At 37.5% G+C, this 104,668-nt stretch overlaps 4 protein-coding genes and 1 long non-coding RNA gene across 10 annotated transcripts; 2 read left to right on the top strand and 3 right to left on the bottom strand.

The window, feature by feature from the left end:
- Window positions 1-1,776: 1,776 nt before the first annotated feature.
- LOC121878412 (zinc finger protein ubi-d4-like) lies at window positions 1,777-22,487 on the bottom strand. Of its 3 annotated transcripts, XM_042384636.1 has the most exons (11): window positions 22,345-22,487; window positions 21,222-21,331; window positions 20,314-20,450; window positions 19,981-20,091; window positions 19,024-19,173; window positions 15,271-15,330; window positions 14,216-14,318; window positions 10,802-10,981; window positions 4,981-5,193; window positions 4,168-4,280; window positions 1,778-2,980 (listed from the first exon to the last, which is right to left on the bottom strand). In XM_042384636.1, exons 1-11 carry the CDS (start codon window positions 22,392-22,394, stop codon window positions 2,852-2,854), a joined length of 1,356 nt encoding a protein of 451 aa, XP_042240570.1. In that variant the 5' UTR covers window positions 22,395-22,487; the 3' UTR covers window positions 1,778-2,851. The 3 variants fall into 3 exon arrangements, with proteins under 3 accessions (XP_042240571.1, XP_042240570.1, XP_042240572.1); XM_042384637.1 differs by lacking the exon at window positions 15,271-15,330 and having other exon boundaries at window positions 1,777-2,980; XM_042384638.1 differs by lacking the exon at window positions 10,802-10,981.
- A 332-nt stretch (window positions 22,488-22,819) lies between these two features.
- On the top strand, window positions 22,820-63,086 carry LOC121878405 (probable inactive serine/threonine-protein kinase bub1). 2 transcript variants are annotated; one of them, XM_042384624.1, is made up of 23 exons: window positions 22,820-22,905; window positions 24,777-24,937; window positions 25,286-25,502; window positions 27,134-27,330; window positions 29,316-29,544; window positions 29,798-29,993; window positions 31,473-31,636; window positions 32,573-32,660; window positions 34,330-34,433; window positions 34,821-34,922; window positions 35,225-35,302; window positions 35,527-35,635; window positions 36,634-36,869; window positions 39,211-39,369; window positions 43,671-43,871; window positions 44,678-44,874; window positions 45,468-45,614; window positions 49,117-49,261; window positions 49,667-49,786; window positions 50,890-51,042; window positions 56,007-56,156; window positions 58,135-58,290; window positions 62,846-63,086. In XM_042384624.1, exons 2-23 carry the CDS (start codon window positions 24,798-24,800, stop codon window positions 63,050-63,052), a joined length of 3,495 nt encoding a protein of 1,164 aa, XP_042240558.1. In that variant the 5' UTR covers window positions 22,820-22,905; window positions 24,777-24,797; the 3' UTR covers window positions 63,053-63,086. The 2 variants fall into 2 exon arrangements, with proteins under 2 accessions (XP_042240558.1, XP_042240559.1); XM_042384625.1 differs by lacking the exon at window positions 34,821-34,922 and having other exon boundaries at window positions 62,846-63,085.
- Window positions 44,939-45,970, bottom strand: LOC121878406. The gene is made up of 2 exons (XR_006091148.1): window positions 45,934-45,970; window positions 44,939-45,562 (listed from the first exon to the last, which is right to left on the bottom strand). It is a non-coding gene; the product is annotated as an uncharacterized LOC121878406 (long non-coding RNA).
- Window positions 63,087-64,028: 942 nt separating the features above from the next.
- LOC121878453 (mitotic checkpoint serine/threonine-protein kinase BUB1-like) lies at window positions 64,029-68,993 on the top strand. Its single transcript, XM_042384684.1, has 3 exons — window positions 64,029-64,137; window positions 65,976-66,148; window positions 68,198-68,993. The coding sequence occupies exons 1-3, from the start codon at window positions 64,099-64,101 to the stop codon at window positions 68,382-68,384; spliced, it is 399 nt and encodes a 132-aa protein (XP_042240618.1). The 5' UTR covers window positions 64,029-64,098; the 3' UTR covers window positions 68,385-68,993.
- An 8,619-nt stretch (window positions 68,994-77,612) lies between these two features.
- On the bottom strand, window positions 77,613-86,726 carry LOC121878397. 3 transcript variants are annotated; one of them, XM_042384607.1, is made up of 4 exons: window positions 86,608-86,726; window positions 86,026-86,142; window positions 81,031-81,105; window positions 77,613-78,662 (listed from the first exon to the last, which is right to left on the bottom strand). In XM_042384607.1, exons 1-4 carry the CDS (start codon window positions 86,670-86,672, stop codon window positions 78,392-78,394), a joined length of 528 nt encoding a protein of 175 aa, XP_042240541.1. In that variant the 5' UTR covers window positions 86,673-86,726; the 3' UTR covers window positions 77,613-78,391. The 3 variants fall into 3 exon arrangements, with proteins under 3 accessions (XP_042240541.1, XP_042240543.1, XP_042240542.1); XM_042384609.1 differs by lacking the exon at window positions 86,608-86,726 and adding an exon at window positions 86,326-86,546; XM_042384608.1 differs by lacking the exon at window positions 86,608-86,726 and adding an exon at window positions 86,393-86,543.
- Window positions 86,727-104,668: the final 17,942 nt, after the last annotated feature.

Here is a 104,668-nt window from a genome sequence, read left to right on the forward strand (position 1 = left end):
TCCATGTTCATAATTTCTAAATGAGAAAAGAAAAATATGTGAGAATAAGTATTTACAGTCACAGATTTAATGATACTTTACCATTCCCTAATCTAACAAGTCCGTGCCAAAAAATTAAAAAGGCTAACTTACCATTCATTTCGGTAAGTGTGTGTGTGTGTGTGTGTGTGTGTTGACTGGACCTTTCCCAACATCCAAGTTTTGTATTCAACTTTAAAGACACTGCATTTAGACTTTAATTTAGCTGTCATTGTTTGTATTACTGTTACTTGACTTAGCTGCTACAGTACAGTATTTATAATGTAAATAAATTCATGTGATGTCAAATACAGTAATGTAAACCAGAGAATAGTTTTTTTTAAAAATTACAATGAATATCAAAGACAGATACTGCTGCTGAACACTACTATATGCTCAACTACTCAAATATAATTACCCCCTTATGCTTTGTAATATGAGCTTTGTCCTTTCCCTGTTATTTCTCTTTAAGGATGTTCTGTCCTTAAAATGTTAAGATGAGTTTTTCACCATCCTTGTATTGAACTGCTTTAGTGTTGTCATGAAGAATCCAATGCTATACTGATGAATGAAAAAAATATATACAGTATATAAATTATAATGAATTTTCTCATGTGAAATGGCCTATAATTCTAGTAACTAGAAATATAACAAGCAGTTGGCAACTGCTTTATTGTGTCAGGCATACCAACATGCAGAACGCTTAGGCTTATGTTTTGGGCGCTGCAGTTGTTCCTTCTTCCTCTTAAAAAAAATAAAAATTATATATATATATATTTCGTGTAGATCCACAATGAAAACGTGGATAAGATAAATCTTGATAAAATCACACGGGAAAAGGGAAACAACGGAGCACCTTAGCTTTCGTCTTTATTCAAGACATCTTCAGAGGCAACTGAAGATGTCTTGAATAAAGACGAAAGCTAAGGTGCTCCGTTGTTTTCCTTTTCCCGTTTGATTTTATCAAGATATATATATATATATATATATATATATATATATATATATATATATATATATATATATATATATATATATATATATATATATATATATATATATATATATATATATATATATATATATATGTATATATGCATATGCCTTATGTAAATACTTTAATTATATAATTTTGGTCATTTACGTGGGAAGCGGGACGGGCAAGGTGCCCACAAGGTCGCCCAGTCATCAAAACATTACCGAGCTCTTCACCCGCCACCCACCACAGCAAGTCCAAGTCAGTGATAGTGATAGTGAGGATATGGACTTTGAGGGGTTTGACAAAGAGGCCCTGCAAGCCTCTGTGGTGGATAGTGATACAATTGATACAAGTGATACAGGTGAGGGCCAATAATCTGCCCTCTGCCTTGGAACCAACCCCCATCCCCGTGTGCCCACTCATCTTTTCTACTAACGCAAGTGTTAAAAAACCTAATATTATTGATATTTCTCTTAAATATTAATTGTGTGCATACCATCATAAAATTAAGATATTATTTTTACTACAACGTACGTATTGTGTCGGAAAAAGTGGAGTTTGGGAGTCGGCCCAGTCTCTATTTCAATTAATCCCATATGTTCTGTTATTTCGTTTACGCGTTTCTCGTTTTACACGGACCTCCAAGGGTTCAATTGACCACGTAAATGAAGACAATATACATACATATATATATATATATATATATATATATATATATATATATATATATATATATATATATATATATATATATATATATATATATATATATATATATATATATATATATATATATATCATCTCAAAGATGCATAGTTGCCTTGAAAAAAGTTCTCTCAGAGCATATATCCTGGTCTGGATACAGTAGGTTAATTAATACAGAGATGTAAATATGCATTATCAAGTGAATTATTTCACCTATCAAGAGCCTTCCTGTAAATGAAAAATAATAATAATAAAATTAGTCAGATACAGTATATGCTGCTGTATGAACACAATGCTGTGTTATATCACACTACTGAAACCCCTTATAAAATGGCTTTAAAAAGTTATACACTTCCTGAAGTTTATATGGTAGGCACAGTTTGAATTGGCCTTTCAATTTTTTGTCATTGTTACTAGTATACTCCATTATGTCATGTGTGCCACAATGTATTTGAGAAAACCATATGAAGAAAGGAGCACAATAATGTTCCATTGTACATACTGGCACAATGATAATTTTGTTATGTTACATGTGATCTTAATTCTACATTAAGATTCAAACATGGTGACCAGTATGGGTACAATAAACCATTCTATTCCTATGCTAAACATATAATAAAAATGGTCAACATCTGATGCTTCACCTTCAAAAGGCGGCAGAAATCAAGACAAGACACTATATCTACATTCTTATGGGACTGAATTAATTTATTAAATAGTCTTGTTACCAATATTCCCACATTCCCTGAGGAAATGACAACTAAGCATGAGACACAACCATTCTTCATTTCATTCATTCATATAGATGCATCATAACATACTACAACTTGTATCATTTCCCTTCAAAGCATATACAGCATAATGCTAAATTTTTTCTACTCCATCTGAGCCTTCAAACAAACTCTCTGTGGTATCAGAAAAAAAGTAAACATTACTGTACTTAATGCTCCTGCATTTCATACAATTTTCTCTTCAACATTTTCTCCTTTCATGAGCTTTATCTGCATTATGAACTGCACAGTACACTTTTCTTATTCCAATGTACAGCTAGAAATATTCAAACATATAGTCCATTTTATCTTGTTCCAAGTTCCTAACCTTTTCAAAGATGAATTTTCAGGAGATGTGATAATCTTGTCACCTCTAAACTTAATTAGTATGGAACTCTTGCAAGCACAAGTAGCAAGACCATTCTCCTTCAGGTGGTTCTGAGAGAGGTGGGTCAAGGCAGTACAAGTGGTATCCTCGGTCACAGTCATCACAGAACAATAGCTGATCCTGTTGAAGGTAAAAAGGAATATTTATACATTTGCTCACTTTAAATTAGCCAATTAAGCAATGTAAATGATTTATATATTTTAATATAATTACTTATACTGTATACACATGTATCATAAACCAAATATTTCTCTCTCACAGAAATAGATGTGTTGCCTACACCTGTGAGCTTATGAGTCACACAGCACATACACAATACATTCAGTCATAGTGTACGAGGCCTCCCTAGAAAGTCGCCTTATATGACATAGAGCATTAAAGCCAGCCATATTTAACTCCTGATGTACCTTCAAGGTGTATGAAACAGGTGTGTAGACTGACATTACTGCATAAACAAAAGAGTAAATAATGAGTTTCAAGTTGCACCTGGACAGTTTAGTTTGTGTTATATTATACTTACACAGTAAGTGAGAGTAAAGTGAGAGTGCCATTTCTATAACTACCAAACAGGGAGGTACTACTGCCTGGGAAGATATTGAAAGCATAATGTGTTGCCTAATGGTAGACCCTGCTGCCATATGGCACCAAAAAAATTGTGACCAAGTTCCATGGTTGCTGATCTGACTTTCTGCCTCATTTACACACAATTGCAGGGTCTCAATTGTTTCTCTTAATTTGACAACACAACATACATATATTGTTTCTCACTTGATCTTTTTTTCATTTTTGTATGTTTAATATTATTATTATTATTATTATTATTATTTTTATATTTATTACTATTATCATTATTATTTTAATTTTTTATACATTTTATTTATTATGAATTATTATTATTTATTACATTTTCGCCCCCCAGGCCCCGATGTGGGTCAGTGACCTGTGCCCGGGTGGGCTAATCCCAGTATAAAAAAAAAAAAAAAAATATTAACTTACAACAGATGCATTAATGTGTATATATTATAGGATTAATGTAGTCTTCTGCGCCAGAAGCACTGAATCATTTCTTTCTGGGCCTTTTTATTAATTGCCTTGAGGGCTGAATATGAAAATTACAAAATGTATATTACAATAATAATAATAATAAAAGCTACATTTATACTTTGTATTTATGAGTGGTACCCTCTTGACAGGTAAATTAGTGAAAGATGTGAGAATTTCTGTAATAACAATAATACTTGAGTAAAAAACTCTCCCCACTTTCCCTTTGGGGGTCTTAATAATAACAGTAATTAATGTATACTTACATCATTCTCTGATGTACCACAAAGCGTACATGTCTTACACTCAATACACTGCCAACGGTACTTCACGACACTCTTCATCATGTTAGATGTAAACTGAAGACATGTTGGGTGGCCTGGGGAGAAAGGAAGTCATTATATTGGTACAGTACATTTATTTAACTTTCACTAAGAGTCATAATCTATACAACATTTTTAACAAGCCAAACATCACAATACAGTGTGTAGTAAACCTCAATAATATCTAAGCTTTGACAGTCCACACAAATATATATTTCTCCTGTTATTTTACATTAATTCTTCTACTGTACGTGTGGTTGTTCCTGGGTATTTTTCATGCAGTTCATGTGTTACTTGGTGAGGGAAACCATTGCTGGTTGGTTAAGCTAAGTAATGTTGGACCAAAAAATCCTCATCCTCACATGGATGTTGCAGTAAATGCATCAGTGATTTTTGTTCTTCTACTTTTTCCTTTGCTGTGTTTTTAATAAATATATTTATGTACAGTATTTAGATTTATCCTACATATAGAAGTTCTCCTTTGAGTATGATTACGAACATTCTATACCTCAGCACAACCTAATTTTACGGATCAACACACCCTGCTGGTTGGCTCACCTAGCAATCTATGATACAATATAATGGAATGATGTACTAGGATAATATTCCCCATGAAAATGATGTATATATACAGTAATCAATTCAATATGGCATGAACACCCATAATCATGATATTATCAGTCGTGGACATTTTACTATTACAATTTAACCACTGATAAAATTAATAAATATAACCAAGCCTTCAATAATTCTCACCTGATCGTCCACAGTCAGCACATGACACAAGGTTCTCGGGGACTCCCGTTTTCTTATTTTCTGCCGAGTCACCCAAGCAGAAATCACAGTAGGGTGAAGCGGAGACCTTCTTCTTCCCCACACCCTTGTCGACTACTGCATCATTGGGAGTCGCAACTGCTGCAGGCATCGTGGACCCAGCGTTTGCCTGACCCACGGAGCATGAACGACGGCCTGAGGTGCGTCCTATGATGATTAGTTTGGGTGTAATAATGGATGTTTAGTAATAAGTCATATATGCAGTAACAGGAAGAGGCCAGAGATTCCATCTCCTCACTGAGTTAAGATAAAATAATAATACTTTTTATCACGGTCCATTAACTGAATTGTAATCTTTTAACCAAAAGGAAAGTAAAAAATTAATGAAAACAAAAACAAAAAAACACCCCAATGTACATTACTATATATAAAAGCAATTAATAAAAATATGCATGTGAGAACTAAGAGCAGGTTGGGAGTGCTTCTAGAAGAATAGAAATATAATATCTGTCTTACTATATAAAAATCAGGAAACAACCAAAAGTTCAATATTTTGAGGTACACTGTAGTTGATGTGAAGATGTGAAAACTAAGCACTGAACAGAAAACAGCTTTGCTCAGTAAACAAACTGATGATCTATCAGAGCAAAACCTGTACATACTAGTACAAGAGAGTGAGCTGTCTAGTGTGGATAAATTTATCAAGAAGATTAGCTCAGTCATTGGTAAGGCAGTCCAGTGATAGTGGTTCTGGCACAGTAAGTTCATAACACAGATGAGATACACTTCATTATGACTGTGAAGTGTAAGTAAGATAAAGATAGTGATACAACTAACTACAAGACAAGTATGTAACCTAATGTAAAATGAACCCCAAGGAAGAAAACAACAATAGTGAAAAAAAAAAAAGAATAAGGAAGTGATGAGGTGGGTTTAGGGTTTAAGAATTAAAGATGGAAGTATATAGAAATAAATAGAAGAGTGATGGATATAGTGAATGAGGAAGGTGTTGTATGATTTCTCCTAATCTGAATATGGGAAAAGCAAATTTTGACCAAGAAAGATATGCTAATGTCACAGCAAGACAGATAATTTTCTTAACATGCATGACCTTCATAGAAATTATATTTCCTCAGTTCAATATGAAACATTCAATGTGGTGCAAAAACTATAAACAAAACACAGAACATTAAAAAAAAAAAACATATTAATTATACATATATATAATCAGGACAAACTCATCTCAAGGATAGGATAAAGGTTTGAAAGTCTGATACTGCACTGTCATTCCAAATTATTTAGGTAATAAGTAGTCTTTACTAAATGCACTACTCAGCAGCTCTTCCATAAGCTCTACTTCTGCACCAGCAAAAGATTCGGTAACTACAGGTTTAAAAAAGTACATCTAATTCTATGATTCTAAAAAGTGAAGACATACCACTACAGTCTATCAAATAAATGTAAACTGCCTACCACTAAACTACAATGGTGTAATATTTACAACTACTGTACTGTCATAACATTGTCTAATTTTGCTGTACAATATATGTGCCATACAGTAGATCCCACCTAATCCTGGAGTTTCAATTCACAATTTGCTAATCCATGGCTCATTGAACTGTGATACAAAATGGGCATAAAGCACTCAAATCACACCTTCTACAGTACGATAAATTGGAAAATACCTCGATATTCAAGCTTTAAGTACAAATATATATTACACAAAATATGTTCTATAATGTTGTTATAAAGAGAACAATCCATGATAGTTCAGCTGTGTCAGTGTCACTTACATTGCCAACAGTAAAACTCCTGCCCCTTCATGTGCCATTAGGTCAATCTCTTTTTACCACTAATAATATACAACATTGTAGATACAGTACAACCTTATCTTTATCTTTTCTCCTAAGTTCTGTGTCGATGTGTCTTGTCAAATGAGAAACGAACATCAAAAATTAACACAATTAAGGTTCAATTTATTACACAGGATGGGCTTGTTGCTAGAAATTGATCAACCTGATTTCATTATGAGACATTACCACCCCACCCCTTGACCCTACACTGACTTGGATACTGCTAGTAACTTAACTTCACTCACATTTATATTTTTCCATTATCTTTCATCTTATTCTTGTGGTTTCTCCCCTTCTTTTTTCTCCATGACACAGAGAGAGAAAGATGCCACCCACAAGGTAATGAACTTCACCATTTTCCCCTGCCTCCCTCTTTTTTCTCTTCCTTATTCTCTTGGGTGGGAAGAAAAGGAAAAAGAAAAAGGAGGAGACAATCTGTCTCCATTCCATTAACCCCTCTATATCTCTCTCACACTTTTCCTTGATGAACTATTGTCTCAACCAAAGAAAAATATTCAACACAACACTTCTAACCTCCCTAAAGAAGAGCATCAGTAATCTTTCTTGTGGCTCAGAGAAGGCTGGGTGGATACAGGTGCCTGCTTTAGTTCTTATGCATTTATAATGTACCCATTGATATCCCCATTAGTTGGAACAATTGGTGCAGAGCTCTTCCAGTGATGAAAGGTAACAAGACGACTTTCTTAAGCCCAGAAAAAATTCCACATCCCGGGATTTTTTTTCCGGGTACTGTACTGTATACTGGGAAAAGTTTCAGGGAGTTTAAACTACCTGTATGCATCTGACACTGATAGACACTGTCACACATTCCCGAAGGTTTCTGGGCGCTGGGGAAAGTTTTCATAGTCTAAACTACACATTTCATCTTGAATCTAAACTACACATCTCATCATCTTATTTCCCATGGACTAAAACTCTCCCATTACTTTTAGACCACAGGTACAAATGAAAATATTTATGGCTAGCGAAAAAGTGCATAAACTTTTATTCACAGCATCTGTTCTAATAGTATTAGAGATGAATTTGGTACCACAATGATCCTCAATAAATTCTTTACAAGACTGTTCCAATAAACGATGCTTAAACAAAATATTTCAGCATGATATTATGATGGACACTCAATTCTTTTATGAAAAAACGTAAGAAATGTTGATAGCGGATTCAATATAACAGTTCTAATTAAGTAAGAAACACCCGTTTTTTATCAAAATAATTCTGAATAGTTTATCTAAAAGTTTGGTTATATAAATATTTTTTAAAAACCAAAATTCTATATATAGGCATGCAAGGCATGAATGGAACTGTGTGTCACAGTCAAGACCTTCTGATGCAATGTCAGGTCACCTATTTTGGGTGGGTGATTAGTGGGCCTCATGACCTGAAGATGTCTTGAATAAAGGTGAAAGCTAAGGTGCCCCAGTGTTTCCCACTTCCTGAATGTACAATACAGTATACATAACTGTAATCACTCTTTACATCTTAACACTGCTTTAACACTGTATTCTTGGCTGATTGTGTCTTGGCATAGTTATTTACAGTATTGCAAAACACAATCTGTATGCAAAAACAGCAGCTAGGGAGGGAAGAACATTCTACAATGGAAGCAGAATATGAACTAAGCTCAATTTTGTAAGCATATTTGTTTTAAAATTAAAATAAGTTCCAGGATACTGAATACTGTACTATCTTGTCCAATATAACTTCTCTTACAACTTGGTTTTATAATCTGATGGGTTTGCATCTATTTATGAACTTATCATTATTTGTATGTCTAGGACCTGAAGATGTCTAAAGGAGGTTTTATGTAGGTCAATCATGTTTTTAAACATGATACAAGTACAGTATATGAAAAAGAATGAGTGTTGTAAGTTTTTTCTTTTTCTGCATTACTTTGTTATGAAGACCTTGATGCACACCAATTACCCCAATATTTTAGAGAAAATAATATTGCCTGAAGTAACTTCTTCAAATTATTAAATAAAAACAATAATTTAAGTCTATAAATCAATAATTTGGTAGTACAAGTATTGCATTATATATATAAACAGAAACACTATTATAAATACAGTACTATTACCATTCTCATGGCACCACAAAGACTATTGTACAGTCTTGTTCAAGATTCTTCGAACACTGCCGGAGACAGCTGGCAACTCAAGGATGTTTTGTTTACAGCAGTATAATTATGAATGCTGTAAATGTAAAAGTGATCGGTGATTGGTTACTTAGTTCCCCGTTGCTTATTTTATTGGTTGGGCTTTATTGTTTCATACATATTATACTATGTACTATAGTAAGCAAATGGCCTTGAGTTGCCAGCTGTCTCCAGCAGTGTTCGAAGAATCTTGAACAAGACTGTACAAGATGCCAGATTGGTCAACAATTAATTTTCATACTGATAATGACCTGATAACTAATCCTAGCTGCATATTGAAGATTCATACCAAAAACACATCTTCCATATGGTACCTGGTCAAATGGGCTCCAGTCCTAATAAGTCCCAGGATACTCTAAGTTAATGGTTCTTACCTGTTACAAATAGGGTCCAGTCCTAATTATATGGTTTGGTTAGAGCCTATTATAAATGGGGTCCATTTGACTCAAAAGTTTCCAGAGTACAGTGCAGTACATGGTGCTCCAACACTCAGCTGAATAACTATTATTACAATGACTCACACATATACAATCATTCATACAATTTTCCCAAAAGTAACTTAAAATTGTATGACCACAGGCCTTCACCTAGGAAGTTTTTTCCTAAGATTTTTGTGCCTATGCACACTGCCCTCTTGATTTTTTTTTTTACTAAAATTAAGAGCATAAATAACAAGCTCACAAAAATAAAATTGTAATTCAGCCTGGTCATAAAGCTTGGTGTACTTAGGAAAAGGCAACACCATATTTGCAAGTATACATACAGGTACAATTAAATACACCTTTATCATGCTTATACAGTACATATATAAGAATAAAGAAAGAACTCTAAAATTGCTTTCTCAGGTATAGAAAACTGTGCAAAGGCAAATACAGTGTACAAATATTAAAAATAACAGTGCCATCTACACAATATATATATATATGTTATGCCTGGTCATAGCCGGAAGTCTATTTACTAATAAGAGTGTTTGTTTCTTTTGTCACCCTGTAACATAGGACAATGTAACTTACTTTCCTGTATGACAAAAATCTTCCTCATGTTCTAATTAGTAGGAAATTTAATTACAATAAGAATTTAAAGTTGTTCTTATTGATGAACTGTACAAACAATAAAATAGCCAAATTACTAAAGTATAAGAAAAACTAAGAATCAGTGCACAGCTTCCTTCCTGTGCCAGCAGCACCATGTTACTGTAGCAGGTGTTGAGGCAGAGCTGATACATAACAGCACAGAGATGACTCCAAAATACTGTACTCAGAGGTTTACCGTCTGTCAATGGGTGTACAAAAAAAAAAAAAAAAAAAAAAGTAAATACTGCATGCAAAACAATAATTAGTCCAAATATAGTAAAGCAATAGCAAAAGGTACAACAAGGGTTATTTACATAAATTAGTTCAATTAAATACAGTACTCTACAACAAATTAAAAAAGCTTAGTCAGGTTTAAGCAGGAGTCTGCTGCAACTTGATGGTCTAAAATTAACACAGCAAATACCCGTTCACTACAGCAAGGCTTTTATTACAGATGCAGCAGCAGGTACCCAAAGCATATTTTATTTTTACCAACAAAGACACTTTCTGCAGTTGCACTGAGTAAAGCAGATGCCACCACAATATTGACCAAGTTACAGGGAGGTGAGTAGTGTTGACACTTTAGGTACAAGAGAGTATACTGGAGGTACAAGGATCAAGGATTTGGAAATAATGGATCAATAGGGGAGTCCTGCAAAAATTTTCTATCCTACTCCAACCTGAATAAATATTGTTCTGACCCCACTGTGGGATAGCAGAGGCCTGAGCCTGGACTGGTAAGTAGTCTGGGGTGGGGTCGTTAGCCTGGATTTGCTCGTTAGCTCTAGCAGGGGCTTTAGCCTCCTCCTCCTTCTCCTCCTTATGCGAGTGTGCATAGTGGTAAGTTAGGCCAGGCCGCGTCTTGTACCGCATCCCACACACTGCAACACACCAGCAAACATGCCGCACACACTCCACACTTTCAGGTGAACTTCAATAATATAAGTTAGTAGTAATAAAACTTACCATACATCAACCACTCAGAGCAAATATAAATTATTCTCCATATAAACAAATAAAAAAATGCAAAAATGGATAACTTAAGCTTAATACTAAAAGAGAGAATTCTGAGTTATTGGACAAGACGGCACATATTAACACAAAATCCGGTACATTTTGAAAATTATAGCATCATCTGACAAAGTTTTTCATTAAGTGTAAAGGAAATCTTGACAGAGAACTCAATTAACCTAAATTAACTGACATCAAAGCTATTTAAATGAACATACATTAAGAAAGTAATATCTCTTCCTCTACATTTCTGTGAGTCAAGTTGGAAGTAATAAAAATGGAGTAAAGAGGCAAAAGTTAAAACCTTTGGCAGTGGACACCAACTATGATTCAACACAAACAATTGCATCGAGTAACAAAGTTACAATCGAAATTATATATAAGTATGAATTCTAGCAAAAATATAAAAAGCACTAACTGCAACAGTGCACAGCAGGAACTACATAAATTCTGTTGATAGAACAATAGCAGTAATTACAGCAACCACACGAGTTGTAGAAATTACAGTAGCCACAGGGAAAAACAACTGCATTGTCTACAGCTGGAAGATAGAAACTACACCAAACACAACAGGAACAGCAGCTGCATCATTTACACCACTGGGGGCAACCACAGGAGCTACAGCACGAGCAAAAAATTTAATAAGGCCAGCAACAGAGCCAGTAACAACAGTCACATCAGCAGTGCGAATTACAGTGGCTGCAGCAGCAACAACTGCAACATCTAAAGGAGCATTAATTGCAGCAGCTACAGTAGTATCAGCAACAAATGCAGAAACTACAGCAGCATCAGCAACAAATTCCAAGCTCCATTAGTAGTACCATCTGCAAAATTTAGAGCACAAGCCACAACTGCAGTAAGTACTGCATCACCTTCAACAAGAAAAAGTATTTCAGCTGCGACAGTATAAACTGTAGCAAATCTTACAAGAAAACAAATTACAGTAGCTATAACAGAAGTAACAACTGCAGCAGGAACAGCAATTGCAAAGTTAAAGCAAAGCACAGGTGCATAAGTAATGAGTACGTATAACAAAAGCACTTGCAGAAGCTAACCATGAACACCTATTATAGGGAGCTAAAGCAAAGGAAATATTTGCAAGAATATTAACATGAGCAGGCACAAAGATAGTATTGGTGTTATAACATGAACAACCACCGTCACCAACAGGTAATATTGGAGAAGGAATGGTTCAAGTTGCTGCTGTTGTACTAACAGCACAAATAGGAGAAACACATGGTGGAACTGTGTGATGCATATGATATGAAAGAATGCAATGATGCAAGGTGATTACAGTATAGACAGGTTTTAAAGGTCCACCAGCCATGGTACAAAGGTCAACAGAAAAGAGAACTGTTAAAAAAACACCATAAAACCCCAAATAAAAAAAATATGAGAAAGGGTGAAAAAAAAATCTCACCTTGAAAACCCATTTTAAGATTGAGCTTGGAAATAAGTGGCTTGAGTATAAGTATACACAAAGCCATTGGTTTGAAACCCAGGAGATCATAACATAATGGCCAAGATTAATATTAAAGCCTGTCAACCAAGGATATTAATGGTTTAATGGATTAAACTTTAATCCTTCAGAGGACCAATTAATTATGTCGCAATAACTATTCAGGTTCATTTTTTTTAGCTGACACTCACTAATCCAGTTCAAGTAAATATCAACTCCAGCAATACATGTAAGTAGGAGCATGGCCTCCTATTTCTCTAAAGCTCTGACCATGCATAGTACGTCAAGTGAAACAGCCAGTCAAAACAATTATGACGTGCATGGGAGTGGATGACAAAGGCTATTTGTACGTTTTTATCCTTCAAGTCAGTGATAAAGCAAGTCTATATAAGAGCAAATAAAGGGTGTGTAATAATATGCATCTTGGTGTGTACAGTACTCTTTGATTACCCCAGGAAGGAAGTAGCAACTCTGCTAGGAGGGCACTTGGAAACCCTACATACAATGTCTAGTTCTCACTCTGTAAAATTGGGTTGGCAATAGGAAGGTTTATCCAAATGTAAATCTTGCTTCAAATTTGCCTGATGGCAACTGGGATGTCGTGCCATCAAGCAGTCACGGCTAACACACACAAACATGGAAAATGGCCATAAAATGGTAATGAGGACAATGATGTTATCTAAAGATGAAGCTTCAAAGATTACCTCTGATCAGTTTCAGAGACACTTTATGATGTATCCAGAAATGAGCTCTTTATATCGATAGTCAAAGACAACTTCCAAGAGATTCACGTTTCATTAAGCAAAATTTCAACAAGTAAATTAGCGCTTGTTGTAATACTTGTATATTGTTTAGTAAATTATTTTCTGTGTTACATATGAAAAACATTTTGTTTATGTTAGCCAATTTTATTAATGCATCAAAAAACTAAATATGATTTAATTTAAAACTGAATAAGCTTTATGTAACTGAGAATTTGATACTTTCACAAAATTACAGAAAATAGAAAGCACCTCACAAATGCAAGTAAGAAAGTGCACTAGCCACATTACTTACAGCAGGTGTCTAGGTGAACTTCACATTACATTGAATTCATTATGTTTAAAAGTACTCTACTGTCCTCAATGTTTTTAGATTAACAATACATTGTACTGTATTTGTTCTGGTGATAAACTTGTCCTCCAGACAATGGGTTATATAATAATCCCTAAAAAGTTATTTCCACAATACAAGCTCAGAGCAGCACATAACACTGTAACATAAGCTGATTAACTAAAACACAGATATCAATTAATGGGAAAATAATGGAAGCAAAATAATTTACAGTAAACTGAAAACAAGAAATTAAGAAAATATCGTACACCAAAAATATCTTCTGTATTATGAAAACATGCAGCAGTGGATGCATAATATTGTACTGGACTTAAAAAAAAATTATACTTGCATTTTGACTGGCAAAAAATAAAAATAAAATAATTATCAACAAAAATCTTTAAATTCTGGACAAACCACTGTGCAAGGCAGCAAGCAAATGAAAATGATAAAGTACTGCACATAATTAATTATTGTACATTGATGAAATGGCATCAATAAATGAACTCTTTATTAAACTTGTTCAAGGCAACTGAAAGTGACATAATCTTACGTTCACAACCATACGGTTTGTTATTGGGGTCGTCATCATCCTTTTTGGCATTCTTTGGAGTTTTAGAAGGTGTTTTGGGTGCTGATTTTTTCTTGCTACCACGCTGGAAATATTTTGGGGAAGGTTTATCATAACGTCTGAACAATTATTTCTAATTTTAACCAACTTAAACTTCTAACAGGATTTTCTACATTGCATTTCTAACAATCAAAATGAACTTCTATTGATTACAGTAAGGTAGCATATTTGTTTTAAGTATTATATAGAGCATTTATACTAATTTCTTATATTGCTCAGCTATGTGTATCCATCTCTTTCTGAAGAGCACCATTTTTTCACAAATAAAATAAGCTAGGTCAGGAAAAAAATTACCCTAGGTATTCAGGCAATACTGTACATCCTAAAAGGCATTACAATACTATATATGAGGGAGAGGACTTATTTATTAAGACATATTCCCACATACAAAGAAGAAAACAATAAGTACAGGCAATATTCTATGTAATAATAATGTTTATTGTTTACTTTATGAGACTGATGAAGGTCTCCAAGTTCAGTAAACAGGTTAGGTTAGGTTCAATTACACTACAGTATACAAGCCTTCTGTTGCTACACATTATACTGATCTGCATGCAAGGCATTAAAACAATTTAAAACATACACATTTGTCATTTATCAAAGTCTACAATGGTTCTTCATTTTCAATTCACTAAACATTACAAACTATGTTCTATACTTCAGTTTCATCTATTTCAGGTCAACTAATCCCTATACAGACAGACAGACAGACAGACACACACATCTACTGTACGTATATGAATTTAATAGTCTCTGTGCACTTCATAATTTCAGAATACCTCTCCTATTAAATATACCTGATATATTTTAAGAAAATTTATTTTGCAGTTATTCATTAACAAGGAAAATGTTCAGTACAAAATTGAGATAAACAAAATACCAACATCATTTTGTAGTCCTAATAATCTTAAGAAAAACAAACTGCCTAAAAATGAAAAGTTTGTTCACTATTACACATTGAAAAGTGAAAAACTTACCTGTGCATTATTCTCGGATGTCTTCTTTTTGGTGGCTTTCTTAGGTATTCCACCAGCAGCCTCATTGTGGGCATAAACAAAGGAGTTCACTATAGTGAGAAGGAAAGGTTGGCAAGCATTTTACAATATACCTGAAGGTGGTGCGTACTTCAAATACTTCCTACTGAAGAGTTAGAGTACCTTCAACACCTGTTCCAAAGCAAGAACCAGCCCTCTCCATACAAATATAATGCTAAGGTCAATCAAAGAATAAAAATTGACTGAATCATTTGCAGTGTGAGTTCAAACTGCCTCTGACAGTGTAAAGAGGTAAGCATGTGATAACTGCAACAATGCACTGTGATGATAAAAACATTATATCATATGCTCAAAAACTGTATTGTAATTTATGCTTAGGAATGGTAATGTACAGTAACTGAATGGTAGATAATTTATTAAATAACCTTGTTATTTATTATTAAAGCTTATAAGACAAATTACTCAATTGATTAAAGAAAATTAAGAAAAAGGCAATCTTTATAATATGATACGAAGGTAAGTTCAAACTTTGGTCATAATCAATGACTAACAGTAAGGTGATACACAAACAGCAGAGTGTACAGTACAGTACTGGAAATATAGACTTGCATTCTGGAGATTTACTGAAAACAATCAATAAATTTATATGCTCAACACATCCACTTATTGTTGTCCTCACTTTATATTATCATTGATGATGTGGATATAACTTGTTAAGAAAAAAGTGATACCAGGTTCACCATCCTGTACATGAAGTGAGGAAGCAAATTAAGATGATACTGAGTATATATGTACACTAAAAATATAAGAGTACTATTTTAATGAAAAAGATATACTGTACAGTATATGTATACTGAAGGTTAGAGTTAAACAAATGATACATAATTAATAAATCTATTCAATAGTTGGAAGAAAGAAACTGTGCAACCCAAAATACTCTACAGCTAAAAAAGAAAACACAATACAGTATGTGAAAATTATTGTAAATCTAGAAAAAAATTATAATGCCCTTAACCACATGTTCAATATTTACAAATGTAAAGTACAGGACTACATGGAAGAAGGCAAGGCAAGCTTATCTATGTAAGTTAGCATCGGCATCATGCTCATCGAGATGCAGATAACATTAGTGGGTAACAATGAATTTCTTATTACTGTATTGCATCACATCATAAATTCCAAAGCTAAGCGCTATATGGTATTAAAGTAAATGATAAAAAAACAACTAATATAATTTGTAACAATTAATCTGATGCAATCTAAAATAATGAAGAAGATTATAAGCAGTAACTCCCAAAAGTTCTAAACAAACTTAAGAGGCTGCGGACTATTAGTTGATTCATAAGGTCTCAAGATATGGCTCATTAAAGTTTTGGTAAAAAACATATTAACTTAATTTCTCTCTTACATATGTTGTCCCTCATTGTTTGGCAGTCACCTATACTTTCTCCCATCCTAACAATCCTCAATACACCCCTCTTCACGAAAGGGTCCCAAGAATTTGGAGTTTAAGAAGCTTCTACCCCATTCTTTTCTTCTGTGCTCCCTCACCCAGTGTACTACTATTGTCCAATGTAGTGTACGGACCTGTAACACTCACATCTAGTGTGTGTGGACTTGTCACTATAGTTGACTAAGCAACCTTCTAGTGCATCTGCTAACCCCTCTACTTGTTCATTGATGAAACAAATGATGACGGTTTAAACATTAGAAACAAAATTAGAAGTATTAAGGTGTGGTGAAGCAGGTGAGGCTGTGTCAGCACTTGGTCAAGAGTTTAACCTTTGGGAAAGCATGTGCCACCAAGAATAATACAGATAAAACATGGAGCTCAAAGGTCCATTCAATCACCACTTTTCATTAAATACAGGTGCTCCTCGACTTACGACCTACTCGACTTACGACCACCCGGACATGCGGCCGCCGCAGTCATACCAAATTTTTTTCAAATTACATATTTTCGAGTCCCGACGTTAGTGATTGCGCTGTGTACTGACAAAATTTTCGTTTATAATTCCCTTTAAAATGGCTGGCAAGCTTAAAAGTGAGAGTTTTATGGTGCTGAGAAGAAAAAGAGACACCCATTTTAGATTTTCTATGTATTATTTTCGCATTTTCGACTTACGACCAATTCGACTTACAACCTGGATTTGGGTCCCTAACCCTGTCGTAAGTCGGGGACTGCCTGTATATGAAAGGGTACACAGAGTGGGGATCTGCTGTAATGGTTGGCAAACTTGAGTGGTACAGTACTATTGTAGATAAATATATCCTATCTACTACATTTTATGTATAACTAGTTTCTAAATTCTTAACTTTTCTCAATACAATCCAATGAAAAATTATCCCTGAACTTTTCAACTCCTGAAAAATCCGAATGACCACCTCAAAATTTGTTAAAAATTGTCTTTTACTAAATTGATATGAATAATGTATACAAAGCAGTTAGCTACTGGCTACACTATCTGAAACAGTTAAAAAAAGGGGGGGGGGGGAAGGCTATACAAGCAGGTACAATAAGCTTTTTCATTTATGCAGAGGGCGAGAAATTAAGCATAAGCAGAAAAAGAAAACTAATTCTTAAAGTACACTGACACCAAGTATTGACAGGGATGTAAAATTCAGCTAGTATTGTATGTCAACTAGTATCAGCCTTCATACAATTATTTACCTCTCTATCCTTCCCTTATTTTGTCTCTACTGTAAGTTTCCCTTTAAGTACGGTATTTAGCTTAATATGCGATAATAAATGCCCTTTTAAAATGTTTTATTCCTTATAAGTTGTTAAATGCAGTTCTGTTAGGCACTTAGCAATGTCTTCTTCCGTACATTCAAAGTTCAAAACCACCCAAGAAATGATTTCTCATATTACGACAACTGCCTCAAAGGTTTCTCTCCAGAACATGTAACACCCTTTAACATGCCCAGTCTCTAACATGAACTTATACACTTTTAATTAATATTATAAACTGCTTCAAAATCTCTGAGAAAAAAGTCACACCAGGGAATAAAAATTTTGAGACTGTGTAGGGGCTCTGTTACTTTAAATTATAATCTTTGAAGAAGGCACTGAGAAACTCAAAAGTATGAAAACTAAAACTTCATATGTCTATGAAAAGCAATGTACAGTATGCCGATCTTAATGACTGTTTTCTGTGAGGCTTCGAGTATCAGCTGTACCCCACGTAGCAGTAAATGAAGTAAGGGTAGTACTGTATATCAATAAATGAATAAATAAATATGTATATATCAGCATACAGTAAGTAGACTAACATATACCCTACGTAGATAGGTCATAGTACTGTAGCTTCAAAGTTAAACTCTGCACCAATTAAGTTTGGCAAATGAAATGTGACAAGATAAGGAAAACATTCTGTTGTGTACTGTAATGACATTTTATGATTCCAAATTACGATGACCAAGAATTATGTTAACACTATGATGAGTCAATCTTGAGGCCTTACACTTAACTATGTGTTCATTTAAGAAGCTAGATTTTGTTTCCCACCATCATTATCATGGCACACAACTGCTGTACAATTTTACTACGATGCAAAGCTCTTATCAAATTACATGTTTTCAATTTCTGTATCAAATTTACAATAATACCTTACTCCTCCCAGTGTTTTGAAGTAAATCAGTATCAATTCCTTGCAGCTACAATAGAGTACTTGAATCTGGAGAACTTAAGGGACATTATAATCAAGAGCACAATACAAATAACTAGATACATACCTTAGGCTTTCTCCCAACTGCAGCCTTCTTTCGTTTGCTTCCTTTACGATTGTATGTTTCATCATCAAAATCTTCTTCTGATTCAAATTCATCATCCAATTCATCTTCAAAAGGCCCTTCCTCATAGAAGGTTGCCCATTGCTCTAGCGGCTGGAAGACCAAAATGTATAAACGTTTTTATAGCTATCGGTATTAAATCTCATTAAAGAGAGGCGAAAATGTAATAATATTAATAATTCATAGTAAATAAAATTTATAATAAAAAGTAAAATAAAATATTAATGGTAATAATAATAATAACACTGTGATAATAATAAATACAAAGAAATGGAAGAATGAAAAAAAATCAACAGTGAGAAACGCTATATGTATGTTGTTTTGTCATGTAATAGAAACAATTGAGACCCTACAATTGTGTGAAAATGAGGCAGAAAGTCAGATCAGCAACCTGGGACTTGGTCACAATCTTCGTGATGCCATATGGCAGCAGGGTCTACCATTAGACAACACATTATGCTGCCAATATCTTCCCAGGCGGTAGTACCTCCCTGTTCGGTGTAACAACGGATCTTTCATATAATTTCTTTTCAAAACATTCTCCTTGTTACAAATATTCTGAATACATACTTACATATACGTACACATCAATAATTAATAAGAAAATCATCTTGCTTTTCTGTAATGCTATCAAAATCATCATTTCCAACCATTTTCCATGCCTGCATTGATTACCCGATGGCAGCTCTCCAGGCTGCATGGTGTCTTGTGGTGCTTATTCTCAAAACCGTTTCTCACAACCTCTCCCCATTTTGTTCTTGGCCTACCACAAACTCCCCTCCCCACCACACTTATACAGTATAAGAATAATAACATAATAATAAAATAATAATACAGTATTAATCATACATTACTAATAATAATATTACAACAACTACTACTACTAATAATAATACCTACCCCCACTACCACTTTCTCTGGTTGATGGACAGGTTCTTCAACAGCTGCAACAATTGCAGCAGGATTTTCCACTGTAGTAATTGTATGTTCATCAGGGTCTGCTTTAGCTGCCTGAAACAAAATAAAAAACCCAAAACAATACAACCAAAAAGGTTTAGCTGTATGATATCAGCATTCAAGTTTACATTCTGTGGAAGAATCTTGAAAATATATCTGATCAAATGGTCTTTAACATTAACACTTTTGTGAACCTGGGGTGCCGCCCATCCCTTACCCCTTAAGGTGGATCCGGCATGGCAAGGAAATCTAATGAAAATAGGAACAGCAATTTACCTGCATAAGAGAACCTAAGTATGACCGTCTCTGTGATTTCCATCTTCTTGCTGGATATGTGTAGACCTGACCCTGCAGAATTCCTGGCATACGATGTTTGTCACTAACGAAGAGATGACAGTGTCGCTGTGCTACCCCTGCCATGAATGAAGCACACAAAGGTCATAAATAATGTTACACTCAAAGGCTTGCAAGAGTGAATAAATTATATATTTTCTCCCCAAAATCACTCTATGCCATTTATGCCCTACTCTCTGGCCATTTATACACACACTACTGCTCCCTGGATGCTCCTCCTTCACTTGCAGAGTAACCTTGACCCCATCCTTCTCGGTCCTATTCTCACCTACACCATCCGTCTCTGAATTAACTGTACACTTCCAATTCTCTTAATACTATATACTGTACAAGTATTCATGCCACCTGAGAAAATCCTGATCTGCTCTCTGCCTGATATGTATAGCATCAGGGGTGGTGTACTGTCCCTCTTATTCCACAAAAGTGAGGTTAGTAAGCCAACCTTCTTGTACCTGTATTCTGTTACCAAGAGGAAGAAAGAGCCAATAAAACTGGTGTGTCAGAACAGTATGGATGTACAGTAATTAGTGATAAGACTTGACTGTGGAAAAATTATTAGATCAAGAAAACTGTATGCCCTTGTTTTGAATGCAACAGGGATGAAAGGAAAAAAATTGGCAGCTTTTACATTGGTGTTTACCACTGATGTCAAAGTAGACAATTTTCTTGAAAATTTCCAAAGGCAATTTCCAATATCTAGGTAATCTGACTATCCAGATTGGGTCATATCCTGACCATTTTGGGGAGTAAAAGAGGATAAGATTGTATACTATTCATCATAAACAAGCAAATGCTTACCATACTGATTTAACCATATAAAATTAACATACCTGTCTGACCATCAATATATGGCTGTCGATATATCCTGTCCTTGCGGATTCTCACATTATATTTGGCAGAATTTTGCATAAGTTCCTTGTAACCAGTATCATTCACAAAACTGAAAGGCAAATGCATAAAAATATTAAATAATCTAATAAAAGTTTTATAAGTAATGAAGACAAAATGGCAAAGTTAAACGATAGCTTACATTAGGTCTATGAAATGGATGGATATGTTTTAATAAACAGGAATGAAAAGTTAGATAAAGAGACAAAGATATTAATCAAAATTATCATACAAGTTTACACTGATTCAATATGTACAGTATACAAAAAAAATTGTATACCATAGAGTACAGGTATACAATGCATATAACAGGACAGGTATACAAACAATGATGTAACTTTTATACATAAAAATCACACATGTGGCCAAAACAGTACAAAGTATAGAAAACATCTCGTCCCAGCAACAAGACATGATTATCTTAGAAGTATTTTTTATGCTCTAGGCACTGGTGATAGTCGTTTTTGTACAGATGCTTTGATTTTGAGTTGTGGCCCTTTTCTCCTCCTTCAATATTAATACTTGAAAGAAATCATTGTCGTTGCTAGTGTTGGGGTAATATCTCCATAAATATGCATTTTCCATTTAAATAAAGGTTATAGCCATTTATAACAAGGAAAAAAATACCTACAACTTTTTTTTCCTAGTAATCTATTTACCGTATTTACCAAAAATATGGCAACATTTGAGAACTTCAATGAGCATTACTTTGACTATAGTGGATATATTTTGTATATATCAAACACAATATTGCTTGCTTGGTTTTAACACTACCAGACGATGCTCTTTTATTGTCATTGATATTTCTAAACAGGTAAATAACCTACGATATACAAATGCTTAAAAGTACATACTATATAATCCGTACGTACCAGTATTTGCCTAACTGTGTACACACATGTTCATAAGTCTTACCCTGATTTTTGATCCTGTGGACTTTTTTTTAATAACTCTTTACTTCAGGAAATGCTCCACATTATTGTAGAAGCTGCTGCCTTAGATCATCCCACACTATGGCACACAGACTCCCTAAGTACACCATAACCACATGAACAATTTACTTACTTTAATATCTTTTCCAATGCTGAATTCTCAACTGTTGCAACGGCCATCATAATTGCCTTCTTCAAGTGACTAGTTCAAGTAATAAAGTAAATAAGAGACATAAGTCAACACCTGCACCACATCTCTTGTTTACCCTCCCAGCCGCTGACGCTCACACACTCGTTCATCATTAACTCAAATATAACATCTTCTTACTCAACTATATATCCAGTCTTATAATTATGCGAGAAATCAAACTATAATTTTTAATAATTATTTATATAATTTTTTTACGAATAATATTAAGTATTAGCAATGTTTTATTACACGTTAGTCAGTTTGATACCATGGATATGTATATATTGGTATTTTACTTTGTGAGATATAAATATTATTCTGAATTTTGTATATAAAAAATTTATGATACAGTATTTAGTTATTAATGTAATAGTTTGTGAAGAAGCAGTGGTATGTGGTGGATGAGGTGCGCACGCCTCTCAGAACCGCACAAAGTTTGAATCTGTTAACACGGTGTATGAGTCTGTCTCTTTAACACTTAAACTTCCGTTGTCTCTTGGACTTGTGAGTATATGCTTAGCTAAGTATCCCAAGATGTACTCTGAATTATTTTTATATCAGAGGTTATATTATTAATGTAATTGGTGATAGTTTAAGAGGTGTTGAGAGTGAAGATAGTGGCGTCCGGTCATGACACCCACTCCAATGTTTATTACTTGATGTTATACAGTTGACTGTTGTTGTAAATGTTAAAGGTTTTTATTAGAATTGATAGTAAATGAATCGTTTGAACTCTACCATAAATCGTGCTTTTGACCTAAGAGAAGAAAAGTTATCGTCACATAGGATTTTTGTTGAAATCCAGACACTAATGTGATGTATGGTTAATGTACAGTATGTGCTATGTGGTGTGACACATTCACTCATACATTTTTATGTTCTGTAATATTTATTTTATTTTATTTAGCCACTCAATCCCTGCATGAGGATCCCAGTAGAAGTAAACTTTTAACAGTAGTCTTTGACTGTTTCAGGTTAAACCAACTTACTTTTTATCATTATCATTTCACCAATTCGGTAGATTTGTATTTTTTTTTTTACGGGGATTAGTCCACTCGGCCACGGGTCACTGACCCACAACGGCCTGGCAGGCGAAAAAATATGAATAGAAAGAAATTAAAAATGGAAAAGGGAAATGTTATATAAATCTACCCAACTGATGAGATAAGTCGTACCCAAGATTAATTGTACCCACACTGTGTGGTTTAGAATAACTTTATTGCAATTTACAGATTTCAGGCTAATAGATTTGGCAGTTTCAATTTATAAACTGGGCGATGTAAACATTTAAAATAGTCATAAATATAGACATGGAGGAGTCTAGACAGGCCAAGGTGCAAATGTTGGTTACAGGACAAAATCCCAGTGGACAAAATCCCAGCGGACAAAATCCCAGCCTCTTATCCCAAAAGTGGACAAAATCCCAGTCTTATAAATAAAAGAGTCATATTTAAAAAAAAAATTCGAAAAAAAATTTAAAGTCAAATTGATACAATAAACAATATTCGATATATAAATTTATTTCATGCTCACAAAATTATGCTCCATTATGTAAACATAATTATGAATAATCACTTGAAACGAATGCATGCTCCAACACCCTGTAGGAACTCCTCTACACTTTTAGATGAGGATTGGCGATCAGAACACAAGTTGACAAGGTTAGGTTAGGTTAGATCATAGGTGTTATTATTTTGTCGTGTTTTTTTTTTGCCACACATGAAAATTGTATACGATACCTTAATACAATATAATATAATATCATATTATTAATATGATAACAGGCGAATGGTCTTTACACCTAATCTTATTAATTAATCTTATTTGAGACTGGGTTTTTGTCCACTTTTGGGATAAGAGGCTGGGATTTTGTCCGCTGGGATTTTGTCCACTGGGTTTTTGTCATGGAATCGCAAATGTTACAAGGGAAATTACGACGGGATGAGGGGTATCCACTGGCCTGACTTACTAAGGTATAAGAACTCAGACACTATGCTGAATATCATAGCTAGTAAAGTGAACCATTTGATCAATAAATATATACCCAAGATCAGACCCAATGGCTCAAGGAATACAAGGGGACTCCTACACATGAACCATGCACCGAATAACCTGACTGTGATACATGACTATCGAAGGACGTGATGTCGGATGTTCAAAGGAAGTTCTGCAGTCGACTTATACGCCAAGAATAGGCCTAATTCAAACTTTTAACCTGAAAATAATAGGGTCGACTTATACGCTGCAACATACGGTATATTCAGAGGCAAATGAGTTTACAAAAACTGCGAGGAGTCTATATATAATGGGTGATTATACATAGCATCAGGTCAGGTGAATGAGACCCACTGTATGTACTGTACTGTATATTGCAGAAGTGGATGTGACTTGGCAAAATGGATGTTGGGGATGAATCGGCAAATCGCTGGGAGTTAAGTAAGGAGAATATTCAGCCTTTGAAGCATGGGAGGAAGGCTGCTGTCCTCTCAGTTGTTCTTAATGAGAGTGCCACACAGAAACTGAATGCTACCATGCAGTGAGTATGCTACTGTATTTGTATTCAGTATTATGATTGTACTGTAGTATAGGTACTGTATTTATTTACCATATGTGTTCTTAAAGATATATTTTGTATGAGTGTTATTTACTGCCAATATGGAAATTTTATTAAATCTGTTTGTTCCATTGTCTGATGATGAATACCTCCATATCTGGAGCTGATTATATCATACAGGACTTATGCTAAATAGGAGGGGATTGAAAGTCATTTTGTGTAAAGTGTATTTGTTATACATTTATTTCAAATTATGTTAATTATATTGTAAAAAAATATACTACAGTATCTAGTCAGTTTCTTTTTTACTAAAGACTAATTTTATTTCAGTGTGTTTGAAGAAGAACTGCGGACCTATTCAGGGGATGATCCTCTGGACGTGTGGTATCGCTACATACTCTGGGTTGAGCAGAGTTATCCAAAGGGAGGCAAAGATGGAAATATAAAGAAACTAATAGAGAAATGTCTTTCATCTGTTTATGGCAATGCTGAAACAAATGAGAAGTACAAAAATGATCCACGTTTCTTGGATATTTGGTTGAAATATGTGAGTATGGCTTACAATTTCTTAAAGCAGTACGTTTACATTTCTGTGCACAGTATTTTGTGTGTGTGTGATTGTATTCCTGTATCAATAGATTATTAATATTAGTGTACTGTATTACTTATTCAGGGCGAGACCTTTGACAGTCATTAGTGTTTTTTGTATTAATCAGATTTACAATTACTTCTCCTGACTCCGTTCTGCTGATGAAATTCTTGTTTCCTGGTACCCAATAAGAACTTCCTCACAAACTACTTGTCGTCATTCATGGACACTGCTGCTTCCTGGTCGTCTCTCCCGCTCACTTATGGTGCATCCTTTGCCCTATTCTTCCATCTCCTTGGCCTTCCTCTCTCTCTCATATCCCCACCGTTAAATTGTGCTTCTTTTTTTATCCCTCTTTCACTTCCTTTTCTCTCATTATGTTTCTCTTTGTTTTTGCTACATTTTTCTCAATAATAACTCATCCATAATTATATGACCAAAGTATCTAATTTTTCTTTTTCTTCCCTTCTAATCATCCTTTAATCCTTCCTGGTCTTTCTGTGTTCTTCCGTTAATAAACAATGTCATCATCTTATACAGTGGTCCCTCGGTTAACGAACACAATTTGTTCCAGAAGGTCGTTCGTTAACCGAAAACATTGTTTCAATGGGATTTTGGGTAATTGGTTCCAGCTCACCGAAAATTACATACAAAGTAAAAAAAATGCAGTAAAGCACACTTACTTTGACGTGTGTATGTAGAAGGCTCCTGGTTGATGATGATGATGATGGGAATTTGAAGTGGGGGTGGAGGAGAAGGGAGAAGAGAAGGAAGTGGGGGTGAAAGAGAAATCACCCCATGCTTGATGCCGTCATTTCACCCATAAAATTTTAAGTTCACTTGGTGTAATTCAACACTGCACTGCACTATATATTGTCAGTTTGTTAAATAAATTTCAGAATGACCAATAATTGTACTGTAAAAATGTAAAAATACTCTGTGTTCAAGAGACCCACAAGCAAGATGTTTCCTCCATTGAACAGAGACACCAACTGAGGCCTTGGTGGGTGAGTGAAGTGGCTGATTGGCGCACCAAAAACTAGTTCCCTGTACTGCAATGATGTTAAATAAGTGTTAAAATGACTAAAAAATTTAATATAAAACTTGGAAAATTATTGAATAGTACAACCTTTTTGATATTTACTCCAATTTTAACGAATGTAAGCCCTAGAACCGATTTATGTATTGGTGGACTAATCTTCCAGCTGGTGAGCAAGCCAAAGCATGTCAAAACATTTTCGTAAGAATTTCGTAAACCGAATTGAATATTCTTATGGAAGGTAATTCGTTAACCGAGGGACCACTGTAATACCGTACCATTCATTTTGTTTCACCTTCAAATTTTCTTGTGGCTGCATATTTACACTGTATTTTCTTTAAAAAAAAATATTGATGATGATAATAATAATAATAATAATATCAAATAATAGAAATACTACACCACTCGAACTACTCTGTATTCCAAATTTCCTTCAGTTTCCACCCATTCCTGACCCCTATTTGCTTGTGCTCATTTTGTCTAGAATGTTTCCTCAAATCTTTGAATTGTTTATCTTGTTGGCAGTGCTTCGATTATCTCACTTTTGCAGGCTGATCTGTGTGCACGTCCTGTTGAAGTTTATCAGACTTTAGAAGCCAAAGGTATATGCACACTTCTTACTGATTTCTACATAAACTGGTCCTGGGAGATGGAGAAGGCAGGAAATTACAAGCGAGCTGATATTATATATCAGAATGGTATGCAGATTAGAGCAGAGCCAGCAGATGTTCTTCAAGAAGCACACAAGTAAATAAGTTCTCAGTATCTGTAAAGGGTTGAAGGTAATTCTGAGGTCAGAACAGCAGTCAGATTTGGAACCTCCCAGATCAATATATTAAAAGAGAACAGGGTTTCATGATTCAGAATTTCTTTGCCTCTATTCAAGCAAACAAATGGTTCATTTAAGCTATTGCTAAAAAAATATGCCATTGAAGTTGCATTGCATCTCTGCCATAACTACTGTAGGCATCTTCTCTTGTCTTCAGTTGAAGCACAAAAATAAATGTGGGAATTTGAGAATATAGACAATGGGATATGGCAACAGTAATAATACATTACTAATTGGTATCTAGCAAATTTGACAAAGGAAAGCTGACAAAATCATTAGATGCTTATTTCCAGAAGGGTTTTTATATCAATGGCATCTGGTGTTCCCAGTCACTCATCCATGTACTAACCAGATATGTTTAAATTGCTTGGTGTGATATGTAAGATTCAGTGTTTAAAGTGAACTGTACATGGAATGGATAATTAATCATTAAAAATAACATTCAAGATTCCAATTCCTAAAACCATATACAAAATACTAGTTGTACAGTATGTGAGAAATAAGTTGGCATATAAATCCTCAGTTGCTTTTGTTAGCTAAGAGGTACAGTGAGTAAAGGATGTTATATTTTTCCCAGCCCTTTCCTATTATAATGTTAGAAAGAGAGTCGAGACCAATGTAGCAGCTGTAGATGTGCTCTGATGTGTGGTCCACAACAAAGTCCTTTTAATACATTTTCTTATACTGTATTCTTTGTTACAACATTAATGGGGTTGTACCCATATTCTCTGAGAGTATACTAAGATGCAAGAATGATATTGGCAAAAAAAATTCATCATCTGAGTGTGTAAATTGAATAGTATTTTAGTTGCATATAATCAGTTTTCTTTCATAGATTTTGATGTGATACAGTATTGTGATGTGTGAAGCTAGGAATGATGTACTAAGCATTTGGATAAGTAAGATGGACATGCTTAGCTGATGTCATGAGAGGGGACACCATTACATAACACATAAGATAAGGCAGCTAAAATAATGATTTTATAGCTGGCGGAATAGAGTGGTGGTCTTGAGTCCAGCCATCCTTTGTTATAGCAGGAAAAGTAGTAGGCAGCTATCAAACAGGGAGGTACTACCACCTGGGAAGATATTGGAAACATAATGTATTGTCTATGGTAGACCCTGCTGCTATATGGCATCACAAAATTGTGACCAAGTCCCAGATTGCTGATCTGACTTTTTGCCTCATTTACACACAATTGCAGGGTCTCAATTGTTTCTCTTACTTGGACAACACAACATACATAATGTATATCGTTTCTCATTCTTGGTTATTTTTATTTTATTTTTTTTGCATTTATGGTTATTATTATTATTATATTATTATTATTGTTGTTGTTATTATTATTATTATATTATTATTATTATTGTTGTTGTTGTTATTATTATTATTATTATTATTATTATTATTTCCCCCCCCCAGGCCCTGATGTGGGTCAGTGACCTGTGCCCGGGTGGGCTAATCCCTGTAAATAAATATAAAAAAGCAGTTTTTTTTTTTAAACAGTTTTTATGATATAACCCAGAATGCGACACTGATAACCCACCCATCTCCACCCCTCTGAGAGTTGACTTTTGTTTACTGCTCGCTCTAAGGCAAGAGATGACGGTGGCAGTGCGTATGATGGGGGGTGAGGGGGGTTTCGAGAATTACAATTAAATGCCAGGTAGCAACATGTCCTCCTAATATTAATTATTAAAGTAATTATTAGATGTTTTAATTGCCTGTATGTTGGCCTGGCGAGTTATTGCTCGGCATTAACATACCTAGGTTAAAAGCTAGGCGTCGCATTCTGGGGTTTGAACAAAACTGGGAATATTGAAAATCGTTTTAAAAAAAATGTTAGACATTTCTTATTCTTTGACTATTAAATTTGTTGATGTTGTTTGTTGGTATTTTTAGAAAATTCCAGATGAGAGTAACTAGATCAACCATGGAGGGAAGAATAGTTGAGCAAGAATCGAATTATTCAGAACCACAACGAACAGTTCTCAATTCCCTTAAATCCAAGGGTCATGGTAATCGTGTTCCTAATGAGCGAGTAGGATCATCTGTGGTTGGGCCCGCCGGACGAGTTTCTCAAGAGGAGACAAAAAAGAATGCCGGTGGTCCTTCATTTTCGATATTCCGTGTAAGCAGTAAGAAGTGCAAATTTTTCTTAGGTGCAGTATTTCTTATGAGACATTGTGTTTATACCAGTTTAATTGTATTTTGATTGTTGATTGGCTTCTTTCTCAAAGTGTGTCTGGTGTCACTTTACCTTAATGGCATTAGGAATTAGAAATGTAGTCTCCATATTTTATCAATAACTTTTACTTATCATAAACTTGAATTATTAATTTTCTAAAATTTAATGAACAAATGACATTGTCGTACTCATACAGGACACTGGCTCATCTGATGATCATTCACGAGTTAGCGCAGGTGAAAGCAGAGGAGGCTCACTTCCAGTTGGTGCTGCTGTGAACCAAGAAAATGTAAAAAATCCAGGACAATGGACAAAAAAAAAGGTTCCTCAGAAAACATGTAATGTTGTGTCTGTGGACGACCTCGGCTTATATCAGAAACCTGCATTTTCTGGTACAGTTCAGTGATTAATATTTTATCTTTTTTACTCACAATTCTATTTGTAATTTATGGATTTAGTATGTACAGTACAGTGCAGTATTATACGTAATGACATTGGATGACATACTTCATTGGAAAAAACCTTAGTTTAATTAAGAGACTACATAGCATTGATGATGTCTGCTCCTTCTTCAGCAGACTGAGTAGGTTATGTGGAACATTTATTTGTCCCAAGCAAGTGACTTTTGACATTTACTTGTGCCAATATTTCTTTTTTGCCCTACAGTGATTTACTTACATATATATATATATATATATATATATATATATATATATATATATATATATATATATATATATATATATATATATATATATATATATATATATATATATATATATATACATATATATATACATACATACAGTGACCCCTCGTTTAACGAACGCCTCGGTTAACGAAATTTCAGTTAACGAACTGCCTTCCATAAGGATCTTCAATTCGGTTAACGAATTTCTTACGAACCGACCTCAACATGTTTTCGCTTGCACTGACCGGGCAACCAGCTTTAGTATCAGTCCGCCAATATATTAATCGGTTCTAGGGCTTAAATTCCTTACTATTTTAATAAATATCAAGAAGTTTATACTATTCAATAATTTTAAAAGTTTAATATTCAATTTTTTAGTCATTTTAACAATTATTGAACATAATTGAAGGTAAAGTGACTAGTTTAATGCGCTGCATCCAGCCTCTTAACACAGCAAACAGGCGTTAGTCTCTCTCTGTTTTCACTGGAGGTAACATCTGGCTTGAGACTCTCTTCAACTAAACGCTTTTTTTCTGTGTTTCCAAGCAAATTATTGGTCATTTTGAAATATATTTTACATATTGACAATATATAATGCAGTGCAGTGTTGATTTAAAGAAAATAATCTTAGAGAGCTAAAATTTTATGGGTGAAATGGCGCCATGGGGTGACTTCTCTTCCACCCCAATGCCTTCTCTTCTTCCTTCTCCTCCACCCCCATTCTAAATCCCATCATCATCATCATCCAGGAGCCTTCTACATACACACCTCAAAGTAAGTGAACTTTTCTACCATTTTTGTTGAATTTAAGAAATTTTCGGTGAGCTGGAACCAATTACCCAAAAACCCATTGAAACAATGGTTTCGGTTAACGAACTTTTCGGTTAATGAACGACCTTCTGGAACGGATTGAGTTCGTTAACCGAGGGGTCACTGTGTGTGTGTGTGTGTGTGTGTATATATATATATATATATATATATATATATATATATATATATATATATATATATATATATATATATATATATATATATATATATATATATATATATATATATATATATATATATATATATATATATATATATATATATATATATATATATATAAGACAAACAAATTCTTTATATACAGTACTGTATAAGCAATTGCTTGAGAAATGTTTACCTTTTATTTCAGTTCACGCGGATGAGAATATATCACTACCTACAGCAACCCCGTCAAAACTCCCACAAACTAGTAATGTTCTCGCTACATGTAAGGATTATAAAGACTGGCATGTTGAAATGTTTATTGCAGAGCCATTTAACCCAAAGGTCCAGCCACAGTACTGTAAACATAAGGTAATATGGAAAATTGTTACTTCTTATATATTTTATTATTTGCATGGGTAAACCTAAACAGCTCTTGTTATAATCAAACTGGATATGAATAGGCATTCAGTCATCTAAGCTATTGTGCTATTTATCCATTTTATCAATACCGTAAATTAGAACCATGATGATATTGGCTTTTTATTAAGAAATATGGTGCCAATTTGCATACCAAACTATGCTTCAGCTACCAAAGAGACATGCTAGTGCCATAATAGCTGTATTGGAATCTCTTTTATGGCTTTCAGAATATTAGATTTTGAATAGGATCTATAGTTTTGAACCTACATAGATCAGTTAGAAATTTGGAATACTACTGTATACAGTCGGTATGTTAAATAGGATGTATCATGGGTCTCTTAGATCAAATATTGTGGGTCAAGAAAATGTGCATACACTATTAGGAAATTAGCAAAGTAAAACTTTTCACATCTGGAAAATAACTAAAGCTGAAAGTATAGTCACTAAATGATACAAAGAATTGTTCTAAAGTGAATTCCAGTAAATGATTCAGAGGAAATAATAAATAGATTCTGAAGTCCCATTTTATGGCTGAGTCTGCAACTGGGAGATGTATGCATGAATTAGTCAGTTTAACAAGAAGGGAAATGAAAGAAAAATTGTTTTAATGATACAGTAGTTGTACCACAGTTTTAAGACTCCTGTGTGTGTGCAGGGAGTACTACTGTATGTTGGTTTTCACTTCTCCATTTGTTTGTTTCTCTCCGACCCGAGTTTGTTGATGGATTATTACGTTAAGTGGTACCGGTATTCAGTGTAGAACTATAGTACTGTACTGTTGTTTGAAGGCTTTATATACATCTTTGTTGTCTGTTGTAATTTTTAAGGTGTTTGATTATTGGTGTATTTGGTTTATTCATTTGTGTGTTTGAATTTTTCAAATAGGTTTATTGTGGAAATGAGGAGTTCAGCTTTGAGGAGCTGAAAGCTGCACAGTACTTCAAAAAGGAGAAGGAGGAAAAAAAAAAGAATGGTAAGAAACTATTTACATAGTTATAATGTGTATGGGATGGGTGATGGTAGGTTGTGTAAGTGATGCACATGAACTATGGACAACACTGTACTACATTTCATTAACATTATTGACTATCATGTATCACCCTCAGGAAAAATCATGAGTTTGAATCTGGGTTATTATTAAAAGATATCATTAAAATTGGAGAGCAGTAACTGAAATGTCCATTTCCAACAAGTCACTTGTTTGTCTTTCTTTTGCATCTGTGAAATTAGAAAACCAAGAGCGCCAACTGAAAATGTATTTCCTAATAAATGACTACAGTCTTTTTAGTATGGTATACTGTTGGTTAGGGACATTTATATTAAAAAAAGAATATGTAATGGTGTACCCATAGCATAATGAGGATCAAAGACCTGTTGACTCAAGAAAGCTTCGTTATTTTCATTTCGTAAAAATGTCAAAAAGTTTTTTCAGATTAAGATGTTAATAACTGCCATACTACATGTGAGTAAATTTTTTATTAAAATCATAAACATAAGCTGAAGTCATATGGAGTGATGTGTATATATGGTACTCTATATTAGGGTCAAGTGACTGTACAAGGCTCGTCTTTCTCAGCTGACAGGCACACAACAGTGAATACTTTAATTGATTTGAAGATGGATAACTGTGGAGCTGTGCATGATCATAAATGATTAATTTTGTATTCCATGTTTGTTTTCATTCTTCAAGTGCATATTCACATTTTCTTAAATTTAATCACCAGAAAGGGCTTAATTGCCACCGATGAACAGGTAGATAATCAACAAATGGAATCTTTTCCTCTTCGCTTAGAAAGGCCAATATGGTTACCAAACAAGCTATCAGAGGGAGGGATGTGTGTGAATGCATGCTCCCATCACTCACGTAACAGCTCATTGCCCACCATGTGGTGGTCAGTTTCTTATCAAACAAGTAAACAGAGCAGGTTGGCCACTTGGAAATGAAAAGAAAAAAGATAAACACAGTTAGGCCAATAATACCCACCTCAACACAAGGGAAAAAAATGTGACTAAGCCTTAATAATAAGACTAGTGCCATATCAGAGCAATTTGACCTTACCAACTTTTCCTACTGTCATGTTGATTAAAGGACGTACTAGGTACTTCCCTCTGACTTGACGTTTGGTGTAAGAGGGTGTACTGTTTCAGGTACTTCCCTTAGACTCAAGGGGTTAATGAAAATAGGAAGAATGAAAGGTAGACCAATTGAAAGATGGTTTGATTTGGTAACTATTTTGCTAAGTTTTTGTGATACAGTACCTGTTTACTCTTGGTGTATGCCAGAGGATAAAAAGGGGTTGCAGACATTGAAGGAAATTTGTATGACAGGAGAAGTGAATGGAAACATGAGTGTCATTTATGAACCAAATTAATGGGCCTTAATTATGAAGTGTTGAGGTGATAGGAAAGTGTTTCACTCAACGTAAAAACGAATGGATTTAACTGAGATTTCTTTATTTCTATTTCAAGTATACTGTGCTGTACTTTATTCCACCATCATTTGCAAGGGGCATAAAGGGTGTGCTTTTCCGTCTGTTTGTCAAATTTAAATTCTACGTTCGAGGAAAATAACTTGCAAATATTCCTGTGTGACACGGAGTTATGGTAAACATTTATTACAGTATAGTAACCTAATTTTTCAGAGGAATTGGAAAAGATGCAAGATATGTTAAAGAAACAAGAAGAACTGATTCAACAGTTATTGCAAGATCGACTAAATCAGCAAAAACAGGAGCAAGCGCAGCAGGTTAGTCAAATGATCTATGGATGCATGTCCACACCCGTCTATATCTTTGCTTCAGTTAGTTTAATTCAGGTAGTTTTCTGTACTACTTTCTCCACTGCTTTCCAAATATTTATGTTTTGTCGTAAATGTAAAGTGATTTCATTTTAGTCTGTCCGATGGTATGCATAGTAGTTTAGTGTTACTATCTCCAGCAAATACGTAAGTGCATTCGCTTATTCCTCAAAATTCTTTTCTGTAATTCATCTTAATATTCTGAAGCATTGATTTATTTGTATTTTAGCCAGCTAAATTTTGATTTGTTACTGCAGGTTTGGTGAATTATTCAGGCAAGTTTATGTTTTATATACAGGTATAATGTAAATTGCTTATGAAATGAATCTTTCATAGGTGAGACAAATACCACACATAATGGTGAGTTCTCCATCTAAAATTCATCAAAATGGCTTCTCTAGGATGTGGATCCCATATTTCCAAATACAAGCACCTCAGGTGAGTTTTAATTACAATAAATATGAGAAAAAAATGTTGGTTAATATTCCAAAGATAACGATATTGTGTGAAGAGTAGCTGAGATTAACCCAAATTTCATCTCTTCATAAGTGTGTGAAGTAAACGAGTCATGCATACATTTATGGAAGGAATTGGTTATTCTTGGAAAGGTGAAGGGCTTGGAGATTTTTCTACAATTTAAATGTTGTATTAGCATTGATTCTTCGGACTTGTGGTACAATAAGATATTTGAGTTTTATTAGAGGCAGTTATTCTGATAATGTTTATTCTGTTTTCTACAGAGTATGAGTCGCAGCTTATACCAAGACAGCTGGATTGCAATTAATAAATCAGTGAATGCATCTGTTAATGTTTCAAATGTGAGTACCTGCAATGGATTTCACTTTAGTTTTACAGTAGTACAGTATTTCTTACTAACCTTGCAATTATTATGGAAAACTTTTGAGGAAATCAGTATGTCAGTAATTCATAAATTTCTCTTATTTTAATGTTACAAAAATTCTATATTTTTTCTTTTCATATTAAAAGAACTTTTTCATTCTTTTTAGTATTGTTATTAACTACAGATACTTATTTATCTTAGTTTCTGGATGAGAGCAGTACTAGTAACTTACTTCAGTGTCAGCCCGCTACAGCCTGTTTGAGTAGTAATGAGGCATCTGTTATCCGAGACCAAACTCCAACGACTCACGGTCAGTTATATTGAAATTGAATCTTATTATTTTGTGGTTGTAAGACCTGTACACTTGCTCCAAAAGGTATCTTTATAGATGGGTCCGGTGAATTTAAAGATAAACAGCTTGACTCTTGTTGTCTCTGTAGAGTTGTCAAAATCCTTTGTCTGTTGTCATATTATCTCTCACTAATTTGTAAAGATACTTTTTGGAGTGAGTTACCATAACACTTGATCCACATGCTTCCTTGTCTTCCTTGTTTTAATCCACATGTTCAATAGGTTTTGAATAAAGGTTTAATGCTGAATGTTGTTCAGTGTGTTACAGGGAGAGTGAAGCATATGTTAAAGTATGTCAGGAAGAGGGAAAGGAAGACATGATCGGAGATGGGTAATGTCACTTTGGTTGTAATAATATCATGCTTGGTTAATTAAGTTCACCATTTTCATATTAGTTGTAGTTGTATTTTGCACTGTTAAGAAGTGTTCTTATTAACTAATATGTTTGTTTATATCGGTGATCTGTCACTCCTTGTATTTTGCTATACTATTTATGAAAACTTAAAAAGGTTGTGTACTTGGGGTAGATCAGGCATGTTGTAGGTACATGGTGATTTGGAAGTAAACCCTTGATAACATATGGGGCTCTGGCCTTGCTGAGTTATCCCCAATTCTGACTTATTGAGGCACTTTCCCCTTCCTACAAAAATACAACAATAAAAAATTATCGACCCATATATGTGTACATGTAATTAATAAATGTAAAAAAGTAACACTGCAGGCAAAGAATAAAGCATCATAGTCGGTGACACAGATGAGTGGTAGGTGACACAGAGGTATGGTAGGTGATGCAGGTGGCCAGATATGCCATTATTTTCCCAGGTAATTTTATATATCAGCATTTCCTGAGTTATACTATAATACATTCCGAGTCCATGTCTGTGTCGAGTTATATGAAATTCCGAGTTATCGAGGGTTTACTGTATTTGTTGTTAAAGCTTTTTTCCCTCTCTTCAGGTGCTAACCCAACACCTCAGGATAACTCGCAATGTAACAGCAGCAGCAACTCGCGTGGTTTAAACCTAACTGATCCCACTATCAATACTAAAATGGCTGTGAATGTGATCAATGACATATGGTCTGCTAGTCTATATCAAGCAGATTCACAGCAGGACATCATTGAATCAGATGTAGGATCAGACATGGGTACTCAACCAGTTGCAGTGGAAGCTCCACCCTTCACTATATTGCAGGTGAGATAATGTAAAGATAATTCTTTGATTTGTGTTTAACCCCTTGTGTACGGGCCCCCCTCTGATCTGAATAAAATTTTCTGCCGTTAGCCCAAATATTAAGTGGCACCCTCGTAGTGAAGGGGTTAGTATAGAATTCCTGTTTATGCAAAGAAATCTATGCAAGCTTGTCTTGTAGTCAATGTTAATGACTACAAATATCCATAGAGTGATAAAAAAATTGTATTTGTGTGCAAGTGTAGGCTTTTGGTTGTTTACGGGAAACATGAGAGATTTGATTACAGTAGTAATACCCCAATTTGTGATCAGGATACATTCCTGGAAAATGGAGCTCTATCCGAAACAGCTCTCTACAGGGTCATTATACCGTTGCATATATGGAAATGCATTCCTGATGATATTTTTTACCTGTGGGATATATACAGTATTGAATGTGAAGGGTACAAGTACAGTATTAATAAACACAGATTATTACAGTAACATATCTGTACTAATTAATGAATAGCAAGTAAACAATGTATAGTACTGTACAATATTGTGTCATGAATGACAGTCATATTAGAATGAGTGAGATGCAGTGGGTGGGAAAGAGGCAATGGATATCATACAGAGCTGCTGTGGCAGAAGCTAATCCAACTCTGCATCACTGAAATTATGATTTAGGTGGTGGTGTTAATAGAGGTAGTGGTGATGATGGGGGGGTGGTGGCGAGGGAGATTGTGTTAAGTGGTGAGGAAGTGATGCATCTATCAGTTTCTTTTGTGATACTGGCTGCAACACTGCCAGACGCTATTGAACAGATAATCTGTACCCACAAAATTGAGTGTAAATATAAATGAGCAACGTTGTATCTCTTCAACATTACGTGACATAACATTTTGAAATATGGAGTGAGAAAGCAGAAAGTTGAGGTGATTAGAGAGGAGAGGGGAATGGAGTGGTAACATACAATGGGTGTGTTGACATTAAGTAAAACTAGAGCTGCAAGATGGAAGCAAGAGCACTATAACAAAACATGACTGTATGGGGTAGAGCTATCCAGGATATTACTGTACTGACAAAGGCTTTTAAGGAGGACTTAATACATAGGTACTCATAGCAGTTAGCTAATGGTTTAAAGAGTGATTGGGCTGAGTTCATTTCGTGTATGGAGTGTAACCATGGCTGTAAAGTGTGTGTATGGATGAAGCCAAACATCAAAATTAATAAGAGTGAGAACAATGTGACTTGTCGGGTGAATTATTTCCTCATGATTTGTCCAAATTTCTTGATGTGTGAATGATACCATTACCATATATTAGTTGCATTGAAGGCTGAATTAGGTTGAGTAATGAATTGCTATGGTGAACTAGCAAAGTGAGAAAGTTGAAAGTACTGTACTGTACTGCAAATAGGGAGGGGAATCTTACTGTAATCTTATGATTGGGTCCTTATCATTATTCTCATCTTTCACATTATTGTGTGTTATACTATTACATCCATTTTTTCTTAATTTTAGTATAGTATGCCGAGACGTAATTTTGCATTATAATTTTGTAAACTTGGTGTTTTGATTGTTTTCTATCCCAAGCAGCAGTTATTTTGGCAATTCTAGTGAAATTTTTGTGTATAGTGATGTATTAATTATATAAGAATATTCCAGAATGTTTTGCATTAGTTTTGTTCTGATTTACTTATTATTGTAAGCCTCGATCAGAGTAGAACATTCTAGAATCTCCCAGATGTGTCTGGGTGATTCTAGGATGTTCGAGAAGCGTCTGAAGAGGCGTATATAATTGGGCAATGTCTGCCTAGGGGCAGTTAGCTGATAGCCTCTGTTCATAGTGTAAAGAATAAGCCTAGTAGAACAACTGAAGACAATTGTTTTGTAAGTATTGTGAAATTGTTGTGATTAATGTAAAGTGAGAAGACTAAGGAATTGTACACTGGTAATGTGCTGACTTTATATTGGAAGTGTGGAGTCAAGCTGTGAAGACATTACCCTATTAACAGTGTTGTGAATAATTAGTGTTTTATTAAAGAAGACTACAGTGCACAAGTGTGTTTCTGTGACTTGGTGGAAATCTAAATGCCTATTGTTTGTCTGTATACTGATACCAATCATTGGGAAATAACTGGTGACTGATGGGACAGCCAGTGGTAATTCTACAACTCTTGTGAGGTATCTCCTGCTTCTGTACATACGACCCTAGCCGCTGGTAACCAGTGGTGGAAGCTGGGTAAGTGGTGAAGGGGGAAGGTCGAAACAATATTTTTTTCTTTTTGTCACTTTTTTTTTAATATCAAGACTTTTTTTGTAGTATTCAGCCTAATTTGTTTTTGTTTTTTTGTTTTCTGTTAGGATGAAGAGATTGACAAAGATAAACAGTCAAAAGAGACAACAACAGCTGCTTTTTCAATATATACTGATAATTCTGGAGACAACAATGGCACAGACAAGACAAAACCCTCACAGCCATTTAGTATCTTTCAAGATGGAAAAAATACCAATCAGGCTAAGGTAAGTTTAAAAAAAAATTTCCATTCATTTTATATATATATATATATATATATATATATATATATATATATATATATATATATATATATATATATATATATATATATATATATATATATATATATATATATATATATATATATATACATACATACATACATACATACATACATACATACATACATACATACATGCAGTAGTACCCCGATTTACGCGGTCAATTGAACCCACAGGGTACCGCGGAAAGTGAAAACCGCGTAAAGTGAACAACAGAACATATGGGATTAATTCCAAAAGAGACTGGCCCGACCCCCAAACTCTACTTTTTCCGACACAATACCTATGTTGTAGTAAAAATAACATCTAAATTTTATGATGGTATGCTCACACAATTAATATTTAAGAGAAATACAGTCGCCAGGTTAATGTCCATTCAAATAATGGACTCAAATCCCCCCCCCCCTCTTCCCAGCTCACTGGCCCCTACCTCTCTGAGAAATGATTGGGTGAAACACTAGCTTTTAACGTTTAGTAATAAATAATACCTCAGACTAAAGTTAGGATAATATAATTGACATTTCTGGATTCCTTGCAGGTCAGGGAATGTTTTGAATGTAAACTTCATATATTTTGCACAAAAGATAAAATATTTGCTTTGTGTAAACCAAATTATTACATTAGATCTAAAATTTGTATGTCTAATGCAAAATCCATGATGTTTATATTCAAAATGGTCATCATATTGTAAGAATTCCAGCAATGTAAATTATATTCTGGCAGGGTAATTTGTATGAATTTTATGAGCTAAATAAAAAATAATAAAACAAAAATTATACTTCACCGCGTATATGAGTAGATGCACAGCGGAAGGTGAAAGTCCGGTTCTGGCAAGGTACAGCGTAAATGAGAACTCGCTGAAAGTGAAACCGTGTAAAGCGGGGTAATACTGTATATATATACATATACTGTATACATACAGGCATCCCCGCGTTACGGAAGGGTTGCGTTCCCGGAAAATTGACCGTATCGTGAAATTCCGTAACGCGAAACCTATTTTCCCATTGACTTCCATTATAAAACTGGAGATGCGTTCCTAAGGAATTTTTTTTCGTCTCCAAAAAAGTAATTCAAGCACTTTTATGAATGAAAATAAACATTTATAAGCACATACAATACAGTACATTAAATAATTTATGATATACAGTTGGTCCTCATATTACGCGGTTAATGTAACCCGGAGGGTCCCACGGAAAGTGAGGAACGCGTAAAGTGAACAACATAACATATGGGATTAATTGAAATGGAGTCCAGGCCGATCCCCAAACTCCACTTTTTGACGACACACAACTATGTTGTAGTAAAAAAATTTTATCTTAACTTTATGATGGTATGAAAAAACAAGTAATATAGAAGAGGTTAGGTTAGGAAAGATAAAGGTTAACATAGGAAAAATAAAGGTTAAGTTAGAAAACTAAAAATTTTGTGTAACACTTACGGTAGTAGAAGAGATGGGTCGGCATACGGGGATGGAGGCTGGTTCCGAGGCAGAGGGCAGATTACTGGCCCTCAGGTGAATCACCATTACTAGGTGAATCATCATCACTGTCACTTACAGTTGTCAGGGCTTCCCTGACAAATCCCTCAAAGTCAACTTCACTGTCACTATCACTGGCTGTGGTGGGTTGCGGGTAAGGAAAGGTTTTTCTCTGGGGGTGGTGGTCCGGCAGAAGCCATTTTACGGAACAATGGATGCGCGTTTACACGGAGTGGCCTTGAGGGATGAAACTGCCGCGGCTAGGTCAAGCGTCGTCTTTCCTCCCTCCCTCCCTCCCCCGGGTGGACACGTCATAATACTTTAAGCCAATTACAGCTAGCAGCAGAGGAGGGTAGGGATGCATGGCCAATCACAGGTCTGATACGTCATATGACGTCAGTGATAACGCAACAAAGACACACACTGCGCAACCTTACCGCGCCGCTTGCCCAAGCGGAGGGAGGAGGAGGGAGAGGCAGGCGGGTGGCGCGTGGGGAAAATCTAAAAATAGCGTCGCGCCGGACACTCTCCGCGTAATGGCGTTCGCGACCACGGAATGTAAGAATGTTAGGTTCTGGCAAGGCACCGCGTTAACGGTGAAACGCGGAATGCGGGACCGCGTAATATGAGGACCAACTGTACATGTAATATGAAAAGAAATACAGTTGGAATAAATAAAAATATTGTACTGTACTCACGGATTGCTCCCACTGTTGAAGTAGCAAGACCTAATGTTTTTGAAATCTGGCTAAGTTTTTCTCCAGCACCAAACCTTAAAACATCAAGTTTAATATCCAATGTAATGCCTTTGTGGCTTCTTTTTGCACTACTGCGGTTACTTCCATGTGATGGACTCTTTCCAGTCTTCTTGAATAAGTGTAATGCACTGTAATGTACTTACTGTATGTTTGTAAAAGTTAAACCCAACTGCTGGGGCGAGAAACATGCATGCACACTGGATGTAAACAATGGAGTGACTCCGCGTGACGCCACGCTTGACGGTAGCAAACACCAAGAAATCCACACCAAAAATTATAATTTAAAATTTGTTTTTTAATTTACATAGTGATTTTTTTTAATTGTTAAAATTTACCCCAATTTCCATAAGGGCGGATTTACGGGTCGTATCGCGAGATTATTGGTCATAATTTACAAATTCCGTAAGAGCGAAATTCCGCAACCCGGGGTTCCGTAACCTGGGGGATGCCTGTATATAATATTCTTTTAATAATCTTGTTATATACTTAAAGACCTCAGTTGTTGAAGTGCAGTAATAACATAACAAATTATTTTCTTTGAACGGTACAGATAAGCAGTGTTATCGCCAGCTGTATATGCTGTAACTAGGAAAAATTTACGTATTCACAGAATGCTTCATTCATTTTCTGTTAAATGCCAAAATACATTTAAAATATTTAAAAAATTATGATGGATTTGTTTCATAAATAGGAAAAAGGCTGATTGGAAACTGAAAATATCATAAGGTGGACGTGACAATAAGCTGCTTCACTATCCATGCTAATACAATATTAATACAATATTGGCCCGCAGAAAAATAGCTAAATCGTAATGCGGCCCATGACTGAGGAAAGGTTGCCCATGCCTGCTCTAAGACAATCAGCGATCGTCTCAAAATATATGCAGTAACCCGCCAATATTCGTGTCCATTGTATCACGGTGGGTCTTTATATTTTCGCCATCTACGTGTGTTTTGTGAACATTTATGCCCATTATATCTGGGAAATGGCCTGCAAGTGAGTATGTTGGTAAACTAGCCAAGGTGTCCAGTAAAGTCATTAGTATGGATGTGAAGATAAAAGTACGTAGTAGGAAGGGTCGGGTTAAACAAACGTCAGGTCAATGCTGGTCGGTGGTAAACCACACAGGAAGCTCCGGCGGTGGAAAAGCTGTGTATTTCTAAGTACTGTAACTGCAACTTTTTTCTCATTTTTATGATCTATTTTGGCACATTTAATTATTATTTAGTAATTCTCGAAGAAAATAGTAGTATTTAAAGAGATTTATTTATCATTTCAACAAATTTCACTGTTACCAAAAACCCATCACCATTAGCACCCTGTAATACAGTAGTATTGGCCTTTTAACAGATACAGTATTTCACTTAGCAGACCAACCTCAAGAACATATCTTATTCATTATAAGAGGTATGATAGTATTACAGTACTATCTAAAGGTGTTGGAGGGTGGTGCACCTCAATTTAATTCTTAAAATGTTGAGTGTATGATGGCTTGTTGATAATATTTGACCTCGGAGCTATGTGATGGACAGGCGACAAATTTTGATATTATTCATGGTACAGGAGGGAGAGGCAGATAGAGAAAGATAGTGAATGAGCTACTAAAGGGTTGGGATATTCAAGAAAAGGATATCAGGGCAATAATTGCAGGTCATTTACATATTATGTGATTGGAAAAGTGAAGGAAGATGCTAGTTTCACCTGACGATTCAGTTTATTATCCTAAGTAAATGGATGTAAAGCATTCTTATGGGACACTTTTATAGAGACACACACTCACACACATTAATAAATACAAACAAATATGTTTTGACTTTAAGGCACATACTGAAAAATACACTTAGATACCTGTATGATTACACGTAGACACACACACACACACACACACACTCACACAAAAGTACAATATAAGGAAATTTTAAATCAGTGTGAATACCTTAAAAGTTTCTGTGGTTTCTATTTGAGATTACAAGTGTGCGTCATCTTTACTCTAGGGTCTTAAATTACAGGACCCCAATGATATGTATTTTGAGGACCAAGATGAAAATCGACCTCCACCAGGAATGGTCCAGCAGAGGGAGTATCGTCAGGTCTCTGGTGTCTTGCAACCTGCAGCAGACATTCCCTTCTTGCCTCTAGAAGACCAGGAATCACAGAAAGAGTCAGAAATCCTGTGTGAAGATAAGGGACCTAAAGAAGAACTTGTCTTTGTAAGTCATTATCTGGTCGCTAAAAAAAAATTAAATGACTGTATATTCGTTTCACAATCTTTAATTTGACATTCATTACTAGCATGCATGGCGGTCGAGTGGATACAATGCTTGCCTCCAGTTCTAGGGGATCCGTAGTTTAATTCCTGGGCACTCCCAGTTTCACCCAGTTGTAAATGGGGTACCTAAGTTTTCAACTTGGGGAAGTGAATGCGGTAGAGTGCAGTACTGGCCATGCTGCCTCCTGGTGTACCGAAGGCTTTGTATACACTGTGCTGTATCCATGCTGTCCCTAATGGGCAGTTATGCCTTTTCACTGGCATAAACACACACTCTTGGCCACACTCATTTCAATAAGCTTTGTTTCCAGTTCTTCAAATGATCTTTATACCTGTATATTCATTATCTTTAAAAGAGATTCTAAGAATATTTTAATTCTTAAATCACTCAATACTCATTCATACTTTGACTTAAAGAATAATTATCATAATGCACCTTATGGGTCCATGTTTTTTATCTTATCCACAAAAATTGGTCACTATTATTCAGTTCACTCTTCAGTCGCCAGTGCCTAGATTTCTCTTACTTTTCCTCTGTTGTTGGTTCTACACCATTAAGGTCAAGAGATTGCTGCACCTTGATTATCCTCAGTATTTAGCATTGACAAATTTTACCTTTATTCAGTCTCTTTTTAAGAACAAAATTGGCTATAGAATGTTTTTTTTTTTTTTTTTTTACCAGAATAAAATAATTACTTTAGCTTCTCATAATCGAAATTTATTATACAGTCCTTTATACATTTGCAGGATGATGACCTAAATGACATTGTCCCTCTGGATGGTGTAAGTTTTGCAGATTTCACTCTCAAGATGCCAAACAATCCTGAGGCTTTTGCAAAAATGGCAAATGCAGCATCCACTCCAGCCCCTTGGTCACTTGGGCATGTTCCACAAGCCACAGTCAATGGAGATGACTTCACTATGGCAGTCATGAAAGTTAATAAGTTAGTACAGTAGTTTCAATATTTTATAAAATACATACAATACAGTACTTTAATAATACACTTGTAATTTTACTTTTTTAATAAGATGCATCTTACACAATATATATAAAATAATATATTTCACGTCTTCTGCTCTTCCTATGACCTTACCTGAAAAATCATAGGTGGCGAGTAATTAGCATTAGAAAAGTGATTACAAATTTTGAGATGTCATTTGGACAAGTAATTATACAGATATCAAACTGTGAACAACAGACCATTACCCAGCGTGTTCAAGGGTACATTTATTGAGGTTTTGAATATAATCGGTGAGATCAAGATTTTGGCTGAAATGGAATTTTAGGTCAAAAACACTTTTTCTTTGAGAATTGAAATTTAATGTCTAATTACTTAAGTACTGTATATCCAGAATAACACTAAAAAGTGACCTTGAAAAAGTCTTGCCAAGAGAGTACTGTCAAATATTCAATGATATTATACAATCTTTCTCGTTACTAGAACACAGAAAATTTTGCTGTCGTGTTGAGACAACACTACATGTTCTTGGTATTAATAGAAGCGTATTATCATTATTTTCTTATTTTTCTCTTCAGCCACTTTCCTCTTATTGAAGACAAACAGAAAGAGGACAGTGAAGAATTGATGCCTCCTCCAGTCAAACAGCTTCCTCCTACCTCCTTTCCAGCTCCTGTAAGTGAGGTAAAACTCTCACCTATTATGGAAGCATCAAGAGAATACAGGTATGTCATTATATTATTTTTCCACAATTGATGGGGATGAATGCTGACTACTTTAAATAAACATGGCCAGTCAGACACTACTAGCAATACAATATACAGTGGTCCCTCGGTTAATGAACACAATTCGTTCCACAGAGTCGTTCATTAACCGAATCTATTATTTCAATGGGATATTGGGTAATTGGTTCCAACTCACAGAAAAGGTACATACAAAGTACTGTATACCAGTAATAGAATTAACAAAACATTATATATAAACAAAATACAGTATTGTACAATAATAAATAAAAAACAATAGAATAACTGTATTTTAACTTACTTTGAGGTGTGTATGTCATATTACCAGCAGCTTTGTTTACATAACAAACAGCTGATTGTAGAGGCAGTCGACGATGACATGCAATATTCTTTACAGAGTGCATTTTTCTAATGCATTCTTCATGTTTCATATTAATTTCTGCACTGTATATTATCAATATGTTAACTAAATTTCAGAATGACCAATAATTTTAATGTAAAAATGCAAAAATATTCAAGAGACCAACTTTCTTGATATTTACTTCACTGGAAACGAATGTAAACATAGAACCAATTACTGTATTGGCAGACTAGCCGATCAGCTGATGCGCACAACACAACGTGTTTGTCGCAAGGATTTTGTTAATTGAAGTTTTGTTCGTTAATCGAACTGAAAATCCTTATGAGAGCTATTTCGTTCATCAAACCGTTTGTTAACCGAGGGACCACTGTACAATTAAACAACCCCACCCCACATCATAATAACTAGTCTAGTCATCATCACATGTCCCCCTTTGAGGCTAAGGGTTATTCTTCTTCTTCTTTTTTTTTTTTTTTTTTAACGGGGATTAGCCCACCCGGGCACAGGTCATTGACCCACAACGGGGCCTGGGGAGTGCAGAAGTTATTACAGATGTTTTTGATTAAGGACCAGAAGGATTTACTAGAAGAGCTAGTCAGGATAGCGGTTTTCTTTTTACAAAGGGAAAGAGGAGTAGGTAATCGGAGAAGGAGATAGTTTCATAACTTGATATGCCATATCTCTCTCCCTACATGCAAGAGAACAGGAGTGATCAAACCATGATTGTAAAGTGAAAGTTTTGGTAGAAGATGGGATAAATGCACTCATACCACCATGTATAACCCCAGATATGCTTTCAGCACATACCAAGGTGTCCCAAGTGGAAAAGCAACATTCATCCCAAGGAAAGTAGGAAAAGAATTTTTGCAAGGATTGCCAGTTTGCCCTCCGATAGTGCCAGAGTTGGTGTTTAGAGGGGGGTGGGGGAAGTGGTTGTGCACAGTTTGATTTTATAGAAATTAGATTGTGATCAGAAGACCCAAAGGGGGCAAAAATTTAGTATGAATAGTGTGAAGGGTTAGAGGTAAAACAAAGATCAAGAATGTTAGTAAGTTGATCGTATCGATCAGGAACGAGTGTAGGGTGTTTAATTGTTCCAGATCATTAAATAAGCAAAAAGAGAGTGCGTCAGCTCCACCTGGGTCATTCCAGGTATAGGAAACCAATGAAAATAGTCTTGGTTGGAAGAGATATTTTGAGCCAGATGACATCATAAAAAGAAGATTCAAGATCCGTGAGTTGAGCTATAGGTGTACGTGTGTTGCAGTAGGCCCATACACCTCCCTTAGAACAGAAAGAGGTATAAAGGTTGTAGTTGGAGACTTGAAAAGGTTTGGGTGAAGCTGCTTTGGTCAGTTGAAGTTCAGATAGTAGTAAGAGGTCAGGGGAAGAGGTTAATAGATGGTGCTCCACAGAAGGAAAATTGGATCTCAGGCCGTGAATGTTGGAAAAATTAAGTGTGAAAAAAGCCGACCCTCCAGCAACCGTGGTGACGTCAGTTGAGGCCTCAGTAGTTTGATGATGATCAGGTTGGCCCTGGGGTCCACAACCTTACCAACCAGTGGGACCCATCCGAGGAGGCCCTGCTTCAATATTATTGTCAACTGAAATCATAGGAGAATAAAAAAAAAATAGAAAGAATACAACAGATCAAGAGTGAGTACTGTTATTTATGTTGTGTTGTCAGTAGTAAGAGACCCTGCAATTGTGTGTAAATGAGGCAGAAAGTCAGATCAGCAACCTGGGACTCGGTCTAAATTTTTTTGACGCCATATGGCAGCAGGGTCTACTATTAGACAACACATTATGCTTCCAATATCTTCCCAGGCGGTAGTACCTCCCTGTTTGGTAGCTGCCTATTACCTAAGTTCATACATAGACTTTAGGGAGTCTGAAGAGTAGGGACTGGCTTTTTTGCCTTCGTCTTGGCCTTAAAGATGGTGAGTTAAACGCTTGCCAGAGATTTCAAAATTACACTGCCCACTTCACTGTCACAAAAACAGAGCAAAAGCATTTCACAGTCACTAAAACAGAGAAATCACCTCAGTCACTAAAACTGAGTACAGTACATGTATTGTACTTGTATAGTATAGTACAGTACACTGGAAAACTTTGTAACTTCCTGTATCTATAAGGGGAAAAACACTGATAGCTTAAAAATAATGATACCGGTTGCTTCTGCTCACCTCATATTCACAATAACAGCCAAAGTACTTTTCAGTACAAAATAAAAATAAATAAATAAAATAAAATCACTTCACAGTTACTAAAACAGAGTACTACAGTATATGAACTTTAGTGGTCCTCTCACTGTACAGGAGAAAAAAGTATGCGGGAAAAAAAGAACGATGATGGCCAATAAACATTGAGCTCCACTTCCTACACACATGTAACCAAGAAGAAACAGTGCCTTGATTGTAGTTGACCAGATGGCCATGAGGTGGCATTTGGGTAGATGTCACCTCAGCTGACAAATCAAGTGAGTGATGAGTTCCATATGCTGACTTGGCGGGATGGCGAATATCGTTAATGCGAGTTGGTTTATATCTCAAATAGAGAAGTGGTTTTAATATATCAGCATCGTTAACATGAGTTATCGCAGATTGGGACATCATAAATAGAAATTTACCTGTACAGTGATATCCTGGTTAGCCAGAATAATTGGAGTAGAGTAGTTCTGCGATTGAGAGATTTCCAGGTATGTAGATGAATTTTCTCATCCCTGGAATTTTTCCGTGTATTGGGTAAAGTTTTCCGAGGTGTCTAAACTATGAAACTCGCATGGACAGACACAGAGCTGTATTTATTTATGAAAACACCACTGCATATGTACAATATATTGTAAATACACTACTGTATACACTATACTGTACTCAATAGTAGATGCTGTCATCTTGTGCTTGTGATGCAGGCAGGCCAAATAGTGCTATGATGATACAGGATGGCCTGCCTTTGTCCTGTAGCAGGTATTGCTAACTATCACTCTTCTCTTCCTCCATGAAGGAGGGATTGTACACACTGTGTATACTGTACATACACCTCTTAAGTTTCTCAATAAGCCCATGTACACAGCAGTTTTTATTTTGCATAATTGTGTTGACATCAATATTTATAAAATTTCAGGTCATCATCCTCAAGCAGTTCAGGATACTCTACCACTTCTACAACACTTGGTGGCCATTCAGCTCATGGACTCTCTCAACATGGAGGATTCTCCATGAGCACCCAGATGAGTCGCACTCGCCAGCACTGTAACACACAGCAAGAGGTACCTGCCATATGTCAAAAACAATAGCCATGCCTTTCATTTATATTTTAAGTGCTTTTAAGAAAAAATAAAAATAAAAACAAAAGGTCAAAGCCACATCCCCCAAAGATGGTAAGAATGGCAGTCAGCCATCCAATCCAAAAAGATGGAGATGGTATCAGATCACATGTTGGGTTAAAGCTTTTGGAAAGAGCCGTCAATCTAACTTATTTCTCTGATGTAAAAGAATTCTTATGAAACTTGTTAAGAATGTGAAATAAAGGAATGTAAGAAAGGTTATTCAATGAAGTTCTCATCTGTCCATATTTCTTTCTCTCTCCCTCCCTTCTTCTCTTCTCTCTCCCATCCTTTCATTTCTGTATCATTATGTTAAACTATGTTTAATATTTTTACCCCTTTCCTCAGTGTGGCCTTGAAATAGGAGTCACTGCCCACACCGGAGACTTCACCAAATCAGGCTATCTTGCAGACAAGTCGAGAGGGGAGAGTATGGCTGACTCCAGACCTGGTATTGTAGCCTCACAGGTGCATTTCACATTCAATCCAGTACAGTACATTATTTTCTGCATCTCTGACATTTTTATCCACTTTTCAAGTACAGTATACTGCGAATTGTGTTGAGTTATGCAGCATCAGGCTTTCCCATGGTGTCATCTGATTTACACGTTTCCTGCATATGAAGGAGAAGTGATATACTGTACAATATAGAGGAAGATAGAGCACAAGCTAATTATACTGTACTGTAGTTAAATAGTTATTCAACCCTCTTGTTGGTCAGTAAGATGAAAAAAATTCCAGAGCACAAACCTAAAGTCAAAATTATTAGATAGGACCTCTAGAGTTTTGGAAAACAGACTTCTTAAAGTCTTGCCTACCTCTCACATTTGAAAAATTATTATGGGAGAAATGAAAATAAAAAATCAACAAAATTACATTGGCTACAATACAGTCTTGATGCAAATGCTTTAAAATTATTAAGTATCCGAGGTAGGCAGGGTACAGTACTGTATACTTCATTATTTAACTTTCAACGCATTTGATCTCCTCAATGATTGTCTTACATCTACACCTTACTCAAGCAGTCTGTCCCTATGTATAGTCCATGCCACTTAAAAAGTTATAAGTCACACAGACTGGTGGCCTCGAAATTCCTAACTGGCAATTTCACTGGGTCCAACTATCCCCTACCTCCTAAAATATACAAACCAGGCAATTAATTGGTGGTCAGCTAAGGTGTAAAGTCACTGCTTACCCCTGAACATTTTAACGTGGATGAATAACTTAAAAAAATTATTTTCTCTGTTTCTTAAACAGTAATGCCTATTTCGGTTTTAAATTGCTTATTTTGACTGTTTGCCTTGCCAATTTGCCTGCCTTTTTTAAACATTTAAGTACCTTAACATCCAGGCTGGATCAAGGTACACTGACACCTCTAAAGCCAGGGGAGAAAGGGAAGAGGAGAGAAGTGCAAGACAATTTTAGAAAACAGCAAAAAATAACTCAAACACGTATAACAACTTTTTCTTTTTTAAATTAGGAACATTTTAAAGTATTTACTGAAAGATGTTGATATTTCCCATTTGTGTCATCTATTTTTCATGTAATATTATGTGCATGGCAATTTACAGAATGCTCCCTGGAGTGAAGAGAAGGAAGTTTCTTCATTTGATGCCCATCAAGTAGCAGCCATGCTAATGGATATGGATGACATGAAGCCTCTTCCAATGGCCAACTCAACTAAGCTGGATGTGAGAGAACCTAAAATACTACTTACATCAAAGGTGAGCTACTCACATTCCACACTTTTCTGACCAACTGTATTACAGGGGGTGAATGAGAGCTGCAAAATTTCTATGCAATGATGAGTGAATTACAAACATTACAGGTTGTACCTCTCTAGTCCGGCATTCTGTGGTCCGGAAACTCCCGTGGTCCGGAACGATTTTAGTTTGTCCAATAGGTAGATAGGCAGCTCTTTTTTTTTTTTTTTTTTTTTTCTGAATTACTATTACAGGAATATTACGGGAAATTAAGGTTTGTTCACATCCGGCAGTTCGGCTGCTCTCTCTCTCTCTGCTTGTCTATACAGAGTACAACATTTAACCCTTCAATATATATGAGCAGTAAATAAGTGTTGCTCATATTCTTATGTAGAGTAATGACGATATGTTTTCACATGTGCGCACTTACATACGCGCAGTCTCACTTTTCTTTTTTCCATTAATGGTTAGCTACTTATATTGTTCCATTTATTAACATTAAATAACATTACAGGTACTTCAAACAACAATGCAGGCAGCCATCTCATCTCCTCTAATATTCCACGTATTATTAATAAATTGTATTGTTAATTTTGCACACACAAACATTAATTCAATAAAAACAAATTCAGAAACATTAATTAAAATATATGTGAACAGTAAATAAGTGTTGCTTTCATATTCTTATGTAAAGTAATGACGATATATTTGCACGTGTGCGCATGCGCACTTACATACCCGATCTCTCTTTTTTTCTTTACCATTATCGTGAGCTACTTCTATTGTTCCATTTATTAACAAATAACATAACTTAAAACAACCATATTAATTTTACTACAGCTACAACCAAGGTCTTATTTTCTTCAGTTTTATATGTAGAATCAGTCAGTCACTGGTTTTGTAATCAACGAAAACAATGCTGTGTCATTTCCTCGTGTGTTTTAATATTCCATGTATTATTAATGAATTGTATTGCTCATTTTGCACACATAAACATTAATTCAATAAAAAAAACATTCAGTAATAAACAATAATGAATCTTTTGTACATAAGAGAAATGACGCTGTTTACACGATTATGCACGTCGTCTGCACATTGGCGGGCCGTTCAAACCCGTTGAAATTCAAGTTTCCTCCGTCAAAATTTTTATTTATTTATTTTTTGTGTTCCAATAAAATACGTTCAGAATTAAAAACTCACGAAATTTGAGAAGCTACTATACGACATTTAACCCTTCAATATGTCTTCAAAGAGACCATGATGCAGAGAAAGTGGTGCTAGTGCTTCCAAGCATAAGCACAAGTCACTATCTATCCAGGAAAAGGGTGAATTTCCATGGTCCGGCACCGGTCAGGTCCCGAGGTTGCCGGACTAGAGAGGTACAACCTGTATTATGAAATTTTACACATACTTTAGTAACACTGGGGAATCTTTTATCACAAAATGCAATGCAGTGCCAGTTATTTAACTCCATGCACTGTACTGTATGATGTTATAACCCCTCATCCCTAATTATATGACCAAAGCATCTAATTTTTTTCTTTTTCTGTAGATTTCAAGTGTTTCTCTTGAAGTTTTTGCTAACCTTAGTACTTTTTCTTTTATTTTTCTGTCAGTGTAACTTATTTTTAACATTCACCTATAACACCACATTTCAAAGGCCTGAAACCTCATTTTGGTGTCTGCTGAAAGTGTCCACGCTTCTGACCCATACAACAGTCCTAACCAATATACATGTATAGCCTTTCAACAGCACTTTTCTCAAATTGAAGTTAATGTCGTTTTTTATTAGGTCTTTTAGATTATTAAATGCTTTTCTGTCACAGCTAAAATTAGTTCCCAAATACTGTACACCAAATTTTCCACTTGTTTAAGCTCCCTGCTCATTGCCATTATTTTTATTTTAGAGTTTGTTTCCAACGTGGAAACAATCGGTTCTCTGTTCTTTACAGCATTAACTTGTAACCCATATTCTCCTTTTTTTCACTAATCTGTTTACCAGTTTTTATAACTCCTTCACTATCTGTGATAAGAACATCATCATCATCTGCACAGCATATATTGTACTTTATATTATTTTACCATTAATTTTTATTTCTTCATTGTTACTTAGAACTTCTCTCATTAAGAATTCTTGTCTTACATCTTGTTTAACTCTGAACCAATTAGTAAGTTCATTATTTACAAACATGGCAGCCTTCTGTTGCCAGTAAAGTCTTTGTTTATAATTAGTAAAATCTCCTTCATTAATACTTTTTTTCCAATACATATATACAGTGAACCCTCGAAGATCTGGACTAAAAGGGGGGGACCACCTATCCGGAAAAGCCGATTGTCCTGATTTTCTGGCGATTTGATATAAGAAACACCAAAATTACAGTACAGGGGGGGGGGGCCTATTTTGTGTGTGTGTGTGTAACACACACACACACACACAAAACACATACAAATAGTAATGGGAAAATACTCAAACAAATAATCAGAAACAAATTTATTAAAAATGTGACAGTCTACCCATAAATCTGTGCTCTATTACTTTATTAAATCGAGGACGGATTTGGGGGTATACAGTACTGTCACATTTTCTTTAAATTTGTTAATGATTATTTGTGAGAGGATTTTCCAATATGTGTTTTGTGTGTGTGTGTCTACACACACACACACACAAACACATTTACAATACAGGTAAAGGAAATTACCATATTTAAACCTTGCATTTACCTATGATAACATAATAAGAAACATTGTATCATTACTAGAGTGAATGAAATGATATTCCCGCAAACAACAATTGTCAACTCTGTTTATGTTTCCCACCTCCTCGGGCACCTGTGTTCAAGCAACTGACAGGTCAAGCAGCGCCCACGGACCTAAAATGTTCTTTGGTCTGGTTTGGGAATGTTTGTAAGGGAAACTTCTAGAAGGGTTCATAGCCCAGAACCCCCAAATTTTTTGTCCAGATCTTCTGAAATCTGGATTTTCCGGGTCCGGATCTTCGAGGGTTTACTGTACTATATATTTAATGTGTTTTGCCTCATATACACTTTTTCAAAATCATTTAATGTGCTAAGTTTAGGATAAGAGGACCATGGGAAAGCACAGATTGGATTGGATGTATGGTTGGACCGATTAATCTGTAGTTAATCGGTAATCAGCTTAATTGGTCAATTCGCTGATCAATTGGTAATCGACCTTTTGACCGATTAATCGGGCTGATTAGTTGAAGTTTATCTCTGTAATTTCATATTTACTGGTATAGGTATTAATGTCAGTCTGGTGATCTAGCCAAAACTCTGATGCCTCTCCAAAGCTTTTATTTCTAGAACGTTCCTATATAAATGTGTATTACTGAAGTTACATTATTTATATTTATTTCATGCTCTCCTATTTTTACTTTGTTTCCCATATGGTGGAACATATTAAAAATATAGACAGATAGAAAACAATGAAAGGCAATTTTTTTTTTTTTTTTTTGCATAAACAATAAAAAACTCTTTTACTTTCCAACACTTTACTGACGTTGTATGTGTATGTCTGGTTTACCTGACTTGGACCAAAAATACTTTGTTACCCCATTGATGTCAAACAAAGAATCAATCATGGTTAATCAACCAAAGTAACATAAAATTCAACTTTAAATTTATTTTATAGCATTCAACATGAATATTGCCGCAGCTCTAAATAAAAAAAAAAACATAAAATTGCTTTTTATCACAATCAAAATGGGATATATTTAAATTTTTATATTATAGCACATCAACATTCAAACTACAAGTCTACATAGGCCAAAAAAATTCATACATCAGGGTAAGGCTGATGATCATACGGTGTTGGTGTGTCATGTTTTCTTGCAAGTGTATGTTCAGGCATTATATTTAGACTCTGAGGTCCAACAAAGACTGTTACTGAGAAGTTGGGATATGGCTCGTGAGGTCGCGGACATTTTATTCACACTACCATTTCTATTAACGTCTAGAATGGCCACAAAGAACAAGAGAAATGGGAATTTATAACAAATTACAACCAGGATGTACAGAATGAGATATATTACAAGTTACAACTATGCAAAACTCGGTTTTATATGGGCGGGAAATCACTAAAACCATTTGTTCCCTCTATAGGAGATGGCAGGTGGGCAGCAAAACTAAGTCAAAAGTAACATTAGGGTGATGTCTTAAATTTTGTGGTAACAATAATTTCATGAAGATTAATCAGATTTAAAATAATTAATAATGCCTATTTATCGGTATCGGCCGATTAATCAGTAATCGGTAATCGGCCAAATTACTTATCAGCCCAACCCTAATTGCATGGATGAAATTAAAGACTGTGTCCCAGAGAGATGCAAAATTTTGGAGGATTGGTAAAAACAGCCCAAAAACCTTTAATAATAATAATAATAATAATTAACGGTTTATTGAAAGAGCTTGGCAGCCAGAAGGCTGAAAATATACAGTTACATATTTGGGGAATGGGTTACGAATTACAAATAATATACAAGTAACATAAGTGACACAAATAAGACATATAATAGCTAGATGGGGAAAGGCTCAAACTACAGTTCATTTCAACATAGTGACAGTGTAAGGAGCAGTGTTTACTGGGAGTGAGTACACTGATTTATTACAAGTTATTGATAATTTTTACAATGGTTGGGACTGGGCTGTTCTTATAGCGATCAGTTCGTGATCGCCAGCCCTCAGATATGAGAATGGTACTTTGATTGATTATATGATGTGGTATTTTAGTTAATTGAATTTTGTATGTATCACCTAGTTAACCCCCAAAATTGGTAATTATGTGTTAAGTATTTCTTTGCTTAATGAATGTAATGTATATAAAGAATGCAGGTACTTGTGCTTCTTGTCTGTGAGTAATGATTTATGTAATTTTTGTACATCTTATTTTCGTTTTAGAAGTTACAGTAATTTGTCAAGTATTTTTAAAAGGGCAACTCAGTATTAATTTCACTATTCTTGTTTCAGGAAAATAATCAAAATTTTCCTGAGAAAATAAATCCCTTTGCTGAGGAAATAGTACAGGTTGTTCTCTCAAAATTGGAGGAACCTGTAGAAGCACGTGGTGGATTTGTAACATCCCATGGCAAGCTTCCATTTATTAAAACCAACTCTCAGGTAGAGTAAAAATTCTTGTATCTGTAAGCTAGCTAGCTCTCTCTCTCTCTCTCTCTCTCTCTCTCTCTCTCTCTCTCTCTCTCTCTCTCTCTCTCTCTCTCCCCCCCCCTCCCTCCAATCACCAACAACGTTTTTGTCTTTTATTATTTTTTTAAGACCTATGGACTATGGAGTTAATCAACTCTGACTCTTATACAATATTGAAGGATTATTTCACCATTTGTTACTGATAATGACACACAAATCACTGAAGATTTATTCATTAACTTTGTGACGCTTAAAGGATAATTCATGTACAGTAGACCCTTGCCATTCGCGGGTTTGCGATTCGCAGTAAACACGTGGTGGCTAGCTTGCAAGCCTTTTCCCACAGTGCCACGAGTGGCCCCACGCACCCGCAGCATCTTCTCTCCCTCTGTTCACGTCGGCGCTGCCCGTGGTCTCTTGACCATGGAGACAGCTGCCAGCCTGGTTTGTCAGGCCCTCCCCTTTCCCCATCTGGATTTATCAACATCCTCCCACCAACAGTACAGTGCAAAGACTGATGATCAACCCACAAGTGATATCCAAAATTGACAATTTCAACTCGAAAGAAAGAAACAACTGTTAGAGTGACAATCAGTGCTTAGCGGTCAATGTTGACCTGACGCGGATCTGACACACCCAGCATCCGCTGTACACTCACCACCCCCAACACTGGATGAAAAGCTAAGAAAGACTCCAAACTACATCAGGAGAGAAATGAGGACTCCCAATTCCACCCAGGTGAGGAACTATGAATTCCTGACTACATCACATGAGGAACAAGAACCATCTCCAACACCCTGTGTGAGCTGAAGGACCTTCCTGGTCTGCAGCTGTAGTGAGGTAGCGGATTAGCACCCAGGTACAACGCAACGGCCATCCAGTGAGGTCACAAGAATGTTTACAAGACCAGCTCCAACAGTACCAGATCTATAGTTAATCTATATGTTGACTATGTTTTTGTATTGAAAGATTTTGTCAGTCAGGTGATCCATCCCAATTTCATCATATGTAACTTACCACCTCTGTTCATTTTATATTTTCAGCCTTCGGGCTGCCATGTTATCTTAATAAACCGTTAATTATTACCAGTATTATTATTATATCTCGTGTTGTACTCTCAAACATTTAGTGTTTCTGTGTGAAATGGCCCCTAAATGACTGCCTAGTGTCAGTGCTGGTGGAGTGAAATTTAAAAGGCAGAAGTAAGTGATGACCCTGACGAAGAAAGTTGAATTATTAGAAAAGTTAATAGGGGAGGAGTGCTGCCGCAGCTGGTCGGTTGTTTGGTGTAGGTATACAGTAGAGCACTAAGATAGTGTAAGTTGCTATTTGCGGTTTTGCCTATTTACGCCATTCCTTGGAACCTAACCCCTGCGAATAATAAGGGTTTACTGTATTGCACATTATATATTCTTTGGATCAGTTTAAGAAAATAGATGATGTCGGTATTGGTCTATGCGTTTTCTTTTTATATCTTATTACCTCTCATTAAACAAACACCACTTGATTTTTTGATGGAGTTGGCAATACTTGAGAGGATAAGAAAACAAGAATACACATTAAATGTTTTATGGGTAATATTAAAAGAAAAAATGTTGATTGGTGGATCTTGTTAGGAGTTGTGTATTAGTTAATATGGTTTTTCATTTTGAGTTAAAAATGAAGAATTTAGTACACATCTTAGCCTCTAAGTTATCCATTTTGTATGAAGCTGAATTTTGCAAATATTCTTATTCAGGTTCTATGTACAATAGATAAAACAGCATTCCTCAGGTTTGTATATCTTGGTGAGGGTTGCAGTGAGCTGAGTAATGTGACAAATGGTTAGGAATATTCTTGTAGCTTTCATTGTGGATGCAGAATTCTTTTTCACCAGTGTGTGTATTATAATATTTTCTTAAGTTTTTAATTGCTATCTGTGTACAGTATTTAATATATATTATCTATTTAGATTACTTTGGGAAGTGAGATGTTCCATGTTCGTCGTATCAGAGGTGAGGGAGCTTATGCAAAGGTGTACCAAGCATCCACAATAGACCCAATGAATGTCACAATAATGCCCACTGAGGAGGAGGAGGATGATGAAAATGAAGATGATGAGAAACAGGTATGTGAGATAAGTGAAGATTAATAGTGTATTTAATGATTTTCATAGTCATACTGCAATACAAGTCATACTCTGTCTTCTTCCATGTGTGAAGGATGAATTTTTCTCACTCAAGATTCTTAACATTTTTGTAATAAAGAAGTACAGTATAGTACTTTACTTCAATGAGTTGTTAATGTTTGTTTGCTAATGTACAGTTGGCCACATAGGAAGTGAGAAAATTTGTGGTGAGTATCATATCAATATTTTCTCTACAGTAATATGCATTGTGTACAGGTAGTTCTGCTATAACGCGATAATTGTGTTCTTGTAAAATATCGTGTTATAGAAAATCGCGTAATAGAAATAACAGGGCTTATGGAGAAAATAGGGTTAGGTGCAGATTACTCCAAATCGAAAAAAAATTTCGTAGTTAGCCTAACACAAAGGATAGCACAGTCTAAATAAATGTTACATTCATATCTAATAATGAAATCATACAGTAAATGTTACACTTTACCTTGAAAAAATATGAATTTAACTTGATGGGGGAGAAGGTTAATGTTGAGGTTGAGGAGTCATGCAGACAGGATTTGACAATTGTCATCGTCATCATCAGTATCATCATCATCAGGTGCAGTTTTGGATGCATGGGAGGGAAGAAAAAAACGTCTAATTCCAGAAGTGGATGGCTGTGGTTCAGTGTCTTCAGTCTGCTTCTTGGGGGTTGACTTAAAAAAGACGTCTAATGTTTGCACTAAAGGCAACCACATCATCAGGATTTTCAGCTTTTTTCTTTAGGTCCTCATATATTGACAAGGCTTTCTCTTTAATGGTGAGGAAGCTGGTCCCAGATCGCTTTTTCGTTTGATCTTCTATCCAAACACTTAGAAGCCATTCCATCTCCTCAAGTTCCTTTGGCCGTGATCTTACACTTTTGCTAGCTCTCTTGGTTTTTCCAGCAACACAGCTTGCTTTAATCTTTGCTGCATTGGCTCTAATGGTGCGCAAAGTAGACTCCTTTATTCCCGTTGCACGCACAATATCACATGTTCTTTCCTTATTTTCAAAACGCTTGACAACATCAAGCTTGCCTTCAAGTGTTATAGCCTTTCTTTTACGATCACCACCAGAAATGCGATCACCAGAATGCTTCCCGGAGATATTCTTCTTTTCCATAGTCACAAAATTGGGGAAACAGTAAATCAGAAAGCACTGAGGACGCTTAAAAATTTCTCACGTCTAGCAAAGTGAACGTGTGGAGTAAAGAGAGCGCAGGTCTAAAACGCTACGTATTTTGTTTTTCTCTCTTAGTTAAAATTTTACATTTTACATATACTGTACAGGTATACTGTATACATAAATATTACATAAATTATTTCTGCAATTGTTCACAAACAAAACACATAAATCAATTGAACATGTGATGTCAAACGTGAACTGTAAACACTGCATAACCCCGCGCCAAGCCACAGCACTGTACATACTGTACAGTACACTTTAAATGCTACGTATTTAGTTTTTCTTTTATTTAAATTTTTACAATTTACATATATATATATACCTGTATAAGTAAATTGTAATTTACATATTATTCATATTATGCTAGAGCGCCCACAAAACATGAGAAACGTTTGAGTCCCCCAGTAGAGATGTCCGTTCTCTATCCACTCCAGGATGTCCGTTTTCTTTTTGTGTACTCGCTCAGGGACTCAAGTATTTCTGTATATGACACAGGATGATAAGGGAATTTGAATTTATTTGTTTATTTATTTATATATAATATACTGTAATATATTAAATATACTGCAAGTATTTTCTTTAATTTATATACGTGTTTCGCGACAAAGGGAGGCTACATTTATGGTGATCGTTAAGGACCAAACTCCGAATCCATGACGTGACTTCTGTTCATTATTTATATCCTAAATTTACCACTGTAGGTAGTTTCAAGAATTAATGCAGTCATTTACTGAATATTCTTTGCAAAAAAATAAATTTTAAATGAATTATTTATAGGAGATAAATATATTGATCAGTAAATATACAGATATGCATTACTGACCACCTCCGAACACAAGGACGGCTAAAAATAGCCACAGGCGGTCACAGTCAAGGTCACTTTCCCTTTCTTGTCACTGGCAAATGGGGGTGGGGGGGGTGGATGATAATAGCAGCTGTGTTTATTACGGTATGTTAGACTGGTTTATAATACATTTTTATTATTTTAATATACCGGTAATCTTCATTTTAATCCAGCTTCCCAAACGTAAGTTTCAGTATAAAATAATTAGTGGTACTGTAGGACCTTGTGAGTGGTTTACTGTATACATAAATATTACATAAATTATTTCTGCAATTCTTCACAAACAAAACACATAAATCAATTGAATATGTGATGTCAAACGTAAACTGTAAACACTGTGTATGATGTAAAGAGAGCGTGGGTGTAAAACGCTATGTAATTTGATTTTCTCTTATGTAAAATTTTACAATTTACTTATAATATATAGGTATACTGTATACATAAATATTACATACATTATTTCTGCAATTGTTCACAAACAAAACACATAACTCAATTGAACATGTGATGTCGAACGTGAACTGAAGTCACAACAACCGTTCGAGTGGAATCGCGTTAGAGCAAACGAGTTCGCGTTATACAAATATTGTTCCGAATTCATAAATCGCGTTCGATCAAATTCGCGTTATCAAAACACGCGTTATAGCAGAACTCACTGTACTGTACTGTGGGGGGCTACATTGCATATCAGTCGGAATTACAAAATTTCTTGTGGGGAAAGTCAGTTTGACAGTTCAAGGTTCGACCACATTTTCAGTAACATATTACAATTAAATCTCAGAATTTGCCAGTATTGTACAGGCTAAAAATTCACACAAAATTGATAGAAATTTTTTATATTAATATGAAGTTACTACAAGAGATCACATGGATTCCCCAGCCTCCTCTTAGCACCATCAACCCCACCCTTTCATGAATGGATCAGTTGAGCTGTGCTAGGTTTACCTTTATACAGTAGAACGTCGATTTAAAGCAATTCAATTTAAGATTATTGATTTAAAGCGACACCCACAATTAAGGACAATGTTTTAATTTAAAGCGAATCTTTTCTATTTTGCGCTAGTCAATCTGGCGCATCATATTTAAAATTTTGCGCCTAATGTTTCTCCGGGCACGCTACACTGTCCTAAGGGCAAAGCTGTACTGTACATGTACTGAAAATAATGTACTAAATGATTTCTAAAATTTTTGTCTAGTGCGAACTATAGCATGTTTATATTCAAATTAATCACTATCTTATAAGAATTCCAGCAATGTAAATTATAATCTCCCTGGTCACTTCTGTGACATTTTATAAGAAAAAAACATAAACTCAAGCTAAAGGACATAAATAAACAAATAAATACCTGTACTTCACTGGGCCTTTTGTGCCAACTGTCAAGCATGTCACTGTCACTTCTCTCTCTCTCTCTCTCTCTCCCCCCCCCTCCTCTTCCTTGCCAGGGTTTGGTGTTTTAAAGTTTTTATCTTATATAATGTCACAGACTAAAGTTAGGAGAATATAATTTGTATTGCTGGAATCCTTGCAAGACAGCGAATAATTTGAATATAAACGTCATATATTTTGCGCAAGAGATAAAAAATTTTGCTCTTTGTAATAAAATTCTTAAATTAGAAATAAAATTTGTATTTCTAATGCGAGCTATAGCATGTTTAAGTCAAATTAATCACTATCTTATAAGAATTCTAGCAATGTTAATTATATTCTCCCATGTCAGTTCAGTGACATTTTGTAAGAGAAAAACTTAGTCACTCTTAAGGACAGATAAATAAATAAGCACTAGACCTTGGCATCAACTGTCAAACATATTGCCTCTCCTCCCTCCCTCCCCCCATATTCCCAGCTAGTAAGCAGACCATTTCACTTCCCATAATTTTAGCTGTGTTGATATATGAGTGTTTGTTTTAACATAATACTACAAAAAACAATGTTTTGTTTATTCTAGATGGGCTGAGGTGCATCTGGGTAGACTCTCAGTCTTTTTAGTACAGTATTTTGTGTTTCTCTCAAGTACCAAACTAAATTACTCCATTGACACAACACTTCGATTTAGTGCGAATTCAGTTTAAAGCTACCTTTCTTGGAATCTATCTCGTGTTATATCGATGTTACACTTACAGAAAAGTTCACTACACTTTCTTGAGAGAAAGAGAGATACTTTCCCTTCCTTCTCTTTCCTGTCCTTCTTTTCTCTCTTCTGTCCTACTTATGGGAAGTTAAATGTATGGAGAGTTGGGCAAGGCTAGTGTGTGGAAAGTGCCGGGAATGGGCTTAGAAACAAAGAGAAAACCCTTCCATACTTGCGTAAATTTTTGGTTTAGCACACACTGACTCTTTTATTAATTAGCACTCAAGGCTTCACCTGTTCTTCGTTGCATTACAGTACTTACTGCAAATCTGATTTTGACTTTGAACCAATTAGAGAATCTTTTATTCCTCAAATTAATTTTTTTAGTACTGAAGATTTGTTTTTATTTATTTCCATACAGATGATCTTGAAGGTACAGAAACCACCATGCCCGTGGGAGTTCTTCATCTGCCATGAACTAAGGCAGCGTCTTAAGTCAAAGGCTTACCCAGTAAACATGTTGGACTCTGTCATGAGGATAAATAGGGGATACTTCTTCTCGAACGGCTCAATACTTGTCAATCAGTATCACAAATATGGATCATTATTGGATGTTATGAATGGGTAAGTAATTATTATAAATTGAAATTTTAAGTGAAAAATTATTGTACATGTACAGTACTAGTGTAATGTACAGTCCCCCAAAAATGGCATTGTTACTTTTTCCTTCTTACAATTTGAAACACTGGATGGAAATGCTTTGAAATATCCTCCAGTGCATCATCATATACTGTAATGGTATGCCTGTTCCCCATATTCAAATACTATACACTGTACAGTACACATTTTAAGTATTTATAAAGTACTGTATCTGCAAGAATAAAACTTAAATTACTGGTCATTCTGAAATTCCAGCAGTTCTTTGCACAAAAGTGTTACAGTATATTTTGATCCACATACATAATGGTGAATACCAATACTGTACCTATGGATGACTACCAACCGTTCGTGTGGACTAACACTGCTCACAACACCATGAACGACATAGACCCCTTGGGTAACAATACTTTTTTTGGGGGGGGGACTGCATCTAATGTTTTTAATACATATTTACTATTAATCTTAATGCTTCATTTTATGGTTGAATTTTATCAATAAAAATAACAAAGCCAATTTTATTTTATATTTAAAAGGTAATCATGATAAATCGATACAGCAGGCCCCTGGATGATTCTCATCCTTACATTGATATTCATACTATCACTGACATTAATTTAGGCAATAACTTCATTCAGATTCAATTTTCAACTGTTGGCATTCATAACTTTGAAACTACAAACAGTGTTCACAGCATATACTCCTGCTACCAGTGTCAATATCAGATTCATTGTGGCAACTAGTGTTTGTTGGCAGTTTTGTATGAGCAATATATCCGCTTCACTATATGTTGCCAGCAGGAATAGATTTAGTATTCTTATTTATGCATATTCATGAATGTTAATTAATTATTTACTGCTGCAGGCCAGTCCATGCCTGAGGTGTGTATTTCCATCCATGCAGGTGTAATGCCAATTTTTCTCCTTCTCGAATGATTATGCTTCTCAATAAAGCTAATGAGATTTTTATGATTGTCCAGTCTCACTCAAGCTTATTGATTTTGGAAGAAGTATTGACATGATGAGGTTTCCTGAAGGAACAACTTTTACTGAAGAGGTGAGCTGTGTGGTGGGTACAACAATTTGATGTGACATTCAGGCCGACAAACCTTGTTTGAGATTTATTGGCAATGTGTTATTTTTATAACCACATTGCAATGTTTTCCCAAACTGGCAACCTCAGTGAAATACCACTTTCTTTATTGTATGTATACAGTCTGGTTATACACTGATTGGCCTCAGTGACTGATAGAAGCACTGCCATAGGAAAAATATAGCGGTGTCTTCTCATTATATATATATATATATATATATATATATATATATATATATATATATATATATATATATATATATATATATATATATATATATATATATATATATATATATATATATATATATATATTTATTGTTATTTGTTATTGTTTATATATTTATTTATTTATTTATTTATTTATTTATTTATATATTTATTTATTTACTTACTTACTTACTTACTTACTTACTTACTTATTTATACAGTGATCCCTCGGTTAACGAAATTTCGGTTCACGAATTACCTTCCATAAGATTCTTCACTTCGGTTAACGAGCAAACCCTCGGTTAACGAATTCCTTACGAATTTTTCCCAACATGTTTTCGCCTGCATTTGGCTGCCCACCAGCTGTAGTATTAGTCCGCCAATACAGTAATCGGTTTTAGGGCTTAAATTCCTTACCATTTTGGTAAATGTCAAGAAGGTTGTACTATTCAATAATTTTAAAAGTTTTATATTAAATTTTTTAGTCATTTTAACAATTATTGAACATAATTGAAGTACAGGAAACTAGTTTTTTGCTCGCCAAACAGCCACTCAACACACCAAGCTTGGCGTCAGTTTGTTTACCAGTTCAGAGGAAGGAACATCTTGTTTGAGACTTCAACATAAATGCTTTTTTTCTGTGTTTCCAGTCAAATTATTGTTCATTTTGAAATATATTTTACATATTGATAATATATAGTGCAGTGCAGTGTTGATTTAAAGAAAATAATCTTGAATTACACCAAGTGAACTAAAATTTTATGGGTGAGATGGCAGCCTGGGGTGACTTCTCTTCCACTCCAATGTCTTCTCTTATCCCTTCTCCTCCACCCCCCATTCTATTTCCCATTATCATCATCAACCAGGAGCCTTCTACATGCACACCTCAAAGTAAGTGTACTTTACTGCATTTATTTGTAGTTTGTATGTAATTTTCGATGAGCTGGAACCAATTACCCCAAAACCCATTGAAACAATGGATTCGGTTAACGAATTTTTCGGATAACGAGCAACCTTCTTGAACGAATTGTGCTCGTTAACCAAGGGACCATATATATATATATATATATATATATATATATATATATATATATATATATATATATATATATATATATATATATATATATATATATATATATATTTGGGGAATGGGATTACAATTACAACCATGCATATGTATGTATGCATATATATATATATATATATATATATATATATATATATATATATATATATATATATATATATATATATATATATGCATGCATACATGTGTCACTGTATTGTAAACTGTATTTTCAGCCTTCTGGCCTTAGCTCTTTCAATAAACATTTCATGTGATTATTATTATTATTATATATATATATATATATATATATATATATATATATATATATATATATATATATATATATATATATATATATATATATATATATATATATATATATATATATATATATATATATATGGAAGATCAATTTATGCCTAACATTCTTGTTTAGACAGCCATCCATTGAAATTGTTATAATTATATACATATTTATGCCCTACTTACAAAAATACATAGAACATCATTCATTCTGCAGGTGACAACAGAAGGTTTTACATGCTGTGAAATGAGGGATGGACTGCCATGGACCTACCAGACAGATTTATATGGAGCTGCAGCCATAGCACACTGTTTCTTGTTTGGAACATACATGGATGTACATAAGAAATCAAACGGCCAATGGGACCTCAAGGGTGTTACTATTAAAAGGTACATATTCATGTTTTGTGTCATTTTTTCTACATTTTTTGGATACATTAAAATTGGGAGGTTCTGACCTTAAGAAACAGCATTGGATGTAATTTTTTTGCCATTTATGAATTCAACTTTACAGGTCACTTCTAGTGACAGTCTGTCACAAGGAATTTTGGTTTGTTGTTTTGAAAGCATGATGTGTGGGAGTGGACATGTCAGCAGTTAGGATAATGAGAGATGAAATGAGCTATGGAGTAGCAGAGGGAAAACTAATCAGTTCATTAACATATGCTAGGAAGGGAGAAGTGTATCCAAAGAGGCAGAGGTGGAAATATACAGAGGGACAGAATTTCAACTGAAGCATGAATCAGGGTATAAAGAGCAAGGAGCAAATTAGACAGTAATGACATGCTTGAAAGCAACTATAGGAGTCAAAATGATGCAGAGAATAGAAAGACAGAGATAGTGATGTAGAATTGAAAAAGTGTTTAGCGTTATAGATGAGGTCTCTGGGTATGAACATATTGAGAGAATGGAATGTGATAAGAGTATATTGTTGTAATTTATACTGTGATTTAGAGAGAGATGGAAGGAGGTTAAAGGGAAGACCAAGGTATAGACGGCATGATAGGGTGAAGGATAAACTTGAAGGTAAAGGGATGGATACTTAGGAAGCAGCATTGTGTATGACTGGGTGGAGAGCAAGGCATCAAGTGAGTGTTTGGGGAAGGACTTGCAGCTGGCAAGTGATACCGTGTTGTGGAAGTGGAACACCATAGTAGAACATATCTACTATAGCAGTAAGAATAAATGAATGAATTGAGACTAGGTGGAAGAACTTCAAAGATAAAAAAAAATAGTCTATGTACAGTCACAATCCAAAGTTTCGACACCCCCCTGGCTGGGTGTTCACCGAGGCCAGAGTTGAGGTAAAGCTGGGTGATCGGACACAGACATTCCACCACCACAACACAGCACACGAGCATAGAAGGAAATTTTTACAAATTTTGGCATGACATGCACCTGCATATAAAAATTTAATTCATAACATTATTGGCACACAACAATAGCAAGTTAGGAGTGAGGCATGAGAAACTTGGGCTGTTCTCGACCCAGTTATGAAATATGAATATTGATAAACAACACATGTTGATGGACTAAAAGTATCATGTCGGAAATTAGCTCCAAGTTACCAAACACCATGATTAGGACGTCATAGATATTTATCATTCAGGTGAAAAATAAAAAATAATCATATGTTTAACTAGTTGTAATATTGGTGACCTCTGTACCATAACTCTCATAATCCGAGACATTATGAAGTGAAATTTAAAAACTAAAGGCAGCAGTAGACAGGAAACAAGGCAAGTGACCAAGAAGTAGTCACTAATGATGACACACGGCCAGGCATCTATGCTGAGGGTCGAGGTCTTCGGCAAAGTCGCTGATCCAGACCAGACAAAAATTGTTTGGGTGATACCATGACTAATGTGAATTGCAACACTCCAAGCCAAAATACTCCAATGTAGTTACTGATACACCATTAAATATTGTAAACATTACTATAGGAATTCCTAGTACAGTATGTGTGAAACCATAATATTTCCAGGGTTATGGTAATATCTATACTGTACATGTAAAGGCCTCACCTTGTCGACTGACCGCTCACTCCCTCTTGACGAAATTCGGCTGCTGGCCACCCTTTATATATGCTGCCCTGATGATTCATGTGTAATACGAGGACTCTCGTCTAGTGGTTCCAAGCCATTGTTTTGGAACCGGGCAAAGTTTTTCATGCTCCAATCTTAACATGTTATTGTTATGTGTGGCAACAATGTTATGGATGCATTTGTTATGCAAGTTCATGCAATGTCAAAGATCGTAATAAGTTCCTTCCTGTGCTCCTGTGCCATGAGTCTCGGAGTGTTGTGGTGGTGGAATGCCTGCGTCCGATCACCCAGCCTTACCTCAACCCTGGCCTTGGCGAACACCCAGCCAGGGGGTTGTCGAAACTTTGGATTGTGACTGTACATTCTATGCATTAATATAATCATTGTCTTACAGGTACTGGCAAAAGGACCTCTGGTTGTTGGTTTTCTCTACACTCTTGAATGTGCCATCTTGTTCTGCAATCCCTAGTCTCTCTGAACTCAAGGAGAAAATTATAACAACATTTTACAGGGCGCAAATGGACAGAGAATTTAACAGCAAACTCTCTCAGCTCTTGTGTATTGTGGCCCAAAGACGATGAGGCAGTTGCATTGTTCAGTGATAATACTTTAGTGACATCCATCTTTAATATGCATGGGAAGATTTTTCTTCACAATTATCTTTTATTTCAGTCTGAAAGTAACAATCAAGTGTATGAATATGAAACAAATGTTTTAAATGAAATACTGTAACTACTTAGTTTGCACAAGGCAGTGTGTGAATCGATATTTGGCTGTTTTAAGTGTTACAGCTGTAGCACCCAAATTAGTGTATTTGTAAGTATTAGTTCTAATTTTTAATGTTGGAGTGAACTGTACTTGGATTGCTCATATTTTAAAGTGTAATTCAAAAGGTTCATTTTTCATCTATTGTATTATTTTGTGAGTTCTTACAACTTTAGGATGATGCATGTCTTACATGGGAATTACTCATTAATGAAGTGAAACAATTTTATCATACTATATATATGTTTTCACTTCAGGGAAGGAGGGGGTGGACACAGTGAGTATAACCTTTGTAAATTGGATTCATTATGATTTGTATTGATTTAATTCGTGAGATGAAATGCATTGTGTATCTACAGTCTTTTATAATTATTATGACACAGTTTGTAGCTATGTTATCTTTATATTATATAGTCTTTGTCTATTTAGTGATTGATTCTTGACAAGAGCACTTTATTTTTTCAACTTTAATATTAAGTATATAGTACTGTACATTCCAACTTTATACTGGATGTACTTTAATAAGGAAATCTTAGGCTGTAGAAAAATACCTGCCTATGTAATCTGTTTTAATAATGAAAATAAATAAAGTTATCTGTCTTTCAATAGTCTGAGTGTTTGTGTGTTCAATATATAGGGGTCCTCATTATCCAATGATGCTATTGGGGTCTGGAAATTTCTGGCCATAAGAAATATTGGAAATGGGGTTTGAATGGGACCACAAGATACTAAATGATAGCTGTGATATTTCAAAAATGCACACGAAAAACAATAGAAAACTGCATTAGATTAGACAATCTGTACAGGGGGCAGTCACCCAGCTGTGTCTGAGATGTGTGTGTATGTGTATGCTGTGGCATCACATCGGGTGGGAGCATGGGCTGGGTGGGGGAGGCGAGTCATTGATGCAGTTACAGCTTACTGCCTCCTTGCATACAGTTCAGTTCCCACACATACGCACCCATGTTCTTCATTTTTCTTAATTCATAGTTTTATATTATAGTTTCTATACAGTACTGTATTTCAAAGCTACATTTCTAGTTTCATTATATGTAATAATGGCAACAGGTCACCTCATCCCCAGTTTTTCCCCTTCCCACTGAGTCAAGCTACCACTAAACCAAATTTTGGCCTAATGTTAAATATTGCATGTTCTTATAGGCACGTCCAGTTAATCGAACCATCATTGGTCCCAAGGAGTTCGAATAAAAGAAATTGCACTCTATGAGGGATGACCATGATGGGGGTTGGGGGATGCGTAGTGGCATAGCAGATATTTTTCCTTGGTAAGTGCATGGACTCTCTACATTTAGATCAGCAATAATTTGGTCTTGTAAATGCAAAACCAAAGATAACAGGGACCTCCTGTACTGTATACATATACAGTAAACCCTCGATAACTTGGAATTTCATATAACTCGGCATGGATATGGTCTCGGAATGTATTATAGTATAACTCGGGAAATGCCGAGATGTATAAAATTGTTTGGGAAAATCTCGGCATATCTGGCCACCTGCATCACCTACCATGATGCTTCATTCTTTGCCTGCAGTGCTGGCAAGTGTTACTTTTTTACATTTAGTAATTACTTGTACACAAATGTGGGTCGATAATTTTTTATTGTATTTTGTATGAGGGGGTAAAGTACCTCGATAAGTTATCGAGGGCTTACTGTGTACTGCGCACATCATTGTCATCCTTAATATCTCTTTAATTCATATTACGCTACATAACATTTAAATCCACCGCGCTTGTAGAGTCTCAGAAAACGGAAAAAAAGGGAAACTTTGGTAAGGGATAACTCGCCTACTGTATGTTGTTTTATACGAATTGTACCAATGTACGGGCATATAATATTAAGAGTATGTACTGATAATACTAAGGAGAACTCAAGGTATCTATAGGATGATTGGGAAGGTCCAATTGATACAGACTAGTGTACTATAAGGGATAAGTGAAACCGTGTGTAGACTGTGTCTGAAGGTCATAATATTTACGTCTGGGAACGGATAGTAAACATAGCTACCCCAGGTATCAGATGAAAACATATGAGAACAATGATATGGAAAAAGGATAAAAGTATCAGACCTATGTGAGGTATTGGAAGTGATCCAGAAACTATGCTTCAAAGAGAAGATCTTGTATACCTCGGTGTGAGCATAATACACTTTGTTAACCCATGTGAAGAACAACCACGAACAGTGCAATGATCAGAGGACCTTATGAATGTGTTCAATGATTGCAACGTGTGAGGGGAGGATCCCTAAATACGGATTAAAGTGAAGTGGGTATACCCACGCCAAGAAAACACGAGGCTAGGCCTTAGTATTTCAGCTATTACAACACAAATTAGCGAAGCCGCCTTTGTGCGTTTTTACAGCTGATTTGCCAGGCAAGAAGATGACGGTAGCAATGCTTGTGAGGGAGGGTGCGGGAGGTGTTTTTGAGAATTACAATTAAATGCCAGGTAGCGACGTGTCCTAATATTACGTATTAAGTATTATTATTAGATGTTTATTGGCCTGGGGAGTTATTGCTAGGCATTAACATACCTAGGTATAAAGCTAGACTTCGCATTCTGGACTATATCACAAAAACTGTTTAAAAAAAACGGCTTATTTTTACATCTTAAAACCTTGCCTAATGTTATAAAGTGAAGTAATAGAGTTGTAATAGTGTGTGGTGATAAAAGCCCCTCAGGCATTACTCACAGTGACGTCCGACTTCTCACCAAAACAGGTGCGCACCCACGTAGGCCTAACAACCTCCACTGTGAGGAACCCACCGAGTGTGGTGTGTGCTGCTTATGGCCATTATGCAACCTTCACTGTAAATCTGTGGGAACCCTACACATCACCACCCAGGAAAGGAGAACATGATTGGGTGTTTGAGAATTTTCGCGGTCGCCACGTGGAGCGACCTACGGATACCAGGCGTGGAACCAGTACTGGTATGATTGCTTGGGAAGTATCCCATCTACCAAGCGAGAGTAGAGTAGAGTGTGAGCGAGGCACCGAGGATTTCCATACTTCTGGGTGTGGAGGGTAGCTGAGATGTGGTGCTGTAATATGGTGCAGTCTGATGTGTTGGGTGTTATGGTAAGAAGGAATGACCTAGGTAAGGAGGTCAATGGTTGTTATGAAGAATGAAGATGATAATATTAGTTATTTGATGGAGGTCGTCTACTGGTGTGAAGTGTAATAAACATAATCTATATATACTGTATATATAAAACAAAGAAGTCTGTCCGTGTGTCTGCACGAGAATCTCGGAAACTACTTTACCGATCTGGACCAAACTTGGCATGGATAGCAAGTGTCATGTGGGGATCTCAAAAAACTCCAATCAACCTGATCCGACACACCCAACCCGACCCTACAAACCTGAGAGAAAAAGAGACTAACGGTCAGCCCGGACGCGCACATGTAGAAAAGTCATATTCCCTCCTATGATTTACAGCAATTTTGATTCTTAGGTTCTCTTTCATTATGGCTTACTTTTCTCTGCATATAACCTCCATCCGTTATACCACACAGGTTGAAAAGTCGTATCCCATCCCACGTATTATAGCTAATTTTATCCTTATGCTCTCTCTCATTACAGCTTACGTTTCTTTGATCTCTTAACTTTTCTAGGCTGTCCATTCTAACAAGGAAGGTAGGTAGGTAGTCCTAGTGAAAGAGCCGTTTCTGCTAGTAGTAGTTATTTTGATGAAGGCCAACCATTTTTGTAGTGTGACTGGATGCCATATGTTTTGGTTAAGAAATAAATTAGTTAAGTCAGAATTGATGTTTCACCCTTCCTCCCACTCTCGATTTGGTCAATGAAAAACCCAACCCAATGCCTGGCTCGCTCTGCCAGCTACCAAAACAAGCTACATACTGTCCAGGGGGTCTGGTCTTGGATTGATACCGAAAATCAAAGTGTGAGGGGAGAACCCAGTGGTCGAGTTAGGAGTCTTATTATAGATGGCGTTACCATTCCTAGATGCTTTGCCCAATGTCTCTTTTGCTCGACTGACAGTGTTTGCAACAATTGGTGCATTGTGAGGTGAAACCTCTCACACTCCGTTTCCAGCTGGACGGTATGGAGTAGTCCTAGATTTCTTTATTCCCCAGAGAGGAGTCGGCTTGAGAGTGAAGTCAGAAGTCAGTCCCTCTCCTCTCCCAGCTTCTCACAACCCCTGAGTTACCAAGTCGGAGCTTTCTCATATATATCATCAGACTCCCTTACTGGACACATCGGCGTGTGAAAATTAGGCTATGAGCTTATATTAATTTTCTAAGATAAATTTTTTAAACTAAGCAGTGACTGAGCTTTCAAAGACAAGAATTAAACTAACGTCAAGTATATTATTGCTATATTAATTTTCCACTAACTTTCCTTTACAAAAATAAATAAATGAATAATTATAATATATAATATATAAGTTTGTTATATCACCTACTCACTTATGTTAGGTCACGACAGTTGACCGTTCACGAGGTGTACCTCGACAGTTGGTGCCATGATAAATGCCCTGACCTGGTAATTCACCACGCCGGTTGACCTCGGATTATTAGTTCAGGGTGATCTGAGGGGCGATGGGTAACGCGTTTACCTAATCGTTGCCCCTCGTGTAACGAAGATGGCCGGCCCAAGGGTCACCTCAGCGTGAATTTGTTCAAGGTGTAGAAGCTGTCGCCAACACAACAACCACACCTTAAGTTAAGCTGCATGACCCAGTGTCAAGGAATTGTCCGAGAAGACCGGACAACTCGCCAACTACACTGGCTAACCATTACACCGGAACAAGACCCACAAATCGATTAGCATCCAGGTTCCCAATTACTGCTGAGGAACTTCAGGCACTGCTAGATTTGCTCTCTGAGTGATAAAACACAGCAAGATCACTTCGTAAAAGCACGAAAAAATGCCCAATGTACCTCAAAGACAGTGCAAAATTAAATTATCAAAATCATTATGATCACATTGCTTCTGTGCTTATAAAACCTCTCATGGATGATGATGCAGTACTTTCTATCATCACAGATGAAGTTGCAGATAAATTTGACAATCAAGAAGTGCTGGCAGTTTGTTTAAGGTTTGTGGCCCAAATAAAAACAGAAATCAAGGAAATCTTCATTGATTTTGTTTATCTAGAATGTGCTAAAGGTGAGAGCATAACTAATGCTATAATTTCTAAACTGAAGCAGAGTGGTCTGGACATAGACAAAATTCGTGCACAGTCCTATGACGGAGCAAGTGTCCTGTCAACAGAAAAGGCAGGAGTTCATGGCAGAATCAAAAGCCTAGTACCAATTGCATTATACACTCATTGTTAGTCATGTGTTAAATCTCAGCTTTGCATCTTCTTGCGGGGCTGCTTCCATCCGTAACATTGTTGATTTACTGAACAAAATATTTTTGTTCTTTAACCTTTCACCAAAACGACAAAGAATGCTGGATCGAGTTGTGGAGAGGAATACTGACTCAAGGCGAGTATCCAAACTTAAACGACTGTGTAAGACACAATGGGTGGAAAGACACTGTACATGCCTTAATACTTTTCAAGAACTGTACTCATATGTGGCTCTTACCCTGGATTGCATTATTGATCCACCCTCATTCCCAAAGATATACAGAAGGAATCAAACGGAGGGTGTTGATGTTGATCAGATCGAAGATTGGTCTTGGGATCGTGATACCAGGGTAAGGATACAAGGACTCTTATTCAACATGAAGTCTTCTACCAACATCATGGCATTCCAAACAATGAGAAGCCCGTTGGAAGTAAATAGATCTCTGGCAGCAAAAATGAGATCAGGACATATACCAAGCTTATATACTGGTTCAAAGTGCAACTGCAAGGCTTCAAGAAATAAGGTCCAATTTCGTCACAGAGTTTACTTTATGGTACATAGCCTGTGAGAAAATGACATGCTGTTGGAAGTGCAAATGAAATTCCAAGGATCACAGGAAGGCAACGATACAGGGCTAATGCTGCAGCAAGTTCCAAGCAGGAACATTTCAAAAGAAATGTTGCAATCCCTTTCATAAATTACACTATCTCTGAGATAAAAACAAGATTCAAAACTAAAAACACTTATCCGAGCCAAGCAATATTTTCCCTGCTGCCAGTTAACACTATGAATTGCTTTGATGTTGAAGACACTTTTCTGAAGCTTAAGTTTTGTAGGCAGATCTTCCAGTTCCTTCTTCTCTCACCAACGAGCTACAGGAGTGGATGGCCCATTGGCAGGTATGTGAATACCTGTATATCAATAAATTATTTGCTTTGTTTTTCAATTGCAGTTATTAATATACAATATCTGAGTCTCCCATGTGGCACCTAACAGACTGTCCATGCAAGCTGAGAAAAGCCATATTTTGTGTATGATATGTTTTATAAAAGGGTTTAGTTAAATTAAGGTGTGAAATTGGAAGGCAATGAATGTTTCTTTTTTGTTGTACAGTAATAAAGTTCATACCTTTACTATACTTTTATCCTCTTCACCACCAATAGGCTCGTTAGCCACTTGGCCGATCGGTCACATCTCTGTTACGCACTGTTGGCAAGTACTGGGCATGCACTGGCTCCTGAATGTATCTGAACCTGCTTCAGTGTTGGTTAAGTCTAGTCTTGAAAGAGCTCACACTCGGTACCGTCACAACACTGGCAGATTGTTCCAAGAGTTCACAGCTCTCACTCCAAAAAAGTTACCCCTCACAGTTTTTCTGGGCTTGTGGCTTCTTCAGCCTTGAGTTGTGACTCCTTGTGGGGCGAGTATCCGCCAGCTCCAGGTAAGGACACTTGACTGAGTAGTGCCCCTTGAGATGGTTATACAGTATACCTCAATTGGGTCGCCCCCTTGCCCGTCTGTAGTATAAGCTAGGCAAGTTCAGGCATTCCAATCTCTCAGGGTAGTTGAGGTGCCGAAGTGCAGGCACCAGTCTGGTGGCCCTCCTTTGAACATTTTCAATCAACTGACAGTCCCTAGTATATCTTTGGGACCAGACGGGGTGACAGTACTCCAGATGGGGGAAGCACTTCACTCTTGAAGATCGTTACGACCTTCTTTTAAGACCTAATAATTTATTTGCCTGATTTACCTTCTCACAATTGCCCGAGAACTTCAGTCTCAAATAATGCAGTTTCTTCATCCCGTTGGAACATATGATACGCCTCCTTACCATTGGTATGCCCCAGGTGCATCCTCTTACACTTCATGACATTGAATCACAGCAGCCATTTCTTTGACCATTCTTGGAGCTCACAGAGATCCTTTGCAGCTCTTCACAGTCTGCTTGGTTCTTGATTTCCCGAAATAACTTGGCGTCATCTGCAAACCACTGCCCTGTGGTACTCCGCTTGTGACAGGTACAGATGTTGATTTTGTGCCATTAACCACCGTACACTGCTTGCGGTCATGTAGAAAGCCTTCTATCCGCACTAGGACATTTGTCCGAATTCCGTACCCTTTCAGTTTAAATTTCAGCCTTTCATGGGGTATACTGTCGAAAACCTTGGTAAATTCTAGGTACTCTTCAGAGGCAGAATACTGACCAGCTGCCGACCAGTTTTATTACAGAAAACAAGAAATTTTGTCATATTGGTGCTATAGGAGATAAAAACAATCTGTAAAATGCATTGAGGAGGTAATTTATAAAAAAAAAAAGTTTTATGACCCAAGAAATTTATTCATTTTCTTTTTTTTCTGTTTCTCCAGATAATCTGACCCAACACTGTACTACTGAATACTGTACAGTAGTTCGGTAAATTGTGCAAACATAACAGAAAAATAAATTTCGCAGAATTTTCAATTTAACGAACGGTGGCTCGAATTCATTAAATCAAGAAAATACTGTAGTGTCATTGGCCATCTGCTACTGAATACAGGTATTCCTCGCTATACAAATATTTGCTTATACAGATATTCTATTCTTACACCTGTTTCTCACTATACAAAAGCTATTCTCACTTAAATGAATATGGTCCCTTACAGTAATACTACTGTATATACCAAAATTATAAGCCGAGATCCTCATAATCTTATACAGTATAGTCTCGATTTAAGCGGATTTGGTTTAAGCGATTGGTCATTTACGCGGCACCTTGCCAGACCGACAATTTTTATTTACACGGTTCATTCCATCATTTACACGGGAAGCGGCGCGGGCAGGGTGCGCACAAGGTTGCCCAGTCAACAAAACATTGCCGAGTTCTTCACCCACCACCCACCACAGCTGGCCCAAGTTAGTGATAGTGAGGATATGGACTTTGAGGGGTTTGACAAAGAGGCCCTGCAAGCCTCTGTGGTGGATAGTGATACAAGTGATACAGGTGAGGGCCAATAATCTGTCCTCTGCCTCGGAACCAACCCCCCCATCCCCGTGTGCCCAGCCATCTTTTCTACTAACGTAAGTGTTAAAAAACCTAATATTATTGATATTTCTTTTAAATATTAATTGTGTGTGCATACCATCATAAAATTAAGATGTTATTTTTACTACAACGTACGTATTGTGTCGGAAAAAGTGTAGTTTGGGGGTCGGCCCAGTCTCTATTTCAATTAATCCCATATGTTGTTATTTCGTTTACGCGTTTCTCATTTTACGCGGACCTCCACGGGTTCAATTGACCGCGTAAATGAAGACTATACTGTACTGGACGGTATCTTGTCTATTTTTTTATTCTTAGCAACAGAAGATTTATATAACATAACAAATCTCTAGTCTGCTTTCATGAACATTATATTGAACAAGCTTGCAGATATCTACACTGGTACAGTACTCTATACTGTTACTACTGTACTTTGTTATGGGTTAAGTTATTTTATACCCCACCATTTTTACAAGTTCTATGGGATATAATTAACAATATTGTACTACAGGTACATGGGAACTGTAATATAAAAGGCATAATATACCCCTTTCTTTCACATTATCTATGCTCACAATGTAAAAGGATTAAGTCCTAAGTCACTTGAACAAAATGCTGTACAATTTTGTTCCCGCACAAACAGCAAGTTTCATATTTAAGTGTAAATTAAAGATAAAAAGATAACTGAAAATTTGTTTAATTTTTGTGTGAATAGCAAATTTGTTTTTCACATTACTGTATTACATATACAGTACCAAATGTCTATGGTACGTACATAATGTTTTATTAAAGTAATGTAATTTTATTTAATTTAATTTATCATTTCACCCTTTATCAGCTTATAAACTGTTTGGAAGGGTGGCCCATTCTTGTTGCTTTAGTGAACTTTATTGTCCAGTGTTAATACAGGAGGAAACCTGCAATGCTTGGTTGGGTCACCGATGTGCTGGTGGTACAGCAGTAATGCATGTATCTCTCACCAATATGTCAAGAGTTCAAGCCTGGACACACATTTGAAGGGTGTTATCCAGTGTGACCCTACCAAACATCACAGGTTTCCCAGCCTCCTGTTTCACTGGACAGACCAACTGCCCAAATGGCTAGAAGTTGATAGGTGGTATTAAAAAGTCCCCAAGTCTATCCTGGGCCTGGACACAGTGGTGAGAGATACATGCATTACTGTTGTATAGTCCTGTACTCATAAGCCACTGACTTTTCAACATACTGTACAGTCAGTTTCCAATTAACATACATCAGGCTATTATACAGGTTTTCAAAAACATATTGTGCACTTTAACCAGGCATTGATTGCACTGTACTTTTAAGTCATTTCTTCTTAGAGGAAACAACTTTAAACCTATATACACTATCAAGATTCAGTGGAGTGTTTGTAAGTACTGGAGTTACAATACAGCATTGTTTACAATGGACAACTCTAAACTTGCATACACTATTAAGATTCAGTGATGTGTGTCCATTGACTTACCTAATGCTCTGACTCCATTAACAGCAGGACCAACCTTATGTTGTGAGTTATGTTGCCCTTTTTTTCTTACAAATTTATTGTGGGGACGAGCCCGTGCCCAGAATTTGTGAGGGATATGTCTTTTTTGGAGTAAGTGTATCTTGTTTTCCACAGGTTGTGCTGACCTTTCACTCTCATTAGTGCTGGTGTTCTGTTGAAAGTTGAATGACTCAAGAATTCTTTCTGGAGAACGAATGCCAAGAAACCTGAAAATGGGAATGAATACAGCATTAAAACCTCAACTTCCATTAATGCATGCATAACTGGAAACTGACTGACTCCATGACTGGCTAGTAAGATGACTGTAGGCAAATAAGACAGAGTAAAGCAAAATATATAAGGCATCATCAATAACGGAAGCATAAATAAATATTCTAGATAATCCTCAATATTATTCACAGCAGTAAACTTCCTAAACTCTTCCCTCTTCCAAAAATAAAGCTGCTCAGTGACAGGTGCATCAAGCTTGCTCTTCTATTTTGGCAAATGAAAACAATCCATAATTTACCGAGTCTGATATTACTTTACTTATGATTAGGTTACAGCAGGAACACAGAAGGTGAGTCAGAGGGATAGATGATCAGAACAGGCCATGCAGCAGATAGAGGTTCTGCAGAAAACTGTTGAAAAGATTATAGCCAGTAATGCTATGGGAGAGAAAGAATGTAAAGATCACCTCAAGTGCAAGAGCAATACAGGTATCCCATGTTTAACGATCATTCACTTAGTGATTTTTTGGTTTAGCTATTTATAAATTTTAACACTCCTCACTTAACAATTGTCAATTTTTGGTTTAGCAATCTTTGACTCACTGGAAAAAAATCAGGAGGGAATTAAGAAAAACTGGGGATTCTCTGCTCCAAGTGTGCATCTACTGTCATTTGTGTGTGATACCCACAGCGCCGCCTAGCCACCCACACTGTGTACGGTACTACTAGTGTTTATTGCCTGTCATTTGATCGTTGTCTTCTGTGCTTCACTGTTATTGCTGTGTATATTATCAATCGCTGTGCATCATCCTTATTTTTATTACTTTTACCAGTTATTGAATACACTACGGATTGTTCATATACTATGTACTATTGAGAAATGGTGTTAAGTGAGTGAATTTTATGATAATGTCGGGTGCCCATCACCAAGTTCTTCAAGCCAAAGCAAGAGCCAACGACACCATAGTCATCACTCTCGCATCAAGCCTGCTACCCATCTGAGACAGTGAGGACTCTCCAGCCTCATTTTCTGACTCTTGAGAGACATGCCGGCACTTAGTCCTCCAGGTTCAGAGAGGACATGTGATGACTGCTTCGGACATGAACTTGGTGAGTGTTGCTTTACTTTACTGAACTGTACTGAACTGTAGTTTATTATAACAGATAATTCTATGTATTTTCACCTAGTTTTGTCATTTGGCAATTGTTTCACTCCACATGGGACATGAGACAACAAACAGCTGGGAGATCCCCATGCTGCCCCCACTTCCCCGGCTATGTGTGCTAACCATGAGTTGAATGATAACATAGTTCACAGCTAAGCCTCACCCACTCTTAGTGCTATTGGGTGATGAGTCAGCACCTTGGCTACACAATTAAATGCCAATTCCACGGATATTATTTCTCGTTATCCCTCATTTCGCAATAATTTTCACTTAATGATTGTTTTTTCAGGAGTGTATCCCGGTCATTAAACAAGGGATACCTGTATTATTGTTTGTGGAATCTTTGAGAGCCAGTCAAATGAAGCTGAAAGTAAGAAAATTATATTACTTTACAGTACATCAATCAGAGTACTACAGTATTAACATTCAATAGATCATTCCTGCTGTTATCAGGTATTGTTCAGTGATGAAAATCGAAAATGAAATTATATCTAGCCAGAAAAATAGAAGGTGAATAACAGCAACAATACATTATTGACAAGGCTAAGATTTTTAACTCCTCTCCTGAAAGGCAAATACTGTACAATCATCCAAGGAAATTATTGAAAAACATAGTATCACCTGGATTACAACAATTTACATGGTGTTAATAATTACTGATTAATCAGTGATTATTTGTTTTGTATTTGCTGGACCCAAAGAGCAGCAGAGGTAAATATTAGACACTTGTTACAGTGCCCCTACACTTATTGTCAGTGAAAGTGGATCCCATAGACATGACTGCCCATTAGGGACTGTGTGGATACAGTACACTGTACAGTATACTAAGCCTTTGGTACACAAGGAGGTAGCATGGCTGGTACAGCACTAGACTGCATTCACTTCCCCAAGTTGTAAACTAAAGTACCCATTTACAGCTGGGTGAACTGGGAGTGCCCGGGAATCGAACACTGACCCCTGAAACAGGAGGTGAGCACCGTATCCACTTGACTGCTGCACTCCTATTTATTATCATTAAGTAATGTTAAAAAATCATTGGAAAAGCATTAATTAAGAAATTATAATCATTTATCAGTGTGATAGTCTGTAAGAGTTGAAATAACACTGAAGAATAACCAACAATGGGGTTATTAATCATAAATCAGTAAAGAATCCTTGCCACATTTGATGACTGGTACATTCTGAAGGTATAGTCTTACCTCTCTGGCACGTTGGGTATAGACAAAAGCACGATGCCGATCAGCAACAATGACGACAATACCAATGCCCGGTACCTGTAAACATAATGATACTTTACAAGAGTTGAACAGTGCATCACAGCATAGGGTGTAAGTGTGTCATCTTATGTGCTTATAGCAACTTATATACAGGGGATCCCCGGGTTATGTACGGGTTCCATTCCTGAGGACGTTCTAAAGTCGGAAATGTATGTGTTGGAACACATGCTATGTGCATACCATACTTACAGAACAATGTTTAAAATCCCTCTATATCATAGCCTAAGTCCTTATATACATCTAAAATCACTTAATTTAAGAGAAAAGAAGAAACAGAATGACAAAATACAGTAAATGAAAGTAAAAAATAAGTCATTAGGTAAATAAAATACGTACTGTAAATTTCAAGTTTAACCCCATTCATATTGGCAGGCATTCGTAAGTTGGGGACCCCTATAAATGGATAATTGGCTATGCCCCCCCAAAAAGGCATACAGAAGACTGTAAAACTAAAAAAAAGACAAATGGTATGTCGGTCAGAAAAATGGCTGTTAAAATTTCTTCTTTAAAAATATAAATACCTGTATACGTATAAGAATAATAAACCAATTAAATACTGTATGAATTAGAATTGCACAGTATGTCAGTCTGAGGAAGACATTGGTGTTGTGGGTGACAGTATTTTAAAATTTGATGATCTAGCAGAAAAGATAAATAAGGTACACCGATTTATACAGGCTAATAAGGACACGTATACTGTCAGGCTGGGTGCAGAAATATTCAAGTCTTTATATCTGGCACTCATAAGAATAAGACCATCATCAGTATGTGAACTAAGTTTCATTACCATATTCACATACTGTACATTGTGTTGTTGAGGAGGAAACGACAGGAAAACGTTCAATGGTGGCGATTTTAACCCTTCTTGAGAAACTTGAATTATGAAGAGAGACAAAAGAAATAAAACCTATCTAATATGCCTGACAGATCAAGGCAATGTGATAGAAACTTTAAAAATACCGAGCGAAGTGTGAGAAGTGGACGATAGTGAAGTTAAGTGTACGACAGGGAGGTGTGTATTAAGTGTACGACAGGGAGGTGTGTATTAAGTGTACGACAGTGAGGTGTGTATTAAGTGTATGACAGGGAGGTGTGTATTAAGTGTACGACAGGGAGGTGTGTATTAAGTGTACGACAGGGAGGTGTGTATTAAGTGTACGACAGAGAGGTGTGTATTAAGTGTACGACAGTGAGGTGTGTAAAGTGTTCAACAGTGAGGTGTATAAAGTGTACAACAGTGAGGTGTATAAAGTGTACAACAGTGAGGTGTATAAAGTGTACAACAGTGAGGTGTATAAAGTGTTCAACAGTGAGGTGTGTATAAAGTGTTCAACAGTGAGGTGTATAAAGTGTTCAACAGTGAGGTGTATAAAGTGTTCAACAGTGAGGTGTATAAAGTGTACAACAGTGAGGTGTATAAAGTGTACAACAGTGAGGTGTATAAAGTGTTCAACAGTGAGGTGTGTAAAGTGTTCAACAGTGAGGTGTATAAAGTGTTCAACAGTGAGGTGTATAAAGTGTTCAACAGTGAGGTGTATAAAGTGTTCAACAGTGAGGTGTATAAAGTGTTCAACAGTGAGGTGTATAAAGTGTTCAACAGTGAGGTGTATAAAGTGTTCAACAGTGAGGTGTATAAAGTGTTGAGGTGTATAAAGTGTTCAACAGTGAGGTGTGTATAAAGTGTTCAACAGTGAGGTGTATAAAGTGTTCAACAGTGAGGTGTATAAAGTGTTCATCAGTGAGGTGTATAAAGTGTTCAACAGTGAGGTGTATAAAGTGTTCAACAGTGAGGTGTATAAAGTGTTCAACAGTGAGGTGTATAAAGTGTTCAACAGTGAGGTGTATAAAGTGTACAACAGTGAGGTGTATAAAGTGTACAACAGTGAGGTGTGTAAAGTGTTCAACAGTGAGGTGTGTAAAGTGTTCAACAGTGAGGTGTATAAAGTGTTCAACAGTGAGGTGTATAAAGTGTTCAACAGTGAGGTGTATAAAGTGTTCAACAGTGAGGTGTATAAAGTGTTCAACAGTGAGGTGTATAAAGTGTTCAACAGTGAGGTGTATAAAGTGTTCAATAGTGAGGTGTATAAAGTGTTCAACAGTGAGGTGTATAAAGTGTTCAATAGTGAGGTGTGTATAAAGTGTTCAACAGTGAGGTGTATAAAGTGTACAACAGTGAGGTGTATAAAGTGTTCAACAGTGAGGTGTATAAAGTGTTCAACAGTGAGGTGTATATAAAGTGTACAACAGTGAGGTGTATAAAGTTTTCAACAGTGAGGTGTATAAAGTGTTCAACAGTGAGGTGTGTATAAAGTGTTCAACAGTGAGGTGTATATAAAGTGTTCAATAGTGAGGTGTGTATAAAGTGTTCAAGAGTGAGGTGTATAAAGTGTTCAAGAGTGAGGTGTATAAAGTGTTCAAGAGTGAGGTGTATAAAGTGTTCAAGAGTGAGGTGTGTATAAAGTGTTCAACAGTGAGGTGTGTATAAAGTGTTCAACAGTGAGGTGTATAAAGTGTTCAATAGTGAGGTGTGTGTAAAGTGTTCAAGAGTGAGGTGTGTGAAGATGTGACTTTGGAAGAATGAACTACGAGAGGACAACGAAAGAAATTATTTAGATACTGTACTTAGAAAAGTTGAATTTCCAAGAACAAAAAATATCCTTTTGTAATAAAACTAAATAACTGGTACGGTTTACCACAGTATATAATTGGAAGACGATAAATAAACTTTGAGGAGAGTTTCGATTGGGCATAAAAGGGTCAGGCACAGAAACATGATTGGTTATAAAGCACCTATTCAATATTTGATAACTGGCTCGACCGCCGCAAGTCTGACAACTTGACAGGTCATGTGATAGTTTACCTGCAGCACCGAAAGTAGAGCTGTTGTTTATGTATGTTAATAACCCAGTTTTAATAGGAAGATCACAGTGGGGTAATAATACAAGCCACCAGAGGGAATGGCCATCAATAGGGCGCAATATTGGGAACCATACGTAATATGATTTTATTTTTTTTAAATCTGGCAAATTCAATATTATGTTAACGTAAAGCTATTTAATACAAATAAGGATTTGCCACTTTTATTTGCAAAACCTGTGATTATTACGATTTGGAACGAATGGGGTATAAATATGGAAAATAATATTTGGACCCGAGTTGAGGATAGTATTGATGTGTGGGAGCTAAGAACACGCTAGTCCGAGAATAACTAAATTGAAATATCTAGAGCTCAAAACCACCCTTACACTAACCTCACCAAATCCCATTTAGGTCCCGCGGTTCTTTGAGTAATAGGTATTAATGTGCTTCTTGATAGCCAAGACATTAATGTTTATTCTCCTGCAAAATGTCAGTAAGAATCTGCCTGAGTATTGTTAATACTGTATATAAGAAACAAGGGAGCATACTGTATTAGCTGGGGCGGTGTTGCAGAGCTAGTAATGTAATGTATATACTGTACGTGTGCTGGAAGTATACTCGCGTAAATGAACTCTTCACTCAGTTAAGCACAATTTTTCCCGTCACAGCGACATTTGGTTGTTGAAATGTCAAGGTTTAACGCCTCACGGGTTAGTTTGATAATTATGAAGTCTCATCTTTTAATTTTCTACAAGGGAAAGCATATAATAGTACATACAACGAAAATACTAGTATGTTGTGTGATATTCAGCGTGTACAGTATATTATACCTCCTCAAAGACAACAGGCTAACACATCTTATTTCTTTGTTATCCACGTTATCAAACAACTGTATGGCAATATAAGATGCAGTTTGCTAGCCCAAGCTGTTCAGTGGTCTACTCCGTCTAATCTAGCAAAGTGACTGAACAGCACTGAACGATCCTCGCCTCCCCTGCAGTGGGTCACCACCACTGCCCGAGTCATACAACACCCACTGTTTTGTTGATACGACGTCACCCACCCGCTTCAGCTGTCACTTCTACAACACATGATCAGTTAAAGACGTAATAAGTGGATGCATGCAATTATACGGCCTTCGCGTCTTGTACAGTATAAATTTTGATATAGCTACTGGACGTGTACGACTATAGATACTCAGGTCGCTATGAACCACATTCGCTAAGTTATTTATGATAACTTGAATTATAATATCCTAGATTTTGATAAAGTCAAAGATTGCGGACTTCTTGTTGGTGGGTAGAGAAAATATAAATGCATACCGGTAATTACACAAGCTAGTAGTGGTGATGAAGAGACGTTAGTGTGCATGTTTTATAGTGAAGTTGTGTGTTGTAAGGAGCTCGGTGAACTGAGTAGTAGTTCCTCTCCCGACATGACTACTTTACTCCCTCACTGTTATCTTCCGTGCATACCAATGTCCCACGTTTTTGTATTTTCAATTTTATATTCAAGTATTCCACAAATCTACATGCAAATCAAAACTGTTTGACCATCATGGTGTTTGTATTCATTAAACATTCTGAAACATTTTGTCTTAAGGAGACATAAGCATGAGGCTGGGACAGTGTGTTGGTGTAGCTGTGAGGTATTGTTGGATTCTGCACCAGCTGTGGCGTGAAGGAGAAAGTGATAACGTTGGTGCTCGCTTAGGAAATGTAACATCAAGACCGTGGAAAGTTTCTCTAAAGGTTGCGATTACGCAAGCTTATATCGCCACCGTGTTAAGATCACTATCCCCTCGCATTTACGAATAAACACGCAAGTTACTTATTCCAGCAAACATTAATGCAATATTAGGTTACTAAATTTAGAATAACTATAGTTTTTCACGATCACATCAGATCTTAATGACATCCATAAACTAATCAAAATTACGAGATAATTATCGCTGTTGAACATCAAGAAGCACACGTAAAGATGAAATTGTAGGAGGAAGGTGGTGGAGGGCATGTAGGCCACCTGTTGAGGTCAGGGCTCAGGGAGGGTGGGTTGTACCTGTGTGAGGCTAAGATGTCTGGGAGGGTGTGTTTGCACCACCACACCCACTTGTACACTGGCCCAGGAGCTCGCTGCAACACTCGCAACATGAGTCGGAATATTCTGTTTCTCAACCTAATGATTCAAAAGATAAAATTAGTTACACTTCAGACTTCAGATCCTTTTTTACCGTACTGACGTCTGATATATGTGTAAAATGTTGCAATATAACTCTCAATAATGATGCTGTTTACATCACAAGCTGCTGAATACGTCATGACAATACTATCAGACAAAGCTTTCCACCACCACCATCACCACAAACTGCATCTATAAACCAGCTTCCATTTGTGTGTTGCAGCCCACTACCACATGCTTGTCAAACCTCATCGCAAACTGTGCTTGGGGATGTTTCACGAGTGCCTGTCTGCCTGCCCCCAGTAGTGTCAACAAAACACCACAACACACACACACACACTGCCTGCCTTCGCTTCACTCGCCTACAGCTGCTGCACTGGTGAGTGACTCGTTCCAACCCTTCACACAACTCACTGACCAACCTCTCTCCTCCCGCCTATCACCATCACCTCCGTTACGTACCACAGCCACGTGCCTCCACCGTTGTAGTCGTCACTACCACTACTACCATCACCTCGTACCACCATCGTCACGCACCACCGTTACATGGTCGTCGTGCACCACCACTATCACTACTATTATTTTCATAAGTCAGTGCTTGGTTCCCTCCTTTGGTTACAAAACAAAAAAATACAGATAAGTGGATTGAGATAAAATAATATCTTTTCTTTTCGTCTTGCTACCTTCCCAGAAACTTATGTACACTATCACCACCACTATCGCCATTAAGAACCACCATCACCGTTACTTCACCACTCCACCAGTAGAATAGACCTCCAAAATTTACATCGTGAGGAGACTGATATTCTCCGACGGCATTGTGAAGTGGAGGAAGAACTCGAGGATTGTCACCACACAAGAGCACCTCAACGACACAACAGTAAAGTAGGTTCTGGTACCAAACAAACACAGCTTCATCCCATATATACGTCTCACTCAGTAATAACCACAAAGCCTCCCATTTATGTATGATCATAATTACCTGAATATCTTAGGCATTTGAAGAATATGTTAATAAACCAAACGATATTCCAAAGTTTCGTAAATTCAAATAAAACTAGAGGAATGGTGTTCACAATCTGGTGGTATCACGTATTTCAGAGTTCAGCGCAGGTGTGACCGTGGGGCTAGTAGCAGGTGTTAAGCACAGATGTTTTACTCCCATACTAAAGGTTACCTCACTCATGTGGTGGTGCAGTTGTGGTGAGTTACCGTCGTCATCTTTTACTAATGTTAAATTTTGGTTGATGCTAAACTGCTTCTGTGTTGATAAGCTGATGTAATGAAGTGATAAGGCATTACTGTTGATGACGTGTTGTGGTGGTGAGGCATTACTGTTGATGACGTGTTGCTGTGAGATGTTACTGTTGATGACGTGTTGTTGTTGTGAGGCATTACTGTTGATGACGTGGTGTTGTGGTGAGGCATTACTGTTGATGACGCGATGTTACTGTTGATGACGTGTTGTTGTGAGGCATTACTGTTGATGACGTGGTGTTGTGGTGAGGCATTACTGTTGATCACGCGATGTTACTGTTGATGATGTGGTGTTATGGTGAGGCATTACTGTTGATGACGTGTTGTGGTGGTGAGGCATTACTGTTGATGACGTGGTGTTATGGTGAGGCATTACTGTTGATGACGTGTTGTGGTGGTGAGGCATTACTGTTGATGACGTGGTGTTGTGGTGAGGCATTACTGTTGATGATGTGTTGTGGTGAGGCATTACTGTTGATGACGCGATGTTACTGTTGGTGACGTGGTGTTGTGGTAAGTCATTACTGTTGATGACGTGGTGTTGTGGTAAGGCATTACTGTTGATGACGTGTTGTGGTGGTGAGGCATTACTGTTGATGACGTGGTGTTGTGGTGAGGCATTACTGTTGATGACGCGTTGTTACTGTTGACGTGGTGTTGTGGTGAGGCATTACTGTTGGTGACGTGGTGTTGTGGTGAGGCATTACTGTTGATGACGTGGTGTTGTGGTGAGGTGAGCAAGAAACCCGAGCGAATGAAAGTGTTAAGGTAATAATAATAATAATAATAATAATAATAATAATAATAATAATAATAATAATAATAGTAGAGCGTGTCAGCAGTGTTCCTATATCACTTCCCTGCAGTGATAAGAGTGAACCACTGAAGCTATTGGTGTTGAACCGACGTTACGCTCCAAGTCGTCATGGCCCCACCAAGGCCACCTCGAAATTTCGTTTAATTACTCAATACTCAAGCACGTCCACACACACGCTGACAACATCCATCACCCCTATAGTGTTGGCTTTATCACCTGTTACTACCAACACCACCATCAACTGTGTTCACATCAGCCACTATTACAACCCTTGCACCATCACCACTATACCACCATCACTATTAACCACCACTGAAACCTTTACCATCACACCATTAACCACTATTAACCTCCTGCACCATCACCACTATCACCTTTACCAACACCATCAACTACCACCACTATTCAGCTCCTGGAACACCATCAGTCACCATCACCAGTCACCTCCTTCACCGCCACTAATACCTACACCAACACCAGATTCAGATTTGCCCCCCGAGGGGGCTAGTTTATTGGGCACCCCCTGACATCCTGTGCAAGGTGAAGCGCAGAAGTGTTTACAGCGCCCAACAAGGACGTATGAAAAGTTCATACTTGCCTTTATGACTCGTACATTAAGGGCGTAAAAGCCTGAAGGGTCATCGGTTTTGTCAAGTTACATAAAGTGAGAGAATGATGAGTGTGTGGGGGGAAAGTTCCCGGTACATTTCATCTGTTTATGGCAAAGAGTGGCAGGTCCCTAATAATGTCAAATGCCAGGCCTGTGACAAGGAGGAGGGATATCTGGTCTGGGAGGGAAGAGGTGTTGGTAACGGCTGGGGACCTGTAGGAGGAGGTCATAGGGCAAGTGAGGATGTAGTGAGAGAGGGTGTGAGAGTCGGGTTGGCCACAAAGTTTACAAACAGTGCGGTGAGGCTCAGGGTTGCCAATGTACTCCCATAGGTACCTGTACCCTAGGCGCAGTCTCATGTATATAAGCTGTTGAGATCGAGTCAGGGATTGATATTCTTTGTAGTGGCGGTTGTCGTCACCGGTTACAGCGTCATAGTGGCATAGTGTGGTGCTACCTCGTTGTTTCAGGTGTGTCCAATTTTCGTTGAATGCCTCTCGTTGTGTGGCGTGTATGCGAGATTTGAGATGATTCAGGGAGAGGGCGAGAGTGGCTTCAGTATCTTCTTCTTGTGTAGCTTCTTTGGTAAGCCGATCAACAGTGTCACAGGCAGTTATTCCTATATGTGACGGGATCCAAATAAACTTGACACGGATGTCATCAGTTTGTTCTAGCCCTGCAACGGCGGCTAGGGTGTGTTGGGCGGCAGGGGAGGAGGGGGAGGGTAATTTGAGCCTCGCTAGCGCAGAAGTGCTGTCATTGATTATAAGGAGGTTCCGGCGTTCAGTGCGAGCATAGGTCGCCCCCTCATGAATGCCCGCGAGGATGGCTATGCTTTCAGCATCAGTGGAGGAGGCCCAGTACACCAACACCGTCTGCATGACCACCACCACCACCACCACTTGTACGACCAACTGTATAACCTGTAAATCCTCCTGAAACTGACGTGACCAGCCTGCATCTCCATACGCACAGAGATACAACATTATACTTTTCTTAACGTATATAGTAAGAGCTGTTTAGTGATTCACCTAACATAACGAGAACTTGCTCTGTGAATAGTAGGTGTTGGTGCGCAGTAATGCTTTTAGTTCCTATGCTCCGGCCTACTCCCTTCTTTCCAGTCTTCTTCTTCCTTCCTTCCCATCCTCTGAAGGTTCCAAGTGTTCCCTGAAGAAGGCAGTGATGGGTAGGGAAACACTGGGTAACACTGAAGTCTATTTATTAACGGATAGGAGAAATACAAGTAGTGACTAGCGTGTGCCATGCACGACCCAAGGAGTCAGACCGAGGGGAATGGGACAACTGGCCGCCGCCATATGGCCGCAGCCAGGTTTGGTTAGGTTTGGTTAGGTTAGGTTAGGTTGTCAACAAAAAGTTCCATCTGGCGGCCAGTCGGCCGCGGCGAGTTTCCCGCGGCCAGTTGGGCTGCGGCCAGATGGCGGCGGCCAGTTGTCCTAGACCCCCGAGGGGAATGGTGCCACATAACACGAGCAGTGTTGCCACGTAATTACATATATAAATGCTACTCGGCACAGTAGCTTATATACAAGGTTGCTACTCGGCACAGTAGCTTAGATACATAACCTACATCCTCCTCCCCAGTTTCCTTCCTCCCTAACCTCTTTCCACAAGTTTGGTTAAGTTTAATTGCATTAATAAAAGTTATAGAGGGCGTTGTTGTACCGATCCGATACATCATCTATTAAGATTGTTTAGTTTCTTCAGCTAACTTTCACGCCGTGGTACCGGTAAATTAATGAGATGTGTTGTGAAGAAATCCCCAGAAAACGCCGTGAGATTTTTTCCTGCAATTCTTTCTTCATTTAATCTCATTGTCTGAACCTCTTTTGATTCCAGTATGAAAATGATGATAAAAAATGTGACAATTGATTTAACTCAACTCAACGCCGGTTACCTCTCTCACAGGTGGCGTGCTGATAGATAGATAGATAGATAGATAAGTATTCCGGCCTCTTGAAAGTTTTCCTCAAAATAATAATAATAATAATAGGAAATAGGGCTGTGCACAATGATGGCGCACACACTCACATTGAGGAGCGAGGGTGTTGAAAACTGTTCAAGAGATAAAAGCACTTTTGATGTTTACCAAGAAGTCAACTGATGTCCTGAAACAACAAGATACAATTTCACACACTCACTTTGACTTTCTGGTTGGGTAGTTATAGTAGGGGTCGTAGATGTCGTCCTCTTCGTCAGGCGAAGACGTGCCACTGAACGTTTCCACGACCACTGCCCACCTGTCATCCTCTCGTCTCACGCTGTTGTCGTAAGTGATGTAGGGGTCACCACTGGTTACGATGGTTCTTTTCATCTTAACTGACTCATCATCTTCATTTCTTTGAAGCATTGGCTGAATGTCGGGTGTGTCGGTACTTTGGACAGGACCACTGGGTCTGTGAACGCCAGCTACCTGAAGCTTGTCACCATGAATGTCAAGTGGGGAAGTGCTGGTGTGATGAATGTTGGCAAACTGTCTGGTGGCTGATTGAGTACTAACACGATAACTGGATAATTGTTCACTGGTGAGGTTAATGTATTCTTTAGTACCAGTAGTTGGCTCATACCTGATTATGGGAGGCCTTCTGACCCCCGGCACACATCCAGTGACTCCCTCACTATCTTTCTCGCTCATTATTATCCACGTGGAGAACAGCGGAAGATAATTCTGCCAAAAAAGCTTGATAAGCAATATCGATTACACGTGTTGGTCAAGCTTGATCCTGAAGGAGAAACCGTTGCTAGTTTTCATTGGTTGCCCACTTGACTCCAGGAGAGGGTAGGCTGCCTTATCATACACATCGCCCGTGTCTTGATATAGAACCCACGTTCCTGGTCCAATCTTTGAGATGAGATCCGTCTCGAGGGAGGCAAAGTTGTGTATCCCTGTGGATTTAGGGAGGGGTGCCCACCGTCTCCCACGATGGCTGGACATTTATTGTAACACAATGAGGTTAACAAGTTGGTGGTGGATAGTGGGGGCGTGTGTTCGTGTGTGGGGTGACGGCCGTCAAGAGTCAGCCACCGCAGGTAATGCATTAGACACCGCCTTGAGAGAGCACCACACCTGTCTATTGTGCTACTGGACACACGCTTTATGTTTTACTTCACAGTGCGCCATTGTTGTCACAGGAAAATTTGTTCCGATTCCCCACTAAATACGCTGAAATGGGACCGTATGACAAAACTGATATTAACACAAAAGATTATATTGAACATGTATAAACAAATGTTTAAAATGTCCCAGAAAACTTTAATTTTCAGGGCTGACTGTCAACTCAGTCTTATCATCAGGAAATCCTGTATGGACTTTGTACACTCCAATCTCCATTATCATCGAAAAATGGTCACCATTTTCCTGGTGATTGTCTTGTATGAGAAGAAAAGGGTCTGTCCGACATTGTCCACGAAAATTGTTTGACCCGTTCATGAAATATTTTGCACACACACACACACACACACACACACACACACACACACACACACACACACACACACACTAAATAAGAAAAATAAATACTTCTCTACCTTTAACACAAATCTTGTCAATAAAGTTCACTACGTTGCCGTTAACACCATATTATGGCACGATTACTAAGGGGTTCCAGCCGTCACTCTACGCCTCCCTCAACCTGAGAGTAGAGTTAACGCACGAGTAGTAAGTTTAACACAGGGAATGTTGTAACACCTGCTGTTACCACGTCTTCCGTGCGAGGTCACCTGGTGCTGCTGAGTTATTGTTTCGACTGTTGTTATTGTTGCTACTTGTGTTACTTAACTTATCTGCAGGATGGTGTATAGTAGTTGTGGTGGTGTTGTTGTTGCCTCTCCTTCCCGCCCCCCTCCCTTTTCCTTCCTTCCCTATCCCTCCCTCTTCCTCCCTTCCCTCCCTACCTCTCCTCTTCCTTATCTCCCCACTTCCCTACCTTTTCCGATTCTCCCTTCCTTCCCTCGATCCCCCCTTCCCTTTCCCATTCTCGCTTCCTTCGTCACTCCTTCCATCCCTTCCCTCTTCCTTTCACCACTTATCATGGTTAACTTAACACTCAATTATGGAATTTGGTATAGAATAAAAAACAAAATAACTTTACCACTGAATTTTCCATTTGCTAAAACTGGATAAAACCAATTTGACTATAAAGTTAAAGACAAACGAAACAAAAATTAAAACAATTTACGTTTGCAGACCAATTTTTAGCCAAAGAACTTCATTCGAGTTTCTGGTTTGCGAAATCTCGAATTACATCATAACTCAGTTTCCACAAAATGCCAGCCAAACTCTATATTGTCAACATGCAGTACGCAGCCAAACCGTATATCGGCATTGGGTTAATATTGACGACTTTCCCGTTGCAACCCCTAAAGCTAGGATTCCATTCGCGCGTTTGCAGTGCATTTGCATAACGCTAACGCAAACGTGCCAATGGAAATAACCGTGTACATTTCAATGTGATCTATTTGTGACGCTAACGCTGACGTGTGAATGGAATCCTAGCTTTATTCGTCTTTTGCTGCAATAAAGCGGTACATTGGCCAGATCCACGTCCGATGTTGTCCTATGTTCATTGTTTATTTACGAGTTGCTCGATCTGACCGGCTTCTCTCGCGTCCAGGAAAGACGTAAAAATACACCATATCATAGTAAGTTCTTTCTGTTTAATACGCACGGGGATCCAAGGTTAAGTAGGTTGACCGCTTGTGTCTCTTTCCAACTAAGGTTAGTGTGTTTAATTTTGAAATAAGCCCATTTTAATACATTTGTTTAAATTACAACAGTATCCGCTGCAAAACACAATGAAATTGTGGTGTTTTTAAATTAATTTTCTATGAAAAATCGACTACGAGAAAGTCGACAATAATTACCCAGCATCGTCTCCATACAGTACAAGAAACCAAGATCACTAAAAACACTGGGCGAAGATATAAATAGTATACCATTATATAATATACTGTACGTAGTTAAACTATATATTACTGGAAAAACTGAATAAAGCATGTAGTATATAACAGCACTAATACACACACCCCACCTATACACACATTTACCAATGCTGGACAAATAATTCCACACCTTATCTGTACTTAAAGTCTACAGGTTCTAGGTGTTGTGCATATGTGTTGCTCTTTTTTATGCATGTGTGTATGTATGTATTTGTGTGTCCTTGTAGACGCATGCAGTACTGAGTGTCTAGCACTCAACCCTTCACTGCATCAAGTAGGTCAAGCCCCCACTGTTCCTCCCCCCTCCCCCACATACCTGTTACACACCCACCTTGATGTCAACACTGCTTCTCTCACCCCTCACCGATAGCAACACTGCTTCTCTCACCCCTCACCGATAGCAACACTGCTTCTCTCACCCCTCACCGATAGCAACACTGCTTCTCTCACCCCTCACCGATAGCAACACTGCTTCTCTCACCCCTCACCGATAGCAACACTGCTTCCCTCACCCCTCATACAACGCTTCTCTCACCCCTCACCAACAACACTGCTTCTCTCACCCCTCACCGATAGCAACACTGCTTCTCTCACCCCTCACCGATAGCAACACTGCTTCTCTCACCCCTCACCGATAGCAACACTGCTTCTCTCACCCCTCACCGATAGCAACACTGCTTCTCTCACCCCTCACCGATAGCAACACTGCTTCCCTCACTGTACTATATACAACACATGTACTGTACCTCCATCTTGTCCTCCAGGTTAGGTTAGACAGTTGGAGGGAAAACTTGTAGTAGTGGTGATTGTGTTATTTATGTCAGCACCTGATTTTTACTCTGTGTATGTGTGTGTGTGGCGGGGGGAGGGAGGTGGCAATAATCTCGCCACATTCATTCATTCATTGGTGGCAGCGACCTTGTTTGTTTGTGTGTGTGTGTGTGTGTGTGTGTGTGTGTGTGTGTGTGTGTGTGTGTGTGTGTGTGTGTGTGTGTGTGTGTGTGTGAGATGGTAGAGAGGTGGAAGAGAGGGAGGGGAGGGGATGTCGTTACCCCCACCTCATAGAATGGTTTCTTCCTTCCCATTCCATTTCTAGTCATTCTCTTCTTCCCATTCATCTTTGGATTCAACATCTATTCTTTTTCCTCCTCCTTTATCTTACTTCTTCTCAACCGTGTCCTCTGTCTCATCCTTTTCCTTCCTCCCTCCACTTGAGGCTCGTCCACGCTAATTATGTTCTAAAATTACACCCGAGTATTAAAACACCTGAAGGTACTCGAACAGACCCCACTTAATGGCTTGTTAGAGCGGTATATAATAATAATAATAATAATAATAATAATAATAATAATAATCAACCTAACCTAACTAAATTTAATCTAATCTAATCTAAGATTTTCTAACATACTCTACCCAGCTTGTTGCGCGAGTCAGAAGGTTCTGTTTATATGTAAAGACGACTGAGGCGGGAGGCGAAGTTGGGGTGGTGGCAGGGAGGGAGGCGAGGCTGGGGTGGTGACAGAGGGAGGGAGGAAGGCGAGACTGGGGTGGTGACAGAGGGAGGGAGGAAGGCGAGACTGGGGTGGTGATAGAGGGAGGGGGGTAAGGCTGAGGTGGTGACAGAGGGAGGGAGGGAGGCGAGACTGGGGTGGTGACAGAGGGAGGGGGGTAAGGCTGAGGTGGTGACAGAGGGAGGGAGGAAGGCGAGACTGGGGTGGTGAGAGAGGGAGCCACAGCCAGGATCATAGTCACCACCTCCCTATAGGTAAAGAACCTTTCACTCGCCTCACCAACTTGTGTGGGAACCTCTGGTCAGTCGGCTGGAATTTAATAAAAAAATCAACTGTCCTCCTGTTTGTGCTGCGAGCTGAAAGGACGATGGATACTAAAATTGTAACTATAAATTATAACTTTGGTGTTGTAGGAGAAAGTAGTAAAACACGCTGGCAAGATGAAGTACTATGTAAAGTGACACAATACATGATTATCCTGTAAAGTCCTGGACACTGTAGTAGAGGGTGTGTCAATGTTAGTAAAGTCAACAATTAAAAAATCTCTTGTACTCAAATAATGCCATTTTATATTAGAAACTTATAAATGTCTTTTTAGTTATTTGAACAGACCATTTACCTACTTATATTTGGGCACAAAGTTTTGATATATAACCTAAATATGACTATTATTGTAAATCAAAGTGTCATACGAGAATGTACTTCAGTCCATTTATGGTCAAATGTAAAATAGCTTAGGGAAGATTACTACTGAAATAGTGTCTTTGAACGAGACAGTAGATAAACAGGCAAAATACATATATACAGCCACACAATATGACCGATCCTCACCTTCACAGGTTTAATTGGACCAACCAAAGATAGGTTAGGTCACACATGTTCGGATATATTTTTTTTTGTAACATTAATATTGGGTAAATTAAACTAATAATTAATGGAATCGAAGAAATTATCTTAAAAATGCTATTCCTATTCTTTATTTTACCGATATTGTTACATTAAAAGTTCCATAGACCTCTGTCCGTCATAAAGTAGATATATTTTAATAAAAATTTGAGTTAATTACGTGAAGAGGTATTCGTATGTCAGGGTTCCCACACAAATCAGAATTACCTTTTTCATATTATTTCCAAGATCAGATTATTTAATAGCGATAAATACTTCCAAATACCAACTTGGTGTTAGAACTTAGCCCTAGTTGTGACCTTTGTATACGACAACTTAACCTTTTCCTTTACTGTATATTCTACAGTGTACAAACACGAACAAATACTACTACTATTTTTACCACTAATAATTATACTATTACTACTACTACTACTAATTTTACTACTAATAATAATAATATAATAACTCACTAACCATCTCCTGTAATAATTCAACACAACTTGACTCAAATTGCTGTACACGGGACAGGTATAGAGCATCGTGATCCATTAATCATTTTACTTTCACACCAAAATCGAGCTGGCAGTTATTCACCTTATTTCTGCTGGCAAACAGGGATCCAGTCTGACAAGATTTTTACTGGTTCCTCCACGAGTCTACACACTTCCATGGACTCTAGCGTGTGTGTGTGTGTGTGGGGGGTCTTGTACTGCCCCCAGGAGGACCCAGCAAGATCTATCGGATCCTTGGGTTCTCTATATCCCCCGGTGACCCCAGGTGGTGTTGGGGTTCTTGGGTTCTATATAGCCCCGGTGACCCCAGGTGGTGTTGGGGTTCTTGGGTTCTATATAGCCCCGGTGACCCCAGGTGGTGTTGGGGTTCTTGGGTTCTCCATAGCCCCCAGCAACCCAGGTGGTGTTGGGGTTCTTGGGTTCTCTATAGCCCCCAGTGACACCCAGGTGGTGTTGGGGTTCTTGGACTCTATAGCCCGCAGTACCCTAGGTGGTGTTGGGGTCCTTGGGTTTTAATAAAGCCCCCCCCCCCACCCCACCGAGACCCCACGTTGTGCAGGATCCACCACTGGAACTTCAGATCTTCATTTTTTCGCGTGATGGAGTTGCAAGTACAGTACAGTTATTACCATGGTTCTTACATCAGTTAACCAGGTATAACTTTCTGACGTTTACCTCAAGTCCACACCCATCAACAGGTTTTTATTCCCTAAGTAAAGAACATTGAAAAGCTGTCCCAGATATCATAAAAAAATACTACGGTAACCTAGATCATAAAACGAAGGAAAGCTCACACAAATTAACTTAATCACGGGTTGAAATAGTAAAATGGATTATGGATTTACAGGAATGTTTGTTTCTTAGTTGAGTTTGATAGTGGTGGAGGTATTGTGGGGGAGGTAGTGTGTGTCTGGTAAGGAGGGGGGAGGGTAGAGTGATGTGATCCCTTAACATTGAAGTCGTGGGGGTGTCGAGCTCCATACCCGTTCATTATGAAAGTAAAAGTGGTGGCCAGTGGTCGTGAACACCAGAGGCTCCTTAACTACTTTTATTTTTAAACTGTTCGCCTTCTTCTGTTACAAGCGACACAATAATGTTGATTAGGCTGTCATTTTTTTCCCTGCCGTCAAAATAACAGCTGAAGTCACTAATGGCCTTGATCACTGGCTCATACCCCAAGCTGGAGATGTTTGTTTACATTCTGGTCTGTTATATGTCTTTCACGTTGACTTTATTCCTGTGGTTATGTTGACGGCGATTCATACGCTTGTTGTGACTAGTCAAACTACCGTCTTCTGTGAGCCACTATAACCCCGAGGGCCTTTCCATATTGAGAGTGTGAGTCAACTGAGAGACTCGACTCTGCAGGGGTTGGTAACACTGCTGGACACCAGGTGAGCCAGCACTGACAACATCAACATTCTTTCACCTGGTCGGAAGTGCAGCACAGCCTGAATATTAATGATTGGCATACTGCCATGACCCTAATGTGAGTGTGTGTGTGTGTGTGAAGAGAGAAAAGAAAGAAAGGGAGAGGGCATGGGTGTGTGGGTGCCAACCAACCTTTGTGGTGGACTTCCTCCTGCGGCAGGAGGTGGCCGCCTCGCCCTTGGCTTCCACCTACCCAAGCCGCCATTATCATCTCACCTCTACACACCCTTAGCGCCATGTAATATTCATCCTTGGACGCCACACGGCCCACCCATCCGCCTGTCGAACCCCTCCTACCTGTTGAGCCTATCCCCACCTGTTAGATGACCTCTTCCACCTGTTGAAAGGCCTATTCTACCTGTTGGTTGACCTTTCCCCTCCACCATAATAAACTCCTGCAGACCCTCGGAGCATACACAAACACCTCCTCCAAGGCCTGTGATTGTAGTTGTAACACACACACACACACACAAGCTGATCATGCAGCCACTACCACAAGACAACACATCTTGTTCCTGTCCCTCCCTCCCTCCCTCCTTCTGGATTTCCCACTACCACCACCACTACCACCACCACTATTACTATCACTACCACCATTATCACTCCCTACCACCACTCGCCACCACCATCATACGAAAACTATGATTATGGATACCTTTTCTACCAAACTTAAATCCTTCACCACTTTTACTACCGTATCACAACCTTCATCACCTCAAAAAATAACAACCACTTATACTTTCACCTGTACAACCATCCCCATTACTTCATCCCTACGACTATCACCAATACTATTATTATCTACAGTCAATATCCCTCACACCACCACCACCATCCATTACTTTAACCACCACTACCACCGCATAACCACCATTTCACCACCAATATTGTCAATTACTTTCGCCTCCACTACTAACTGTGCCATTACCACAACCACCACCACTACTACCTCTACCATCACTTTTATCGCTACTACTACTACATAATAAATAAAAAATAATATTAAACTACTACTACTAATAAATATAATTTTTATCTATCACCATTACTATCTCCACCGCCACTACTGGTACCATCACCACCCTGAAACCACAAAACAACCTCCATTATCTAAGTTATTAATCCACATCTGAGAACACAAAGAAGTATACCCTAGTAACATCGAAATTTTCTCGCCCACCTGTGTTCTCCAGTTAACATAGAAAACGTACATTTTCTGCTCAACAGGTAACTCTGATAATTAATTCAACGCTCCTCACAGGGATAATAGTCTTAATGATCTTAGACTTGAAATATTCACAAGTTATCTCAAAGTGAATTAAGAAATGGGGACATTACTGACTAGGGAAGATATCCCTAATATAACCAAAACGTTAAACACTAGGGTATACTAAAGCTGATAGCGTCTCCATAACTAACATTAACCACTTCGATAAATAAAACAAATACAGTAAGAGTATACGTTGTTAATTTATTATTTTATTCTTGTGAGTAACGTCTCTAAAGGCTCTGGGAAAAAAAGGACGAGACTATGAATAATAATGTGTGTATTGTTGACGAGTCCCGCTATGGAGGTTAACATACTAGGTAGAGCAACCTCGCCGCCTGTACCCGAGCGCCACCTACCCCGCCACCTATACCAAGCACCACCTACCCCGCCGCCTGTACCCGAGCGCCACCTACCTCGCCGCCTGTACCCGAGCGCCACCTACCCCCACCCCGCCACCTATACCTCCACCTACCCGCCACCTATACCCGAGCACCACCTACCCCGCCACCTATACCAAGCACCACCTACCCCGCCACCTATACCCGAGCACCACCTACCCCGCCACCTATGCCCAAGCTCCACCTATCCCTCCAGGGCCGCCACCTACGTAAGCATTAAAATAGTTCATCCTCAGGTGACATAAGCTGAAATTCCTTATGACCAAGTGATCCCGAGTAACTAAAGGCGTGTTAATTCTCTCACACACTGCAGGCGGAAAGGAGCTGGGGAAAGTGAGAGAAACACCCACGAGGAACTGGATGACGGGAGGAAAAATTTACACACGCGAGAGTTGGGGTGCGTGGAAAAGGAGGAAGAAGGAAGGAAGAAAGAAGAAAGGAAGAAAGAAGAACTAGAAGAAGAAGAAGAGGGTGTTTCTAGTGCGAGGCAGTGAGTTACGGGCGCAAGTGAAGGTTCTCCCATGCCCCAGGGGACGCTTAACGAAGGTAGGCACGTCGTATTTCGTAATTATGTTCGTCTTCCACCCACATTTACGCTATCCAGTCCTTCCCTTGTTTCTATCTCCCCCTCATCCACTATACCATCTACCTATTATTTTCCCCCTATGTTATTACTTGTATCTTTGTCACCATAACCTTTTCTCTTCTATAATAATTACTGGTCACTTTCTAACTTTTCAGTGTTCGATATTTTCCTTTATATTATTATTATTATTATTATTATTATTATTATTATTATTATTATTATTATTATTATTATTATTATTATTATTATTATTATTATTATTATTATTAACATCAAACAATTATTATTATTATTATTATTAACATCAAACAATTATTATTGGATCTAACCCGCATACTAGTACCCCACAATAAATGCAAGTACCTCATACACAAGCACCCCCTCACACAAGCACCCTCCACACAAGCACCCCCACAACTCAGCTCGGCAAGAACAACCAGGACTGACGTGGAAGATAAATTCTGAACAACAAGAAAAAGTTAGAACGCATATCAGCAGCAACCAGCCCAGAACCCCAGACAGTGAACCAACGCCTGATTGTCGAGATATTTATATATTTATCAAAGTCACTGTTGATTGGTCACTGTGAACTTTACTTCCATCTACTAATATAAACTTTTACCGTGTCACCTCAGTTAACCTCTAGTTTATGTTGCTATTTATATGATCACCATTACACCATTCAATAGTCCTTTGAGTCATGGCTTCTTCCTGTATCAATCATCATAATCTGGCTGTCAGTCCCACTATGGTCCATGTTCAAGCTTCACCAACTATCACCACGAGCCTTACCCATGCTCTTTAATTATTTGGTTTCGGGGCAAAGATTCGAATCCTGGACGGAGGGTTTAACTATCATATCGAACCTCTATCAGTAGAAACCTGAACCCGTACCCTTCCCTTCTCTTGTTTTTAGTGTGGGAGGCAGAGACGCTATCGGTTGGCCATCTAGTAAAAAAAAAGGGGGGGGGGCCTAATCCACCATTTTAAATTAGTTTTAATAGTCATAGTATTGGCCCATCTGACACCCATTATGTCTAATTGGATAAAACGGTGTTTAATTGAATATGATCGAGCTGATTAGTTTGTTTTTTATGTATATTAGATGGGAAGGCCAATCTCTGCTCCTCTCAGACTGGGGAACTCGGGTTTAAATGTTGCTAGTAAAGGTCAAGAATTATTATGTATGTACCAGTATTAATATAGTCATCAAACATCAATATCATTCATCAATCACAACTACACGTCACTTAGCAAGCATCAGTGACAAGTCAACCACCATCTAATAATATCAACATTCACTTGGGGTTTTTCATCATCAACGTTATAGTTCACATTATCAGGTAAAATAACTATGAACCTCTGAAGAGATTTGTTCCAACACACCATCTACTACACCTACACTTCCACCCGTCCACACCCTACCTTCCTCCTTCACTCCCCAGGCCTCCTCACCTCCCACACACCCCCATCTCCCTCCTCCACACCCCCTCCCCCACACACGGCCATTAACATGCGTCAGGTGTACACGAGAGAGGCCTAGGTAGTTATCCTGAGGCACTCTACCTACAGATGACCTCCACATACCGTAACCCTGACCCACCCTCCCTACTTCCTCCTCACCTTAAGCCCCCCTACTCTCTCTAACACACCTCCTACACACACACACACACACCTGGTCTTCCTCCCTAAATGCCACACACGTAAACACCTAGAAAAGTGCAAAAGAGGCATGCAAGATTATTCTCTCCCCTTCCTACTCCACATATCAAGAAGCGCTCAACACACTGACCCTTTCGACTCTCACTGACCATCACCACGACCTCATCTGCAAATTTGGTAAGAAGCTTCTACACCATCCCCGACACCGGCCCCTACTACCACCTGAGATCCCTGTCCGAGAATTGCTGTTCGACACCACAACCGCATCCAGCCCATACGTGCACGAACTGATCGCTATAAGAACAGCCCAGTCCCAACCATTGTAAAAATTATCAATAACATGTAATAAATCAGTGTATTCACTCCCAGTAAACACTGCTCCTTACACTGTCACTATGTTGAAATGAACTGTAGTTTGAGCTGATCCCCATCTAAGTTATTATATGTCTTATTTGTGTCACTTATGTTACTTGTATATTATTTGTAATTCGTAACCCATTCCCCAAATATGTAACTGTATATTTTCAGCCTTCTGGCTGCCAAGCTCTTTCAATAAACCGTTAATTATTATTATTATTATTATTACACACACACACACACACACACACACACACACACACGCACTCTCTCTAACGCTAACCTAACTTAACCAAGCTTAACTCTCGCTCGGTAGCTATAGGGTGGTCAATCATCAGGTTAAATAATCTGAGAGGTGGTGTGTGGTGAGAGGTGGTGTGTGGTGAGAGGTGGTGTGTGGTGAGAGGTGGTGTGTGGTGAGAGGTGGTGTGTGGTGAGAGGTGGTGTGTGGTGAGAGGTGGTGTGTGGTGAGAGGTGGTGTGTGGTGAGAGGTGGTGTGTGGTGAGAGGTGGTGTGTGGTGGTGTGTGGTGAGAGGTGGTGTGTGGTGATAGGTGGTATGTGGTGAGAGGTAGTGAGAGGTGAGAGGTGGTGTGTGGTGAGGGGTGGTGTGTGGTGTGTGGTGAGAGGTGGTGTGTGGTGTGTGGTGAGAGCCCATCATCTCTCTCCCTTCTCTCCATACATAGAGATTAACAGACTGACAGCTAAGACAGATAAAGATAAATGAACAGATAGATTATAACGATAGATGGAGAGAGACAGACAGAGATAAGATATAGACAGACAGAGACAGACAGAGACAGACGCTCTTCTGTCCTCCTAAACATTTCTCCAGCCGAGTCACAACAGGAAACAGAAATATTTTACTTGTGACTCTCAACATTTCTCTTCCTCCTCCTCCTCAACCTCCACCTCTCTTTTTCCCCTCCTCCTCCTCCTCCTCCTTCAACCCCTGTTTCACCTCACTCCTCCACCTCTTCCCTCTCCTCTTCTTCTTCTTCGTTATGTAGGTGACCCTGGCCACAAACCACCACCACCACCATCACCATCATCACCACACATCACCAGTATCATCATCATCACCACCATCATTAACATCACGACCAGCACCAGTACCATCACCACCCCTACCATCATCACCCCTACAAGCATCATCATCATCACCACCACCACACATCACCACCATCATCATCATCATCATCAACACTACTACCATCACCATTACCCTCACCACCACCATAATCACCCTCATCATCACCACCACACATCACCACGACCACCATCATCATCACCACCACCACCACCATCATCAACACCACTACCACCACCACCACCACCACTAGCATTATCATCGTCGACAACAAAAGAAATTACACACAACTTAACACGGAACTTGACGTCATTATCCACGAATACAGCCGGATATGACCTAAAACAGCCGGGTAAAACCAAACAGAGCCGGATATAATTTAAGATGGCCGGGTATGACGAAGCACAACCAGACATGACTTCCCTGGATAGAATGTATTTGGAGACCGGGGTAGTGGAACACACTTGGGCATGACCTGACGTCGTATGTCCAAGCTGTATGCAGAGATCGTCCAGGATGACGGCGCCTTACGACAACAGCAGCAATCAAGAGGTGACGATGGACTAAAGCATTGACTCCAACCACAGCACATACGAGCAGAGGAGAAGCAGAGTATGAATGCATCACTTCACCCACCATACACCAATTCGCTTCTTTCAAGTCCTCCCTTGGTCTAGAATTAAGGAGATTTTATATTTTTCTACTTTATGCGGTCAAGGTGTGTGGAAAGCGGCCGTTAAGAGGCGGACCCTGCAGTACCCACACATCAAACCCTGGTAAGCCCACCCAGGGAGGGATTCCCCACTGTGAGGGTGTGGGACAGGACGGTCAAGGGTCTCGCCGACACTCTTATACAGAGGGCGAACACAGATCCGTGTACCCTGCCCCTACACACCATCCAGAGCGATAACACCCCAAGCAGTGGGCCGGCTCTAATCCAGGGCCGGAAGGGCGGAAACTCAAGATGGAACATAAAAAGAACATCTGGAATATGTCTGAAAATGATGCTGTACAAAGGGAACTCAGATGGGGCTAGAAAAACTCATCTGGAATATGATAGAAACTGATGCAAGAGGAAATTTACATTATAAACGAGGAGGAAGTGAGAATTCCGAAGGTGTGGAGACACGACCTACAGGGTGCGGTATTGAAGAAAGAAAAGGTGCAATGTGAA

This window comes from Homarus americanus, unplaced genomic scaffold (genome assembly GCF_018991925.1).
Source record: "Homarus americanus isolate GMGI-L3 unplaced genomic scaffold, GMGI_Hamer_2.0 scaffold41027, whole genome shotgun sequence".
NCBI classification, from domain to species: Eukaryota; Metazoa; Arthropoda; class Malacostraca; order Decapoda; family Nephropidae; genus Homarus; species Homarus americanus.

Coding starts and splice junctions, on each gene's coding strand:
- LOC121878397 (XM_042384607.1), bottom strand. CDS start 86,672: ATGGTGGTACGAGGTGATGGTAGTAGTGGTAGTGACGACTACAACGGT. Junction 86,143..86,607: donor GGTGGAGGCACGTGGCTGTG/GTACGTAACGGA, acceptor TTGAATCATTAG/GTTGAGAAACAGAATATTCC. Junction 78,663..81,030: donor ATACCCAACGTGCCAGAGAG/GTAAGACTATAC, acceptor TCCCATTTTCAG/GTTTCTTGGCATTCGTTCTC.
- LOC121878405 (XM_042384624.1), top strand. CDS start 24,798: ATGGATGTTGGGGATGAATCGGCAAATCGCTGGGAGTTAAGTAAGGAG. Junction 35,636..36,633: donor CCAAACTCCAACGACTCACG/GTCAGTTATATT, acceptor CCCTCTCTTCAG/GTGCTAACCCAACACCTCAG. Junction 51,043..56,006: donor AAATACTACTTACATCAAAG/GTGAGCTACTCA, acceptor TTCTTGTTTCAG/GAAAATAATCAAAATTTTCC.
- LOC121878412 (XM_042384636.1), bottom strand. CDS start 22,394: ATGATGGCCGTTGCAACAGTTGAGAATTCAGCATTGGAAAAGATATTA. Junction 15,331..19,023: donor CAGTTGGGAGAAAGCCTAAG/GTATGTATCTAG, acceptor GCCCACAATGAG/GCTGCTGGTGGAATACCTAA. Junction 10,982..14,215: donor CAAACCGTATGGTTGTGAAC/GTAAGATTATGT, acceptor GGTGTGTTGCAG/TGTGTGGGATGCGGTACAAG.
- LOC121878453 (XM_042384684.1), top strand. CDS start 64,099: ATGATGAGGTTTCCTGAAGGAACAACTTTTACTGAAGAG. Junction 64,138..65,975: donor GAACAACTTTTACTGAAGAG/GTGAGCTGTGTG, acceptor TTCATTCTGCAG/GTGACAACAGAAGGTTTTAC. Junction 66,149..68,197: donor AAGGGTGTTACTATTAAAAG/GTACATATTCAT, acceptor ATTGTCTTACAG/GTACTGGCAAAAGGACCTCT.